The sequence below is a fragment of the Mytilus californianus genome, unplaced genomic scaffold (assembly GCF_021869535.1).
Source record: "Mytilus californianus isolate M0D057914Y unplaced genomic scaffold, xbMytCali1.0.p SCAF_8, whole genome shotgun sequence".
Taxonomy (NCBI): Eukaryota; Metazoa; Mollusca; class Bivalvia; order Mytilida; family Mytilidae; genus Mytilus; species Mytilus californianus.
In genome coordinates, this window is record NW_026262734.1 from 98,271,425 (window position 1) to 98,415,603 (window position 144,179).

Here is a 144,179-nt window from a genome sequence, read left to right on the forward strand (position 1 = left end):
TTTCTTCATTATTAAGATTGGAATACGAGTACCAGAAAACATCTTTAGCGTACTATTTATATCTTTCGACACATATAATAGAAAGTTTTGTTGATTTATCGCTGCAATAAGATTTTACTGCATATGAACCTTTTAATATAAGTAACAAACAAAGACTCACATACCCCATGTGATAATCAAAACTGAGGCCAGAAATGGTTTAGAATTAATGTAAAAAAGTAAAATAACAAAAATACCGAACTCCAAGGGAAATTCAAAACGGAAAGTCCTTTATAAAATGGCAAAATCAAAAGCTCAAACACATCTAACGAATGGAAAAACAGCTGTCATATTAATGAATTGGTACAGGCATTTCCTTATGTAGAAAATGGTGGATTAAATCTGGTTTTATAGCTAGCTAAACTTCTCACTTGTATGACAGTCGCATTGGATTCCATTATATTGACAACAAAGTGTGAGCAAAACAAACAGACATAATAGGTAAAAACGTCAAAAATTGGGGTACAGCTGTCAACATTGTAATATAATCTGAATCACTATAAAAACAAATAACTATTTCAACAAAGAAACACAAAATGGCATATACACAAAGTACATAAGCAAAAATGAAAGACAAGTGTTCAAAATTGACCATAGCACAATAACACAATGGCGGGATGTATAAGTATCGAGCCACGTCATAAGAATATAATCAAAAATGGACTTAACAGTAAAGGTTAAAAATATACAAGGACAGATAAAGGGAACTTTAACAAGTAACTAAGATGATAAACAACGTTAGTACCAAGAATCTATACTTCAAGACCATCATGTATTATTTGTGAAGTTGATACGGAATATTTATCAACAAGGTCTTTGTATCTTCCAATGAACATTTTAAGAAACAGGAAGAGACGTTCTTTGACATAACCTTGGCTCATCAACTTTCTGCGCAGACACTGGTGACGTTTTATAAAGTCTGAGTAGCAGCTGCAAGCTCTTGAGTTGGGAAATGTATATCCCATACGCAGGTGAAGTTCGTATAATGCTGCTAAGGTGGGGAAAATTTATAATTTCAAAATTAAAATCGTCTCGCTTGTCATAGATTCTGGTATTGAGATGACCATTTATGTCAAATTCGAGGTAAAAGTCTAAAAATGAGGCGGAAGAAGGCATATCTGTGGTTTCTTTAATTTTCTAGTTCTGGAGGATATATTAAAGGAACCCAACGAGAAAAGTTTGGATTGTTAATGGAAAGAACATCATCAATATATCTGAATGTGAAATTAAATGATCAGACTTCTTTGATTTTCTTGTTTTTGACAGTGTCTGAATGATCTCCGACTCATATGAAAATAAGAAGAGGTCGGCAAGGAGAGGCGCACAGTTCGTTCCCATAGGAATGCCGACAACTTGCTGAAAAAGTCTACCTTTGATTTCAACAAATATGTTGTCAATGAAAAACTCCAGCATGCTGATCACCTGTTCCTCTGTTTAGCATGTTTTACCTTTTTGCTCACTATTAACAAAATATGCCATATGGTATCCCAAAGCAATACATTTATAGCGTATGCTGCCATTTTTATATTGAAAAGCATTGTGGATTCTTTCTTTTAGACGATTTTTCAATTTTACATGGGAAATGGTGCCATTTGATTAGGGACTTTCCGTTTTGAATTTTCCTCCGAGTTCGGTATTTTTGTTATTTTACTTAATACAGGGTTGAAAAATCTAAAGTTTTGATATAATTAATTTCAGAGAAAGATCGAGATTCAAAATTATCAAGAAGTTCTTTAGAGTTTTTTTAGAGTCCACATATGATTAGTACCACTACGCGAGTAAACAGTTTCACAGTATTTCTGAAGACCCCTTTCACTGCAGCCAGAATATCAATCTAATGGACAATTCCTTTGTAGAACATGAAGATGAGTCGGCAATGTACCGTTGTTTGTACGGAATTTGGTGAAGCTTAGGTATGAAATACAAACAAGGTAAGTCCTCAGATTTGTTGTTCAATGTAATGTTCATTGAAGCCATGAAGAACTTATGATTCGCCAAAATCTCATCCTTGTCAAATGATATGTTTTTGTATGTGGAATTACCTGAGTGCTCATTAATTCCTAATTAATTACAAGACACTCATAGTAGTACGATTTACATACAAAAACTATTAGTTGAAGCTTTGTCCGCAGGAACAACAACATATTTATAGTTCAATTACAAGGGATTTTTTTGCTTTTTATGCCAAATGAAGATTATGGTCACAATGACTGCATGAAATTTTCCTGGAATTTGTTAAGATTTTATGTTATCCAATAGGGTTCAAATTTTAATTTCTTGATTTAAATAAATAAACATGCCAACTTACTGGATAGTACATTATAAGTTTTCTCATAAAACTCGCCTTAACATATTCAAATTCAGAAACATTCGGTCCAGAAAAATCCTATCGTGCTAATTTAACATGAATGTTCATGATCCCCTTGCAAATGGGATATTTGTACCGAAAATTTAGATACCATTTTCCCAGTTTCCTATGATAAAACATTATTATTTTAAACCTTAGCCTGGAATGTAACAGCGTATACCCTGTCTGAACCCTGAATTACGTATAATATAATCATTACTTATAAATAGCATTAAGATATACATGTCCGGAGTTTTCGGATTCTTTTTTCATGGCATAGGTTTTGACCAAACAAAATTGGTTAAATCATTTGGATATTAAATAATATAGATTTAAGCGTTCTTGATGAAGGTAAATCCAGAAAGGCGCTTTGGACGCATCATGAAATTCATAAAGTGTTGTTCTCATTTCTTTACCATGTTTATTGAACGACATGTTTTGTAACTTATTCTTTTCAATGTTCGCCACAAGATTGCAAAACAATTTACTAGGTAGTGGTATCATCGTCCGTGCTATAAGAATGACCTAGTGCGCGGACAGGTATAGCGTCTGCTGCTACGCCTCATCACTCGTCATGCGAATCGTCAATCAGTCAAGATGTCACAATTTGAAACACAACGTCAAAATTACAGACTATTCTGATATCTAACCATACAAGACCGCGAAAACACGTCGCTAGTTAGTTGGGACAATTCGTAATTGTGACCACATAAACCAGTTTCACCTACATTATGAAATACATAAGTTTACCTGCTTTTGGTTCTAACAAATCACGCTGTTCCTTGGTTATGTTTTTATTATGTAGCATTTTTCCTTGGCGTATAGTCCTCTGAAGCACATCTGGGTGAAATTGTTTGTCGAATTCCACTCTGACAGCCGGGGTTGCTACACTCTCTATTAGATGTTGTAGTCGTAACCTATTTGACTGTTCTGTTGGTATCGATCCTCTGTCAGTCGTCAGACAAGTTTCTTTTTCTCTCATTGTGGATTCCATATTCTAATGTGATACCATATGATATTGTTACTATAAAACATAAATGAACTACTTTATTTCTAGTGATGAAAAATGTGATGAATAATTATAATGATAACCATTATGTTTACTGCCACCACAAGGGGTTTCGTTTAAAAACACCCTTGACGTCATCAGCTTGCGAAAGTGTCAAACCCTATATTGATGACTATTATAATTCAGTTAATATTTATCTTTTGAACATGATGTCAATATGATGAAAATGCTATGTTCTGAAGGGTAAATTTCAAAATTTATCACAAAGTTTGCTTTCAGATTACTGCCCATATGCATGTACTCTGGTGCATATGATTTTGGGGATGTAAAATTGAAGATTGGTACTTTTCATAGACAAAACATTGCCAATTGGATTTTACGTCTCGTGCAGTCAATTTAATGAGGTTCTTCCTTTTAACACTGGACGGTAGAAAATTGATTTAGACTTGGTGTTGTTATTGAAATTAAGAAATTTTCAGAGACATTACTCATTTAGATTTCAATTGCACTAGATTGTATATGTGCGATGATTTGTGGTAAAAAAATAATGTTTCAATCTTATAATCAATAGGTTGATTAAGTGATTGATTTCTGCTCATCAATATCGCCATGGGATATGTCTCTTTTTAGACATACAGTGATGTGGTTCAAAGATCTGTCGTTGAAAATTTAAAAAATACAAGGAATTGATCCTTAATGTATGACTACCTTACGGTAGCATGGTTAGATCAATTTGATTTTGGAAATTTGATGACCACAAGTTTGTTTTTATTTTTTTGTTTTTGTTTATTGGTGTTTAACACTACCTTCAGTTTCTTTTGATGTAGGAATCCAAATTACTCGGATAGAACCATTGACCTTCAGCAGAAAAACTAGCAATTCTTGTCATTAAAGATCGAAGTCGAATGTACCTTGAGCGTGTTTTTTGTATCTTGGCACGGGCAGGGTTCGAACTCATAACCTAAGATTTTAAAGGGTAGTAATAGCTGCAGATAAACTGCTTAGACCACTCGGTCATTCGGGCCTTTTATCATAATTGTGGATACCCATAGAGGCTTAAAATTTCTCAGATATTTAGTTTACATATTGAAATGGATTAATATCATTATAAAATTTAAATATAAGTTTGAAAGATGTTTTACCGTTTTTCGTTTCACATTTAAATAATTATGTAGCTTATATAATTATTTGAGGCAGGATATTCATATGATTTTTACCTTTATTAAAATTTTCATGCGTTTTCTGACAAAACGTATTGTTTTTCTTTTTTTAAAGACTGTCAATGGATTGCTTTGGTTTGATACACGATAGTGCCGCTTCCGACATGATGACTGCTAACTTTGACAAGGAAATAAAATACGGCAATTCATTTGAACAATAGGGTAATAAAATGCTTGCTACTACTAGCTAGAGATAGTAGCTTCATGCTGTTTGATACTGTCTCTTAAAAATAACATAACGGAAACAACAGTGCTAACATGTCATATGAGGTTTTATTAATATATAAATATTAAATATAGATTAAAACAATGTTACTTTCGTTTAATAAAGATCCATTAGAACATTTCCTATCAAACTGTACACGTTTTGCTCTTCAACTTAGTACTTTATTTCGCCTGTATAATTTTTTTAATTCTAGCGTCACTGATGAGTCTTTCGTAGACGAACTGGGCATCTGGGTACACAATTTTAATCCTGGTATCTATGATGAGTTCATATATACGCCATTGGATGCGACAAGAGCAAAATCGTAAAAAAAAGAAATGTTTGTGATGGAAAAGTTGAAATCGCCGACTTTATTTTTCACTCAAGACTTTTGATTTTGTACCATTAGAACATAAAAGTTATATGAAGCTTCAAATTTCACAAAAAGCTAAATATGTTTCACATAACTGAAAATCTATTTTCATTATAAAACACGTGTACAAAGATTTTCTTTTAAAAGAAAATCCTTCATTTTATCTACATTCTATAATAAATGTACTGATATTGAATCATTGTCTTTAAGTATCGTATTTGCCGAAACTTTTTCCGTATGCAATTATCTTATCATTCCATTTTCTCGTTAGGAATTTGGCAATCCCATTGTGCAAGTGCGAAAAAAAATGTGATGGCAGAAAAAGTAATTAAACCTGTAAGGAAAACAGATGATATTTTTTATATAGCAAATCATTTAGCAACTTTTATGGCAAAGTTTAATGAACAAGTGGGAAAGTGGGAAAAATATAAAACATCAAGAAATAATCATCGCTTTGTTAGCTCACGTCATCATTCATTTTTCTGCTTTGATCATATTGATTGTTTATCAAGGTCACAGTCGGTAAACCTTAGCGCCGAGAACCGAAAGTTGATTAATAGCCAAAGCTTACGATCAAAATTTGACGAATGGAATATTTTATTGTCGTTTGTATGTTAAGATTTCGTAAAAAAATGAAAAAAAAAGTTCACTGTTGACTTAGTTTAATATATATTCATGCATCGTTTCATTTATGTCATTAACAATATTATCACAAGAAACTCGTTTCATTTGAACATGTTGTAATTTAATATATATTGAAAAAATTGTAAACACATATGATTGATATCAATCTACTTATAATGTACGTGAAATAGTTACGATAGACAATTAATCGGAAGTCAAGCCATACAACTACTATTTATACTTACACAAAATGACATCTAACCTGTTTTCAAAAAACCACACAACTATTTGATATAAAGTCCTACTCATTATTATATAAATTATCAAGATAAATATGAAGTTCACACAAACCAATCATACTTCAATAAACACTTAAAATTAAACTGTATAGGGTTCAAGGAGGCAAATGCACTTGCTATCATTTTAAGTGGTTTTCACTTGAAAGATCTCAAAGTTAATATCTTTTTGTTGGTTGATAAAGTCGGGTGTTTGGTTTTGTCCGGTTTGATGGACTTCCCCCTTTTTGAATTTATCTTGGAATTTATTGTTTTGTTGATACTTTTTAATGTTATACAGTCGGTTGAACGACGAGGATTCGATATCATAATAAGAAATTGGACTGTGCTAATCTAAATATACATTTCACTAACATTATTTCAACAGCGATGTATATAGTAGATTTGGATCAATTGACCTTTATTGGATCGAAATCCTGAGTAACAGGTGCCCTAACGTGAAATTTGAATGTATGGAAACGCGCTAGGTCAACCGTCAAATCAATTATTAATTTTGGTAAAAATTGGTCAGAAGGGAGCGGACATGGGTCAGCAGTTGAGAGAGAACAGTTTTTGAAACATAATACAGAGCGAATTGCAAAACGAAAAAAAGGGAAATGTCTAATACCGTAACAATTGGTTTTTTTTCTATCAAGGAAGACCTTTGAAGATTAAACCTACCTAGAAATACCATACATACGAACAAATGTTGTTACACCGTATTCAACGTATGTAATTCATTTAAAAAAATCATTGCAACATTATAACTAGACAAAGTATTTGAAATCATATGATTTAGATTTTTTAGAACTTATTGAAAGGGGGTTACTTTTCCATAGTAGGGAAGCAAAAGTACTGTGGGATCTTTTCCAAACATAATATGTTTAGATGGTTTGGATTCCAGCATAACAGCCAGATAAAGCAGTTTAAATGATAGGATAATTTGAGTGAATGACATGTTAGGGGGTTTAATGTTACTTGTTAAGGGATAAACAATCCTGACTAAGTAAAAGTGGTGTGATATCTCTTCCAGTCATATATTTTTAGATTCCAAATACTCCATTATAACTAAATAACAAAACTTCAATAATGAAGGATAATTGGAAAATATTTCTTCTTATGCATGGTCAATTGAATAAACACTTTTAAAATTGCATGGCTCCGGCGCTCTTTTCTTGTTTTTTCTTCATCAGGAATGCTGCAACATAAACATTTGAAAGCCAGGGATGTATAAGTACGTAGAAGCATTAGAAGCCTTATGACCAAAAGAAACTTAAATATTTACCTAAATACATCTAAGGTCAACTCTGCCTGAAGTGGTTGAAATGTTAGTTTCTTAATAATTTCAATTTTCCATATTTGAATAGGGAAGTTGGGTATACGATTGCAAGGGAAGGTGTTTGATATCTTTACTAAGATATTTTATTTGATAACATCTGGTTAAATTTGAATATTATCTGACAAGTTATTAATAATGAACAGAAAAAAACAAGGTTTGAAAATAATGACAAAATATGTAATAGATGTAATGGACATTTTTTTTTAGTTTACAAGCAAGGGACACAAATGATTATTGCTAAGGTCTAGCAATCTTTCTTAGAATGATGATGATGATGATGATGATGATGATGATGATGATGATGATGATGATGATGATGATGATGATGATGATGATGATGATGATTTCAATTTTCCATATTTGAATAGGGAAGTTGGGTATACGATTGCACGGGAAGGTGTTTGATATCTTTACTAAGATATTTTATTTGATAACATCTGGTTAAATTTGAATATTAATGATCAAAAATGAAAATAGATTGAAGATTTGTTCAACAATAATAAAACAAATTAATTAATTAATTATATTCAAATTGTATACATTTTCCCTGAAGAGATTTCTCACACAATATATTGCAATATACTTTCGTAAAGCTTGACATCAAAGGACAATGCTATCCAATAATGATCTTATCTACATATACAACTAAGACAACATAATTTTGGGTTTGGTTAAGGATGTCTTTCTTATACATGTTTATACATCTCTTCATCCAAGTCACAATGTGTAAAAAGTAAACCATTATAGGTTAAAGCACGGCCTTCAACACGGAGCCTTGGCTCACACCGAACAACAAGTTATAAAGGGCCCCAAAATGACTAGTGTTAAATAATTAAAACAGAAAAACCAACGGTTTAATCTATAAAAAAACAAGAAATACTTATGAACCACATCAACAAACGACAACTACTGAACAACAGGTTCCTGACTTAGGACAGGTGCAAACAAATGCAGCGGGTGTCTTAGTATTGATAATTTGATTACTTATTCAGAATACGACATAACGGTTTTAAAACCTCGACATACCCAAATAAAGCTGCAATACACAGCAAAACATGCAACGCATGTTTACAACATGTTTTTGTTAGAATTAAACATATTTGTTTTCAAACAGTGTGCATTGAATCGAACGCAAATTTTCCCTACGTCTTTAATGTGCAAAACAACCACAATGGTGAGATACTTTCATAGAATGTTGGACAGCATGATATCACATCAGCAGGATACGTATTTTAGTAGCTTTCAGTGTATTTATGCTTTCCTGAATCGCTATAACAATATTCTGTATCATTGTTTTACGGGTATTTATGGGATTTTAGTTATGATGGTGTAATAGAAAAGTGCTTGTTCTGAACTAATTTTTTTTATACAATCTTTATAACTATGTACCTTGTTTTTCTAATTGCCAAAAAAAAAGTAGTAGATGATCCTTCTTAATCAGGAACCTCATCAGAGTGTAACTTTCATAAAAAATGTGATGTGTTGTATTTTCGAGAACTTAATGTCTATAGCAGGTCTTCGGCGGTCTTTGTTATTTCTGTTCATTACTTTAACAGAGCCAAGATTGATTTCGAGTTTGATATTTGTACACACACTTGTCAATATGGTCAATATAGAAAACCATATGGCTTAAATTTGTATTCATGCACTTAACATAACAGACAGATAATATTTAAATGGAATTTGCTGCATCCTTCCTTATACACAGCCTCAAATACACAGCTACAATGGAAGATAAGAGTAAACGTATTGTGTGTAATGACACGGAAGTTATACAATTTGTTTATAGATTGTTACTACTTTGGGGAGAAAAGTCAAAACTCTGACAACAACAAATTTGGCTATTATATTTGAACATTCAGAAATCTTACAAAACAGCGGTTATAATGATATCAATCTTCTGGAAAAAATCATTATATTTTCTATTCACAAGTACACTCTTATTGCAAATTATAAAAATAAATAGATGTGACTATGCAATGTTTAAAATAAAAAGAATTTTTGAACTATTCAAACATCTGAATACTAACAAGTAACACACATTGTGTTTCATGAATGAATACCCTATATCCTTTGTTTTTCTATTAAGGCTCTGTTCCTTTGCTTTTTTTGTGTTTTTTGTGTTTTTTGTTTTTGTGTTTTTGTGTTTTGTTGTTGTGTTTTTGTTGCTTTAGCTGTGCATGTACTGATTTTGTGTCATGGATGGATACCCTTATTCCTTTGTTTTTCTATTATGGTAAAATTTTGTCATGATTGTCACGATTTACAGCTTAGTTTACATAGTTGTTCTTCATAGTATAAAAATATGTATGTTTTTGTATCGGAAGTGCATGTGTATTTCGTGTTGTTTTTTTATTTTTGTTGTTGTTGACAACGTGCTGTGCTCGTCGTTGGGGTTATGGTTGAGAATATAATGAACCCTTTATAACTTGACAAAAAATCGCTTTTAACCTATACTCTAGATAAAGTAAACAATATGATATATACATTACACAAAATGCAAATACTTACCAGATATGTAATATTGTCAAAATGCCCCTATGGCTAGATCAACTAATGAATCGTAAAAGAAATATTTTTTTCTGGAAAATTAATTATCTTGTAATCTGTAGTAGATGTAAATTGAAAAACTAAAAATTGATTGTTATTAGCTGAACGCTTTTCCTTTTTGTTCTGTTAACTTGCCGTACCGGAATACAAAGGGAGAACAAAATTATTGATCGGATATTATCTAAATTTGTTAATTTTCAATTATACTGAATACAAAAGGATCTGGATTCGAGTAGTTTGTAGATAAAACAACGGTAAAACACAACTGAATACGTTTTTACACCTAAGTACATAGTATGAATATTTGTGACGTCAAGGATTCTGGAAAATTTTATGATTGCAAGAATTTAACTTTCAAAAGTGCATACAAACAAAACCTCGTCAATGATATCTGGCGAATAACCGTTTTTACGCCAGACGCGTGTTTTATCTTCACAAGACTCGTCCGTTACAATCGAATAAAAAAAAGTTCAAGTGTCAAATCAAACTGAATTTGTAATTAAGCGCAAAACATGTTTATACGTTAATGCGAGAACAACCAGCATAATTTTAACTATATCTCTTACAGTTTGAGATACGCGTTTTTCTACAAATCCGTCGAACAATTTCATTTAGTATTATAGATATTAAACGAAAAAGGGATAATGTAATCTCGAAATTAAAATGTAATTACACTTCAGGGTTTTCAAGAGTACAAGATAGTAGCTGTAAATTGAAAAACTTACAACTTACTTGATGATGATGATGATGATGATGATGATGATGATGATGATGATGATGATGATGATGATGATGATGATGATGATGATGATGATGATGATTTAAATAGCTCAGGTGCATTTTTGAAAACAACATTGCTAGCAACAGGCAACCAAATGAACTCATTTTATTTGTAACCAGATATGTTTTGTTTATCATATTGCAATGGTTTACTTGATAAGATTTCAAAATCTCTTATCGCATACAAGTTAGCAAAATTTAGGACGTTATCAACGAGCGTGTTCCAACATGATCGTGTTTATAGGTAAGTAAATGGTAGAATGTATACATGAATAAACCAGCCATAATATACCTAATACAGTAACTGCTTCTCGATACATGTGAGCAATTGTCATCACTTAGCGTCAGTATTCCGATGTCGTCATTTTTCATACTGTTTGCATTTTGATCTTGATCTTGAGAATATAATAAAATCAAACCTTGTTGATATTTGTCAATTGTCAACCAATATTGCCACATTCGACTAGATCATGATTGAGTGAATTGATTGATTGATTAAGGTAGATAGGGTGTCTTCCTCCATCTTGGATTTTGAAATACCAGAAAATAATCGGTCTAGACCTTTAATAAAATGTGCAAATTTTGAGAGTAGTGGGTAATTCATGTGTAAGAATTTTCATTTTAATATAGAAAATGACATGTTTTATTATATCTATGGTTGTATTTTACAAAAAAACAGAATACTTTTGTTTGATTCAATTCTTTCCAACTTTGCCACATAAGGGGAGGCAACTCAAATGTAAGGGCAGATAATTCAGATAAAGTTACTTTTACAATAGAATGTGTTAGGAATTTATCTATTTTATTATGTAGCAAGAAAACGGGTCCGGTGACCCCATTCTTTCTTTTTCTTATCTGAAAGTATAATATTAGAGCTATCTTCTCATATTTTATCTCAAAATTCTATGGTGTAGTTTTCGTTTTATGGCAGAAAATTGCGTTTTCCATGCATAATCTATACAAAATCTGTCAATCTTTTGAACAACCTGTAGCGTTAAAATAAGCCCCGTGACCCATTCTTTTTATTATTTTTTTCAAAAAAGCATGATATAAACTACATTTTGGTAAATTATTAAAAAATTCTATGGATTATAATTTAGACACCCCATCTACCTTAATTGGTTTTTCACGCAATATTCAGCACTATTGGCTATTTTATTGCGGTCAGTTTTTCTTGTAAAAGGAAGTCATAGCGCCCGTAGAGAACCACCGACCTTCGCCAGGAAAACTAACAATCATTGTCATTTTGATCGAGTGAAGTTTAAACATCTTATTATGTATCATAGAATCAAATATCACCAAACTTGACGGATTTGTTTCTATGATGGTTATTCCGAAGTTTTGTAAATTTTAGTGTCGATCAGAAGTCTCATATGACATTATTGGAGAACAAAGTTAAATTACTTACAAGAAATCAAAAATATAGATGAAGCAAAAGAGAGGTGTAAGATCCAAGAGGGAGATTCAAAGTCATTAGTCAGCAACAAACTGACAATGCCATGGCAAAAAACTAAAAACGATCAAAAGACAAACAACAGTATGCAAAACACAACAAAGAAAACCAAAGACTGAGCAACATGAACTTTAAAATACGAATATTGTTCTATTTAATTTCGCTGTAATAAAGTTTTCAAATAAAGGAAATATTTTCCCCATGCATAGCTCTAACTTGATGTCCGAGTTTAGGATATACTGTTTGTCTCTTCAACGTTTGTATTAGGTTTTGTACTTTTAAATCTTTTGGCCTCGAAAATCACTGAACAGACATCGACATCTGATGCAATAAATTTGGTACCATTAGAATTATTATAAAAATTATAACGTATGATTTATGCATTCTGTTTTTTATTTATGTGTATACTTCCCACGGGGATCCTCATATTTCCGTGTAATTAAATTAATTCCAATTAAGGCAAATGTATACCAAAAGGTTATTACAAATATATTGTACAATATTTCGTTTTTAAGTGGTAATAAATCAAATAAAAATACCAACGACTAACGAAACCATATAAAATTTGCGTCACCGGTTTTGCATGTTTAAGACGAATAGATATAATGTCTAGGAAAATGGTAAAATTAAAAGTTCTGATTTTTCATGTGTCGTTCTCGTATCATGCGTTTTCGCAAACAGCTATGGGCTTCCTTCATCACGTAAGTTTGTCCCTCTTGCTATCTATTTCTCTTATGAGGGGGGGTCGGACCTTTATCGGGACTCCGGGATCGGGTGTTTTTAAGCTCGAGATTTCGGGATTGATTCTTTCGGGATCCGGGAATTCTTTTTTCGAATTTCGGGATGTCGGGATTTAAATTTCTTTAAATTCGGGACCTCGGGATTTCATGTTTTTAAACCCGGGATTTCGGGATCAGGACCCCTCCGAACCCCCCTCTCTTATGGAGAGATATTTCTCGAATCACACTGCACGGAGTGTAATATAAAAAAAATGATACATGTACGAAAAACGCCTCAATTTGATTGATTTATCCAGCTGAATGAAACGATATTGCGACATTTCCATTGTGTGTACGTTGGGTCATCGATGACCTTTAAAGGTCAGTATAATGTACATTTCCTCTTATGCGAAAGAAATTTGTGATTTCTTAAATAATATACAAACCACTAACACTTTTCATTGAGAAATATTATTTTTGTCCACTGTTATTACATTTTTACGAAAGCCTATTAGGGTCACAAAAAAAAAAACATTTATCTCGTAATTACGAGATAAATATCTCGTAATTACGAGAAAACTATCGCGTAATTACGAGATAATTATCGCGTAATTACGAGATAATCATTTTTTATCTCGTTATTACTAGATAATTATTGCGTAATTACGAGATAAAATTACATATATATATATATATATATATATATAAGTCTAGAGATTTGCACAACGATACTAATATAAGATGGTATTATACGAAGATGTTGTTAATAAATCGTGTTGACAAATATTTCGGCTTAACAAATAGCCTTCTTCGGTGTCAATTATTTTAACAATACTGATAATATGTATAAAAATAGCTCAATAATACAGGTAAGTTTTGGTCTATTGATTTAATCCAAAATCCTGAACATCATAATATAAAACAAAACTCAATACTCAAATATACGTGACTGTGTATATTTACAACCCAAAATGAGTGAAAAATAAAACTTAGTATTTTTTATTGATGCCGTTTGGATGATGTACATTTAGTTCCTTTATCCAAAAGCTTTCCCGAACCTGTCGCTGGGCATCACTCCAGTGAATGTTCTGTTCAATCACTAGGATCTTCATGCGGTTAAAGTCATCAAGTGTGTGACCAGACTGTCTGAAATGCTGAGAAACTGGGAGAAGTGGCTTCTTAGAGATATCACTCCTATGGCCATTGAGGCGTTTGTGGAAAGGCTGCTTTGACTCACCAACATATTGGAGGCCACAAACCGAACATTCTAGAATGTAAATAACATTCATACTTTTGCAGTTAACATTGCAAAATATCTTATAGTTATTTTCGGTTGCCTTACTGTGAAAAGTTGATGAGTGATGCATCTGTAGGCAGCATTTGCAGCGTTTTTCATCACACGAACGACATTCTCCAGAAGTACTTCTATTATCAGACACTTCAGCCCGCACCAGCAGGTTACGCAGACTATTTGGTTGCCTAAAAGCTATCATGGGAGGCTCGGGAAAAATCTTGGATAGTTTGGAATTCTTTTCAACTGTTTTCCAATGCTCACGAATGACACCGAAGCTGTTTTTGAGAGATGGGTGGTAAGTAAGAACACATGGAGTCCTTTTATTTTTCTTTTTATATTTGTATTCTAACAGTTTACTCCTTGGAATAGTTTCCGCTTTCTGAAAGCCTTTTTGGATAGTTTTGTGTTTGTAGCCCCTTCTCTTCAAGCGGGTTTCGAGTTGACGTAGTTGTTTTTTAGTTGTTTCTGAGTTGGAACATATTCGCTTGACTCTGAGTGCCTGACTGTACGGGATGCTCTTAGTACAATGAGCAGGATGGCAACTTTTAGGGGACAGATATTGGTGAGTGTCAGTAGGCTTAGAATATAGATCAGTGGATATGATGCCATCTGTGAGCGAGCTGGAGGTATCGAGGAAGGTGATTTTGGATTTAGATTTCTCATGAGTAAATTTGATACTTGGATGTATGTTGTTAGCATGAGTGATGAATGTATCTAAATCCTCGTCACTTTTATTCCATTTCATATCCACATCATCTATAAATCTAAACCAGGAAGTCTCTATATTCAAGAGGCTGAACGACAACTTGGCGATGCAAGGTTCTACCAAAAACTAGACTCTGAAAACAACTACGTCAACTCGAAACCCGCTTGAAGAGAAGGGGCTACAAACACAAAACTATCCAAAAAGGCTTTCAGAAAGCGGAAACTATTCCAAGGAGTAAACTGTTAGAATACAAATATAAAAAGAAAAATAAAAGGACTCCATGTGTTCTTACTTACCACCCATCTCTCAAAAACAGCTTCGGTGTCATTCGTGAGCATTGGAAAACAGTTGAAAAGAATTCCAAACTATCCAAGATTTTTCCCGAGCCTCCCATGATAGCTTTTAGGCAACCCAATAGTCTGCGTAACCTGCTGGTGCGGGCTGAAGTGTCTGATAATAGAAGTACTTCTGGAGAATGTCGTTCGTGTGATGAAAAACGCTGCAAATGCTGCCTACAGATGCATCACTCATCAACTTTTCACAGTAAGGCAACCGAAAATAACTATAAGATATTTTGCAATGTTAACTGCAAAAGTATGAATGTTATCTACATTCTAGAATGTTCGGTTTGTGGCCTCCAATATGTTGGTGAGTCAAAGCAGCCTTTCCACAAACGCCTCAATGGCCATAGGAGTGATATCTCTAAGAAGCCACTTCTCCCAGTTTCTCAGCATTTCAGACAGTCTGGTCACACACTTGATGACTTTAACCGCATGAAGATCCTAGTGATTGAACAGAACATTCACTGGAGTGATGCCCAGCGACAGGTTCGGGAAAGCTTTTGGATAAAGGAACTAAATGTACATCATCCAAACGGCATCAATAAAAAATACTAAGTTTTATTTTTCACTCATTTTGGGTTGTAAATATACACAGTCACGTATATTTGAGTATTGAGTTTTGTTTTATATTATGATGTTCAGGATTTTGGATTAAATCAATAGACCAAAACTTACCTGTATTATTGAGCTATTTTTATACATATTATCAGTATTGTTAAAATAATTGACACCGAAGAAGGCTATTTGTTAAGCCGAAATATTTGTCAACACGATTTATTAACAACATCTTCGTATAATACCATCTTATATTAGTATCGTTGTGCAAATCTCTAGACTTATATAATTTTTTCCTTATCTGCACAGTATCGTCTATTCTAGACGATCCGGTACATAGTAAATTTGCTGGTTGGTCCTTTTTATAGACTTCTATATATATATATATATATATAGATATGTACAGATCATGATTACCCTTACGGGGCAACTGATAAAACGCCCGTTTTTATTAGCTCAACTGACCCAAAGGGTCAAGTGATCTTTTCCCATCACATGGCGTCCGTCGTCCGTCGTCGTCCGTTAACTTTTACAAAAATCTTCTCCTCTGAAACCACTTGGCCAAATTGAACCAAACTTGACCTTAATCATCCTTAGGGTCTCTAGTTTAAAAAAAATGTATCAAAAGACCCCGCCCACCAACCAAGATAGCCACCATGGCTAAAAATAGAACATGGGGGGGGGGGGGGGGGGTAAAATGTAGTTTATGGTTTATATCTCTGAAACTAAAGCATTTAGAGCAAATATGACAGGGTAAAAATTTTCAGACGAATCAGACTTCCCGTTGTTGGGATGCTGCCCCTGAATTGGTTATTTTCATGATTATTTTTCAGTTTTTGGTTATTCTCTTGAATATTATAATAGAAAGATATAAACTGTAGCAGCAAAAATGTTTAGACAAGTTAGATCTACAAATAAGTCAAATGACCGAAATTGTCAATTGACCCCTTAAGGAGTTATTGCCCTTTAAAGTCATTTCTGCAATTAAGTAATTTTTTTTAATCTTTTACAAAAAATCTTTCTCCTCTTAATCTACTTGGCCAAATGAATTTTTATGTCGTAATAACGATATAGTTTTCTCGTAATTACGCGATAATTATCTCGTAATTACGCGATAATTATCCCGTAATTACGAGAGAAAACAGTTTCTTATCTCGTAATTACGCGATAGTTCTCTCGTAATTACGCGATACTTATATCGTTATTACGCGATAATTATCTCGTAATTACGAGATAAAACTATGATTATCTCGTAATTACGAGATAAAAATCTTATCTCGTAATTACGCGATAATTATCTCGTAATTACGAGATAAAACAATGATTATCTCGTAATAACGCGATAATTATCGCGTAATTACGAGATAATTATCGCGTAATTACGCGATAGTTGTCTCGTAATTACGAGATAAAAAAAATTTTTTGTGACCCTAATAGGCTTTCGTACATTTTGAAGCGTACAAAAAGTTTTTAATAATATCAGATATTAAATTAAGACGCCGAAACAGGACATATGACGTCATACTGGTATGTGCAAAATAGATATAAGAAGATGTGGTATGAGTGCCAATGAGACAACTCTCCATCCAAGTCAAAATTAAAAAAGTAGACCATTATAGGTCACAGTACGGTCTTCAACACGGAGCCTTGGCTCACACCGAACAGTAAGCTATAAAGGGCCCCAAAAAATTACTAGTGTAAAACCATTCAAACGGGAAAACCAACGGTCTAATCTATATAAAAACGAGAAACGAGAAACACTTATGAACCACATCAACAAACGACAACTACTGAACATCAGATTCCTGACTTAGGACAGGTGCAAACAAATGCAGCGGGTTTAAACGTTTTAATGGTACCAAACCTTCACCCCTTTTCCTGAAACAATAGTGTAACATCACAACATAGAAAGACACACTATAAAATATCAACTGAAATAGCTTAACTCAATCAAAGGACATATTAACACCATTGAACATACACTGAACAAATAAATTTGACCTATGACACAATGTAAATACAAAATAAATAAACTAAGGGAAGAATAATAAAAGTAACATGTTATATCGGTAAGAAATGTTAAACAATTAAAGAAAAACAATATGCTCGAACAAAAATACCATCCATTTGCAATAACTTTAAACACAGGTAAATGAAAATAATTTTGTTGTTAGGTATACCTGTACAGTACCAATAGAGAAAGGAAATATTTTTACAAAATAAATAATTTTGAATACAAAATAAATAAACTAAGGGAAGAATAATAAAAGTAACATTTTATATCGGTAAGAAATGTTAAACAATTAAAGAAAAACAATATGCTCGAAAGGCTAGTTCAACTCGCGGACTTTTCTATTTAACACAAAGAGAATATATACAATTACAGAAATAGGTATAACAGCTCGTGAGAATTGAACGCTTGATATCAACTCTCGTTTTTATTATATTGAAATTAAAATACCTCGAGTTGATTTCATGCGATATCCAATTCTCACTCTTTATGAAACCTATAATTAATACGATTTCAAAACACAACTATTTTTTTCAATTTTTGATCCATTAAGCATTAAGATTGCTGATCAACTTCTGTTACATGACACTGGAATAAGAGTTTATGTTCGTACTCGTAGGATTGCTCATACATTTCTCGTCTGTGACCTGTTTGTTCTCATAAGATTTGTTAATCTCCTTTTTGATCTGTGTGTTAGAGCTAAATGTGGTTTTTTTCAACTCTTTTGCTGTGTTAGGTTTGAGCAAATCAACCAATCAGATTAAAATTAGTTTCATCTTCTTTTTTGTAGGCAAAGAATAACATAGATCTTTTATATTGTCATTAAAGCACACTTTTGTGCGTGTCTACATTATTTATGCCTGTGAATCAAAATAAAAAAAATATCCCGTGTCGAGTTTCCTGAAGGGTTTGTATTTAAGATTTCTACAGCGTAACGCGAGTCCACATTTATGCATCTTCCAGATTCGTTCTCCAACACAGATCTTTACTAGACCGAATGTTATATAGTGATAGCGGTCTTTAACCGTTTGTTCGTTACTACGTTTGTCCCTGAATTAGTTCGTTCGTCTGTCCGTCCGTTTTTATATCCCCGATTGCTCCTCAATCGCATGACAAAATTGTTTTGAACCTTTCACGCAATCTTAGTCACATGATGTTCCATTGCATCTACTATTTTAATACTTCAGCCAATGAATTTTGGGGTTTACTTTTGCATGACATGAACCTTGTCATATCCGCTCACTATAGTACTAACTTGTACCCTATTCTCTTCTCAAACTCGAAATCAATCTTTATAAAAAAAACTTTCTACGAATCTTCGACATTAAATGTCAATGTTTACCTTATTTTCAGTTGTTTTTATCTGAATTTGTTTTGGGGTTTCCCTTAGCAAATAAGGACTTACTCAAATCTGCGTTATCTAGATAGGGGGAGGTATCCCTTTTGTATTCGAAACTTTTCTAACATCCTTTACTAAAATTTGTCAATTTCTCGGAATTTAACCATATAATGCATTTGCGCAACTTCTTACTTGGTTTTGATTCAATTTATTTTGGGTTTCTCTAAGAAAAACATGGACGTTGCTCTTGTTATATCTGCATGGGAGTACTTTTTTTGTATCATGAACTCCTCTTATGTCCTCTATGAAATTTTTGGAAACTTTCTTCTCCAGGTTACTCCATTATGCATCTCCTGGGTATCATTTTGCTAGCTTTGCTTGCATTACCTATTATATTCTTTCAGAATTCAGATTTAGTGGGAATGTGTTTATATTTTCCTGTTAAATACTATCTTATTAGTTATTAGAATGCAAATACAAAAACGAGTTTCTGCAAGGAAAGCAAAATGGGTAACCCTATGATAAAAGGATGACACATTCAATGATTTGCTTTGGGAAAACCCCAAAAACTATCTGGATCAAAAGAAAAACAAAATCAGTGGTCCACAATGGTATAGTAAAGATTATGGGAAAGTTTCATCAAATTTTGACAAGCGTTACAGGTGCAAAAGCTGATACAAACGTGAGACGGAAGCGTGAATGGACCACCAACAACACTAAAACATAGATATATGAAGCAATTAAGAAAATAATAAACTTATCATAGATACCAGGATTATAATTGTGTATGTTAGACGCGCGATTCATCTACACAAGACTCATCAGTGGCGCTCGAATAAAAAAAAAGTTATAAGGGCCAAATAAAGTACGAAGTTTTAAAGTATTGAGGACTTTAAAGTTTTGTAAACAGTTCATTTATAATTATGACGATATCATTGATAATTCATGTCAACTCAAAAGTGCTGATTACTGGGTTGGGTATAAACTAGATGCTCTGAAGAGCTTCTGTCTCTCACCTACGTCTATATGCATTTTAAACAATGGAAACTCGTGACAAAAATTTCTATTTTGTTAACCTGTATTGTTGATCATTTTTCTGTTTTCATTATTAATTTTTTTTTTAAATTAACTGTTTTATGTTTTCTATACACGACAAAATCATCCGATTAATGTTTTTAACACTGCCATATAAGCGGTGGTTTGGCTAGCCATACAACCAGGTTCAACCCACCATTTTTTCTTAAAATGTCCTGTACCAAGTCAGGAATATGGCAGTTGTTATCAAATAGTTCGTTTCTATGTATGTTGGCGTTTGTTTTTGTTGCAGTTCAGTGTTTCTGTTGTTCCGTTGTTTTCCTCGGTTTAAGTTTGTAACGCGGATTTGTTTTCTCTTAATCGATTTATGGCTTTTGAACAGCGGTATACTAGTGTTGCCTTTATTTTCCCCCCTAATTGTACCAATTGTAAGCTTGAGTTTACTTCTTTTTGTTGTCTTAGATGACCAAGTACCTGAATGTCCTTTAATAGAGTAGGTAACCTGTAGAAAAATTATATATTCCGGAGTCAAAGGTCGGTAATATGAAAATAGTCTAATGGTTTTTTCGGATATCAAGTTCCGAAATTAAATACCACATTTCGAATTTCAATCATAAGGTATTGAATCTGGAAATTCCTTTCTGTACCAATTTCATCTTTTTGTTTAGATTAGATATTGAGTGTAAACCGACATGTACTGTTGTTCCATTTTTATAAAAAGTGTTTTATTTTCAATCCACCTAATTATTACTATTCTTAGTCAAGATTATTATCTGTTTGTACTTTCAGAGTGCTATAAAAGGTCTGCCAGGAATTTCGGACAATGCAAGTCTTTTGGACGTATTGTTTGTGCTCAAGAAGCCTTTTTACATATATGCGAACAAAGAGACTGTATAGATTGTTGTGATGGCTTATCGGGACCGAACTGTGACATAGGTATACAAAAATTACAGGTAGAAAAGTTCCTAAAACCAACTTAATTAACAGTGACATTTATTACAGAGTGTAATCAGTTGGACACTTATATAGAATAAAATATTGTTGCAGCCATCGTTAAAAGTAAAATTTTACTACGCAACAGATTTCCTGACAGCGTTGCACAATGAATTATTAACTTTAGAAAAGCAGTCTAATTGTAAAATGTTTAGAATGGTGTGATTCCTTTTTTGGCAAACTTGGTTGGTATTGATCATGTTAATAAAAGGAGATGTGGTGTAAATGTCAACGTGACAGCAACCCAAACGATAAAATTTTGAAAAAAAACGTCTAAAGGCCAGCTTACAGACTTCAATAGCAGCTATAATATCTGTAGTCTGTCAATTTTTATTATGCTTATATTTGAGAAATATAAATAGGTTTTGGCAGTGATTAAATAAATGATTTATTCAAGGACGTCAAAAATAATGTACTAAGTAATCTTATAGTCATCGTTACTCAAAAAGTGCGTTCAACATTGAATATTACGGTTTGAACGTCATCCGGGATTTCTAAGAAAGGCCATTTTTCCTGATCTGATCTCATTTTACAAGGTCACATGATTACGTCAAAAGGTTAAGCATGATTTGGATCAACAACACGTCGAATGAATGCAATATCAACATATCGGTTATAATATATATGCATTACATTTGCAGCAGGATGAAGGATTAAAATAGAGAAATGATCGAATATTTAAAAAAGGAATCTGTTTAAATAATTCCATTTAATTCGAGTATGAAAACGACTTGGTAGATATAACTGAGCGTTTGCTAAAGACCGAGTGTGATTCCGGCAATTACAATTTTATAAATTTCTACAGTTTCATCGAGGGACTAAAATGTCATTGCCCAATAAAGAGCAAAGGGAAGTTATGATATATCAAAGTATCTTTTTTTTTGTGTTAATGCCTTGGGTATAACAATTTTCACGTTTCATCTGAGAATTATATTCATAAAGACACTAAGAAAACTGAAATCCAGATATATGAATGAATTGCAGCTACCAAATATACAAAAGTAATTTTTTTATTTTCCCTGTTTAAGCTGGACAGGAATGTATTTACCCATTAAGGGTTCAGTAGAAACCGTATTTGACTCTGTGGCCGCTATCTCGGAAATCCAAGATTACGTAATGCCCTTTTGATTTTGATATTTTTTTAAAGTGAAGATTGGACTGTTTGCATTTAAATCTAAAGTAAAGATTGGTTCATATTTTCAGGATTCGGATTAAGTTTGACTTCAAAAAAGTTAAATAACAAAAATACCGAACTCCAAGGAAAATTCAAAATGGAAAGTCCCTTATCAAAAATCAAAAGCTCAAACACATCAAACGAATGGAAAACAACTGTCCTATTCCTGACTTGGCACAGGCATTTCCTTATGTAGAAAATGTTTTTTTGTTTACACTGAACAATAAGAACCAAAGGATGTGTGGCAACAACCAACAACACAAAATAAAGGCTAATAGTTCCATATAGACTCCCACTTCGTAACCTTCTACGACAAGTTTTGACTGACAAAATAAGTTAACCTTGTTAAAATAAGATTACTTATAAAAGTAGTGCCATAGACGTGTCACTTAAATCATGTCACTACCAAAGCATTGGCTATTAACATGACGATTATAAAATATTGATAATCGACCTGCAGACGTATAGACCCTATGGTAGCAAACTTTAGGCTAATATTTGAAAACATTTGGGGTATGACGGTTTTCACAACAATTAAATCAATCAACCTTTGAATGATTGGTGAGGCACAGTAATGTATTTTGAGATGCCACTCTCTCGACGTTTATTTTAGTGTTTTTATATCATTATAATATTTGAGGTAAATAGTTTTAATTCATAGTTTGTCTTTATATATGCAAATTCATTCCTTTTCTTCAAGTATTTCAAATCCAATGTACAAGATAATTCATGGATCCATTAATGTTTAAACGGATGTGATATTCAAAATTAATAACCCAGAATTTGAAGTAGACTTGTAATGCCTAGCTCTATACTACTTATAATGTTTCAAATTAACAATACTTTCTTTTTTATTTATGTTTGGTTTTTATATATAAATTATTGTTTGCCAAATCCATGTTATAACGGTGCCAATTGTACAGATCATCCATGGTTTTACACTTGTTTCTGTCGAGCTGGTTACACTGGAAGAAATTGTGAAACAGGTGAATAGTTTTTTACATTAAATTATAGGCATGGTTTCAATGTATCTAAATTGAAGCCAATATTAATTCATGATATTAATTATGTATTCGAAATTTATGAGACATGGTTATTGAAAATGGAACAAATATCAATAAAAAATCACAGACAAAGTTGTCAACATTTACAGGACAGGTCATCATACAGCTTACAACAATTATTGATTGATGTTTTCCTTACGCGGCATTAGCGCAAAAAAAGGCTATATCGCGGCGAACTTTCAACAATAGGCAAAGCCCATACCATAAAGAAAGTATTTAAGTCCCCATGATGATACAATGAGTTTTAATTCAAAACAGAAAATCACCTACATGTTTGCATGAACAATTAACGAAAAATAACTATAACAGACATCAACCAACGGCATCCACTGAATTACAGACTACAGACTAGGGACAGTCACATAAAGAAAAGGACAGGTTTAAATATGTTGGTGAACATAAACGCAAACTACAAACATTAGTCGTAAAGGCCTTGATTCCTAATATATATTTACTTAGAACCACAAAAACAATTAAGGAAAAGTCAAAAGACTCAAAGTACCTGTCAAAGCTACTCGCAATTACTGAACGCTAGTTCAAAGGCAAATTTCAACAAATGAATGAACTATGTTTTTTCAGACTAAAATGTCAATGTTTACACCTCTTTTTTTTATTGACAAATCTAACACGTTCCTCTGAATCAGTTTAAACAAAGAAATTCAATGCTCATCACATAAGTTGAGTGTCACCCTAAATCATTGTGTAAATTGTTTTTTTAACATTTTTTTTAACATATTTTTGATTCCACTGTACAATATAATATTTTTATATTTATAATAGATGTAATATTCAACATCTGTAACCAAGAATTAGAACTAGAGTTATAATGCCTTAGCCTGTACTGCTTATTATAATTTACAGTGGTTACAATGCATGTAAGTAGAAGCAAAAATTAATGCATGATAAAGTTATGTTTATGAAATCAAAGAGACCGGGCATGATTGCAAATTAGACAACTGTCAATTAAAAACCACAAGATAAAGATGTGAACAATTACAGGGTTGGTCATCATAAAGCTTACAACAACTGACAAAACCGAAACCGTATAGTATATATAAAAGGCCCCGATATGTCATTCGATGACAACAATTAGAAACAATTCAAAGATAAAACAAATAGCATTATTGCATGTTTGCATTACGAATTAACGAACAATGATTAGGACATACAATAATCTACGACAAGCATTGAATTACCAACTCCTGTCTAGGGACATTCCCATAAAGAATATGGCAGGTTTATACATGTAAGTGAGATCTCAACCACCCCTTTCACCTCAGCCAACACAACATAAGCTATGCGGTATGGGTGTTGCTCATTGTTGAAGGTCGAACGGTGACCTACAGTTTTTAACTTCTATGTCATTTGGTTTCTGGTGCAGATTTCTCTCATTAGCAAGCATATTACATCTTCTTATTATTATAAAAGCAAACTGTAAACATAAGAAGAAAATGTCTTCATTCATCAGGTCGTTGTAAAACAGCACATTCACAACTAACGAGCCTAAGATTACTAGCAGTTAGTCAAAACTATTTCAACGCCCAAATTCAACCTATAAAAAAACAATGTTATTCTAGACTAAATTGACAATCACTTCATTTCCAACTGATATAAATATTAAGTTTACACGTAATAAGCAGTCTGAAAAACATGATATTGTGTAAAGCAAAGGTATGTGTATCATTTAGATGTAGGATCATGTTTAGTTTTGCATCAAAATATCAAGAATTAAATAAATGTAAGTACCTATAGAGACAGTATCCAAAGATCTCATTACAATCTAATAATCTTTTAGAAATGTTTCTTCATAGGGCCAATACGTATCACACTTAAGGAGCTCTGTGAACAACATCAACGTCAAATTAAGACGTCATATCACGTCTATATTATGAATTTTACACGTACAGAGCATCTTCCTAACCAATTCTCGTACATACATGTATGACAGAATTAAGTAACGATTTAAGTTATTTATGGTAAAAAAATACTTAACATAATACTTTATACATAGATATAATTCACTAAAATTTACGTCACACCAGAGAAGGGTATGGCGAAAGAATGTAAAATAAATAAGGCACAATAGGAAAGGGTACATGTAAATCGCATCTTTTGTATTCATTTTGTATAGTTAACTTTGTAAATTAAAACATCCCATTCAAAAATGGACAACTATTGCTATAAATATTATATGTATCTTAATACCGGATCCCTGTGGTTAATTTCCGCAGTAAAAAGGATGACTTTTGATTATCTAAAGAAATAATATCATCAAGATTATTATTTTTTTTATTAAAAGAAATTAAGACCAGTCTTAGCTGCGGTTTTCAAAAACTATTCATTACAACGCATGAACAAGTTTGCTTTTAAAAAGGGGCGTTATTTATGCCCATATGAATACATATAACTTGTCGATACAATTTATAGCTAAAACGCAGATGTGTTTTCATCCTCGTTCGTTGGTCTCTTGTAAATAATTGTCTCATTGATTATCATTCCACATCTCTTTGTTTTTATATTGACATTGTAAACAAGAAATGTTACTTACATGAGCCACACGACGGGTGCAACATGTGGAGCAGGATCTGCGTACCCTTCCGGAGCACCTGCGATCACCCAGGTTTTGTTGGGGTTCGTGTGGCTCAGTCTTTAGTTCGTATGCTGTATTTTGAATACTGTTGTTTGTCGTTTCGTCGTTTTTTGCCATGACATTGTCAGTTTGTTTTCGACTTACCCCTTCTTTTGCATTTCTTTTATATCTTTAACAATTTCATCGCAGTTCCAGTGAGTATATACAGAATATTCATCTTTTTCATTACACTGGAAGGCCTTTTTATGGGTTGCAGCATATAGATAGTATTTTTTACTGCTTTATTACAATATTTAATAATAACTTATGAAATGGTACTCTGAGGACTAGTTAAAAGGACAGGTAGGTTAGTTATGGTTCACTTAAAAGAACCCTAGATGACGTGATATTTTTTTGTTGTCTAAAATCCCAATACATAGTAAGACCCTTCAAACGTTTAAAGGTGGCTTCAAGCTATGATGGTGATGGTCTGGTTTATGCGATCATTCAACACCTGTAGCCAAGAATTAGAACTAGAGTTATAATGCCTTAGCCTGTACTGCTTATTATAATTTAGTGAAGTATATCATTTAACTATTAATGTGTGGTTTTAAGATATTAATGACTGCTTACCAAATCCATGTCATAATGGTGCCAACTGTACAGATCAAACAGGGTCTTATAGATGTTCCTGTCGAGCTGGTTACACTGGAACAAATTGTGAAACAGGTAAGTAAATTTTTGAAATCAAGTTATAGTTGTATTTGACAAACCTTTCGGAATTTGGATCCCCAATGCTCTTCAACTTCGTACTTTATTTGACCTTTTTTAACTTTTTTTTATACGAGCGTCACTGATGAGTCTTTTGTAGACGAAGCGCGTGTCTGGTCGGCAACATTTTGGGCCTATTGTTTGTGATGAGTCTATTTACAACCACTAGGTTGATGCCACTGCTGGTGGAGGTTTCGTTGCCGAGGGTATCACCAACCACGTAGACATGCATGAATTATCATTAATATGGTCATAGTTAGAAATTAACTGTTTACAAAACTTAGAACTTTCGAAATAGTAAGGATTTTCTACCCCATGAATAGATAGCAAAACCTTTCGGAATTTAGGGTCCTCCAACTTCATACTTTATTTGGCCTTTTAAACTTTTTTTATTCACGTCTGGCGCCAAGTATCTGTGATGAGTTTATGTAAAGGCGTGGTTACAATGCATGTAAGTAGAAGCAGAAATTAATGCATGATAAAGTTATGTTTATGGAATCAAAGAGACCGGGCATGATTGCAAATTAGACAACTATCAATTAAAAACCACAAGATAAAGATGTGAACAATTACAGGGTTGGTCATCATAAAGCTTACAACAACTGACAAAACCGAAACTGTATAGTATATATAAAAGGCCCCGAGATGTCATTCGATGACAAAAATAAGAAACAATTCAAAGATACAACCAATACCATTATTGCATGTTTGCATTACGAATTAACGTACAATGATTAGGACATGCAGTAACCTACGGCAAGCATTGAATTACCAACTCCTGTCTAGGGACATTCCCATAAAGAATATGGCAGGTTTATACATGTAAGTGAGATCTCAACCACCCCTTTCACCTCAGCCAACACAACATAAGCTATGCGGTATGGGTGTTGCTCATTGTTGAAGGTCGAACGGCGACCTACAGTTTTTAACTTCTATGTCATTTGGTCTCTAGTGCAGAGTTCTCTCATTAGCAAGCATACCACATCTTCTTATTATTATAAAAGCAAACTGTAAATATAAGAAGAAAATGTCTTCATTCATTAGGTCGTTGTAAGGCAGCACATTCACAACTAACGAGCCAAAGATTACTAGCAGTTTCTTAAAACTAATTCAACGCCCAAATTCAACCTATAAAAAACCAATGTTATTCTAGACTAAATTGACAATCACTTCATTTCCAACTGATGTAAATTTTAAGTTTACACGTAATAAGCAGTCTGAAAAACATGATATTGTGTAAAGCAAAGGTATGTGTATCATTTAGATGTAGAATCATGTTTAGTTTTGCATCAAAATATCAAGAATTAAATAAATGTAAGTACCGATAGAGACAGTATCCAAAGATCTTATTACAATGTATTAATCTTTTAGAAATGTTTCTTCATAGGGCTAATACGTATCACACTTAAGGAGCTCTGTGAACAACATCAACGTCAAATTAAGACGTCATATCACGTCTATAATATGAATTTTACACATACAGAGCATCTTCATAACCAATTCTCGTACATACATGTATGACAGAATTAAGTAACGATTTTAAGTTATTTATGGTAAAAAAATACTTAACATAATACTTTATACATAGATATAATTCACTAAAATTTACGTCACACCAGAGAAGGGTATGGCGAAAGAATGTAAAATAAATAAGGCACAATAGGAATGGATACATGTAAATCGCATCTTTTGTATTCATTTTGTATAGTTAACTTTGTAAATTAAAACATCCCATTAAAAAATGGACAACTATTGCTATAAATATTACATGTATCTTATTACCGGATCCCTGTGGTTAATTTCCAGGTAAAAAGGATGACTTTTGATTATTTAAAGAAATAATATCATCAAGATTATTATTTTTTTTTTATTAAAAGGAATTAAGACGAGTTTTAGCTGCGGTTTGCAAAAACTATTCATTACAATGCATGAACAAGTTTGCTATTTAAAAGTGGCGTTATTTATGCCCATATGAATACATATAACTTGTCGATACAATTTATAGCTAAAACGCAGATGTGTTTTCATCCTCGTTTGTTGGTCTCTTGTAAATAATTGTCTCATTGATTATCATACCACATCTCTTTGTTTTTATTGACATTGTAAACAAGAAATGTTACTTACATGAGCAACACGACGGGTGCAACATGTGGAGCAGGATCTGCGTACCCTTCCGGAGCACCTGCGATCACCCAGGTTTTGTTGGGGTTCGTGTTGCTCAGTCTTTAGTTCGTATGCTGTATTTTGGATACTGTTGTTTGTCGTTTCGTCGTTTTTTGCCATGACATTGTCAGTTTGTTTACGACTTATCCTTTCTTTTGCATTTCTTTTGTATCTTTAACAATTTAATCGCAGTTCCAGTGAGTATATACAGAATATTCATCTTTCTCATTACACTGGAAGGCCTTTTTCTGGGTTGCAGCACATAGATAGTATTTTTTAATGCTTTATTACAATATTTAATAATAACTTATGAAATGGTACTCTTTGATTATCATACTACATCTCTTTGTTTTTATATTGACATTGTAAACAAGAAATGTTACATGAGCAACTCGACGAGTGCAACATGTGGAGCTTGATCTGCGTATCCTTCCGGAGCACCTGCGATCACCCAGGATTTGTTAGGGTTCGTGTTGCTCAGTCTTTAGTTCGTATGCTGTTTTTTGTCGTTTCGTCGTTTTTTGCCATGACATTGTCAGTTTGTTTTCGACTTATCCCTTCTTTTGCGTTTCTTTTATATCTTTAACAATTTTATCGCAGTTCCAGTGAGTATATACAGAATATTCATCTTTTTCATTACACTGGAAGGGCTTTTTATGGGTTGCAGCATATACTAAAGTAGATAGTATTTTTTACTGCTTTATTACAATATTTAATAATAACTTATGAAATGGTACTCTGAGGACTAGTTAAAAGGACAGCAAGGTTAGTTGTGGTTCACTTAAAAGAACCCTAGATGACGTGATATTTTTTGTAGTTTAAGACCCCAATACATAGTAAGGCCTTTCAAACGTTTAAAGGTGGCTTCAAGCTATGATGGTGATGGTCTGGTTTATGTGACTATCTGCGTTGTGCTCAGTCTCAAATTTTGACGATTTATTTATTTCATTCTTAAGAACCACATGTAGTATCAACATGACACAAATGCCATTATCTGAGATTCTTGATGAAGTTGCGTTGCGTCATTTTATTCTCATAGATGCTACGCTTATAATTAATACATATAGAAACACATTATTGCATTTTTTATTTTGATAGTATATTACAAGTGCCTTCATGGACGATTGTCTGTGGGACGAGAAATATAGCATTTCAATAAGATAAACTATAACATCCGGTTTTGTCATGGGGAAATTAGATAACTTAACAATTTTCAGTCACTAGGAAATGTATTTGAAATCATTCTTCAATTAAATATTTCAGATATAAATGAATGTTCAAGTAATCCTTGTCAACCAAACAGTAAATGCGTAAACTCACTGGGAAAGTACGAGTGCTTATGTAAAAGTGGCTTTACGGGGAATCGGTGTCAAACAGGTTTGATTGATTTGGTGTAGGATACGACAGTTTTATGGGTTCTTAACTTGTGGTGAATGCCCAATTCCGTTTTGATGAGGCTGTAAAATGAAACGGTACTGAAGAGAGAAGTATTTTTTAAAATTATTCACAAAATAACATTGTGTATGAATTGAAGTGATATTTTTGCTATGTGTGTACTAGATGAAGTGAAACAGTATAAAACGTTATGAAAGTTCAAAGGTGAATTGAAAATGAAAAAAACACAAGCTTTCAAAAGTCATCAATCAAGAACCTTTTCATTTACTTCTGTTTTCTGTTTAGCCTACTTTTATCGAAGACAAACGCGATAAAATCTTTGTTTTCAAATATGTTATGCAGAACTATTATTTACTAGTACATATCTAAAATCTATATTTTAAACAATATTACGTGAAGCTGTCCCAACTCTCCTTATTTAGCGCTACTTTTCCATTGAATCTCATAATTTCATGCTTTTCAGTGCAAGAAACTAGAATATTTGAAAATCTTGTGTTTGATAACAATTAAAACTGAATTCAACATGATGTTGTAAATGATGTATGGCAGGTATACACAAAGTTCATATGATAATCGAACAGCATTCATTTTTCTGTCATGGTCAAACATTTAATTAGTTCACGTCCGACGTTTATTGTTAAGATGTCTTACATATCTTTGTAATTGGCACACCTAAATTTTGCCTGGTCAACACGAACAACTACGGCAAAGGACCATTGTCTATAGTGGTCGCTGCTATTTAATTTTTTCTTTTCTTCATTCTAACATTACAAGGTAAATAGTTCGACTCCGATGTTATCTTTATTCATACAGAGTTTATACCTTTTCTTTAAATTGATCTAATTCCAAAGTACCAGCTAATATTCGAGTACTTTTTTTTTAAAACGTATGCAATAAACAACACCAATCACTCTGAATGTGGAATACACCTATACATCCTAGCTGTATATGACTTACAATGTTTTTATTGAAACATATAAAATAAATTGTAATGTTTGATTTAAGATATTAATGACTGTTTGCCAAATCCTTGTTATAATGGTGCCAATTGTACAGATCGGATAGGATTTTATACATGTTCCTGTCGACCTGGTTATACTGGAAAACATTGTGAAACAGGTAAATAACTATTTTACATGACCTCAAGTTATACGCCTGTTATCTTTGATGAGTTTTTGTAATTTTGAAACCAAGAGGTCGAATCCACTGTAGATTTCGTCCTCAAGAGTACCTCCACTCAATGAGTCATCACTTTAGTGTTTAAACGAATTATCATTGATAATTATGTTCATTTCTGTAAAATGGTTGCTTAAAAAATGATGAATTATTCGAAACACTACGGCTTTTCTATCACTAGGCAACGACAGTCAAAGCCGTATTTGGCGCAACTTTTCAGAATTGTGGTTCTCAATGCTCTTCAACTTCGGGTATGATTGAGCCTTTCGTGCTTTTTGATTCGAGTGCCACTGATGAGTCATATGAAGCCGTAACAAGTCTGGCGAATCACATTACAACTAATACAAGCCTGTTGTGTTTGATGAGTTTTTGTATTGAAAATGTAACAAACTGATTTGGCTAGCTTATGTTTGGTTTAAGTCTAAAAGTAGTATTTCCTTTTAAAATATGAGCTTTGAAAAGTTTAATCGTGTTATATATTTTGCTTCGAACAACATTAATATAGTCCTTTTCGTTGATAATGCATTTTATGATATCAGATTGGTAAATGTCTCTTGTCACACATTAAGACCTCACCAAGTTTATAACCTATCTAAACTTCAAAATCCACTAACCCTTAAACTTGACCAAATGTGAAAGATTGAAAGGAAAACACGGTTTTACTGACAACGGAGAGACATGTTCATTACCAACAGAACAAAACGCAGACATTGCAAAATAATATAGCACAACACAAAACAAAGTCCTTTGAAACAAAGGAAGGTTTGAACTCAGGTTTACCGGAAGGATTACCGATTCCTATTCAGCTATTTCTCGTTTCAAGTACTAGTAACGTGATAGTTCGCATTCGTTGTTTCCAGAGCGGAGAAAAAGAAAGGGTTTATGTCTACAACCGGAAGAACCTGTCGACCTATAGTCGTCTAATATAACAGTATTCTATAACTGTAGCATGCTATCGTCAGTTTTATTTAGAAAACGCGCTTTAGTTTCTTTCCGGTTTTGCTATTGAACTTCATTTGTAAATAGTCTTTATCCGAAAATTTTTCAATCATGATGGATTGTACTTACTTATCACTTATCAACAAAATATTTCAGATATAGATGAATGTGCAAGTAACCCTTGTCAGCATAACGGAAAATGTGTCAATTCACTGGGAAAATACGAGTGCTTCTGTAAAAATGGCTATACAGGGAATCAGTGTCAGACCGGTTTGTTTGATTTGATTTGATGTGGTTCAATACAGTTTCGGGGGTCTTATTGACTCATATTGAATGCTCAATGTCGTTATAATGAGCCTGTTCAAAGGTAATGAATTGCAAAAGAAAAATTGTTTTAAAGTGATCACAGAATAATATAGTGTAAAATTGTTATGTTGCTAATATTTGTATTAGATTGATGGGTAACAATATTAAACGTTTATGAAGGTACTGGTCGTTTAACATGTTTAAGGACGAAAAATTTTCATTCACTTCTTTCCTGCAGATTTGTTATCTACTTTTTTCGAAAACCAGCCAAGATAACCTATGTTTTCATAAACATACATGTTATCCAGGCCTATAACATATATAAAAATCAGTAAATCAGTAAGACGACAATATAATGTAAAACTGTCTCAGGGAAAAACACTTCTTTTCCATTTGATTTAAAAAGTCAGTATTAATGACACTAGAAACTAGAATTGAGGAAATTCTTTGTTATGGTTTATCGTAATGAGAACTCAAACTTCTACTGTAGTTGAAGTCTACTCATATCATAATCGTGCATTAATCGTCTGTCATGATCTAACATTACATTTGTTTTAAAGATACTTATCAGAAGTTTCCATTACTAAGATGGTGTCTAAGAATTAATCTATTGATCTGTTATACTAGTAATACGAACATGTTTCACCATAACTGTATATGTTTTCCAGGTTTACAAATTTTAGCCAAAACAATTACATACATACAAGTTTTGAATAACATTATGTGTATATTTATTTTTAAGTCCCTAAAGTACTGATTAAGCCTACAATTATACTAAAGACAGCTATCTCAGTTTTGGAAGGATTTAGTTTACTGTCAGTTCCATGTTATGCCGAGGGCATTCCAACACCGACGATAACTTGGGGATCTGACATTGTATGTATGCTATAGTACTCTCGGTTTGGGCTTCCGTTTATTATTATATATATAGATACAAGATGAATGATCATTCAACTTTCATATTCTGAAGCATCAAGTGATACAAAACGCACACCTCATGTCAGTTCATGATGGGTCCTAGATCCGATTTGAGTGGAATTCTTCGGCAAATGCCGATAACATTACATTGTTGCACTGAAGAACACAGATGACGGGCGAAAACATCTAATAATTACTGTAATTTAAATTCTAAATTATATTGTTTTTGTATGTAGCAGGTTTCTATATTTTGAAATATTTTAGAATATTCTACCATCTAATGCCAAACAGATTGCACACTACTTAGTATTTGACAATATTACAATGGCTGATGACGGTTTCTACATGTGTAGGGCGTCGAATGAAGTAGGGGAGGATATTCAAGTAGTTCATGTCATGGTCAAGGGTAAATATAGCACATTTATACTACTATTCATTTCATTGTTAAATTTGAAAATAAAAGAGAGACACGAAAGGTCAACTGAAAAATCTGAGTTTATTATCAATAAACATGACAATATATAGTTTCGTTTGTCACGTGTTGAAACAAGCTTGTGTTTGCAAAAAATGGAAAAAAATACTTTATTAAGAACCACTTTACAGATTCTCTTAGATTTACTAAACCGTCAGCTATTAAGTTAAAACAAAAACGAGTCAATCAAAATAATAAGAAACTAGATAAACTGTACGCCGAGTTCACAAAACCATACATCAGCTTGACTTTTTTTTGTTTTGAGATGGACAATTAGTCGGTGTTACGCAAAGAAAATTACGAAAATCCTTTGGATTAAAATTAGTTGCAGAAAGTCATTAAAGTACTAGAGAATCTCAGAAAGTTTCTCTGAAATACAATTACTATGCGGTTAAGCAGCATTTGTGGATTTAAGATGCATAGGTCTTTATTGAAATGACTAAGGATACGACATCCTTTGGGAATCATCTTAAATGAAATACGATGTTAATAATGCAACAAGAAGGTACTTAAGATGATCCGAATTATTTTTCAAGTGGCAATGTGAAAACTAAGTACGGACAAATAAAACATTTGAATAAAGAAGTATCTTTTTTTACATTTAGTAAGAACAGCTTCTTCAGAACTCTAGTTTTTAATTCTTTACCATCCATTGATTTCAGCTAGACCATCTAGACAACATACGGCACCAAGCATTTCGGCACCTTCAGTCGTCCAGGCTAATTATTATACACCAGTTAACCTCACATGTACAGTCACTGGATACCCTGTACCAAATGTTACATGGACATACAAATACCAACAGGTATAGATTATATTGTTATTATTGTTGCCACCTTATATTTTACAAAACACACATGTATACGTAAAGAAATGAAATACAATATTTGAAAAATTATGGTTTTCATCCTTCTTGTAATTTTTGTGCATGAATGGATATAGTCATAAACTAGTCTGGTTAGCATTCCGGTACATTTGGCTCTTAAATAAGAATTATAAAAAAAAACTAAATAACACAACAGGTAATATAAATCAACTTTTTGCAGACAAGGAAAAATAATACACTCATGTAACGAAAAACTCATCATAGATTCCAGGATAACAGTTTTATACGCCAGACGCGCGTTTCGTTTACAAAAGACTCATCAGTGATGCTGCAATCAAAAATGTTAAAAAGGCATAATAAAGTACGAAGTTGAAGAGTATTGAGGACCGAAAATTTCGAAAGGTTTTGCCAACAGATTTAAACTTAAAAGAAAAGAAAAATGTAAAAAAAAGAAATATAAATACTGACCAGCAAACATCCAATCTCAATATCATAGCAAAAAGTGCCACCTCCGCGTCTAGAGAAGATATCCAATTAAAGGGTTGGTGTATTTGATAATCATCTTTTTATTGTCGTAGAATGCAATAATGGCGTTTGGAAAAGCTTTACACATACTTCAAGCCACGAATGCCACGGAAGGAGTTTATACGTGTACAGCTACAAATGATGTTGGTACTAGCAAAGCAGATGTGACACTTAAAGTTGTTCACGGTGATCTTAAATTACTTATCATATGTTTTCTCACTTAGAAACCCTACGGTGACCTGTAATTGTTCACGTCTATATCCTTTGGTTTTTAATGGCTGTCTCACTTGCAATTATACCAAATGTCCTTGTTTTTGTTTGTTTGTTTTTTGGGGGGTTTTTTTATAGAAAAGGACATTTTCAACTGTGATTTCCAAGAATGGTGAACAAAGTGAATTTTCGTCCGGAAGAATTTAAACATTCATAATTTATCAAATGAAATAACACTTTATAAATTTGATTGTCCAAGGTGCTTGTCTGGATTTACCTTGATCAGAAATGCTCACACACAAAAATGTAAAAGCCAATGATGTATATATAACTTCATGAATACGTGAACCAAAAAGGGACTTAAAAAGAATAAGTAGCCAAAACTTTGCCTGGTACTTGGAACTCTAGTTTATATATAATTTCTTAATTTAATAACGGTGAATTTAAGAACGGTGTGTTTTTAAATCCTGATCGTACTGAGACACTGACTACTGAGCTGACGATATCCTCAGAAGCAAAGTCCACCAACAGTGATATCAACCGGTATTATCAAATTTTATTTTGAGTGCATTTCTTTCTAGCACAAACGATGCAAACGACTAAGCGCGCACATGTTTTGATCATTTGTTTCAAACATACGTTTGCAAAGTTTACATAAACTTTGACGAACTATGCACTCGCTAAAAATGCGTCTGCAGTTTGTCGTTTGTCGTTTGTTAGTACAAACGCTACATTTGTTTCTAACTTCAACCTTTAATATATTAAAATCAATCGGGTCCAGGACCAATCCAGTATATCTTATTATAATCCTTCGTAATGCATCCATTTTCTATGTGCATATATTTAGAGTAATTTAGAGCTGGTATAACTCTGTGAATGATACATATTTTTTCTTGTGGAATACATTTTTCATAATTCATACTTGCATGCTTGTAGTATGAGACTTATGTGTGTTTTTTAAGAATAGAAATTCATATCTGGTATGTGTTTTATTACCAGTATTACAAAGAGGTGTTTCGGTTATGGTCATGCACACGTAGGCTTATCCTCATCAAGTATCCTCTATATTTAACCTTTCTTGTAATATTTTAGAATGGTTCGAAGTTGATTTCACTTCTGGGGATACATCTGTTTACCAACAACACGTGCATGCATTATTGAAAGTTCAAAACAGGGTCAGAAAACACGGATTAAACGATGCATTTGTTTCTTCTTTTGTAGCGTTTAGCAAACGATAACAAACACAACGTTTACAAAATTTTGGTTAGAAAGAAATGCACTCTAAGTTTATGACATTTTCAATGTTTTATGTTAGTTATTTTCTTTGACTTGTATGTCTTTTTTAGTGTGAGTTGGACTGCTCATGAAGAAAGGTGACACTGCTATCCGTATTTTGTTTATACTTTTGTGATTTCCTTATTGGTCTGATCTTTGGGTTGTAGCTGTAGCTGATAAGGATCACATTAAGCGATCACCATAAATATTGTTGACACTTTCATGCAAATCACATTTAACAATAGTTTTTATGAACATATAATTTGCATATTCTATTATATTCAGGTGTTCCAAGAATAACCAATCCACCAAAATCATCACTTAACCGTGCAGGAATTGACGGCAGCTTCACGTGTCAAGCTGATGGGGTTCCCAAACCAACCGTCACTTGGACCTTCCAACCAGTACGAAAACATATTTTCTTTAAATTGATAATCTAACGTAGACATAAAAGATAATTTATATATACCTGTGTTGTTGAACATTTAAGTATACAGTTATCTGTGAACAAAGTTAGTAGTTTTAGATGAGTTTTTTCTCTCGTTATAATTTACATAAACAAGGTCAATAATCATCAGGGGTCCAGTAGCATGTTGGCGTTTTAAAAACAAATAGTTTAATTGCATCGATCACAGTTGCCCATTAGTTTTTAATCATGTAAATGACATCTTTAAAAATCATCTGGCCTACTGAATGCAACTTTACATGAACCGCAAAAGATTACAAGAGTTTTTCTTAATATTTGTCAACCTATAAATATCTTGGTGTATAAAAAATAGACAAACTATTTAATTGTTTTACAAACAAAAAATTAGTTTTAAAAATGTATTTACCAAAACCATTCATGTTTTACTAAATGTGACAACGTTACAATTCCTATTAGATTTTATAAAAAAAAATATATAGATGTTGTCATGTGAAGTCTATTAAAATTACGACTTCCGGTTTGATGGAACTTGTCTTTGTTTTGATTACAGTTTGGCCAAGCAGGTAATACTTTGGGTGTACGACAAGGATCCCAGATAACAATTACAAATATGCAACAGTCTGGAATATTGACCTGCATCGCTACGAATGAGTTTGGGACTGAGAGAGCACAGGCAAATATCATCATCAGTAAAGGTAACATATCATACATTATTTGATCGATAATTTCATTTCCCTCGACGCCTAAGCTAAGTACTTTTAAATCAAGAAATACGGAGCTTATTTTAAAAGCACTATCTGACTAGCCGTGGTTTTGGGGGAAAACCTTAATTATTTGCGCCCCAGACCAACATCTTTGGAGGTAAAAGTACATATTTTTAGAAGGTGTCAAAAATTGAAAAGGACAGCACTAGTAAAATTAGACAACAACAATATGTTAAAGTCAATTTAGCACAATAACATTATTCCCAATCAAAATGTACCATTTGAATCATGTCTGTAAAGCCTTGCAATCGGTAACAACGGTTCCATTAACAGAGTCTGGCTAGATAAGAAACTGACAGCCAATTAGCACCAGGAATAAACTATGAATACAACACATACAGGATGATAAACTGACGGCGAATTGGAATCAGGAATAAACTATGAAAATAACACATCCAGGAATTTGATATATATTAAATGTATTGTTAGCATGCATTTGGTTCTTAAAACTAATTACTATACTTCTGTTCCTATAACTTGGTTCCAAATCTACTATAAATGTAGAAAATAAGCAGAATATATCATTTCTTAATGTTTAATGTCCTAGAAGTCGATAATCAGGTTACATGATTTCAATCTGGAACAAAACTTGAAGTCATATATCATATGTTATTACTCATACTGTCTAAACACCTAGCTGATTTTATAAAATTTTTCAAAGTCCCAAGGTTAAAATAGGTCAACTCAACAACATTCATATATAATATTTAACGGTTCATTATTACTTTATATTTTTCAGGTGGTGCAAGTGTGGTTGGTTGAACATAGTGATACCATTGAAATAAATTGATATCATTATTTTTTTTTAATTCAATTGTTCTACATATCGTTTTTATTTATTTTCTCCTTTGTACATTTCCATTACACTATCCACCAGAGACCAAATAGCATAGATGTGCAACATGCGGAGCAGGATCTGCTTACCCTTTCGGAGCACATGAGATCACCCCCAGTTTCTGGTGTAGTACGTGTTGCTCTTTCTTAAGTTTGCTATGTTGAGTTTTGTGTACTGTTGTTTGTCTTTTTGACGTTTTTCGTTTGTTGCTAATGTTATGTTATTCCATTACTGACGCTCCATGTATTTGATGAATGAAAGAAAATGCTGTCTTCTTGGTGTTTGAATAAAAGGTGCTTTGAACTAATTAATCACTTTTTCAGGTTTATATTTTGACAAATATTTATACACTTTAAAATCAGATTAATAAGAATAAAAAATAATTTAAAATTATTAGCTTGGTTTGAGGCCAAAAGTTGTTTTCAGTAAAGGTTATAACTATCTGTGTTTCAAATGAAACTCAAGTATAGTCTGTACATTTTGTTGACGACATACACTGAATCTAATGTTTTGACGTATCACCTGTATGAACATGATGAAGTTCCAATGGTATACAAATCTAAAACAAAATCACAGGGACAATAAAAATTCATAAACTGTAGGATATAGCTCACAAGTTGGTACCCCTGTCTCCACATTTGTATAGTGAAAGTGGGGTTCGTCTTTTGGAGCAGAATCTGCTTACCTTTCCGGAGCACCTGAGATCACCCACAGTTTTTGGAGGGGTTCGTGTTGCTTCATATTTATGTTTCTTTGTGGTGTTTTGTATTTTGGTCTATCTATTTTTGCCATGGCGATGTCAGTTTATTTTCGACTTATGAGTTTGAATGTCCCTTTGGTATCTTTCGACTCTCTTTTGCTATGAAACAACGCAACAAATAATTTGAAATAAGACGTAAATGTACGCAATGGTATTAGGTACTACAGTTTAGTTAAAGTTGTTTTATTGAAACACAGTCAATGTTTTATGAAGAGTGTGGATACCAAAATTTCCTGCAATCTCAATTTTTTATCTCGTTTTGTATTCACTTAGAATAGTGTACTTCTAAGGCAAGCCCGTTTACTATTTATTCTTCAAGATATCTAATAAACTTTATAAGATATCTGATATAGTTTATAAGATATCTGATATAGTTTATAGGATATCTGATATAGTTTATAAGATATCTTATATAGTTTATAAGATTTCTTATATAGTTTATAAGATATCTCATATAATTTATAAAGTATCTCATATAATTTTCTTTGTAAGATATCTTATAACTATATTAGATATCTTACAAATATATGATATATCTTATAAACTATATAATATATCTTATAGAATAATGAGATAATCATATCTTAAAAAAAACTAGATTATATAAGATATCTTAATATCTATAATAATAGGCAAAATTTATCAAGAATAGAGGAAAATGGCGGAAAAAAATTGAAAAATGCGGAAATGAAGAACCCCCATCCAGACCCACATCATGATATATCTCAAATTATGATTCATATCAATATCTGATGTTGAAAACAACGATAAATTATTGTAGTATTTTCCTAAATGTCCAGTGACAAACATTTTGTACTTTCAATATAAAGTTAAACATATTAATATCTAATGTTGAAAACATGGATGAATTATTGTAGTATTTTCCTTAATGTTCAGTGACAAATATTTTATGCATATTGAGGGCGAGAAAAGCTGAAAGGGTTCCTACAAATTAGAGAGTCTGAGACTGGTAATTTTGACCACTCCTGTAAAAAGAAGTATGCTAGAAAAGGATACAACGAAAACTACAAACAGATAACTATAAGGATACAACTTGCAGAGAGCGTGATATTCACCCAACACGGAGCACCAGATTTAACCACCCTATTCCGACTGATCGTTGTATTTACACATCCTGAACATCCAAACGGACCATGCGTTTTACTTCCGACGTTAACAAGGGCATACGATACAGACGTAATGACTTTGTCAACGTAAAATGTTATTTTTCACGACGTCAAACTGTGACATATGGGAAAGAGGTGGATATTCGACTGATTTTTACCAGTAGCTTGAAAACAACGAGTACATGGACCCCCTTTTTTTCAATGACATTTGGCTTGACTATGTAAGAAGATTATTTGTATTAATTAATATGAACAAATCACCGATGATTTTTTTTTAAATTGCCGGTTTATTTCTTAAAGTATGGAAATCTGATAAAAATGAAATATTTTCAAAGAATTGTTACACATATTTAGAGCATGCTTATGTAAAGAAAACATTCAAAACGTATCGTATACCCTCAAAAGCCCAAGTGACCCCATTTTCAGGAAACATCGGTCATCCCTTGGTGTTTATTAACCTGTCTCTTTCATTGCGACATTCCTTGCAAGCAAAACTGCTGCATACACTAATTTACAAGGCAGGTTATAAAACCTATATTACAAGTTTATCAAAGCTGATTGAATCTTTTTTAGTAAAACATATGATTAAAGTTTATCTGTTGTAAACTATATATAGATATAAGAAGATGTGGTATGAGTGCCAATGAGACAACTCTCCATCCAAGTCAAAATTTATAAAAGTAAACCATTATAGGTCACAGTAAGGTCTTCAACACGGAGCCTTGGCTCACACCGAACAGTAAGCTATAAAGGGCCCCACAAAAATTACTAGTGTAAAACCATTCAAACGGGAAAACCAACGGTCTAATCTAAATAAAAAACTAGAAACGAGAAACACTTATGAACCACATCAACAAACGACAACTACTGAACATCAGATTCCTGACTTAGGACAGGTGCAAACAAATGCAGCGGGTTTAAACGTTTTAATGGTACCAAACCTACACCCTTTTTCCTGAAACAATAGTGTAACATCACAACATAGAAAGACACACCATAAAATATCAACTGAAATAGCTTAACTCAATCAAAGGACATTTTAACACCATTGAACATACACTAAACAAATAAATTTGACCTATGACACAATGTAAATACAAAATAAATAAACTAAGGGAAAGCATATTTTAATTTAATATGTGTTAATATAAAATCTTATTAATACCATTTACCATGGCCAAAAATATAAGATTATAAAAGAATGTTAAATTATTAAACTGAGACATATCGTTTTTAAGAACACTCCAGTCGTTCAAAAGGGGTTACAAATCAAACAAGATGGCGACCACTCGAAATTTACTAACAAATTGCCTCAAAGTTCAAAGATCTATATTTAAAAAAACTATCCGAGGAATGTTTTCAAAAGCAGCATTTTGCAATGACAAAATGTATTAAATGTCATACACATGTTACTTCATTAAACTTGAAGATATAGTTATGAAGAACATTTCGTAAATATGAAATGATTTACTATAAAGTCACGTGACATCAGCGGCGGCACAGTTCTGTTTGAAAGTTTGTATAGACATCGTTATAAGTGACCAGTCCCGTTAGTATAGAAAGTCCCTGATTTGATTCGCTTATTTATCTGTATTTTAAAATTCAAAAGAAGCGACTGATGAAATTTGTGATGTGGGCTCGTGTTAGACAATGGAATACGTAACATAAACAGTAGAGCTTCCGCAGGTTTATTAAAAAAAAATCGGGCCCGGTAAAAAAAGAATATACTGGAAAGTAGTACATATTTAAAACAAAATAGTTCCTACGCATAGGGGTTAATATAAAACTATGTAGAATATATTTTAGTAATTAAGGTATCAGATGAAAGTTGAAGGACTGGTGATCCTTGTAGAACACATGTTGGCCTACAGCCAATTTTGAGGAAACACTTGTATACTTTCATTATACTGGGTCAATGCAGTCCATTTATCTTGATGATTTTAAAGTTGCACCAACTGCAAAAAATATATATTCATGCTTCAATTGCCTATACATGTAGTTTAAATTTACAGAATGGTTTTGCCGCAAAATTAAAAAATGCTCTTTCAAAAATAGTGTTAAATCATTTATGGAAAAATCAAAATACTTTCTCTAAAAAACGACTGAGTAATACTGTAGGGAATAAATTAGCTGACAGATATATAGATTTCTGGAAAGTCAGTCTTTCTAATGACCAGAATAACTCTAATGGAAACAAACTAAGAACATACAGAAAATAAAATAAAAAATGATTTCAATTTAGAATCTTTTTTTTAATAATAGATTTAGACAGATACATGATATCTTATTTGATTAAAATAAGATTAAGTAATAGTAATCTAAATATTGAACAGGGTAGACACCGTAAATTAACCCATGATGGGTTGAAGATGAATTTCATTTTGCTTTTTAATGTCAAATTTTAGAACAAAAACGTAGGCAAACACTTTTTCGGAAAGTAGAGAGTATAGTCCCATCTTTCGACCAAATGTCTGATGAGGAAAAGTTTACATTTATGTTTACATTTAATGAGTATGACATAACTAAAATTATTGTTAATAATTTATATGTAATAAGAAAAAGCATAGCAAGCAAGAAAAACTAAAATTATGTAATACAAATATTTGATTTTTCTAATATGTTTTTATATTTTTATAATACCCAATTAGCTTTACCTGGGTCATTGACCAATCCAGCGAATAAGTTGCAATGCATGATGGACTACTGCGTGTTACTCATTACCGAGAACACGTATATTAAACTCACAAACAACACAATTTTTCTCAGAGTGGAAAAATAAATTATCTCATTTTTTCTTCGTATGTGATAACATTTACAGACCGTGCTATAAAGTATAAGTTCTATGCTCAGATTAACGAATAAATGTTTCTGACCTAAGAAAATAGCATGTGTATATCAGTAAGACGACTATTTCTAAGCCCTATCACCTAGGTCCAGTGACTTTGAATTACTTAGCAATTTTCAATGTTAAGTTTTCTGCTTAAGTCAGTTTGAAAGGAACTTCATGTGAAAGATCAATGATATTTTGAATAAAGTTGCATTACTACCAGTACATATCAGTTTGACGAATAGTGCTAAGCCTTGTCCCCTAGGTCCAGTGTCTTTGAATTAATTAGCAATTTTCAATGTTAAGTTTTCTGCTTAAGTCAGTTTGATAGGAACAACATTTGAAAGATCAATGATATTTTGAATAAAGTTGCATTACTACCAGTACATATCAGTTTGACGACTAGTGCTAAGCCTTGTCCCCTAGGTCCTGTGACTTTGAATTACTTAGCAATTTTCAATGTTAAGTTCTCTGCTTAAGTCAGTTCGATAGGAACCACTTGTGAAAGATCAATGATATTGTCTATAAAGTTGCATTACCTCCAGTACTTATCAGTTTGACGACTATTTATAAGCCCTACCCTCTAGGTCATGGTCCAGTGACTTTCATTTAATAAACAATTTTCAAGATTAAGTTTTCTGCTTAAGTCAGTTTGATAGGAACTACTTATGATAGATCAATGATTCTTTAAAAATGCTTTACTTTCAGTACTTTCTTTTTGACGATTATTTCTAAGGCCTGTCCCCTATGTCATGGTCCAGTGACTTTGAATTAATTAGCAATGTTCAATGTTAAGTTTTCTGCTTAAGCCAGTTTGATAGGAACTACTTGTGATTGATCAATAACATTTTCAATAAAGTTACATTACTATCAGTACATATCAGTTTGACCACTCTTTCGAGGCATTGTTCCATAGGTCATAGTCCAGCGACTTTAAATTCATTAGCAAGGTTGGTTTCCAACAGATTGTCTTTTTTTCGAATTTGCTGCTGACAGACGAGACATTTCTCTGTATTAACAGTATATTTGTCTCGCCTCGATGGAGTCAAAAAGCAAGTTTAATGTATGATGTGACAGCGGCGTCAGCGTCAACAATTTGTTAAGTTTGTGATTATGTCAGTTTATGGAGAACCTCTTAAGGTAAATCAATGATATTTAGTATGCAGTTGTGTAAGCATTGGAACATCTTATTTCCATGGAAATTATTTGGCCCCACGTCCTCAGTTATGGTCTATTAACTTTAAAACTTTTGCATAGTTTACATTTTTAATTGTGATTAGGTCAGTTTAAGGAGAACCACATATGACAAGTCAGTGATATTTGGTACGAAGTTGTATTAGCATTGGCATATCTTATTTAAAGAAAAATTATTTGGCCTTGTACATTTTGTTACATCCATCATGTATCGTTGACCGAATATTTTGCATATTTTGCATATTTTGCAAGTATTGCTATTTTAAATTCAACATATGCGTTTTCCTTTCAAAATTACAAAGAGACGAGACATATCTCTGTGTCAGTTTACAGTTTATGTAATTAAATATTCGTTAATATTTCAACTTATTTTAACGAGTAATGTGTTCTAGATCCTTTCCATCCTAATTCCAGGTAAATAAGAATAGAGGGGCATCATACATTAACTACTGTGCTAACTTCCGTAGCATCTGAGATCACCCACAGTTTTTGGTGGGGTTCGTGTTGCTCAGTCTTTAGTTTTCTATGTTGTGTTTTGTGTACTGTTGTTTGTGTGTTTGTCTTTTTTCTTATTTTAGCCATGGCGTTGTTAGTTTATTTTCTTCTAGTGAGTTTGAATGTCTCTTTGGTATCTTTCTCCTCACTTTTTTTGGAATACTATATGAATAAGAACAAAATATATCGAATAAGTAAAAATAAGTAAAATATTTAAAAAAAAAAAAAAAAACAATTAACACAAAAAAAACAACATCTAGAAAAAGGCGGTCACCAAACTCATGTTTTACATATGATGGTCTAAGTTTGAGCCTGATGATACTGCTACTTGTAATTTCAGATCATAATATTATATTAAGTCAGATCTTCTTTCATTCCCTATTTTACCCTACATTAAAAAGTTGTGTGTCATTGCAAAATCTTCGAATTACCTGTAAGATTATTGAATTTTTAAGAGTTTGAATTTGGTCCTTTATGATTTTTTTCTCGCCTGCAACAAAAGAATACAGATACGGTATGTTACGAAGGTTCTGTCTGTCATATGTCCATTGTCCTTAACCTTATTTCCATGGTTCAGTGTCTGCTTGAAAACAAAATCGACAGTTTCTTTTGGTCATGTAAATTACTCACTTAATTTGAGTAATAGGATAAGGATATTTGGTTTATGAATTCTTTGCAAGGTCTACATGTCAGTTAGACTGGGCTAACCTGACCTCGACCACATTTCATGGATCATTTATCAAGGTTAAATTTTCGTGGTCAAGTTCGTATCTCAGATACTATAATCAATAGGTAAACTATATTTGGTGTATGGAATGATTATAATGTATACATGTCTGTCTGTCAGCTTTCATCTGACCTTGGTCTCATTTTCATGGTTCATTGGTCAATGATAAGTTTTCATGGTTTTATCAGTTAAACAGATACTATAAGCAACTATAGATCAATTATATTTGGTGTATGGAATGAATACTTTTATTCTATACAACAAAAAGTACATGCAAACACTTTATATTTATATTATCATTATTCTATTAAATAGTGCATCAGTATAGGAAATAAAGCTTCAAGTTGGGAAGTTGTGTGTGACTACAAGGAACTTTATTGAGATACGCATGTTATGGTCTCATTGGAATTTACCACTCCTTCATTCAATTTCACCACATTGTTCCTATACTTTTTAAAGAAGTTATTAAATTGATTTCAGTTTAAATACTTTCCTGGAAGAAAATGTTGTAGCTATTACTAGAGAATTTTTCTTGGAATTATTGAGCCGAGCGGAGCGAGGCGAAAATTTGTTATGTCTTTCCTGCCAAAAAAATATATTTCTTCATTGTAAAGGGAATAGTTGGGTGTGTGTCGCCTGTCTCCATATCTCAATGTCATAAAGGACAATTATTCACGTTAAGACATATTAAAAATGCCACACTTGAAGCATTGAAATATGCTCAATCATGAGTTTTGCGATTAAGCATGTAAGAAAACAACTATTAATATCATCAGTGTTGTATTATATGGAAAGGGGTGTGATATTAAGAAAACCTTCGCCGAAAACCTGCAAAAACTGAAAGACTTCAAACCATTACTCCTAATCATAGTCATTCGTCATGTCCAACAAACAAACAGAAGATGGTCATGACTCACATGAATAAAACAGTAAACATCGAAATAAAATTTGAGGCCAAAAATTATGACATAATAGTTATAGATATGACATCTGAATCAAGTTCTGTTGAATAATCAGATACTAATTTAGAGAGTATTCATCAAATTAGAATTATTAACACTATGATGTTAAAATACAGAATTGCTAAAATTGTATAAAAGTTTTATGATGCCCTCCTATCTGATGTATTGAAAAATTGAAAACCCCCCTTTACTTTTCCAAAAAATTTCAAGCCCTAATTATCTCCCACCCCTTCAGGTTGCAAATGACCAGTCTCTTATACATTTGCTGGATTAAATTAATGTTTGGAAATCTGGTTTTGCTTCTTTGTCAAGACTAAAAGTAAGAGAGGTTAAAAATAAGTTCAGAAGATGAAGGTGGGATATCATTTTGTTAATTATTACGATGGGGTTAGTTCTTGATTTCCGTGTTGGTTAAGTACCAGAAAGGAATAATAATCATTGATCACATCAGAATGTTATATCCTAAAATACGACAATATCAGAATATGCATGATATAAATGTCAGAATATGAAAATATATCAGATTATGAAAATACCAGATTATGAAAATATCAAATATCAGATTATGAAAATATAAGAATATGAAAATATCAGAATATGAAAATATATCAGATTATGAAAATATCAGATTATGAAAATATCAGAATATGGAAATATCAGATTATGAAAATATCAGAATATGAAAATATCAGAATATGAAAATATCAGAAAATGAAAATATCAGAATATGAAAATATCTAAAGGATTTCCAGCATGATCTTAAACATCCTTCCAACAATCAAAAGATTTAATGAACCATGTAAAACATTGAATGATACAGATAATGGCTTTGTATAGAAAGAACATTTGAATGAGAAAATTCATCGACATATCATATATATCATGTCTTGTTATTTGTAGGAACTTGCAAATACAGTACTGTTTTGGGAGGAATTGAAATAAACAGAATGACTCATAATGACAAAAGACAACAAACCATGCATAAGATATAGAATTTTGGTTGCTGAATGGTAAGCAAATTGAAATTATATAGTGATTAACCTTTTGTATCATAGAAGGGATAGCAAATGTTTTCAATCTTGTTACATCTTATGGCCCTAAAATAAGTTATCCCCTTTAAAATCAAGTATACTCAAATAATGTTAAAATTAATAACTAATAACACATTGCCATAGAAGCGAGAGGTTTGGCTAGCCATAAAACCAGGTTCAACCCACCATCTTTTTTTAAAATGTCCTGTAACAAGTCAGGAATATGGCAGTTGTTATCAAATAGTCCGTTTCTTTGTATGCTGGCGTTCGTTTTTGTAGCAGTTCAGTGTTCTGTTATTCCGTTGTTTTCCTCTTATAGTTGATGTGTTTCCCTCGGTTTTGGTTTGTGACGCGGATTTGTTTTCGCTTAATCGATTTATGGCTATTGAACAGCGGTATACCACTGTTGCCTTTATATAATAACAAAATTTAGAAAGAGGGGTTCACATACAAATTTTCATGATAGAATGTTGTCAAAAGCAATTAGAAAATGAAAAAGCTTACAATTATTTTCAACCTGGCCACAAGTGTATTTATGCTTGTCCTTCATAACTATGTAAATTCTGATAGCATAGTACTAGGTATATTTTCATAAAAGTCCTCTAAGTACAGTCTAAAAGCATAGCACTAAGTAAATTCTTATAGCATAGCACTAAATAAATTCTTATGGCATAGCACTAGGCATATTCCGATATCATCACACTAGATTAATTCTTGAAGCATAGTATTTTGGACATTCTTAAAACACAACACTAGTTACATTCTTGTAGCATAGCACTAAGAGCATTCCACTAAGTTAATTATTTTACAGTACACTGTACATTTTTATAACACAGCATTTGGTAAATTTCTTATAACATATCAGTAGGTACTTTCTTATAACATATAAGTAGGTACTTTCTTATAACATATCAGTAGGTACTTTCTTATATCATATCAGTAGGTACTTTCTTATAACATTACACACTTATAGCAGTACACTAAGTACAATCTTAAAGCATAGCAAGTACATTCTCATAGCAAAACACTTGATACATTCGTATAGCATAGCACTAGGTACATGATTATAGTATATGACCTTGTTGTAGGGTATGAATGATTCGTTCATTATTGAAGACCCTACATCAACTGTCAAGATGAAGAACAGGAATAAAAGCCCTGCTCGTTAATAATTTTCCATGTTTTCTATGTATTGTGTGCGATTTTGTCCCATGTACATTTACTCCATATCCTTTCATTTTCTATACAATAAGGCCGTTAGTTTTCTCGTTTGAATTGATTTACACTAGGACACACCCGCTAAATCGCGGGTCCGTGATTGACAAAGTATTTACGCCTTATTTTCAGCCTAGATTTTTAATATTCATATTGTCATTTGATAAAGTTACGCTGATTATAAGGGGCACAGTTTTCTCTGCTTTCAAACGTTTTTCTTTTTGAATCCATCTGGTTGTTCTTACTACAATCGGAAATTACTTGTAGAAACATTTTTTGGTCAATGATTGAATTTAGTGGTATCAATTCCTGTATAATGACGACATTTAGGTGGGATTATGACCCGGGTATATAGCAGATCCCATATACACCGTTTGGTGGTGTGCCTGACAGAGGCGGAACGTACAGATTTGGTAACAGGTAACAGGTACTACTGATATCGATATCGGATTCGACCCGGAACTTGTTAATTATTGGTTTTATTTATTATGTGGAAAACAAAAGGGCATGGAATGGTGTAATTTTTAATCAACACCATTGTCCTATATTAGTTAAATATAAAGTTGAATTCTTTGATTCGTCGTTTTTGCGTCATGCCGGCTAACAAATTGGACCTCGTTATTTTAGTATTATAGATTTGTCATTTCGGGGCCTTCATAGCTGACTATGCGGTATAAGATTTACTCATTGTTGAAGGTGCTATGATGACATATAGTTGTTAGTTTCTGTGTCATTGGCAACCATACCACATCTTCTTATTTTTATATAGCAATACACTAAATACATTCTTAAAGCATACAGTGGCGGATCCAGAAATTTTCATAAGTGGGGGCCCACTGACTGCCTAAGAGGGGGCCCGCTTTAGTCATGCATCAGTGATTCTCTAAATAATCAACCAAATTTTTCCCAAAAAAGGGGGACGGGCACCCTGCCCCCCTCCCCTAAATCCGCCTCTGGCATAGCAGGTACATTATCATAGCAATACACTTATTATGGTGATACAATAAGTACATTCTTAAAGCATAGCAGGTACATAATTATAGCAATACTATTATAGTATAACACTAAGTACATTCCTAAAGCATAACACTAGGTTCATTCTTATAGCAATAGCACTAGGTACATTATTATAGTAAAACACTAAGTACATTCTTATCGTATAGCAGTAGATACACTCCTAGAGCATTGAACTAGGAACATTGTTATAGTAAAACACTAAGTACATTCTAATAGCCTAACACTAGGTACATTATTATATTTATACATTAATTCCCTTCTTATAGCTTAGCACTGGGTCAATTCTTCTAGCATAGCACTAGGTACAGTATTATTGTAAAACACATTCTAAAAGCATAGCAAGTACAATAGGATTGCATAACATTAGGTACATTTTTATAGCTTAGCACTAGGTACATCCTTTCAGCATTTAGCACTAAGAGCATCTGCATTATATTCCACTAAGTAAATTCTTATATCATTCTTATAGCTTAGCACTAGATATATCCTTTCAGCATTTAGCACTAAGAGCATCTGCATTATATTCCACTAAGTAAATTCTTATAACATTAAACTAGGTACATTCTAATAACATAGCACTAAGTACTCAATCGGATGTATGAGAAGCTATACCCTTTAATACTCTATCAGATGTAGATTAGACTGGATCAGTACTCTATCAGATGTGAGAGAAGCTGTACCCTTACTCAATCACATGCATATGAGACTGCCTGTGTTCTCAATCAGATGCATATGAGACAGCCTGGGTTCTCTATCAGAATGAGAAGCTGTACCCTTACTCGATCAGATGAATATGATACTGTATACATACTCAATCACATGTATGAGAAGGTGTATTCTTACTCATTCAGATGTAAATGAAATCCTAAACGTATCAGATGCATGTCAGCCTATTATGGTAATACACTAAGTACATTCTTATAGCATAGGTATGGTAAATCCCGAAAGCATAACACTAGGTCGATTGATGTAGCATAGCACTAGGTCCATTCTTATATCATACCACTGGGAACATTATTATAGTTATCCACTTAGAACATTCTATAGCATAACACTAGGTCCATTCTTCTAGCATAGCACTAGGTTCATTATTATATTTATACATTAATTCCATTCTTATAGCATAGCACTAGGTCAATTCTTATAGCATAGCACTAGGTCCATTCTTGTAGCATAGCACAAGGTGCATAATAATATTAATACACTAAGTACATTCTAAAAGAATAGCAAGTACAATATGATAGCATTACATTAGGTACATTTTTATAGCTTAGCACTAGGTACATTCTATCAGCATTTAGCACTAAGAACATTTGCATTATATTCCATTAAGTAAATTCTTATAACATTAAACTAGGTACATTCTAATAACATAGCACTAAGTACTCAATCGGATGTATGAGAAGCTATACCCTTACTCTATCAGATGTAGAGGAGACTGGATCAGTACTCAATCAGATGTGAGAGAAGCTGTACCCTTACTCAATCACATGCATATGAGACTGCCTGTGTTCTCAATCAGATGCATATGAGACAGCCTGGGTTCTCTATCAGAATGAGAAGCTGTACCCTTACTCGATCAGATGAATATGATACTGTATACATACTCAATCACATGTATGAGAAGGTGTATTCTTACTCACTCAGATGTAAATGAAATCATAAACGTATCAGATGCATGTCAGCCTGTATCCTTCATGTATCGGATGTATCGTTCTTATAGCACAGCACAATTCATTCGTATTGCATACCAATAGATACATTATTAAAGTAATACACTAAGTACATTCTTATAGCATAGCACTAAGTACATTCGTTTGCATAGCACTAGGTCTATTGCTGTAGCAGAGCACTAGGTCCCTTCTTATAGCATAGCACTAGGTCCATTTGTATAGCACACGAATAGATAGATTATTAAAGTAATACACTAATTACATTCTTATAGCAAATCACTAGGTACATTATTATAGTGATACACTAAGTACATTCTTATAGCATAGCACTAGGTCAATTCTGCATGTCAGCCTGTATCTTTAATGTATCAGATGAATGTCAGTCTGTATCCTTCATGTATCAGATGTATTATTCTTATAGCATAGCACTAGGTCCATTCGTATACATACAAATAGATACATTATTATAGTAATACACTATGTATTACATTCTAATAGCATATGACTAGGTACATTATTATAGCATAGCACAAGGTCCATTCGTGTAGCTTAGCACTACGTACATTATTATAGTGATACACTAAGAACATTCTAATAGCAACCAAATGGTCCATTCTTATAGCATAGTACTAGGTCTGTTCTTGTAATATAGAACTACGTACATTACTATAGTAATACACTAAGTACATTCTTATAGCAACCCACTAGGTCCATTCTTATAGCATAGTACTAGGTACATTCTTGTTATATAGAACTACGTACATTATTATAGTAATACACTAAGTACATTCTTATAGCATAGCACTAGGTACATAATTATAGCATAGCACTAGGTCCATTCGTGAAGCATAGCACTACGTACATTATTATAGTGATACATTAAGTACATTCCTATAGCAAGCCACTAGGTCCATTCTTATAGCATAGTTCTAGGTCTGTTCTTGTAATATAGAACTACGTACATTGTTAGAGTTATACAGTAGGTACATTCTGATAGCAACCCACTAGGTCCATTCTTATAGCATAGTACTAGGTACATTATCATATTCATACATTAATTGAATGCTTATAGAATAGCACTAGGTTACTTCTTAGAGCACACCACTAGGTCCATTCTTGTAGCATAGCACGAGGTACATTATTATATTAATACACTAAGTACATTCTAAAAACATAACACGGACAATATGATAGCATTGCATTAGGTACATTCTGATAGCATAGCACTAGGTACATTAGTATAGTAATACACTAAGTATATTCTTAAAACACATCAGGTACTATCTTATAGCACGAAGTACTTTTTCATAACATTAAACTAGGAACATTCTAATAAGATAGCACTTAGTACTCAATCGGATGTATGAGAAGCTATACCTTTACTCTATCATACATACTCAATCACATGTATGAGAAGGTGTATTCTTACTCACTCAGATGTAAATGAAATCCTAAACGTATCAGATGCATGTCAGCCTGTATCCTTCATGTATCGGATGTATCGTTCTTATAGCATAGCACTAGGTTCATTCGTATTGCATACCAATAGATACATTATTAAAGTAATACACTAATTACATTCTTATAGCATAGCACTAAGTACATTTGTTTGCATAGCACTAGGTATATTGCTGTAGCAGAGCAATAGGTCCCTTCTTATAGCATAGCACTAGGCCCATTTGTATAGCACACGAATAGATAGATTATTAAAGTAATACACTAATTACATTCTTATATTCTTATAGCAAATCACTAGGTACATTATTATAGTGATACACTAAGTACATTCTTGTAGCATAGCACGAGGTACATCAGTATATTAATACACTAAGTACATTCTAAAAACATAACACGTACAATATGATAGCATTGCATTAGGTACATTCTGATAGCATAGCACTAGGTACATTAGTATAGTAATACACTAAGTATATTCTTAAAGCACATCAGGTACTATCTTATAGCACTAAGTACTTTTTCATAACATTAAACTAGGAACATTCTAATAACATAGCACTTAGTACTCAATCGGATGTATGAGAAGCTACACCCTTACTCTATCAGATGTAGATAAGACTGGATCAGTACTCTATCAGATGTGAGAGAAGCTGTACCCTTACTCAATCACATGCATATGAGACTGCCTGTGTTCTCAATCAGATGCATATGAGACAGCCTGGGTTTTCTATCAGAATGATAAGCTGTACCTTTACTCGATCAAATGAATATGATACTGTATACATACTCAATCACATGTATGAGAAGGTGTATTCTTACTCACTCAGATGTAAACAAAATCCTAAACGTATTAGATGCATGTCAGCCTGTATCTATCATGTATCGGATGTATTGTTCTTATAGCATAGCACTAGGTTCATTCGTATTGCATACCAATAGATACATTATTAAAGTAATACACTAATTACATTCTTATAGCAAATCACTAGGTACATTATTTTAGTGATACACTAAGTACATTCTTATAGCAACCCACTAGGTTCATTCTTATAGCATAGCACTAGGTACATTATTATGGTAATACACTAATTACATTCTTATAGCATAGCATTAAGTACATTCGTTTGCATAGCACTAGGTCTATTGCTGTAGCAGAGCACAAGGTCCCTTCTTATAGCATAGCACTAGGTCCATTTGTATAGCACACCAATAGATAGATTATTAAAGTAATACACTAATTACATTCTTATAGCAAATCACTAGGTACATTATTATAGTGATACACTAAGTACATTCTTATAGCATAGCACTAGGTCAATTCTTATAGCATAGCACTAGGTTCATTCTTGTAGCATAGCACGAGGTACATTGTTATATTAATACACTAAGTACATTCTAAAAACATAACACGTACAATATGATAGCATTGCATTAGGTACATTCTGATAGCATAGCACTAGGTACATTACTATAGTAATACACTAAATATATTCTTAAAGCACATCAGGTACTATCTTATAGCACGAAGTACTTTTTCATAACATTAAACTAGGAACATTCTAATAACATAGCACTTAGTACTCAATCGGATGTATGAGAAGCTATACCCTTACTCTATCAGATGTAGATGAGACTGGATCAGTACTCAATCAGATGTGAGAGAAGCTGTACCCTTACTCAATCACATGCATATGAGACTGCCTGTGTTCTCAATCAGATGCATATGAGACAGCCTGGGTTCTCTATCAGAATGATAAGCTGTACCTTTACTCGATCAGACGAATATGATACTGTATACATACTCAATCACATGTATGAGAAGGTGTATTCTTACTCACTCAGATGTAAATGAAATCATAAACTTATCAGATGTATGTCAGTCTGTATCCTTCATGTATCAGATGTATTATTCTTACAGCATAGCACTAGGTCCATTCGTATACATACAAATAGATACATTATTATAGTAATACACTATTTATTACATTCTTATAGCAAATGACTAGGTACATTATTATAGCATAGCACAAGGTCCATTCGTGTAGCTTAGCACTACGTACATTATTATAGTGATACACTAAGAACATTCTAATAGCAACCAAATGGTCCATTCTTATAGCATAGTACTAGGTCTGTTCTTGTAATATAGAACTACGTACATTACTATAGTAATACACTAAGTACATTCTTATAGCAACCCACTAGGTCCATTCTTATAGCATAGTACTAGGTACATTCGTGTAATATAGAACTACGTACATTATTATAGTAATACACTAAGTACATTCTTATAGCATAGCACTAGGTACATAATTATAGCATAGCACTAGGTCCATTCGTGAAGCATAGCACTACGTACATTATTATAGTGATACATTAAGTACATTCCTATAGCAAGCCACTAGGTCCATTCTTATAGCATAGTACTAGGTCTGTTCTTGTAATATAGAACTACGTACATTGTTAGAGTTATACAGTAGGTACATTCTGATAGCAACCCACTAGGTCCATTCTTATAGCATAGTACTAGGTACATTATCATATTCATACATTAATTGAATGCTTATAGCATAGCACTAGGTTACTTCTTATAGCATACCACTAGGTCCATTCTTGTAGCATAGCACGAGGTACATTATTATATTAATACACTAAGTACATTCTAAAAACATAACACGGACAATATGATAGCATTGCATTAGGTACATTCTGATAGCATAGCACTAGGTACATTAGTATAGTAATACACTAAGTATATTCTTAAAACACATCAGGTACTATCTTATAGCACGAAGTACTTTTTCATAACATTAAACTAGGAACATTCTAATAACATAGCACTAAGTACTCAATCGGATGTATGAGAAGCTATACCCTTACTCTATCAGATGTAGAGGAGACTGGATCAGTACTCAATCAGATGTGAGAGAAGCTGTACCCTTACTCAATCACATGCATATGAGACTGCCTGTGTTCTCAATCAGATGCATATGAGACAGCCTGGGTTCTCTATCAGAATGATAAGCTGTACCCTTACTCGATCAGATGAAAATGATACTGTATACATACTCAATCACATGTATGAGAAGGTGTATTCTTACTCACTCAGATGTAAATGAAATCCTAAACGTATCAGATGCATGTCGGCCTGTATCCTTCATGTATCGGATGTATCGTTCTTATAGCACAGCACAATTCATTCGTATTGCATACCAATAGATACATTATTAAAGTAATACCCTAAGTACATTCTTATAGCATAGCACTAAGTACATTCGTTTGCATAGCACTAGGTCTATTGCTTTAGCAGAGCACTAGGTCCCTTCTTATAGCATAGCACTAGGTCCATTTGTATAGCACACGAATAGATAGATTATTAAAGTAATACACTAATTACATTCTTATAGCAAATCACTAGGTACATTATTATACTAGTGATACACTAAGTACATTCTTATAGCATAGCACTAGGTCAATTCTTATAGCATAGCACTAGGTCCATTCTTGTAGCATAGCACGAGGTACATTCTTGTAGCATAGCACGAGGTACATTATTATATTAATACACTAAGTACATTTTAAAAACATAAAACGTACAATATGATAGCATTGCATTAGGTACATTCTGATAGCATAGCACTAGGTACATTAGTATAGTAATACACTAAGTATATTCTTAAAACACATCAGGTACTATCTTATAGCACTAAGTACTTTTTCATAACATTAAACTAGGAACATTCTAATAAGATAGCACTTAGTACTCAATCGGATGTATGAGAAGCTATACCCTTACTCTATCAGATGTAGAGGAGACTGGATCAGTACTCAATCAGATGTGAGAGAAGCTGTACCCTTACTCAATCACATGCATATGAGACTGCCTGTGTTCTCAATCAGATGCATATGAGACAGCCTGGGTTCTCTATCAGAATGATAAGCTGTACCCTTACTCGATCAGATGAATATGATACTGTATACATACTCAATCACATGTATGAGAAGTAGTATTCTTACTCACTCAGATGTAAATGAAATCCTAAACGTATCAGATGCATGTCAGCCTGTATCCTTCATGTATCGGATGTATCGTTCTTATAGCATAGCACTAGGTTCATTCGTATTGCATACCAATAGATACATTATTAAAGTAATACACTAAGTACATTCTTATAGCATAGCACTAAGTACATTCGTTTGCATAGCACTAGGTATATTGCTTTAGCAGAGCACTAGGTCCCTTCTTATAGCATAGCACTAGGTCTATTTGTATAGCACACGAATAGATAGATTATTAAAGTAATTCACTAATTACATTCTTAAAGCAAATCACTAGGTACATTATTATGTGATACACTAAGTACATTCTTATAGCATAGCACTCGGTCAATTCTTATAGCATAGCACTAGGTCCATTCTTGTAGCATAGCACTAGGTCCATTTGTATAGCACACAAACAGATAGATTATTAAAGTAATACACTAATTACATTCTTATAGCAAATCACTAGGCACATTATTATAGTGATACACTAAGTACATTCTTATAGCATAGCAATAGGTCAATTCTTATAGCATAGCACTAGGTCCATTCTTGTAGCATAACACGAGGTACATTATTATATTAATACACTAAGTACATTTTAAAAACATAACACGTACAATATGATAGCATTGCATTAGGTACATTCTGATAGCATAGCACTAGGTACATTAGTATAGTAATACACTAAGTATATTCTTAAAACACATCAGGTACTATCTTATAGCACTAAGTACTTTTTCATAACATTAAACTAGGAACATTCTAATAAGATAGCACTTAGTACTCAATCGGATGTATGAGAAGCTATACCTTTACTCTATCATACATACTCAATCACATGTATGAGAAGGTGTATTCTTACTCACCCAGATGTAAATGAAATCCTAAACGTATCAGATGCATGTCAGCCTGTATCCTTCATGTATCGGATGTATCGTTCTTATAGCATAGCACTAGGTTCATTCGTATTGCATACCAATAGATACATTATTAAAGTAATACACTAATTACATTCTTATAGCAAATCACTAGGTACATTATTTTAGTGATACACTAAGTACATTCTTATAGCAATCCACTAGGTCCATTCTTATAGCATAGCACTAGGTACACTATTAAAGTGATACACTAAGCACACTCGTATAATAACCCACTTGGTCCATTCTTATAGCATAACACTAGGTACATTATAAAAGCATAGCATTAGGTACAATATTATGGGAATACACTATGTACATTCTTATAGCATAGCACTAAATACATTCTTATGTATAGCACTAGGTATATTGCTGCAGCTTAGCACTAGGTCCATTCTTATAGGATAGCACTAAGTCCATTCTTGTAGCATAGCACGAGGTACATAATCATATTCATACACTAAGTACATTCTAAAAGCATAGCAAGTACAATAGGTTAGCATTACATTAGGCACATGTTTATAGCTTATTACTAGGTACATCCTTTCAGTATTAAGTACTAAGAGCATTTCATTATATTCCACTTAGTAAATTTTTGAAACATTAAACTAGGTACATTCTAAGAACATAACACTTAGTACTCAATCGGATGTATGAGAAGCTATACCCTTACTCTACCAGATGTAGATGAGACTGGATGAGTACTTAATCAGATGTGAAAGAAGCTGTACCCTTACTCAATCACATGCATATGAGACTGCCTGTGTTCTCAATCAGATGCATATGAGACAGCTTGGGTTCTCTATCAGAATGATAAGCTGTACCCTTACTCGATCAGATGAATATGATACTGTATACATACTCAATCACATGTATGAGAGTGTATTCTTACTCACTCAGATGAAAATGAAATCCTAAACGTATCAGATGCATGTCAGCCTGTTTCCTTCATGTATCGGATGTATCGTTCTTATAGCATAGCACTAGGTCCATTCGTATAGCATACCAATAGATACATTATTAAAGTAATACACTAATTACATTCTTATAGCAAATCACTAGGTACATTATTATAGTGATACACTAAGTACATTCTTATAGCATAGCACTAGGTCAATTCTTATAGCATAGCACTAGGTCCATTATTGTAGCATAGCACGAGGTACATTAGTATATCAATACACTAAGTACATTCTAAAAACAAAACACGTACAATATGATAGCATTGCATTAGGTACATTTTGCTAGCATAGCACTAGGTACATAAGTATAGTAATACACTACGTATATTCTTAAAGCACATCAGGTACTATCTTATAGCACTAAGTACTTTTTCATAACATTAAACTAGGACATTCCAATAAGATAGCATTTAGTACTTAATCGGATGTATGAGAAGCTATACCCTTACTCTATCAGATGTAGATGAGACTGGACCAGTACTCAATCAGATGTGAGAGAAGATTACCCTTACTCAATCACATGTATATAGTACTCAATCGGATGTATGAGAAGCTATACCCTTACTCTATCAGATGTAGATGAGACTGGACCAGTACTCAATCAGATGTGAGAGAAGATTACCCTTACTCAATCACATGCATATGAGACTGCCTGTGTTCTCAATCAGATGCATATGAGACAGCCTGGGTTCTCTATCAGAATGATAAGCTGTACCCTTACTCGATCAGATGAATATGATACTGTATACATACTCAATCACATGTATGAGAAGGTGTATTCTTACTCACTCAGATGAAAATGAAATCCTAAACGTATCAGATGCATGTTTGCCTGTATCTTTAATGTTTCAAATGTATGTCTTCCGGTAGCATAGTACTAGGTCCATTCGTATAGCATACAAAAAGACATATTATTATAGTAATACACTATTAATTACATTCTTATAGCATATCATTAGGTACATAATTATAGCATATCATTAGGTACATAATTATAGCATAGCACTAGGTCAATTCGTGTAGCATACCAATAGACACATTATTATAGTAATACACTAAGTACATTCTTAAAGCATATGGGTATAGCAGATATATTCTAATATCATATCACTAGGCACTTTCTTATAACATTACACAAGTTACATTCTTAAAGAAAAAAACTAGGTACATTCGTATGCAAAAACTTTTAGCACTAGGTACATTCTTATAGCATAGCACTAGGTACATTATTATAGCTTAGCACTAGGTACATAATTATGGTAATACACTAAGTACATTCTTATAGCATAGTACTAGGTCCACTCTTATAGCATAGCACTAGGTACATTATTATATCAATACACTAAGTATTATAAAATCATAGCAAGTACACTATGATAGCATTACATTAGGTACATTCTTATAGCTTAGCACTAGGTACATTATTTCAGCATTAAGCACTAAGAGCAGTTGCATTATATTCCACTAAGTAAATTCTTATAACATTAAAATTAGTACATTCTAATAACATAGCACCAAGTACTCAATCTAAAGCTATACCCTTACTCTATCAGATGTAGATTATACTGGATCAGGACTCAATCAGATGTGAGAGAAGCTGTACCCTAACTCAATTACAAGCATATGAGACTGCTTGTGTTCTCAATCAGATGCATATGAGACAGCTTGGGTTCTTGAGAAGCTGTACCCTTACTCGATCAGATGAATATGATACTGTATACATACTCAATCACATGTATGAGAAGGTGTATTCTTACTCACTCAGATGAAAAAAAAATCCTAAACGTATCAGATGCATGTCAGCCTGTATCTTGAATGCATCAGATGTATGTCAGCCTGTATCCTTAATGTTTCATATCTATGTAATCCTGTATCCTTCATGTATCAGATGTATGTCAGCCTGTACCCTTAAAATATCAGATGTATGCCAGCCTGTACCCTACATGTAACAGTTGTATGCCATCATGGATCCTCAACGTTTCAGATGTATGTCATCCTGTATCCTTCATGTATCAGATGTATGTCAGCCTGTATCCTTCATGTAACAGTTGTTTGTCATCGTGTATCCTTAACGTTTCAGATGTATGTCATCCTGTATCCTTCAGGTATCAGATGTATATCAGCCTGTATCCTTAACGTATCAAATGTATGTAAGTCTGAATTCTTTACGTATCAGATGTATGTCAACCTGTATCCTTCATGTATCAAATGTATGTCAGCCGGTATCCTTAAAGTTTCAGATGTATGTCAGCCTGTAACCTTAAAGTTTTAGATGTATGTCAGCCGGTATCCTAAAAGTTTCAGATGTATGTCAGCCTGTATCCTTAAAATTTCAGATGTATGTCAGCCGGTATCCTTAAAGTTTCAGATGTATGTCAGCCTGTATCCTTAAAGTTTCAGATGTATGTCAGCCTGTATCCTTAAAGTTTCAGATGAATGTCATCCTGTGTGTCAACCTGCATCCTTCGTGTATCAGATATATGTCACCTTGTATCCTTAACATATCAGGTGTGTGCTAGTCTGTATCCTAAAAGTATCAGATGTATGCCAGTCTGTATCCTTTATGTATCAGATGTATGTCAATCTGTATCCTTAATGTATCCGATGTATGTCAACCTGTATCTTAAACGTTTCAGATGTATGTCAGCCTGTATCCTTTATGTATCAGATGTATGTCACCCTGTATCCTTAACGTATCAGATGTATGTCAACATGTATCCTTTATATATCAGATGTATGTCAACCTGTATCCTTTATGTATCAGATGTATGTCATCCTGTATCCTTTATGTTTCAGATGTATGTCATCCTGTATCCTTTATGTATCATATGTATGTCATCCTGTATCCTTTATGTTTCAGATGTATGTCATCCTGTATCCTTTATGTATTAGTTGCTACTTGGAAACTTGATTCTGTAAATCGTGAGGATAAAAAGCCTATTGGAAGATGACTATGAAAATAATGCAATTGACATTTTGACATATCCTGTTAAATTACAAAAAGAACAAAGATTTAAGTTTTCAGTTACATGTTTAACTCAATTTGGATGTTGGGTGATATAAGCTTATGATGAATGATATTGAATTATGTATCTTCAAGATATTATTAGGAATTTAAGGTCATAAATTTGTTTTTAAAAGTGAATATATGCACTACATTATAAATTTACAGAAAATGTTTTTGATACAAAAGTAATGTACTAATGCAAATAAATATCAAGTAATGAATTCAGAAATACATCTTACTTACCAGCCTAGCGTTTCTGTACTAAAATTTAACAATATAGACCTAACATTCAATAATCAATCTAACAGACCTAACATTTAATAATCAAGCTAACACACCTAGCATCTTTTCTTTAAGTTTATCATTGGTATGTCTAAATTTCATTGGTCGTCTTTTAGCTGCATTTTCTTTATTTCTTGCTTTTGTGCTGGTTTGAATGATTTCTTATATGATGGATGGGGTTTACAGAATAGAGAATAAAGAATTTGCTTTAGACTTGAATTTTAGTTTATTGAAGGACCTTTTGTCTAATTTTAAAACTATACTGTAAGTTGTAAAAATATTTGAATAAGCTCTCGCCACGATATAGCCTTGTTGTGCTCATGCGGCGTAAAGCAAACACCAATCAATTATTCAGAATAGAGAATAATGGCCCCAAAAAATATAATGAATAGAGAAAAAAGAGTTTTTAAAATAAAGTATTTCAAATAACATCTAAATTTTCAAATTTATTTAAATTCATGAAAATACCATTTTTTTTTTGGTAAAGTTCATGTGAAATTCACGTGAAAAATTCCATGAGAGATTCATATGAATCACAATTCACGTGAAATTCACATGAACATTTTCACGTGAGTTTCATGTATAAGCTCGTTTTAGGTGAATCTCACATGAAATTTTTCACATGTGAAATTCACGTGAGCAAATTTTGCCTGTGTACTGTGGATACATTCTTTTTCATGGTACCAATTTTCGTGGATTTAGAAAAAAATGTATTTTGATGTTTGATTTCATGATTTTGCTTAAATATGCATGTACATACTTATAGAAAATTTATACTTTGCTGAACATTTAAATTTGTGATTCACCTTTAACCACGAAATCCACGGAAATTGGTATCACAAGTATATCAATGAATCCAGGGACTATTATAGTATATGATATTTGGAGAATTTGGAATTTTTAATGATTTCTGTTTTTAAATGTATTCACAAATTTTGAATATTCAATGCCTAATAGTAGTCTAAGATATAATATATATATATAGCAGGGTTTAAGAACATCCGTTGTTCGACCTGCTAGTCAAATGCGTTTTGTTAAAATATACTTTTTCACTTTTTTGGTCTTTTGGAAAATGTTGTTTGTGCTGTATTTAGACTCCTCTGCCAAGGAATTTGTTTTGCATGCACACGTATAAAAATTGCGGTTTTTATCCAACGCAATCATAGGTTTGAACGTTGTTTTCAATTTAGACTTGTATATATATATATATATATATATATATATATATATTAAAAATTAAAAATGATCTGTTATATATTTGTAAAAGATCATTTTTAATTTTTAAGGGTTACCCCTATGTTGTGAAAGACCTTATTGGGTTGTTTTTTTTATAATTAATGGCTTTCCCCTACGTCGGGAAAGACCTAATTGTATTTCTAATGTTTTTTTTCTTCCAACATTTTTTTGATGTGGCCTCCACCCATTGATATTAAAGTTTTCATGACCAAATTTTGACCATCGATAGACCTCATCATGAAGTATTACCAGCTGACCTTGTATAAGATTTCATCATCCCCTTTAGAAGTGATCTCCCTTTAACTAGTTTTTTCAACATCCCCCTCCCTCATTGTTTTTGAAGATATCATGACCTTATTTGGACAATAGGTAGTTCTCATCATGAAGTATTACCATATGACCATGCGTAGGAATTTCATCATCCCCTTTTAGAGTTATATCTCCTTGAAACAATGTCTTTTATTTGCATATATCTTAAAAAAAATACAGATAGAATCGATCCGATAATGGCAACATGTACAGGAACAGATGGCAATGTTAATAAACATAAACAACAATTATTTTGTTAACAACACTTACAAGAGTTATTTTCCTTGAAATATTATATATAATTTTTGAAAATTTATATTTCGAGCTTCACCAATAATCTTCAATTCATGCTCCTTTTCATTTGCACTCATGGTCAAAGGTCATAGAGTGCAAAAAGTTTTTTCTGTTAAATTTCAAGCTTGAATGTTAACAATGGATAAGAAAACGGTAAGAGATAGCTGCACACAAATAGCGTAAAAAATGTTCCTCTCGAAGAGCTCTACATTTTATTCATTAAATCCAAAACTGTCCGACCACCCGTTCAAAAGTTACGACGAGATAATTCTTTAAAGTATAGTTTTTTGTCTCGCCTGCGACGAAAGTCGCAGAAAGTGAAACATAGGTATTACTATCCGGCGGCGGCGGCGGCGGCGGCGACGGCGGCATAAACTATTTGTATAAAGCTTTATATTTCAGAAGGTAGAAGACCTGGATGCTTCATACTTTGTATGCAGATACCTTATGTTACGATCTTTCCGTCTGTCATATGTCCAATGTCCTTGACCTTATTTTCATGGTTCAGCGACTGCTTGAAAAAAAAAGTTTAGTTTTTTTGTTATGTAAATTTCTCACTTATTATGGGTAATAGGATAACTATATTTGGTATATGGGTTCCTTGCAACGTCTACATGTCCATCAGACAGGGTTCACCTGACCTCAGCCTCATTTCATGGATCAGTGATCAAGGTTAAAGTTACGTGATTAGGTCCGTTTCTCAGATACTACAAGCAGTAGGTCAGCTATATGTGGTGTATGGAATGATTATAAGGGATACATGTCAGTCTGGCAGGTTTCATCTGACCTTGACCTCATTTTCACGGTTCATTGGTCAATGTTAAGTTTTTGTGTTTTGGTCTGTTTTTCTAATACTATAAGCCATTGGTCAACTATATTTGGTGTATGGAATGCTTGTAAGGTATACATGTCTGTCTGGCAGGTGTCATTTGTCCTTGACCTATTTTCATGGTTCATTGGTCAATGTTAAGTTTTTGTGTTTTGGTCTGTTTTTCTAATACTATAGGCAATAGGTCAACTATATTTGGTGTATGGAATGATTGTAAGGTGTACATGTCTGACTGGCAGGTGTCATTTGTCCTTGATCTCATTTTCATGGTTCATTGGTCAATGTTAAGTTTTTGTGTTTTGGTCTGTTTTTCTAATACTATGAGCAAAAGGTCAACTATATTTGGTGTATGGAATGATTGTAAGGTGTACATGTCTGTCTGGCAGGTATCATTTGTCCTTGACCTCATTTTCATGGTTCATTGGTCAATGTTAAGTTGCTCTTGTTTGGTCCTCTTCTCAGATACTATAAGTCATAGGTCAACTATATGTGGTGTATGGAATGATTGTAAGGTGTGCACGTCTGTCTGACAGGTTTCATCTGACCTTGAGCTTATTTTCATGGTTCATTGGTCAATGTTAAGTTTCTGTTGTTTGGTCTTCTTCTCAGATGCTATAAGTAATAGGTCAACTATATTTGGTGTATGGAATGTATTTTATTATTTAACTGCTGATTACTTACATTGAAATAGATTATTTTATAAAAATCTTTAAATAACATTAATAATGATAATAAATAATAAAAACTTTTAAGGGATCATTACTAAACCGTGATTAACAAAAACATTGGAAGGTGTGAAAATATTAAAATAAGGTCACTCATGCATGAATGTTTAACATAGAATACAGTTCACTCCAGTCCCTTCATAAAGATTAATTGGCTGAATATGTACAGATTGAAGAACTTTTGAAATTTTGTTTGCACAACAGAATCACATTTACTGATTTTTGATACATATGAAATAAGATAAGTATTGAGATAAGTAAAAAATATTTTAGCATAGCAACATAAATAGATAAATAGATAATATGAAAATATGGCTTTTTACAATATTTTGATCAAAGATTGAAGATAATTTTTGTTTTTTTGTTTTTTTTTTTGGGGTGGGGTGGTCTATCAGGTTCATCTCAAGGAATTGACAAATATTTATCCAGTTTCTGCAATGCCTTAAAACTTTTCCTTGTGCACAGGTGTGTCTGTACTCAAGAGGAAATTAAAAAAAATGGCCATATTTGTCAATCCCTTCTGATGAACCTTAAATCTAGATGAAAAATTATTTCATAAGAAATTTCAAAGTTTGCTTTTAGTAGTCATTTGACTTAATGTTTCAAAAAAAAAAATTGTATAATGCAATTTTATTTACTCAAATGTTGTTGCTATATTTGCCTGTGATTTATTATCCAAAAGTGTATCCCATGTGATTTTATGATGCTGTTTTTTCTAAAAAAACATGTTACTCAACATGAATGTAAAAGCATTACAGACCTATATTTAAGCCTAAGGTCAAGGTAACTAAAAAAGACTAAAATTTGAACATAGGTTTCAGGATGTATTCAATGGGATTGCAACTTAACTTGGATATGTGGCTACATAAATTAACAGAAAGAAGAGGAAGATCCCTGGCTATTGTTTTTCAAGTCGCTATGTCTTAGTTCGAGGTCCTATTTACTAACAATAGATTTGCATAAGACCATATTACTGTCTTAAATCATGATTTATATGGGGGCCATGGTAATATTTATATTCATGCTCATTCATCATTAAAATGTTAATTTAATGTAAAGCTTATATAAACTTATTTGTTTTACTTTCAACATAAATTCAATTATGAACACTAAAACAGGCGAGACATTTCAGTGTGTCCACTCTTGTTGTGTATATCTTTGAAACGGTAACAGATATCAACCAACTATATACTGCAAACATGGTCAGTATTTTAAGACCTTCAGTTTGAGGTCAATGTCAAGATCATGGGGAAATTTCACCTTGACATTTCAAGGGTACTATAACCTTGACATTAAAATTGTAACCTTTTGAAAGTTGAAGTGGTCCTGGGTTGAATCGTGGTAGTCCCATGTCTCGATCTACGACTTCTGAGTCACAAGTTCGGTATTGAAACATATATTTAATTATTCATCGTGCCCTTAATGAGCTATGGAATTGCCCCAATTTTTGTGGATTATAATTTTTCCGGAATGAAAATTATCTGCTTCCAAGGATTTGTACCAGTAAGTGTGTGTACACATGGATCTTTACTATACGTTTTTTAAAGCGTAAGTGGTTGGTTGGTTTGCATAAATCTGTAAAACAGAATATTTTTTTTTTCAATGCTGCGACAGGTTAATTAGACTCACTGGTAAATCATTGGATGCAGATAATTTTTATTCCGGAAAAATTATAAACCCCAACCCCCTCCCCCTTTTTACATGAATCAGACATCGACATAATATTCATTTTATTTTCATTATTATACTTATAACAAAAAGTATTGTTGTTATTATAATTACAGAATCCTAACATGGACTTTGCCTGATTAAAAATATATATATATAAAAATATGTTACAATAGCCACGACAAAAACTGTATTCCCGTCCAATCCTCGTCGCAAACGGGATCTTATTGCGTCAAAATGCAAAATGGCGGGGAGTTGAAAAGCAAAACAGTGGAAAAGAAAAAATCTATTTATATTGTTTAAACACCAATAATACACGCCGACATGCATTTCTATCCATAAATTTGTCAAGATAACCAATATTATGCGATTGACAAAACCTGGTTGGGTTCATCACGATGGCAAGTGATTTTTTCAAAAAATTTCTCTCCCTCATACATTGACATTGTAGTTGCCGTTGGCACTATCATTTGCAAACATTCTAACATGTCTGAGAACTTGCATTCCAAAAATTAATAAGATGCACTTGTACGATTCAGTTCCAATGGGGTAGGGGACCACAGCATTTAGTAAGTGTCAGGACTTAAACGTAGCCGCGGAACCAAACTTCCAAAGGCTCTTGTGGTCCTTGTGTCAAAGTTGTGATAAGTTTTTACATTATGACAATTTGCACAGACCATAGTCATAGATATTACAAGGACAACAAGAAGCTAACTTGGATGTAGCTCTTCATTTTATTTTGAAAACTTTCAATGACAACCTTTTATTTAAAAAAAACATAAAAAATAAAAGTTGACAAAAGGAAAAGCAGGCTCAAATATTGGACTTGTGTATGCTTCAGGGGAGTTCCTGAGAACTCCCTAAAACTAAATATGAACCCGAGAACAGATAGCTATTACCTGAAAACTTAATTTTATTTCATGTCTATAGCGTTATACTGCATGTACTGCCTTATTACTGATATTAAGGGCTATTATTTTTGAATCTGGGTCCGTTCGCCCAAAAACACATTTGCCCCCATTCATGTTCGCTCCCTTTCACTTTCGCACTCTACACATTCGCACCCTTTTTATTGGTTTTGTGTTTAATAATTTTGTTATTGAGTTTTGGTAACTGTATTGCTGTAAATATTTTTTTTCATTGTTTCAAAATAAAGTGAGATTCTGACAACATTTTTTTGTGTTGAATAAATCTTAATCATGTTTTGGTTAGTGTATTGCTAAAAAAAAAATTTCATTGTTTCTAAATAAAGTGAGATTCTGACAACGTTTGTTTTTTGTGTTGAATAAATCTTAATCATCTTTTGGTTAGTGTATTGCTATAGATTTATGTTTTCATTGTTTCAAAATAAAGTGAGATTCTCACGTTTTTGTGTTTTTTTTTTTATGCTGAATAAATCTTAAATTATGTTTTGGTTAGTGTTGTGATATAATTTTTTTTTCATTGTTTCAAAATAAAGAGATCAAAGCTGTTAAAATCAAGTTATCTTACATGTTTTTCTTTTAACATTTTCAATGTTTTACTCATACCAAGCCAAATACATGCAGTATTTACATCAAAGCAAGTTAAAACAACAATCATGATTTTACAACACACAACAATAATACCAAATTTAGCTGTGTATAAATACCAATTAGCAGTAATCATACATTTGTACATTTATAATTAACATTTAATAATTAATCATCAAATTGATAAAAAAAAACAACATTCATATGATAATTCCCCAATTTTTATTCAGGAAAATATTTTTTTTTTGGTATATATATATATAAAAAAATATCTAATAATTCAACTTGAATTTGAATAAAAATTGGGTGCAAACGGACCTAAGGGGCGAACTTGTGAGGTGCGAACGTGTATTGGGCGCGAACGGACCTGATACCATTATTTTTTGATATACATGATATACAATGTAAGTCATTTTTACTCAATAAAAGTACATCTTAACTTTGTAGAAATCGATTTGTGATTTGTATGAAGTTTCCTTTAAAACAATATCATGAATGTCATTGAATATGGCAGACATAATTATTCAAAAAGGAGATAACTAAAAGAATAATAACGTTCGCCATATACAAATGTAACTCCATATAAAATAGAGGGGTCAATATGCTAATTTATTTTGATGCAGGACATGATGTCCATACTGCCACGTCGTCCATAGGATGTATTGTCCATACATTGAAAAGATGTATCGGCCATAGAACAGCAATTAAAATATGGCATCTTATCACATTTAACCAACGATAAAAATGACTTCTGAAATTCTCTATAATCGACAATTAAAAGAAAATAAAACATACATGTACTTACACCATATGACCCCGAACAAAATGTAAACTCCTACTGCCTGTAGATACTTTTATTTTGCAGTCAGGGGACTTACTTAAATGAGTGATTTTCTAAATCACTGATTCAAGTAACATTATGTCCATAAAGGTTGGAAGTAAGAGTTGTCTTTCTTTAATAATCACCTATTTAAGTAGTACAAATTAATCACTAGACTAAGTGATTTAATTTTATTGTAGCTTTAAATATAGAATACTAATGATCCAGGGACTAATTATGTTGCTAAAATTATCAGAACCAAATCTGTGTTGATAGGATGACCGGGTCATGTCAGGTGATGACCTTGTACCAAATCTAGGATAATGACATAAAAATCACTTGTTTAAGTATCATACCTCAATTTCCTTCCAAAAAATCACTTCTTTAAGTATCATTATTTTAATAACCCCCACTAATTTCAACACCCCCGAACATTGAAATTTTGATCGCGAACAGTAGAATTTTATTACATAATCTATAAGATGATACCTTGAATTTTACAGGAAAAATACTCCCACTGCTGGGAAAAATCTGATAAGAAAGCATCAGTTCATTATGTAAAGCCATTTTTATAGCATTTTTTTTTACTAAAATAGAATTTGCAGGTAAATGATTGCATCAAAGGCATAAACCTTGCTGCTTAAAAGAAGCAAAAAGTTCATTATTTTCAATTTTACTAATGAAAAGATATTATCTAAACCTATGTGTTTAAAATTTTGGTAAAACTACAAAATCACAATTTGTGACAAAACTTCGAATTTGCTACTTAATCACTTATTTCAATAAGTCCCCTGACTGTTTTGGCATGGCACAAGTCATGTCTTCTTTGACTGTCCATGGTGTTAAAACACTTAATCCCTTGGATATGTGTTTTAATTGATTTTAGTCTCTGATGCATGATTTTTTATTGTTAATTGTTTTTAGCTTTTAACTAGCTTTCAGTAACTGAAATCATACTTTTGTGTTTATTTGACTTGTTGACACAATTTGTAATGCATTTCTGTAATTCAATGTCTACTTAGTTTGTGTTATAAATTGTCTCACTATTTTTAATATGTACCACCTTTGATAAGTATTTAGTATGATGATAAATTTTCACTTCTGTACTCTTACTCTGAACAACAAATTTTATGCAGCTGTGCTATTTGCGCAGTCAAATTACATTGACCGTATATTTGTGATACACAGTCAATGACCGTATATCGCCTTGTTTATGACGTTGACAATGTGTTTCCGTAAAGTTTTATTTATGACAAAAAGTACAGGTTCACAGAATTTTTATGTCATTCACTCCAAATTAAAAAATGATGGTTTTTACCCTAAATATTTTATTTGGAACAGTTGTAGGTGTTGCAGTATATAAAGAATAACCATACATTGTCTCGAAATATAAATTTTATTTGTTCTCGGCTCAAAACAGGATAGAAATGCTCTGCAAAGCCTCGCTTTCTACCTGTTACTAAGCCTTGTACAAATTAAATTTATATTTTTCGAGATAATGTATAGTTATTCTATATGTCTCAGGTTAGGATGAAGGTTGATGACTGTTAAAACGTTTATACCCGCTGCATTTTCATGCACCTGTCCTAAGTGAGGAGCCTGTTGTTCAGTGGTTGTCGTTTGTTAGTGTGGTTCATAGATGTTTCTCATTTTTTATATAGATTACACCGTTGGTTTTCCTGTTTGAATTGTTTTACACTATTCATTTTAGCTTGCTGTTCGGTGTGAGCCAAGGCTCCGTGTTGAAGGCTGTGTTGAAGGCCGTACTTTGACCTATAATTGTTAACTTTTTATACATCATGTACATTTTGACTTGGATGGAGAGTTGTCTCATTGGCACTTGTATTATTATATTTTATGTTATAATTACAATTGAATAAATACTTAAAGTATGGACTATGTGGTGGTATGGCTGACACATCCTATGGACGACATGGTAGTATGGCCTTTGCATCTCGAAAGCAATCATTTCAGGCGGCAGTAATGGTAACATTTCTTAAATTATGGTGCCCATATCATGCATATTGTTAAACCCATTTTTTTTTCACACCGTTATTCTATGGTCCTCCTCTCATCAAATCAGCAATATGTTCTTATTCTAAAGGAAGCTATATCTAAAGAAGCTACATTGTACAGCTGTTGGTTTGATACAGCTGCTCAAGGGAAAAAAACCACAAAACAGGAACAATACTAACAGGTTTCATGAAGCCTCTTGATATAATTTAAATGCAATCAGCAGTATTTGTGAGAGGTCAGTAAGAAGTATAAAAAAAGCCATCTGTCTGCTTTCCAAATTCTCCTTCGACAGGTTAGGGGAAATAGTCATGATTCGAATCCTAGAACACTGCATGACCATATTATCATATTAAGTAACAACAAATGGTATCAGTAAACAGCATTCACCTTACAGAATTTAGTTTAAAAACTTTCTTTTGGTACATTTTGGTATGTTTTATAACTTTTTCTTATTTTCTAGGTAAGCCAATATTCTCCATAGACATTCATCCAGATGGCTCCAGATTTGCAACTGGGGGACAAGGTAAAGCAATTGAAAAAATTAAGAGTAAATCATAGTCAGAGAGGGATTATTCTTTTCTTTGGTTGACTAGTATACTATGTAAAGATATTACCGTGAATTTGTATAATCAGGGATTCTACAATCCCTGACATTTTTTGTAGTCATTTATTATGCATAATTCCTTAAAATTTTAGTAATTATATACGATCACTAAAGTTACCAGTGATTATACATAATCCCTAATTATACACATTCACTGTAATATATATATATATACATGATATACATGGTTTATCAATTGGATAAAAATTGAAATGAGGCAACAAGTGGTTTAAATTTTTAACAGCTGATCCCAGTTTGTTAAATCAAATATATCTGATAAATTTAAGGTTTTTTTTCGGACATTGTTGATGTATTACAGTCATATTACAATCATTAAAGATTTTAATAAATATATTTTTAAAACACGTAAATATTGGATGATTTACTAAAAAAATATATTTTGCCTCTATTTATCTAACCTACGACTAAAGTATCGTAGTTGATGACACTACCATTTGTTAAAATGAGTGATTAAGGCCCTCGGTCATAAAACTTTATTCGGTACTCTGTGAAAAAAAATTGTATTCAAAACACCAAATCCTATAATTTGATTGGTTGATTGCTGAGCCTGAGTGCTTGAAAATTTTATGATCGCAAGGCCTGGTCACACAAACAAGACATTTCTCTGTGTTCAGTTTATTTATAAACTTTTTATTCTTTGTTTACTTACAACTTCAGTATTCATGTTATTAGGCAAAAAAAAAATCAGCTTTATATATATATATTAAATTTACCCTTTTTATCTACTCATTCCGTGTCTCTGCACAATTTATGCTTTGAACTTCCGTTATGAATCTTAATGGTTTCCTTTTTAAATGATTTAGATCCCTCAATGAAATCCGATTGGCCAGCTAAATCAGGAAGGCCCTGTCAAAAATTGCAGCTCATTTTATTTTCAGATTCATTATAGATCAACCAGGAGAACTTTTTTAGCCAGCTGTTTAGGAATTTTCTTATAAATTTTTCAGTACCACTTGAAGTTGTTGCCGCGATTTTATGCTTAGTTGTAACATTAGAAGATGTACTTGGCTCTTCAAAAGCTGGAGTTTCTATAGAGGAACTCTCCCCCCTTCTTTTTGTTTCTTAGGTGGTGAAACATCTTTGTTTTGAAAAATCCGGACAGCAACATCTGTTTGGCTGCCATGATGTATTGGCCCCGAAAACACTTCATTAGACGCTTGTATTCCCAGTTAAGTTAAGCGCTTTATAGACCCTGTTAAGATTAAAAATGCTTGAAATCATATTCAAGATTTAGCATACATTCAAGCGCTCATATGACTGACTGTGAATAAAACTTAATAAAATACGACCGGAGGCAGGTTGATAATCCGGAATTTTACAGTCGCCAGATGTCAACCAAAAATGAAATTAAGGTCTCCTGGAGGCTTATAGGTCGCCCAGGCGACTGTTTTAATAGCCTAAATTGAGGGCTGTATATTTGTTCCTGTATTAAAAGGCTTCTGCTTTTTTCAACAGTATTTAAAATTGAATGAAATTCAACCAAATTAGCAGAGACCACTTCTAGATGTACTGACAGAGATAAATGTTTTAAAATATTACATAAATTGCTTTTCTCCCAAGGGTATCACATATGAATTCAGGAGGTACCTAGGAGTTGAAGGGTAATAGAACATGATATTGCCTCTTCATTGCTCTTAGTGAATGAACTGACTGTAAAGTTTCTCAATTATTGTTTTCTGTATTTGTAGGTGATGATACAGGAAAAGTTGTAATTTGGAATACAGCCCCTGTTAGAAATGAGGCTGATGAGAAAGATAAAAATGTGCCAAAAATTATTTGCCAGATGGACAATCACATTGGTAAATTTTAAGAACAGTCTTTATATAGCCGACTATGCTGTATTGGCTTTGTTCATTATTGAAAGCCGTGGGTGGCCTTTAGTTTTTAATTTCTATGTCATTTGGTCTGTTGTGGAGAGTTGTCTCATTGGCAATCATACCACATCTTCTTATTTTTATATTTAAAGATTTCCTACAATTTAAGATGTGGAGAGAGCTAAAAAAACAAAAAGTGAACCTAAAGTATCATGTAAACACTAGAGATATAACTTTACACTTGAAATATTTTCAGGACATATTGCTATATTTCATGATAGATAAGATACATACTGCTGTCCGTATTTTGAAGAAATCTATTCTCAGTGTTAGCCATTTTGATGTTAATATCATTTATATTTGTCTAAGGTGTCCTATTATTTAAAAAATAGACCAAAAAGGGATAAATGAACTGATGTGAAATTGATTTTATTTTCTTTTGAACTCATTTTTATGTGTTTTCTAAGTATAGAAAATGATAGCTGTGTATTTGGGATGCGCAAACATAAATCAAACTATTAGAACAATATCTTTTAGTGATCATTAGTATGATTACAGTGTTTTGGTGAAGTGTTACCTCTCTATAAAACACAAGCCAACATAATACAGTCAACAACTTGAAGTTGGTTGGTTGCACTATACAATATTGCTAGGTAATTGAAATTTTGTCACATGTATATAATCATATTTTGGTAAATCTACTAAGGGCTATTCCATTAAAATGTATGTGGGAGGGTAGGAAGGGAAGTTTAATAATTGAATGTGGGTCATGGGTCTTTTTTTCAGTATGCGTCTATTACCATTATGCAAAATTATCTAAAAAATGGTTCTTGGTTGTAGGGATATTTTGAAAGTCCCTTCCTACCCTCCCACATACATTTTAATGGAATAGCCCTAACCAGTCTGATCGAAATACAGATCCTGTGTCCTAGCTTCACTTACAAAGATATATTCTACTTCCTGTTTTAAGGACCTTTTCATGAGCCTCTGGTTTTGGTGTAGTGATATATACCTTCAAAAGTTTAAAGGTAGAAATTTCATTGGCTGATGGAATAAAAATTAGAATGGATTGTTGTGAGAAAGATTTAAGATTATGGACACACGATCTGTATTCTAATCATATTGTCTGCTAACATTTCTATGTCAAATTGTTTTCTTTAGTAATTGATTGTTTACTGAATTTCAGCTTGTGTGAACTGTGTACGATGGTCAAACAATGGAAAATATCTAGCCTCTGGGGGAGATGACAAACTAATAATGATTTGGCAGATAAGGTAATGAAATCACTACAAGATATAGTATGATAAGTTCTAAGAAAACTTTACAAGCTTTATACATTTTATTTTTAAGCTCATTTGCTTGCAAGTGTCATTACAAGCTTCTGTTTATATTACTTAGTGTTGCAGGTTAAATAGTAAATTGTTAACAAGTCAGACCTGAACTTTGTCTGAATGATTCCTAAAATATATTAAGATGCCAGTTTCATGATCAGCATGATCATCAGAAAATAGTTACTAAATACCAACTTTTTTCCCCCAGTTATGCTGCCTATGACCACAAGTCTTTTGTATAGTTAGTCAGTGAATCGTTCTCTTTCAAGTTTGGGAGAACAGTTAAGAATTTTTCTATTTTGTCTTTATAGTATGATTAATATTTTAATCAAACATGAAAGTACATCTTTCAATATTCAAATTGTCACATGATTAGCATGTGTACTTTCCCAGCTTTATGTTTTGACTAGTTAAGTCTTCAGTTGCATGTTTAATTTAATCCCTACCAGTGGTCGTTCAGATTTCCTGCCCTTTGTAGTTAGCAGAATCTACTAATTAAGATTTATTAAAATGCATGCATGAAAGATTTGATACTGGATGTTAAGCAGACAACAAACAATCTTGTTCACTAACTTAACAAAATATTGTAATTATTATTTCAGGTACAGCGGATCAACGTCTACGATGTTTGGATCTGACACTAAAAACCAAGAACAATGGAGACCATCTATAACACTCAGGGGACATTCAGGAGGTAATACATAATTTTCACTTGACCTCAGCATGATCAAGGATTGAGATGAGCTTATATTGTATGGAAAGATTAAAAGATTTCATGTATGATCAGAAAGTCTGTAAATTATTTAAATTTATTTTCTACACACAAAATGAAGTAAAATTAAATGCTGATTATAAATTCCCATTTAGAAAGAGTAAGGGCTGTTCGATTTTATTAACATACATGATACTGACAGAAGGCACTCATGAAATGGAAAACATTGTTAAAAAATAATTTGAATGCTTTAGGCACCTAGCCATAGGTTTCTGATTGCCATTTATTTGTAAATACAACAATTTAAAAAAAAAAAACGTGGACCTGACAGTAGATTAAAAAAGGCAACTAGATTAAATTTGTACATTTTTGAGCTACTAACTGACGAGAAATACATTTTTGCATTTTTAACCTGATTTCCGAAGGAAAAATCGGTTATTGATTTGGGGATGTACGGCGGGCTGGCATTAGGGCGGGCGAGCGACTGCCAAACAGTGTCTGTGCATTTACTCAAGAACCATTCAACCAAAGCTTTTCAAATTTTAATATGTTGTAAATGATGACAAAATGGAGGTTAAGTTCAATATTGATGATTTTCACATTCACCGTTCAGGAGTTATGGTTCTTGAAAGATTGAAAAATAGTCTTTCCAGTTGTGTCTGTGCTTAACTCATGAACCGTTCAACCAAAGCTTTTCAAATTTTGATAGGTTGTTACTGATGACAAAATGGAGGTCAAGTTCACTTTTTGACGATTTTCACTTTCACTGTTCAGGAGTTAAGGTTCTTGAAAGATTGAAAAATGGTATTTCCAGTCGTGTCCATGCTTTAACTCATGAATCGTTCAACCAAAGCTTTTCAAATTTAAATATGTTATTACTGATAACAAAATGGAGGTCAAGTTCAATATTGACAATTTTCACTTTCACCATTCAGGAGTTATGGTCCTTGTGATGTTGAAAAATGCCAGGACACAAATAAATATTAAAAAATCTGGTTTGCTGTCGCTCTGACAGCCTCTTGTCTTAAAATATTGTTACACAGAAAAAAACAACTTATATACAGGCTTAGAGTAAACAACCCTAGATAATGACAAGTGTGTATGCAGACCATACATTCTAGAGTCCTGTATCAGATAACTTTCACACAATCTGCTTTGTAAATAGTTATTATTAGATATTATTTAAGTATTACCTGTGCAAATTCAAGGTAATATAATACGACTATTAGAAGATGTAGCATACTGTTAATTTAGAAATTTGTCTATGCATTTGTTATTGTAAAATTTGTTAAACAATAAACAAAAATAGAGATTAATTATTGTGATTACAGAATAATGCTATCCAAATTTAAAATGAATTTTTTATGCTCCCGCCGTAGCGGAGGGGGCATTAAGTTTTACCCTTGTCCCAAAGTTGGTTTCCGTTCTCTAACTTTAGTTTGCCTCAACCAAATGTTATGAAACTTATACACAATGCTTATAACAACAAAACACAGATCAAGTTTGAATTTTGGTGGCGTCACTTTAACCGTTCTAGAGTTATGCCCTATACAAATGTAAAAGTTGCTGAATTTTTTGTTTCCGTTCTCTAACTTTAGTTTGCCTCAACCAAATTTTATGAAACTTATACACAATGCTTATTACCACAAAACACAGATCAAGTTTGAATTTTGATGTTGTCACTTAAACAGTTCTAGAGTTATGCCCCTTTACATATGGAAAAATTGCTGAATTTTTCGTTTCCGTTCTCTAACTTTAGTTTGCCTCAACCAAATGTTATGAAACTTATACACAATGCTTATTACCACAAAATACAGATCAAGTTGGAATTTTGGTGGTGTCACTTTAAGTTCTAGAGTTATGCTCGGTTTATAAATGGAAAAATTGCTGAATTTTTCCTTTCTGTTCTCTAACTTAAGTTAGCCTCAACCAAATGTGATGAAACATATAGACAATGCTTATTACCACAAAACACAGATCAAGTACAAATTTGGGTAGTGTCACTTTTACCGTTTTCAGTTATGTCCCTTTATAACTTTATATGATATGCAAGTGGGAGCATCATCTGTGTCCCATGGACACATTCCCCATTGATCTATTTTTGCAACACCAATCCAGTCGAAATGTTTTCAATAATAAAATACAATGCAAAAATTAATGAATTTACCTTGCATGCACATATGAATGACACAGAAACCCAGCAACACAATAAACCCCCCTCCCCAAACCCAGTATCACTTTGTGTACACTGTTGATACAAAATAGAATTTGTCTCCTTTTCTACAGATATTCTAGATTTAGCATGGTCAGGAAATGATAGCTGGCTAGCCTCCTGTAGTGTAGATAACTCAGTTGTTGTATGGAATGCTGACAAATTTCCAGGTGAGATTTTATATATATACAAATTGTAGATTAAAAACATTTTGCCATCCTTGTTTCATATGAAAATTTGTCATGATTTGGTGAACCTCTAGCGGTACAGATCACCGTAGCCTATCATTTATATTTTTTTTCATGAATTGGAAGAAGTTATTCAAATCATGTGCGTTTGAGTAAACGGTAAAGTGAAAAGATTTTATGGGTTTTCCTTGGTACTTTGGTATGGTTCACCAGAGAATGTAACAACTATGAAACTTTCAAAATAAATAGAAAGGTACACGAGACCAATAAATCTGCTGGGTAAATTTTGGAAAGAAAGATGATGAATCTGTATTTCAGCATATATTCTTTTGATGTGTATTCTTTTACATGGCTGGTACTACATGTACTACATAAACACTTCTCATTCAAATGGTTTACTATTTCTGTATTTGTTTGATTAGGACCTTATAATAATACAAATTTGTTTTAAGTTGAATTAATCAATTCATTTATTGTTGTCCAGTTTTTAAATAACCTGGCTATTATGTAACTATTTAGAATCACAGTCTTGTGTAGAAATTCCAATAAGAAACATATTTTACATTTTTCAGAACAGTTAGCAGTGTTGAGAGGACACAGTGGTCTAGTGAAAGGTGTGACTTGGGACCCTGTAGGGAAATATTTAGCATCACAGGTATGTGACATTATAAGTGCCGTATCAGAAGCAATATGGACTACATTTTTTTTCTGTTTGTTTACCTTTCTCTGATATTCGAAGTTTTTTTACTATTTTTCATGGAACCCTGTTAAGTATCACCTTCACGTTTTGTAATTTTATCTTGAACCCTATTTGTAATGATCCAATGGTAGGGCAAGCTGGTGAAGTCAGTTTAAAAAAATAAATTGCCTTTATTCCTTTTTATCAAGAATATAATTTGACATGAAAAGACTGATATCAGCATACATCATTCAGTAACTTAAAGGAGACAGACATTAGCATAGCTCGTCATCAATATAGGTTCTCTCATCAGTTAAGGCTGCCTATGATAGCTTGTTCTTTATTCTATGCTGGGTAATAATTTCATTTACAATAAAACCACATCTCATTTTTTTTTTTCAATATCAGTTGCTTAATTGCCCTATGTTAAGCATGTTAAGATAGCTTGTGAATGAATTTTAGAGCTAAAATAAACAGCACGATTTCATATCTTAATTACCATGTTAGATATAGTTCAACACATATGACAGCAATCTGCATCATAGTCCTTATAAAGACAAGAATTTTGAAGAAATATCCACTATAAATGAAAATTTTGACTTTGGGACCGACACAAAAAAAAATTACATAATAAAATATAACTGCCACTATGCATGACTATATAATTTTCTCTAAACAATTTATTCAAACAATTTACTTATAATAAATACATTTTGTTTATGTAGGCTGATGACAAAAGTGTAAGAATCTGGAGAACCAGAGATTGGCAGGAAGAGAAATCCATAACCAAACCATTCCAAGAGGTACCTATTTCAATATCATAATTTATTTGAAATTGATTTTTAATACATATGTTATCTCATCAGTGAAAATGGTTACGATTTTCAGGGTTGAAGTGAATTTTTAGACAAGTAATATGTAGCAAGTTAGCAAAATTTCAGATAGGATATTGTACATGTTGTATTGTCTTACTAGCAGAAAAAATACTGTTTATACTAATGGTACCAATTTTACTGACACACCATGTGTTCATAACAACAAACTATTGTTTCTTCAGTGACACTAAAGGCCAAAATATTTGAAATCCAAAACCTAAAACAACATGGAAAAGAAATCAAAGCTGTACATAAGGGAGGTACATTGATTTCCTAAATTTAAAATTATTTCAAAAATTTTGCAAGGGAAAATGTCAGTAGAACACTATCTGTATTTAAATGCCTGGACCAAAGTACTGGCTGCTGAGTGGGTTATACCCATTGGGACTTACAGTCCAACAGAAGAAGTATCGACTTAGTGGTAGTAATAACACATTTGTAACATTTACAGTACCAATTTTACTGCACCAAATGTATATTCAGACATTCATGGCTATTCAACTTTTGTTTATCGAATAATATTATACTATCATGCATACTATCTGATACATTTTCACATTCATCACTCATCACTTCCTGTCTACCATATTCTTATATGTATATATATTCTTACACATAGTGAACATGTAAAAAATTTGTGTTGCGTTTTTTGAGGAACTACAAATTAGTTGACTGAAATTTGATATTAAGCTTCATGTGAACATGGTATCCATTGATGCCTTTTCACTTCCATTGCTTATCAATTTCCTGTTTACTGAATACTTATAGCAGGGGTATCATTTGTGAGTAATAGCTCACTGTTTGTGATTTTTTTCCCCCTCCGAAATAGAAAAACAAGAGATTCTCTAGAAATAAAACATCATAATTGAATTTAGACCAATGAAAAAATTCAAACTATATGTCAAAAAGTAAAATCGGTCAGCAAAAACATGATTAGGTAAGAATTACAAAAATTCCATATAATTTCAGTGTGGTGGGACCACTCATGTTTTACGTCTGAATTGGTCACCAGATGGAGCGTACATTGTATCTGCCCATGCAATGAATAATTCAGGACCCACAGCACAGATCATTGAACGTGATGGTTGGAAGGCAACATTGGACTTTGTAGGTCATAGGAAAGCTATCACTGCAGTTGTAAGTAATAATTTGTGTGAATTTCATTCTTATAAAACTTTTTGAAAGAAGCATATAGGTGAAATCTGCCATAAAATAACTCTTTTCTGAAGGAGAATGTGTGTGAACTTTTTTAGCTCACTGGGGCCCTTCGGCCCCATGTGAGCTTATGCCATCACTTGGCGTCCGTCGTCGTCATCGTCTGTCGTGGTAAACTATTTCATAAATCTTTTCCTTTGAAACTACTGGGCCAAATACCTTCAAACTTTAACTAAATGTTCCTTAGGGTATCTAGTTTATAAATTGTATCCGAAGTTTTGATCCATCGACAAACATGGCGGCCATGGCTAAAAATAGAACATAAGGGTCAAATGCAGTTTTTTATCTTAAAAACTAAATCTTTTAGAGCAAATGTGACATGGGGTAAAATTGTTTAGTTGGTCAAGATCTATTGGCCCTGAAATTATCAGATGAATCGAACAACCCATTGTTGGGTTGCTGCCACCGAATTGGTAGTTTTAACAAAATTTTGCAGTTTTTTGTTATTATTTTGAATATTATTATAGATATATATAAACTGTAAGCAGCAATAATGTTCAGCAAAGTAAGATCTACAAAAAAGTTAATATGACCAAAATTGTCAATTGACCCCTTAAGGAGTTATTGCCCTTAAAAGACAATTTTACACAATTTGTTCATCAAGTTTGCTAACATTTAAAAATCTTCTCCTCTGAAATACAGGTGAGCGATTCAGGCTCTTGAGAGCATCTTGTCTGACATGCATTGTAACTACTAGTATTATTTTTGTTTGTTATTGAGCAAAAAATCGACAAAAATATAAAAAATACTGAATATTATAAAAGTAAGGAGTTATGGTATGATTGCCATCGAGACAAATATCTACCAGAATTCAAATGACGTGGATATAAGCAAAACTCTTTTCTAAGGGAGATTTTGTGTGATGAACTTTTTCCATCATAAATTATAACTACTAATATTATCATGATTTAATTTTTTTGTTATCATGGTTATTGAGCAAATATTTGGCAAACAAAAAAATTTAGTAAAATCACAATGTAAGTTAATGTAAAATGACTGTTTATTAATGTGATCAGTATGTGTTTCACAGTGACAGTATATGACTACAAAATGAATATTTTATGATAAAACTAACAATAAAAGGTGTTTCCTTTAAATAGGTGAGTGTCAACAGGTATGTGTGGTACAGTTTGACTGCATTTCACACATTTGTGTAGTTGGTAATATGTATTTCTTTTTTTAGTATCAATTAAAAATCAGACTGAAAAGAAGAAAACAGATATTACCATTTTTTGGGACATAAATCCAACATATCTAAATTATGTTGTTAAAACCGTCCTTTCTTATATATATATATATAATTAATAGTTGATAAGTATATTTTTCACCTACTGTTTATAAATAGTTGAATATGACCTCTTTTATTTTAGTTGGTTTTCAGACTGATTTATACAGTTTTTTTGTATTACTTTTCAGAGATTTAATCCTAATATTTTTGCCAGTAGAATAAAAGGCACAGAACAGGTATTATATAGTTATGAGTTTTATCTTGTTAAAGTTACTAGAACAAGTAAGATTTCTTAAAATTCTTTTCTGGAAAATATTGGGAGGAAGGGAGGGAGGGAGGATTTTATTCATTTTTATACGACCGCAAAAAAATTTTTGTGGTCGTATATTGGTATGACGTTGGCGTCGTCGTCGTCTGGCGTCGTCCGGAGACGTCCGAAGACACATTGGTTTTCGCACTCTAACTTTAGTTTAAGTGAATGGATCTCTATGAAATTTTACCACAAGGTTCAATACCACAAAAGGAAGGTTGGGATTGATTTTGGGGGTTATGGTACCAACAGTAAAGGAATTAGGGGCCAAAAAGGGGCCAACAATAAGCATTTTTGTAACTTCCAGACATAACTTGTGTGTTAGTGTATGGATCTCTCTGACATTGTACCACAAGGTTCCATATCACAAAAGAAATACTGGGATTGATTTTGGGGGTAATTGCCTCAAAATTTTAGGAATTAGGGGCCAAAAAAGGGGCAAAAAACAAGCATTTTTCTAGCTTCATGACAATAACTTGTGTGTAAGTGTATGGATCTTTCTGAAATTGTACTACAAGGTTCCATATCACAAAGGGAAAGCTAGAATTGAGTTTGGGGGTAATTGCCGAAACGTTTAGGAATTGGGGGCCAAAAATGGGCCAAAAATAAGCATTTTTCTAGTTTCCAGACAATAACTTGTGTTCAAGTGTATGGATCTCTCTGAAATTGTACTGCAAGGTACCATACCACATAGGGAAGGCTGGGATTTAGTTTGGGGGTGATGAATCATAAGGGGGTTCAAAAAATTTGGGGGGGGATTTTTTTTTCTTTTTTTTTCTTTTTTTCCTTTTTTTTTTCTTTTAAAATTTTCCATTTTAAGTTGGTTATTTCTGATTTATATTTAAAAGCAAATAATAATGATATGGTAGGAGATACACACCAAACAGGATGTGTAAATTATTATATAATAAGTATTGTGCAATAGCAAGAAATTTTCAATTGCACAGTATTGCACAATAGCAAGAAATCTTCAATTGCACAGTATTGCGCAATAACAAGAAATCTTCAATTGCACAGTATTGCGCAATAGCAAGAAATATCCAATAGCACAATATTGCGCAATAGCAAGAAATTGTCAATTGTACAGTATTGCGCAATAGCAAGAAATATTTAATTGCACAGTATTGTGCAAAAGAAGATACTTCGTATAAATTGCTTATTTCTTGACCAATTTCAATGGGGTTTTATTCTTGAATTCTTGGGGTTCTTTAATATGCTGAATCTAACCCTGTATTTAGTTTTTGGATTTTAAGCCCCATTTTTAAATTGGTCCACATTGAGGTCCAAAGGGTCCAAAATTAAACTTTGTTTGATTTCATCAAAAATTGAATTATTGAGGTTCTTTGATATGCTGAATCTAACCGTGTATTTTGATTCTTAATTTTTGGTTCCGTTTTCAAATTGGCCTACATTAAGGTCCAAAGGGTCCAAAATTAAACTTAGTTTGATTTTAACAAAAATTGAATTCTTAGGGTTCTTTGATATGCTGAATCTAAACATGTATTTAGATTTTTGATTATGGGCCCAGTTTTCAAGTTGGTCCAAATCGGGGTCCAAAATTAAACTTTTTTTTTTTGTTTGATTTTAACAAAAATTGAATATATGGGGTTCTTTGATATGCTGAATCTAACCATGTATTTAGATTTTTGATTTTTGGGCCCCGTTATCAACTTTGTCCACATTGAGGTCAAAAGGGTCCAAAATTAAACTTTGTTTGATTTCATCAAAAATTGAATTCTTGGGGTTCTTTGATATGCTGAATCTAACCATGTATTTAGATTTTGGATATTGGACCATAATAGGTGAATGTCCAATTTAAAATTTTTAAGTTCTTAGACCACATTCATTCTGTGTCAGAAACCTATGCTGTGTCAAATATTTAAACACAATCCAAATGCAAAGCTGTATCAAGCTTGAATGTTGTGTCCATACTTGCCCCAACTGTTCAGGGTTCGACCTCTGCGGTCGTATCAAGCTGCGCCCTGCGGAGCATTTTATTTAGCTTGATTTTGATTAAAAATGCATGAAACTCAAATGAAAATATTTTTAATTACATGTACTTAATAGAGAGTGAGCATGGAGAAAATAAAATCCAGGGAGAGATTGGTTGAAAATTAAAAAAAATGAATTTATATAACCATTTCATTGTTTAAAACATCCCTCATCCCTTGGCATTTTTTTGTTGTCCTGAATTTTTATGAAAACTTCAAATTTAAACCAACTTTGGAATTATTTGTTCTTTTCCCTGTGACATCTTCCAAATTTGCATGTCTCAGAGCAGATCAGTTTTTGCTTCACACTCTAGGCAAGCATGCCACTACAAAGTCAGTAAATTTCATAAAGAATATGAGAATAAACATAAATTACTTAATTACAATCATTGAAAGGTGAAAAATGATCTGTTAAAAAAATTTAAGAGACAGAGCCTTCTTTTTTGGTGTCAACTTTTGTTTTTCTTATTTTCAGCATCCCCAGTACACTTGTTGTGCCATTGGAAGTAAAGACAGATCTCTCTCAGTATGGGTAAGTTGTGTATATAAAGGTGTAACAGGACAAGTAGTCATTTAAAGTGTCAGGAAATTTAAAAAAAAAAAACGGTCTTATTAAATTTCACAACAATTTTACAAAGTTACATTGAATATTCAGATCACCAGAAATTAGCAGTCTCCAGTTAGTCTGATAATTGCCTGTAAATTTGCTTAATATTGGCAAAATATTAGACCCAACAGGCTTTAAAAGTATTGGGACAAAGAGAAGTTAAAGAATAGTTAGTCTTATTTAAACATGATAAACTGAATTCTCTTCAACTGATGAACTGCTTTTGTTGAAGATTAGGCTGTGATGATAGAAAAGTTCAGCATACTCATGCTGAATCAGTGATGAATATATGTCTTGTGTGTTCTGATCCAAAAATTCATACAGGTTTCATTTTTACATAGTGTTTGCTTTAGACAGGTTATTTTTCAACACTTCGGTTTAATTTACATAGGTGGATACCAATTTTCATGAATTGAGGAAAAATTGTATTATTGTGGATTTTTTATTTCATGGTTTTGACAAAATCTGCATACAATCCTAGAGATAATGTGTACTTGGTTTAACATTTTTAAAAAGTACTGGTTTAGCTATAACATTGAAAACATGAATTTGCATTTGGATGTGAAGCCTTCATCACTTATTTCTATTTCAGATGCTCATCATCATGGTTTAAGGTTCATTATACGACCGCAAAAAATTTGCGTTCATATATTGCTATGGCGTCGACGTCGTCCGAAGACATTTGGTTTCCGGGCAATAACTTTAGTTTAAGTGTATGGATCTCTATGAAATTTAATCGAAAGGTTCAGTACCACAAAAGGAAGGTTGGGATTGTTTTTGGAGGTGATGGTCCCAACTGTGTAGGAATTAAGGGCCAAAAAGGGACCCAAAACAAGCATTTTTCTAGTTTCAGGACAATAACTTGTGTATAAGTATTTTGATTGCTCTGAAATTGTACCACAAGGTTCAATACCACAAGTAGAAGGTTGGGATTCATTTTGGGGATAATTGCCAAAACCGTTCAGGAATTAGGGGCCAAAAAGGGGCCAAAACAAGCATTTTTATAGTTTTCAGACAATGACTCGTGTTTTAGTGTATAGATTTCTCTTAAATTGTACCACATTTTACAAAAAGACAATTTCTTGAAATATATTTTTTTTGGAGGGGGGTCACAATTTATTTTGCTAATTCTTTGTATATAGTCTGAAAACAGATTTGCTAAGTATTGCACAACAGCACAGTGTATTGCACAACAGGAAGAAATCTTCAATTGAATATAAATTCAAATATTATTACCAATTTCAAGTTCTTTGACTACATTTATTCTGTGTCAGAAACCTATAATGTGTTAAATATTTAATTACAATCCAAATTCAGACTTGTATCAAGCTTGAATATTGTGTCCATTTTTGCCCCAACTGTTTAGGGTTGGACCTCTGCGGTCGTATCCAGCTAGCTCGGCGAAGTTTTTTTATGATCTATTTTATCTTTTTAGCTGACAGCATTGAAAAGACCATTGGTGGTGACTAAAGACCTTTTTGACAGTGCTATACTTGACATTACTTGGTTTGTATCAATAGACGTATTTACACTTGTATGCAAATTTGTCCGCCATTACTTAAAATCACACAAGTTCCCGTCAAATTTGACATCACAATTTTAAAAATTTGACGTCATAATTAAAAAGTGATTGTTGCTTGACATCAGAAGGTTATTCGGAGCAGATCTAAGGTCATTCGGAGACACAATTCAGCTAAATACCAAAAGTGTAAATACGTTGATTATATATGAAGTTGTTTTATGTCTTAAAAAAGTAGGCAGTATAGATTAAACCTGATATGTCTATCTAGTATTGGGTACAACCTATCTCAAATTTGATGTGTGTGAGTTACAAATTGCTTTTCCAGTTGAAAATTATACCTTGCATAGTCAATCTGGCAGGTAAGATGTTTTGTTTGTTTGCATATTCCAATTCATCTGCCCTTGTAATATTGAAATGTAAAATTGTCGACAAAACCTGTGACAGAGAAAACAACTCACATGTCATGTGTTAACAAAGATAAATTAGTATAAATTATGGTAGTACTTGTGAAATATAACAAGTTTTGGGATATGATTGTTTCTTTTTTTGTAGCAGCTGTCTCAAGGAAGTTTACTCTGAATCTTTGTAAATTACTTTTATCAATTATAATTTTAGAATATTTCAATATTTGCATGGACTTTTGGCTTAGTTCCATAAATATTTGTTACAATGTGTTCAACAAATTTCATTTACATGTTGATCATTCATCAAAAGTTTGACAGACAATGAGCCTTTATACGACATAATGATTGACATATTAATTATCAGTTATCAAGTGTGCATCCAGCCATTTTAAAAGGGGTGGGGGAGGGGTAGTTCCAACATATGCAAGTTGTATAAAAAGGGGGAGTCCAACCATATGTCCCCATTCAAAAGCATTAGTTGTCAAACAAAAAAGGGGGAGTTCCAACCCATGGAACAACCCCCTGGATCCCCCACTGATTATAAAGGAATTCAAGGATGAACAATATTAAACAAACAATTTGAATATTGAATCAATAGTTTGAATTTCAAATATTTTCATTGCCTTCTAGTTTTCTTGTTATATGAATTTAGAAACATCAAGGCTTATTAATGTTCAATTTTCTTCGGGGAGACTTTGAAATAGACTTGATAAAATGATTTGGATTAAGAAAAAACATTACTTTTCAAAATTAATATTGAATTGAACAAATGTGACTGTGACTGACATAGCATTGTTTGGGAGATATATTTCTTTTCACCCAAAAGCAAGATTCAAGGTATTAGTTATCGAGCAATAGCTCACACTGCATTGTGTTGGTCCTTATATAAACTACCTACATGTATTAATGAAAAAAAAAAAAAAATCTGATATAATTGCAAGTAATCATGTGTGATTAAAAATTTCAATAAAGCGTCATTAATTTAGATTTTTTTTTAGAAATTAAACAGACTCTGACAAGAAACAGAAAATGTTTCAAATAAAAAAAAAACAGGCCATTAATGAATACAATTAGTATTGCCTGAAGATGAATTATAATGCTTATTGTTTGTTATTAGGAGTAAAAATGGCATGGAGTTAATGGCTTGTTCCCATGATGGCACTGTAGCTTTTATAGATTTTACTCTGGCAGAAATAGGAACACCACTTACTAAAAATGATGTGGTAAGTAGAGGGAAAGAAAAAGATGATCAATCTAAGTAATTTTGAACATGTGCTATTGCAGATAGAAAGTTGGGATAATTATCAGTGCTAGAGATACCCACTCAAAGACACAGGATGTTTTAACATAAGGGTTGTTCCAGATTTTAATGCATGGGGGATGGAAGGCACACAAATTAATAAACTGTTGGTGGTTGCATTATCTTTAGACTTTTGTAAGAATTATGAGTAAAATAAAATTTGTATACTATGGGTGGCTGGGGTCTAAAAAAAGTGCTTCCATCAACCCCCTTATCATGTGTTTTAATCTGGAACAGCCCCTACAGAAAAAGGCAGTATTCCTGTAGTCATATCTTTTTAAATATCAATAGAAATGTGTTTTGTACAGTTGTCTTCTTAATTCAGCAATCATACTAGAGCTTTAACATAAAAGGCTGAAAAAAAGTTATGTTATCACATGGTCTTAGTAATATTATAACAGTGACCATATGTATGATACATTTAAAATTTCATTCTGAATTATTCTTTTTTTAACATATTAGATTGCAAAAATTGTATGAAAATTATACAACAGTAAATTTATATAGATTCAACATTATTGTAAGATTTCTTTTTTAGCTCACCTAGCCTAAAAGGCCAAGTGAGCTGTTCTCATCACTTGGTGTCCGTCATCCATCGTCGTTAACTTTTACAAAAATCTTCTCCACTGAAACCACTGAGACAAATTTAACCAAACTTGGCCACAATCATCATTAGGGTATTTAGTTTAAAAATTGTGTCTGATAACCATGCCTGCCAACCAACATGGCCGACATGGCTAAAAATAGAACATAGGGGTAAAATGCAGTTTTTGGCTTATATCTTCTTCTTCTTCTTCTTCTTCCTTTATAGTACAGGCCTCCCATGGGAGTATTATCGTACTGTTTTATGTACATGTTCGATGTGAGAACAAATGTGCGGGTAAGTGCGAATTATCTACAGTGAAAATGGTGCTTCTTTAAAATAACGATAAAAACAAGGTTGTACATCTATCGAAGCTGGACCACTTGCACACCCCTTTTGAATGATTCAAGGGTTGTACAGCTTACTAAGTGTTGTGGCAGTCCATTCCAGATTCTGATGGTATCTGGGAAAAACGAGTATCGATATACTTGAGTCCTGGCAAAAGGAACGAGGAATCGTTCTTTGTGTCCTCTTACTGTTGATGTTACTGGCTGTAGATTTGTAGTTGGTATGGCAATCAGTTCGTGCACTACTCTATAAAACATGATGACCTTACATTGAGCTCTCCTTTCCTGTAGCGTCTTCCAGTTTAGTGCCTGTAGCATTGATGTTACGCTACTTGTTCTTCTGTAATCATTAAGTACAAATCGTGCGCATCTGCGTTGTATAGCTTCTAATTTGTTTATGTTGTCCTTAGTAGATGGATCCCAGATGGTGCTAGAGTATTCCATGAGTGGTCTTACAAGCGTTTGATAACATAAAGCTTTAGTTTTACTAGGACAGTTTTTGATGTTCCTTTGAAGAAAAGCTCGGGTGGAGTTAGCTTTCTTTGCGATGTTGTCAATGTGTTTGTTCCAACTCAATGTTTTGTGTATGGAGACGCCAAGATATTTCGCAGAGTCAACCTCTTCTAGGATATGGCCGTGGATGTTATAGTTTGCCTTAACTGTTTTTCGCTTTGTTGTTACTCTTAGGAGTTGACATTTTTGGGGGTGGAATTCCATCTGCCAGTCTGCCTCCCATTGTTGTAGTCCATCCAGGTCGTTTTGAAGGGTGTTCACATCTGTTTCGTTTCTTATTTGTCGGTAGAGAACGCAGTCGTCTGCGAAAAGTCTAACATTTGAAGATGACACATACTCTGGGAGGTCATTTATAAAAATAAGAAACATCAGCGGGCCAAGCACGCTACCCTGTGGGACTCCAGACTGCACTGGCGAGGTTTCTGACGATTCTCCTTCCAGGAGTACACATTGCTGTCTGTCATCCAGAAAGTTTCTCAGCCATTTTATTGTTGTCCCTCTAATGCCATAATGGTCGATCTTGTACAGTAGACGCTCATGTGGGACTTTGTCTCTGTAACTAAAGCATGTACAGCAAATCTGACTGGGTAAAAATGTTCATCAGGTTTTGATCTATCTGCCCTGAAATTTTCAGACAAATCACACAACCTGTTGTTGGGTTGCGGCCCCTGAATTGGTAATTTTAAGGAAATTTTGCAGTTTTTGGTTATTATCTTGAATATTATTATAGATAAGAGATAAACTGTAAACAGCAATAATGTTCAGCAAAGTAAGATCTACAAATAAGTCAAACATGACCAAAATTGTCAATTGACTCCTTAAAGAGTTATTGCCCTTTAAAATCAATTTTTTACAATTTTTCGTAAATTTTTGTAATCTTTTACAAAAATCTTCTCTTCTGAAACTACTGAGACAAATTTAACCAAACTTGGCCACAATCATCATTAGAGTAGTTTAAAAAATGTGTCTGATGACCCTGCCTGCCAACCAACATGGCCGACATGGCTAAAAATAGAACATAGTCATAGGAGTAAAATGCAGTTTTTGGTTGATATCTCTGAAACTAAAGCAAAAGTATAATGGTTGCATTATTTCATGCATCAATTGTAAACAAAAATATCAGGTGAGCGACACAGGCTCGTTTCAAAGCATGCTTTAAAGATATGATTTTGTTTTATTTCTTTTTAGCAAATGTTTCTTGAAAAAATTTATGGAAAATGTCTTCCAATGAACAAAACTTCCAATCCAGCAAACCAAATTATTGAATCGGCAGCCATGTTGAAATTACACCAGCAGCAGAAGATACAACAACAAATGCAGAGGACACCAGAAAAAATGGACCCAACTAAAAGTCTCTCTGATAGTTTTTCAAATGATAGTAGACTAACCAATGGTGGTACACCGGGTACTCCTTTTAAGGTAAAACCAATCAAAAAACAAGGTGTGTTTAGGGTTACTTGGTCAGCAATTTTTAGGTCAAAAGCCTTAGAATACCATCTCTATCCTGAGTCTAGTTATTTTACATATTATTGCTATTTGTAATCTGTCGATAAACAAAGTTATGAGCCATAATACATGGTTTTGATCAATTCTGTCACATATTTAATTAGGTTGAGCAGTAATATCAACTGATTTGTTGGTGAAAAGTTTACGATGAAGGAAATCCTCAAAATTAGGATCAATTAGGAAACTTTTACACACATATTTTTTATATGGCCTAAGACAGAAGCTGTTTGCAAATATACATCATATTTGAACTTATTTTCAGGGTATTTTTATTACCTGCATTGCTAGGAATTCCCATGTATTAATTTAATAAACTTAATCATTTCTGTCATTGATTGCTATACTGAGTTTGTGTTGTTTGTTACACCAGCAGTTTTTTTCCCTACTATATAGTTTCAGACTTTTCACAGTGTGCATACTCAGACTGAAATGTACACCTATTTTGGACAGAATTGAATTGATAGTTCACAGATTCCGTGTTTATTAAACTTATTCATTTTTCATCAATGAATGCTATAGAGGGAACCTAGTTTGTGTTGTCTGTAAAGCCATCAGATTTCCTTCCTTATTCAAACTTTGCATTTGGATTTTTTTTTTCAAAATTGTTTGTATTATTTCACAGACTTTTTGGTGAATTGCAGTTAAATGTTTTTTCTTTTTAAGTGAAAAATTATTGTGGTCTGCTAGTCGCCCTTGATTAGGGAGATGTACATCTGTGTATTGCAAATGATCTAAATGTTATTTAGATCTTGAAATTATTGAATACAATATTTTCACACAACATCAAATGTAAAAACCAATTGAAATGTTACAAGGGTATTTATGTTCTTCAAGGACTTTTTCTCTCACACACACCATTTGTGGGCTTCTGAATTAAGTTCTGTACTATCTATCTAGCCTAATTATACAACTGAAAATGAAAATGAAAATTTTTTTTTTTATTCACTTCTGTGTAAGGTGCATGTGATTGTATTTGATAAAAACAACAGAAACGACTTTTATTGGATTCTGTTTTTGTAGCTGCAGCCTATTTCTTATGAAAGAGTGTGTAAAGAGTAAAAATTCTATTCTAAATTAATGTATTGCAAAAACACAGCTATTTCCCCCTGGTGGTTTATGATGGAACCACCCCACCCATTCCCTCTCTCCTCATTTCTCAGACAGGCTTGAGACTGTCCTCGGCTGAGTTACATAAACCACCAGTAGAGAGAACTGTACTGTAAATTTAATTTCAATTATATTTAAATACAGCATTTTTATCCATAATACGAGTTTGTGGTTTAATTTTGTATTTTCTTTTCAAATAATTTAAGTTAAATGGTTTAGTTTTATAAAGATAAATATATTGAATTATGAGTTCTAATTAGAGTTATGTTATACACTTTTCCTTATTAGGAGTATGCAGAAAGTATTTGTGAAAATAAGGGAAATACCTGGATATAAGTTTAATGGGGAAGTAACTCTGTTTTTTTTCATTAATCTGTCTATTGTGTGAATAGTAAATTAAGAGATTCTACACCACATTAATGTTCAGAATTAAGTTATGAAACTACAAAACTGAAAATTTCTTTCTTGTAGTTATTGCTCCAAATGTGCAAAAAAATGACTTGTTAATTATTAGTTGTTCTCTCGCCTGCAACTAAAGTCACATAATATGAGACCATAATTACCATTTGATGACGGCACAAATTATTTGTATAAATCTTTATATTTCAGAAGGTAGAAGATATGGGTGCTTCATACCTTGTATGCAGATGCCTTATGTTATGAAGTTTTCCCCTGTCATATGTCCATTGTCCTTGACCTCATTGTTATGGTTCAGTGACTGCTTGAATAAAATGTATAGTGCTTTTATAGTCATGTAAAATGCTAACTTATTAAAAGAAGTAGGATAATGCTATATGGGATACATGCACGGTCTGCATGTCTGTCAGACAGGGTTGACCTGACCTCAACCTCATTTCATGGACCAGTGATCAAGGTTAATTTTTTTTGTCAAGTCTGTATGTCAGATACTATAAGCAATAGGTCAACTATATTTGTTTTACGAAATGATTGTAAGATGTACATGTCAGCACATGTCTGGTAGGTTTCATCTGACCTTGACCTTTTTTTAATGGTTCATTGGACAATATTTAGTTTTTGAGGTTTGGTCTATTTCTCATATACAATAAGTAATAGGGCCACTATACTTGGTTTATGGAATGATTGTAAGATATAAATGTCTGTTTGGCAGGTTCATCTACCCATTGGTCAAGTTTTTGTCCAATTATCAGATACTATAAGCAATAGGTCAACTACATTTGCTGTATGGAATGATTGTAAGGTGTACATATATATCTGGCAGGCTTCATCTGACCTTGACCTCATTTTCACCATTCATTGATAAATAAGTTTCATGGTTATGTCTCTTTCTCAGATACTATAAGCAATAGGTCAACCATATTTTGTGTATAGAATGATTGCTTGGTGTACATGTCTGGAAGGGTTCATCTGACCTTCATCTCATTTTTATACGCCTGTCAATTTTTGACGGGACGTATTATGGTATACAAATGTCCGGTGTCCGTCTGTCCGTCTGTCTGTCCGGCGTAACATGTCGCACCGTAACTTGAGAATGACTTATCCAAATTTGATGAAACTTAACATAGTTGTTTCTTATGATGGTCAAACGATCTGTATACTTTTTGGTGAAAATAAGATTAAAACTTTTTGAGTTACGGGACTTAGTAACTAGAACAGGTGTGTGTTTTTTTTCACATGTCACGCCTTATCTCAAAAACAATTTATGATTATTGCTTAAAACTTTACACACTTCTTAGTTATATTAATCTTAAGATCTGTATACTTTTTGGTGATGATTCAAAATTTTTATTTTAGAGATATTGAGTATTTTGTTAAAAAAGGGGAGGGGTTTTTCACATGTCGCGCCTCGTGCCGTATCTCAAAAACAGTTTATGATTATTGCTTAAAACTTTACACACTTCTTAGTTATATTAACCTTAAGATCTGTATACTTTTTGGTGATGATTCAAAATTTTATTTTTGAGTTATTGAGTATTTTGTAAAAAAAGGGGGAGGGGTTTTTCACATGTCGCACCCTATCTCAAAAACGATTTATGATTATTGCTTAAAATTTTACACACTTCTTAGTTATATTAATCTAAAGATCTGTATACTTTTTGGTTTTGATTCAAAATTTTATTTTTGAGATATTGATTTTTTTTTTAAAAGGGGGGTTTTCACATGTCGCGCCGTATCTCAAAAACGATTTATGATTATTGCTTAAAATTTTACACACTTCTTAGTTATATTAATCTAAAGATCTGTATACTTTTTGGTTTTGATTCAAAATTTTCTTTGAGAGATATTGAGTTTTTTGTAAAAAAAAAATGTCAGAAATTATTTATGCTTATTGCATAAAAATTCACACACAAGACGACGGGCGTATCATGAGCTCACGGCGCAGCTGTTTATTATGGTTCATTGGTCAATTTTCAGTTTTAGTAATTAGGTCTGTTTCTCAGATACTATAAGCAATAGGCTACATAATTTTGGTGTATGTTATTTTTGTATAGTGTACATGTCTGTTTTGCAGGATTCATCTGATTTTGACCTCATTTACATGGATCATTAATAATGTTGTTTATGTGATATTTGTATTAAAACCTTCATATTACAGATCTTCCTATATCTATTTCAACATAATGTAAATTCAATCATGATCTGTGAAGCAGGCAAGACATTTCAAAGTGTGAACTCTTGTCTACCTATTAAGAGATTTTGAATAAACTTGAACAGAAAACAAATACACTGTCCAATCAAATGCACACTTTAAAAGACTCGCATCTACAGTTTACCCTTTACTGGCTTATTGTGTCACCTATATCATCAAAGTCAAGACGACTAGACTTACATGTATCTATCCTTAATTCTGTTTTTGCTGTCAACATATAGGTTCAGTATTTGGACTGTATTTAGACACCAATAACCTTGTCAAAATTACAATGAATATTTGGAATCTTATACTTACAGGCAACATTTAAAAACTTGAATAACTTTGTCAACCCTTCATTAAATTATACAAAACTTTGATAAAATCCACTTCCTTTTAAAGAGAAAGGAGCCTGAGCAATGTTATTTTTTTTATTAATTTTTCTAATTTTACTGATAAAAGGACTTAATTATTTGGAGTCAACATTACACTTTTACACTGACAGACGAAATTGCAGTTGAGACACAGGGTTCCAAAGTTTATTTCTGAGTTCAGATTGTAGATTGGTCCTTTTCACTTGGATATCTTTAAATTTACCTATAAGGTTTATCAAGCCACTTAAGGGTTGAAGTTTGTATTTGTAGATTACCGATGTTTTGAATTCTATCAAATTCTGTATCAAATTTGATTGAATTATTGTACATTTTTTACTTTGGAAACATGCTTTTAAATTTCCTTATTTATTTATTTTTTTCATTTGAAAGTCCAGTGTTATTTGTTACAGCCAACAGAGAAGCAGATAGAAACAAAGACAAAAGATGGACGGAGAAGAATTACCCCAATTTTTCTAGCACCGCAACCAGATGTTAATGTAGGGTAGGTATTTTCACATAGATAATTTCAAGGCCTGTCAGGTAAACACAGCATTCATTCAAAATGTCTTGGTCAGCCAGAAACCTTCTCCCTTGAAAAGGTCAAGTTCAGTAACTAAATCTGTCCTTGATTTTTGTCAATATTTGAATTTTTGTTCATGTCTACTTATTTGGAAATTTACAATGACAACCTTAGATATATTTTCTTAAAGGATTCTGATACATACTCCCTATCATAATATATAGTACAGTATCGTCCTGACATTTTCCAATTAACATAAATCAACTGGTAATGAGATTGAAAAAAAACCAGGAATTCTTATATAGAGATGAAAACCACAATCAAATCTGCTTAAAATTTATGAAAAAAGTGCACACTAACATAAAATAAGGTTACAAAAAGTAAGTTTAACATTTTGAAATCAAGGTATGGTTATCAGTAGCCATTGTTTAGTTTGAATTATAGATTAATTGTTGTTTTTTAATGTCACATGCAAGTATTGATTGCATATTCAGGACGACTATTAACATTATATCCAAAACATTTTAAATAGGTTTTGCAAATTGGGACACCTTGGATTAAGGGTGGAAATTAAGATTTCCACTTCAAAAAAGTCTTTTGTAAGTAGTTGTTTGATAGGGCAGACATTTTTTGACAGGCCACTTGCAGACCCTTACAAGTGTCCTTTAACCTGTAGAGATAATGTCCCCATTCAAACCTGATGTGGCCAATTATTTATACATTCTGCACAGCTAAACGAAAGCCTCTTTTCAGCATTGTTTTTGCGACCAAACGGGAGAAATCCAGGTGTTGATTTTTATATCACCAACTATCAGCTTTTCTTTATTTTGAACTCTTGGCAACTATTTATGCATGCATTCTTATCTAGGATTACTGAACTTTCACCATTGAATTTATGTCATGTAACAGATTTCTATTAAGTAAAAAAATTGAACCATAAACGACTGATACAGAGGACAGATGCAGATGGGAGTAATAGAACTGGTCTCTGACGTACATCTTTTAGGTAGATACCATATAAAAATATATCTAATAAATTTATTTTATTTATTTTCAGCGATGTTCCGTTACCTTTCTCAGCAAAATCCAACCAGTCAGGTGATATTATGTTTGAAACAACGAAAGAGGCCAGTAAGATTGTTGTTGAGAAACAAGATATTATTACAGGACCTGGGTTCATTTCCCCACAGTCTAAATCATCCCTATCACTAAGCCTGTCATCACCACCACAGACTGGTATACAGACTGGTACTCCTACAGTCTCCACACCAAAAGTGGGACAAACTGAGAAGAAATCCAGTACATCTGAATCTGATACTTCTTATACTTCTAAAGTTTTTATAAGTCCAAGCATACAGGTAAGTGTAGAAAAAAAGTATTAACAAAAATACTGAACTCCAAGTAAATTCAAAAAGGGGGAACTCAGTAAAATCTTGACAAAATCAAATGTCAAACGTCAATTTAAACCAATCTTAATTGACTAGGATTGTCAGTTTTCCTGCCAAATGTTATGGTGCTGTCTGGGGACTCCAGTTTCTTCTATTCAAAACTGACCACCACAATATGGCAAACAGTGCTGAAAGTGGCATTAGACACCAAAAATCAATCAATCAATTAAAGAAGTTAATAATCAACTAAGGAAAATACTATCTTTGTTGTTACATCCTGAGTGTGCCTTTCTGCTATAGAAACAGTCAGCAAAATAATGCCCTTTAAGTATACTGATATTTTTGTATTATGAGCTTTTTTTTCAGCCCATGTCTGCACTGGTATCAAAATCTGAAAGTACAGTGAAAGAAAAGCAAAAGGACAAAGACAAAGAAAAGATAGAAAAACCAAAATCCAGTCTCAATACACCTGATAGGTAATATGGTCATTCTTAGGCAAGGCCAAACAAAAATTAGCTTTGTTTTCTTTTTTGCATAAAGCCACTTTCTGCCTTGCAGATTCTTTTTTGAAAATGCAGTTTTTTCTTCTTTTACCTGTCCAAAGAATTGGTGTTGGTACTACCTGAGTATGAAGAAAAAGATGAACAATGCATTCAGAGGATATCCACATAAATAGTGTCCATGAAAATGCCAGTTTTATCCTTATAAGCAAGCAAAATGTGTATTTAAAGACACACGTCCCTTAATATGGTTGGCAAGGGAAGTACACCATACAAAATAATTCTAAGTGGTGATTTTTCACAATGAATGCTGATGCCTGGAAAGTCTCTATATATTTCGTAAATATCATACGACAGGACTGTTTATCAGAATAATCAAATTTGACTGATGAGTTTGAATTTCAATAAAAAATAAACTTTTCGCTCTGAATCACTGAACACTGATAAGAAACCCTCAACGTCACTTTAAATCACTCAACACCAAGATGATTGATTTTAATGTAATCACTTGTCCTTTTCATTGGTTCTCTTTCAGGTCGGATAAAGAGAAGGTCAAGGACAAGTTAAAGTTAGCTGGGATCAAAAGAAAGCATGATGGAGGTCATGGTAAAGCCCGAGCAAAGAAAGAAAAACCAGCTCCACTTGTTCATATGCCTCCTGTGAGTATAGAAAGAAGTTCATCTGAATTAAAAGAGATGTGGGGTATACAAAAGGGAGACAGCAACACAACAGCACTATAAAACAAGAAAAAGTTATTGAGGTCAGAAAACAGTTTTCAACAGTCAGGGGGCATTTATACTTAAACAAGTAACTTTTTTTAGTTACTTAAATAGGAAAAAATTTTTGTTAGCCTAATGTTTTGTTATTTTTAAAAAATATAAAATTTCTCAATAGAGTTATTTTAAATTTCAATAGAAGCATGGACTAAATGTAGTTTTCATGAATTTTTACATCATTTTATATCATAAAATTAAGAATTTATTAGATTTGAGAGGAGTATAGACATAAAGGGTTACTTTAAAAAAAATTCGTAAGGGTTCCGCGGAACCCAGTGTCTCGCCTACTTTTGCTGTTAATTGCAGGCTCAACAAAAATGAGGAAAAAAATCAATAAAAATATTCCTTTAGATACTATCTTTTGATTGTAAGAAGCTTATGTCAAAGTTTGGTATAAATCCAGGATAGTTTATGAATCTAATAAATGTTTTAAAAACTTTAACGGAGACTGTATTTAATGTTAACTGGAAAAAAACTAAGTCCATTTATAAGTAAAATACGGATAAACAGGTACAAATTTTAACAAAATTTCCTTCTAGATACTAGCTTTTGATCATAAACAAGCTTCTGTCCAAAATTTGGTACAAATCCAGGATAGTTTAAGAAAGTTATTAAAATTTTAAAAACTTTAACCACAGAGTGAATGTATTGTTTCCTGGCAGAAAAACTCAGTCCATTTATAAGTAAAATACGGAAAAAAAGAACTTTTTTTTTTAACAAATTTACTTCTGGATACTATCTTATGATCATAAACAAGCTTCTGTCCATGTTAGGTACAAATCCAGGATAGTTTAAGAAAGTTATTAAAATTTTAAAAACTTTAACCACAGAGTGAATGTATTGTTTCCTGGCAGAAAAACTAAGTCCATTTATAAGTTAAATACGGAAAAAATGAAATTTTTTTTTAACAAATTTACTTCTGGATATTATCTTATGATCATAAACAAGTTTCTGTCCAAGTTTGGTACAAATCCAGGATAGTTTAAGAAAGTTATTAAAATTTTAAAAACTTTAACCACAGAGTGAATGTAATGTTTCCTGGCAGAAAAACTAAGTCCATTTACAAGTAAAATACGGAAAAACAGGAATTTTATTTTTACAAAATTTACTTCTGGATACTATCTTATGATCATAAACAAGTTTCTGTCCAAGTTTGGTAGAAATCCAGGATAGTTTAAGAAAGTTATTAAAATTTCAAAAACTTTAACCACAGAGTGAATATGTGTGGACCCTGCCGATGACGACGCCGACGGAATGTAGGATCGCTATGTCTAGCTTTTTCAACTAAAGTCGAAGGCTCGACAATAATGACAAAAATGTTACTTGAAATAAGTTATTTTATACATCTTTGAAAGGATTAGTTATAACACTTTTTTAAGGAACATATGTAATTGTTTTGGGTTACAAATTATAAATAACTTTCAAGTCTTAATTAATTCACAAGTTTTTATCTATTTATATCTGTCTACCTTCAAGATTTTCAAGGAAAACAATATTTTAATAGTCTCAAGAGACCAATCTTTGACCCAGAAGCGTCATATGAAAGATAAGTGCATCAGACAGGCAATTAGCGTTTCAGAAGGATTAGATTTTATATTTCATGGGAAAAATAACCGGATGACTGTAAAAATTTGTTAAAACTAGTAAAATCTGTATAATTGGACACCTATAAAAATAATATTAGTAATTTTTGAAATAGCCTCGTTTTTAACATTACTTGTATCGGTAACTTTAAAAGTTGATGAGTAATGCCCCTGTCTGTTCAATATCAGACAATTATTAATATCATACCATATGTCCTTTTAATCGAATTTGGGTGACATTCTCATTTATGAGACAATTTGTGTAATGCTTCAGCCTTTCTAATATTTTGTTATATAATCTTTAATGGTATTTTGTATATTTTAGCCTCCAGTGGAGAAAGAGACTATACGGTTAGTTGCTGCATCGTCTGATCTCAAACTTTCCATACCAACCACTCAGAAGACTTTTAACAAAGTGGTTTGTATTTATCTAAACTCATTATTCATAAAAGGAATATTGCTTAAACCTTAATTTTCATGCAATTTTGTATCGAGGTTTAATTTTACTGCTGTAACCATTTCATTGGACTAAAGTAGATGTACAAAGTAATTGGGGAAAACCGGTGATAGATCAGCTTTGTTTCATTATTATAGATCTAGCAATGAAAACTTTGTAAATGCATTTATTTTATTCCATACAATATATTTTTGCATGAATTGGGTAACAATATCTTATATTGAGACTATTTTAAGTTCATTTCGCCAAAACTCTGTCAGTAACATTTAACTACAGCAAACATCTTGCCTTGTGTATTATAAATTCACTACAACCTCTAAAATTAATTGAAAGTTTATATTTGTTCAATCTACATCTAAACCAATATTATTGCCATTAGTTTTATTGGGGTGAGAATTGTTCTCCTTTATATGAAAATAAGGAGATGTGGAATGATTGCTAATGAGACGAGGATCCACCCAAGTTCAAATGAAGTGGATGTAAACAATTATAGGCAACCGTACGGCCTTCATCAATGAGAAAAAACATACCATATAGTCAGCTATAAAAGGCCCCGACATGAAAAATATGAAACAATTCAATTGAGAAAAGTAACGGCCTAATTTATAACAAAACAATTTAGGGCTATTCCATTAAAATGTATGTGAGAGGGTAGGAAGGGACTTTCAAAATATCCCTACAACCAAGAACCATTTTTTAGATAATTTTGCATAATGGTAATAGACGCATACTGAAAAAAGACCCATGACCCACATTCAATGATTAAACTTCCCTTCCTACCCTCCCACATACCTTTTAATGGAATAGCCCGTACGGAAAACAAATATGACAGACATGAACCAACGACAACCACTAAACTACAGGCTCCTGACTTGGGACAGGCACATCCTCTGCATGGGTATAGGCTACCTGTTGTTAGAGATAAGATTTAATTTTCAGTACTCATTAAAACATAAGGGCTCAATTGCTGTTAAAACTGTCTGTCCGTTTTTCTGATCTTTCCACTTTTCTGACCAAACAAACTAATCTGTTTATTTGTCTAATTGTACATGAAATATTTTCCATTAGACATATATAGCAACAGTGGATCACCCTCGTAATGGATGAAAAATAGTTGAAACGAAACATTGCAGAACATAATATAATTTCAGATAACTGGCAAACCTGGTGCAGATGATGTCATCACATTGGAAGTGGAGAATGACGTTAAAACTGGAGTTAACTCCCTTCATAAGATCAAATCTGTTTGTAATGGTACATTGCTATGGGAACAGGTGTTTACATCAAGAATTTTAGCTGTAACCGGGACCAAGTGAGTAACTCAGTATGATATAATAACTTAATAGATTTAATGTATACACTTATAGTCCCTAACATACACAATTACTTATACATCCTTGGCTTTTGAATTTTGCAGATTTTAACATTCCCAAATGAAGGTTGATACAAAAAAAGCAAATCTGACACGCCAAAGTTATAAAAAATACAGTATAAAAAATCTGATCAAGTCATGTGGTCTCTTCTGCCAGCCGAAAAGAATACTTAATCACATATGTAAGTCTGATAATAGTATGAAAGGATATGGGGTATCCATCCTTGACACAAAATTAGTACATGCACAGCAGAAAAGCACACAAAAAGCAAAGGAACAGTGCTTTCTTTGCTGTTCTTCTTCTCAAAGTCACAGTGAGGCCTTCAACACGAAGCAAAACAAGAAAGCTCTTACCTCACTGCAAGTTGAAGATGGTCCCTAGCACAGGTTTTAGCAGAATTCTTTGCAAAATGATGATGACCCCACAATTATGAATTGAAGAACAAAGTCTTGGAATAATATCTGACAATAAAATAGATCTGGCAAAGAAAACAAATATTTACTGATGTTCAGTTTCATGCATTTAACAGTGTTTATGTTTATGGTTTTCCATTTATTAAAATAGTATTAAATAGAGTATTTTGGCAGAATTATGGAAACACAAAATTACCTTACAATCAATTCTGGAATGCCCCCATTTAATTGTGTAGTACTTGATATGAATTTTTGCTTTTCTTTGACAGGTTTCTGACATGTACAGCTTGTGAAGATTCATCAATACATATATTTTCTAATACGGGCAGAAAAGTGCTTCCAAGTTTAGTGCTTAATTCTCCTGTGTCTCGACTAACCAGCTGTAGGCAGTATTTAATGGCAATTACACAAAAAGGAAATCTTTTTGTATGGTAAGGCAAAAAAAATAAATTGTTATGTTTCTAGTTTGATAATCCATTTTTAGGGCTATTCCATTAAAATGTATGTGGGAGGGTAGGAAGGGAAGTTTAATTATTGAATGTGGGTCATGGGTCTTTTTTCAGTATGCGTCTATTAACATTATGCAAAATTATCTAAAAAATGGTTCTTGGTTGTAGGGATATTTTGAAAGTCCCTTCCTACCCTCCCACATACATTTTAATGGAATAGCCTTTACCCAAAATAAATATTTGTGGTTCCTTTACAACTATCCAAAATTATTACATTAATTGCAATGAAATACAGCGATTATTTCACATATGAAATAAATCTGATAATTTCAATTCTCTGATCGATGACAATTGGTGTCCCTTGAGTTAATTTTGATTAAACACACAAAAGCATATCATTCATATTAAATGAAAATGGAACTTCAAACATGAAGTAGAAACTGTTCTTTAATTGAATTTTATCATATTTAACATCTGTTTATTTCAGGAATGTACAAAGAAGTAAAGCTGTGATAAGAAATGAATCTCTTATGACTGTCATGTCTGGTAGGTTTATAGTTTTAAAATTTTAGTACTATTTCTTCCATCCTATTTGCATTAAAAACTGCTCCATTGATTGATATACAAAAAACGTAAACCTGCCTCAATGAGAAAGTTGGTCTTTGGTGTTCCTTTAGATTATTTCAGCACTCAATACATACATACTAATGCTTTTAAGAGGCGTTTTAGAGAAATGAAGATCTAAATTTCCAAGAAGATATCAAGCAAAACTCAACAAAAATAGTTGACCAAATATGGTCAAGACTTTCAGTTATCGCCCATTTTTGAAGTTTTATCTTGTTGAGCACTACACAAAATGATTTTGCAGTCAATGCTAAATACGAGGAATAACCATGTGACTTATGTAAGGTTTAAATTCATACGAGGTAGCATATTTTTTCCCTGTTTCAATATTATAACTTGTATTGTAAAGGTTGAAGACCAGGGCTTCCAAAATTATTTTTAGCCAGCCGGACATTTTATATATTATCCCGATTTTAATCCTTTAAGACTAAATAAACAAAAGTCAATTATGGTAATCAGTTGCTGAGTTGGCCATCCCTATGATTGATATTTAAAAAAACGATATTAAACTTTCTTTGATTCAAATTCGAAGTTCTGACATAAACTGTTAAATTGGCAGTGCATCATCCGAAGTGTGCAACATCAGCGTACTTATATCTGCCTTAGACTCTTTATTTGTGCAACATAACGTCAAAAACTTTACTTTCGTTTTTAAATCTGAAACCGGATGTTATCTTGACAATGGTAAAACATGGACCAGAGACGGATACGTAAATTCTGTGTACGTTTGCAAAGCATGAATGAGTGTAAGTAGCTCATTCTACGTTATTTCTTCATGAAAATATTCGAAATAAACATGAGATAAAGGTATCAATGACAATTTAAGCATTTTTTAAAGAAATAAGGATGCATAATTAAATTTCACACCTGCGCACATGCACATGCGCACACGTGAACTAGTCCAAACAGAGACATGTCTCTGGTTCAAACAACGTGGTTATGACGATTTTTCATTTTCAAATCTTTAATTTTTTCATCAAATCTTATTTGTAAATGTATTTCTGATAATTTAAATCTTTTTGACTAAATTAATTAGATGCAAACCGGTGAAATGTAAGAAAATAACTTTGAATAGACCGATCAATGTCCTGTTCAAAATAGTTTACCTGTCACCTGAACAGGTAAATTTCAGCTGTTCGACAACTAATTAGCCTTGATTAAAATGAGAAGGTATTAAAGTAGGGGTTGTTTTGATAGTACTTAATGATCATGTCACTTTTATGACCGGAAATGTGTGGCTGTTAAAGGCAAAAAGTTGGGTCAAAAAGATCGCGAATTATGTTTAAATGACCGTCTCTTAAGAAAGCCTTGAAAAATAAAAAGTAGATGACCGTTTCGTGCTTTGCCCAGCCGGACTTTTACCGGACATTATACAAATGTCCGGAATATATGACCGTTTTGGAAGCCTTGTTGAAGACATGTTTTTATTCTGATCCATCTGCATTTATTATTTACATTTATGTCCTATAATTTTTTTGCTCTCTTGCTCTCGCATTACAAATTACAATTTGTCTGTTAAGAAAGGTCACTCACAAAACAAGAATTACATACTTTCTATGTAAAAAGCAGATAATTTAAGTAGTTTAGTTTTATCTACATGCATTCTTAATGAACTTAACTTTGTATTTTGACAGGAGATGACCATATAGTAAGGGCATTTGTTACTGCTGATGGAGCACCAACTGTTTCCATATCTACTCATAAATCCTACACATACTCATCTGATCTTGGCTGCTGGTGAGTTAATTAATCACATAAATCCTACACATACTCATCTGATCTCGGCTGCTGGTGAGTTAATTAAACTCATAAATCCTACACATACTCATCTGATCTTGGCTGCTGGTGGGATATTTAATGTCATAAATTTTATACATACTCTCGTCTGATCTCATCTTTCAGTGAGTTAATTAAAAATGGTACACACATTATAAGCTCATCTGGTGATGAGTCAAACTTCAGTCCTATAACTACTCGTTAGATGTCATCTCAGTGTTCTCCCCAGGATTTTTGGATAGCACCAGGGTAATCAAGGTGAACAAATTAGATATATGTGTTGATCATAATTTGCATCGCGTCACAACAGATTTCCTCTATCCTCCTTAGGGTTAGTTCCCATAGAGTTAATCCTTCTTTCTTATTACCTTTTATCTATTTTGAGGTTTTCTTTTCTTTTGTACTGTTTTGCCTGTTTATGCAGTAACTTAACTAAATAGTAAGAAGTTCTACTGAAGGGATGAATCCTTCAATATGTATGTTACCAGCACCAGGTCCTTCCATGAACTAGTTACATTTTCATATTCTCTTTTTAATAGACCATACAGTAGTGAAAGAGAATGTATTCTCCATTCAGATTTGATGGTATTGATGACCATCTCATAATTATACTTGAAGTTTATAATTACTATCATTAGATTCAATTTAAATAAAGAAATCCTCATTGATTTTAAACTTTTAAATACAAGGGTGAGGTTAAGTTATTTTTGACTCCCCTAGTGGTCTCGCTCAGTTAGTTTTTAAGATGAAACTAGGGATGTCTAAAGTTTATATAATACTGGTTTGTTTTTATTAGAAGTATTGAAGATATTACCTCTCATTTACAATGTAATATTTCTGTATGTATACAGAATTTAAATTTATATTAAATTACATTCTATTTTAATAGTCAGTAAATAAATTTTAATTTATTAATTTTCTTATTAGTTCACATATTTTTAGCATGAGAATTTCAAAATAGCCAAAAATAGGGGGAGTAACTCTTTATGAATTTATTATGAAAAGTATTTTGCTGTTTTAAAAAAAACATACTCATCATACCTTTGGGTAAAATAACAGGACCTTTACAAGTGTACACAGACTGTGACTGCCAATAGTAGTCACTTTAGGGTCCAAATAAATTTTGGCTGATATGTAAAATTCATTAAATTAGCTGGGCTAAACTAGAAGAAAACGTAAGTTTTATCTCAGTTTTATTGTCGTAAAAGAGAAGGAAGATCCATTCAAGGAGACAGGATGTGATTGCTTGCTTGGACAACTTGCTTTATACAGAATAAAAGTATGCATAATTGTCAATTTTTATTTTTTAATAGACCAACAGTTAATCTTTTATAAAGTATAAACAATTTTCGGCACATGTATAACTGTTGGCATTGTGTCCAAATTAAGATTTCCGATTAGATCACTGGTCAGCGTTTGGGTGGTTAGTAAAGCCAAAAAATTGTTGTCAGAATTCATTAATTATCTGCTTATCAATTAAAACACAAAAGAATCCTGTTACAAGTGTTAATAACATCGATTAAATCCAATCAACAAGGTTAACCTCATAAGGTAAATCGATCACATGGTGTAAACAATCAACGTACTGGTTAAATTTCACCTGGAATTTTATACCGCACGGAAAAATTTAACAATTTACGATTTTTAACTGAAAATTTTAGCTCCGCGTACCAAAATTATATCACTGTGCTAAGACCGATAGAACCACGCTCATAAATTATACCACGGCAGACTCACGGTCCTTTAAGGGCCTGGGGAGAACACTGCATCTGCTGTTTAGTTGTACGTTAAATTCTACACTTAATTGATCCTACTATTGTGTCAAACAAGTTCAACACCTAATCATCTCTTGATGGTGTCTAAACTCAAATCATATATCTAATGTCTGATGTAATATGTAGCTTAGATCAAATAAGCTATAAATGTCAGTTTTGTTATGTTGCTACAAGTCTGTATACACATTTGTGTAAGATGTATAGTAATGAAAATCAATGGCATAATACAATTTCTCCTCAAAAGCAGAATAAGTTAGTTTTGGTAATATGCTACATGTTTCCTTATCACTAGGAACTTACAAGTTAATAGTTTCATGGACATAAACCTTTATATCTTTGAACTATGATATTTAATTCATTATTATACCCCACACAACAAAGACCGTCTGTCGTCTGTCCATCTGTCCATCAGTCCTGTTCTTGTCATTGCAACTCCTTTGAAATCACTCAAACAGAATTTCATGAATTATTGTGAATAATAAAAAGGACATGCTATGTAGATTATGCATATCGACAGAAAATTATCTTTCATTTTTTTTCTAGGAGTTATGCCCATTTGAACTTAGGATTTTGGCCTCAATATACTTCTGCAACTCCTCTGAAACCACACAACAGAATATTATGAAACTTAGTAAATAATGAGGACATAATATGTAGATGTGCATGTCGACAGAAAAATAAGATAAAATTTATTTTTCTAGAAGTTATTCCCTTTGAACTTATAATTTTCAAATTTTTTGGCCTCAATATATTACTGCAACAGTTTGTCATCGTGACCCCTCTGAAACCACACAACAGGAAACGTAGTAGTAAATGAGGACATAATATGCAGATGTGCATATCCACAAGATATTCTTGTCAGTTAACTTTTGGAGGAGTTATGATTCTTTGATCTTAAGAAATTGGTGAGATTTTGTTTGCCCAGTGACAAAGTTGGAGTGAGGTGTATGTGATCATGCTCACAAAGGCTTTTTAATTATTTTTTGTTTTTGATTATTCTTCTTCAGGATTCTATTGTATGATAAACAAGATGTAATACACCACAGTTCTGACCACCATAGCTGTACACCTCCAGTTTTGGTAGACAAACCAGGACCTTTAGCGTTTTTAGCTTCATCTAGTAATAGGTAAGAGTAAAAATAGATCTGATGGACAAACCAAGCCCACTGGTATCTTGAGCATCAATAATTAGCAGGTAAAGCTTGATCCTGCTTTGCCTTTTAAAATTTGTTTAATGGTTGATCTGGTAGAAAAAAAAACATGACTTGCAGAGCTGTTCCAGCATTGCATGAAGGGGATCACTCATTGTACTTGAATAAGTTTTAATAGAAATTGCAATTTTTGTCAAGCATTTTTAACAGGTTATATAGTTTAAGAGTGCACTTATAAGACATTCATTCTACATATAGTTTTGTCTCTCCTTTCAGACTTGGTATGCAGGGAGGAAGAATTTTCAGTGTTGACCAGAGCCTGCAGCAGGTTACCACTATAAACCATTTAGAAAGTCAGATGGCAGCTAGTCTATCATTACAGTCAGGGTCAGAGTACAAATTCTGGTTACAGACTTATGTCCGATACTTAGCTAAAGAAGGTAAATATGTTGAAATGAAGATAATTGTACACCTTGGAAATATTGATTGTAGTTTTACTCTTAGGCAGGGTTTTCATTAAGAGCCGGCACCCGGCGGAATGTCGCCATTTCAAAAGACGGAAATCGCCGGTTCAAATGCTTTAACAAAAAATATTTTTGAAGAGAATAAAATAAAAACAAAGTTTTATTAACCTTTTGTCTCATGGAGTTTTTAGTTTCATAGATTTTTCAAAAACGATGGCTTTTTATAACCGACTGGACCATTTTGTCTGACTGAAAGTAAACTTAAAATCGGCGTCAGTAAGACGTTTGCCTGCATTCAAATACGATCTTCAATCAATCGCTTGAATGATCAAGATTGTCAATGGTAAAATCAAGAGAGATATCGAAATAAAAACGTATGTTATCAATGGATAACTCATGAGAAACCAAAATTAAAAAGTTTTAGGAGGCAATTTTTTAAATTGCATGTAAATAAATTAAATGAAACTGAATGAACTGAATGACCAAAAGTAAATGATTTCTTTACCAGAAAAAAGACAAAATCATTGGAGCCATTTACAGCTTAAACTTTTTATTTGAAGTTATTAAATTTCAAAGAAGCCTTAGAAGGTCTGTACAGTCTCATGTTTATATAAATGAGGCCTTCTATGCCCTTTTTATAATTTAACAAGTATTTCATTAATTATTACCACCCTTTAACTCTTGGGGAGGGAAGGTAGGTTGAAAATAGTACCTAGGCTAGGAGGGGTGCTGCCCATTTTTTTTTTTTTTTTTTTTGGACCTTTTCTCTCCAGTTTGTAGTATATAGTTCCAGGTTTGTCATTGCCTATTTGTTGTGGATGGGGCCATCAAAGAAGCCTAGGATAGGAGGAAGGCTTCCCATTTTTTATTTATAGTTGGACCTTTCCCGTCAAGTTTTACTGAAAAAGTAGGTAGGAGGGTAAATGCCAAGGCTATGGAAAAGGCTCTCTTTATTTTTTTCAGTTATGATTTTCCCCTTGCTGATCATTAGCCCACTCGTTGAAAAAAGTACCAATGTTAGGATGGGTCCTGCCTCAGTTTGAATTTTTTTTACATTAACCTATCTCGAATGGAAGCCTTTGTTAAAAGTGCTGGCTAAGAAGGGGTAGACATTTTCCCACTTCAGCATATATGTCCTTTCCCAGATTTGCATGTTTTTATTGAAATATAGAACACATGAAAATAATATTTCTTTTCTGATCAAAACTGAAATTGTCAGATTTTGCAGATGACATATATATGTAGGTCTTTACATAAATATAAGAAGATGTGGTATGAGTGCCAATGAGACAACTCTCCATCCAAGTCACAATTTGTAAAAGTAAACCATTATAGGTCAAAGTAAGGCCTTCAACACGGAGTCTTGGTATTAATAGTTTATGCTGACCCTCCGTTGCTTTCTTACTTTTTGTGAAATCTGGCAATACAATAACAATTAAGATTATTTTTGATATATTTTTATTTGTCTTATTTTAATACGCAACATCACAAGATTGACCTTACAAGCTAAAACAAAAGATAACATTCCTATGAAACCCCATTTTTTATGCACTTGTAAATAGTTTGAAAATGCCTCAGAGTGCACCATTTTCAATGTAAGGTCAAAAAAAATTTCGGGGGGGCAAGCCCCCCCTGAACCCCCTTTTTTGGTCAGCCACTTCAAATTAGTAAACAGCCTGTTCATTGAAAAGTTATTGAAAGCCCTGCTTAGGGTATTACTTATTAAAAAGAAACTTGAAATCAAGTATAAAAATTTGAAAAAAGCAAGAAAAAAGACCAATAGTCTTATAGTATAATTAATTTGGAAGAAAAATTTTCTGGAATGTTTTTAACAAAATCATTCACTTTGTTTATTAACTGATTTTGTTATTCAAACACCCCTTTCCTTAGTTCAATTTCCATGGAAAATTAGGTAAACACTGCAAATCATGTTACCAGTACTTAATCATTGTTACTGATGCAATTTCACAAACAGGTCAGTGTTTGCATATTATGTTCATCAAATGAAAATGCTAACATTTGTTGTTTGTTTACAAGCATGAACAGAATTGGATAGCAATCATAAAAAGAAATTCTGAATAATAATGCTGAATTTTGTATATTGAAAAAAACAAAAGATAAAACTGGAAATAGCAAATGTTTAAAACTTACTGTTAAACTCAAAAATACCAAAGTCCAAAAAACCCAGAAAAAAATGAGTAAAACAATCAACCAATGGGACAAAAAAAAAAATGACTGACATATATCTGACTTGATAATAACACTTTCTGCTGGAATGTGGTCAGTAAAATATTATGGTCTCGTACTTGTATAACAGTCAGGGGTACTACTTGTACAAGTAATATTTGTCGAGCCTGCGACTTTTGTCGCAAAAGCGAGACATAGCGATCCTACATTCTGTCGTTGTCTGCAGCGGCGGCGGCATCCACAAATATTCACTCTGTGGTTAAAGTTTTTCAAATTTTAATAACTTTCTTAACCTATCCTGGATTTGTACCATACTTGGACAGAGCTTGTTTATGATCATAAGACAGTATTTAAAAGTAAATTTTGTTAAAAAAAAAATCCTGTTTATCTGTATTTTACTTATAAATGGACTTAGTTTTTCTGCCAGTTAACATTACATTCACTCTGTGGTTAAAGTTTTCAAAATTTTAATAACTTTCTTAAACTATCCTGGATTTGTACCAAACTTGGACAGAAGCTTGTTTATGATCGAAAGCTAGTATCAGAAGGACATTTTGTAAAAAAAAATTTCCTGTTTTTCAGTATATTACTTATAAATGGACTTAGTTTTTCTGCCAGTTAACATTACAAATAGTCTGCAGTTAAAGTTTTTAAAACATTTATTAGATTCATAAACCATCCTGGATTCTTACCGAACTTGAACAGAAGTTTCTTACATTCAAAAGATAGTATCTAGAGGAAAATTTTTATAATTATTTCCCCATTTTTGTTGAGCCTGCAACTAACAGCAAAAGTAGGCGAGACAATGGGTTCCGCGGAACCCTTACAAATTTTTATTTACTTAAAGAAGTAATCTTAATATACTTATATAAGTAAATATGTAGGATACTTATACAAGTGTATTTTATTTACTTGTATAGGTAAAAAAATAATTGGCTTAGTTATGTCCCTTAGACATTCAGTATTTTTTACTTATATAAGTGAAAAAGTCACCCTATTTCCTTTTCTTGAATTCTTAGGACTTCTTTGCTCTAATAGAATTTTAAATTGTCTGTACTTTGCAGATGTCTTAACTAATCATTTAAGTGTAATTTCATGGACAATGAAAATCTCATTTGTCTGTTATCTTCAGAACACTGCTCATTTACAAGCCCCCAAGGAGCAATTTTTGAAGGCCTTGCGCAAATACTTAAGATCTTTGCGCAATCAGTTTCTTAATTGTTGAATTAATGAGATGAATCATTGAACTCTAATAAAAAAATTATGAGCTAACCTTGGAAAAATCCTTAAAGGCATGTTTTTACATCTCAAAACTTGAGAATTTTTGTGGGATTGTAAAAAAAATTTACTTATACAAGTGAATTTTTGAGAAAATTAAGGGGAGATTATTCAAACATTATAATTAACTTATATAAGTATATTTTTTAGCTCACCTGGCCCGAAAGGCCAAGTGAGCTTTTCTCATCACTTGGCGTCCGTCGTCCGTTGTCGTCGATAACTTTTTACATTTTGAACTTCTTCTAGAGAACCACTGAATGGAATGAAACCAAACATGGCATGAATGTTCCTTATGAGGTGGTGACCAAGTGTTGTTACTTTGTAGCCGATCCATCATCCAAGATGGCCGCCAGCGGGGGACTTAGTTTAACATAGGACCCTATAGGAAATGCATACAAATGACTTCTTTTAGAGAACCACTGAATGGAATGAAACCAAACATGGCATGAATGTTCCTTATGAGGTGCTGACCATGTGTTGTTACTTTGTAGCCGATCCATCATCTAAGATGGCCGCCAGCGGGGAACTTAGTTTAACATAGGACCCTATGGGAAATACATACAAATGTCTTCTTTTAGAGAACTACTGAATGGAATGAAACCAAACATGGCATGAATGTTCCTTATGAGGTGCTGACCAAGTGTTGTTACTTTGTAGCCGATCCATCATCCAAGATGGCTGCCAGCGGGGGACTTAGTTTAACATAGGACCCTATGGGAAAAACATAAAAATGTCTTCTTTTTAGAGAACCAAAAAATGGAATGAAACCAAACATGGCATGAGTGTTCCTTATGAGATGTTGACCAAGTGTTGTTACTTTGCAGTCGGTCCATCATCCAGGATGGCCGACAGCGGGGGACTTAGTTTAACATAGGACCCTATGGGAATTACATACAAATGTCTTCTTTTAGAGAACTACTGAATGGAATGAAACCAAACATGGCATGAATGTTCCTTATGAGGTGCTGACCAAGTGTTGTTACTTTGTAGCCGATTCATCATCCAAGATGGCCGCCAGTGGGGGACTTAGTTTAACATAGGACCCTATGGGAAAAACATAAAAATGTCTTCTTTTTAGAGAACCAAAAAATGGAATGAAACCAAACATGGCATGAGTGTTCCTTATGAGATGTTGACCAAGTGTTGTTACTTTGCAGTCGGTCCATCATCCAGGATGGCGGACAGCGGGGGACTTAGTTTAACATAGGACCCTATGAAAAATACATACAAATGTCTTCTCTTAGAGAACCAGTGAATTGAATGAAACCAAACATGGCATGAATGTTCCTTATGAGGTGCTGACCAAGTGTTGTTACTTTGTAGCCGATCCATCATCCAAGATGGCCGCCAGCGGGGGACTTAGTTTAACATAGGACCCTATAGGAAATGCATAAAAATGACTTCTTTTAGAGAACCACTGAATGGAATGAAACCAAACATGGCATGAGTGTTCCTTATGAGATGTTGACCAAGTGTTGTTACTTTGCAGTCGGTCCATCATCCAGGATGGCCGACAGCGAGGGACTTAGTTTAACATAGGACACTATGAAAAATACATACAGATGTCTTCTCTTAGAGAACCAGTGAATTGAATGAAACCAAACATGGCATGAATGTTCCTTATAAGGTGCTGACCAAGTGTTGTTACTTTGCAGCCGATTTATCATCCAAGATGGCCGCCAGTGGGTGACTTAGTTTAACATAGGACCCTATGGGAAATACATACAAAATGTCTTCTTTTAGAGAACCACTGAATGGAATGGAACCAAACATGGCATGAATGTTCCTTATGAGGTGTTGACCAAGTGTTGTTTCTTTGCAGCCGATCCATCATTCGAGATGGCCGACAGCGGGGGACTTAGTTTAACATAGGACCCTATGGGAAATACATACAAATGTCTTCTTTTAGAGAACCACTGAATGAAATGAAACCAAACATGGCATGAATGTTCCTAATGAGGTGCTGACCAAGTGTTGTTACTTTGCAGTCGGTCCATTATCCAAGATGGCGGACAGCGGGGGACTAAGTTTAACATAGGACCCTATTGGAAATACATACAAATGTCTTCTTTTAGAGAACCACTGAATGGAATGGAACCAAACATGGCATGAATGTTCCTTATGAGGTGCTGACCAAGTGTTGTTACTTTGCAGTCGATCCATCATCCAAGATGGCTGCTAGGGGGGGGGGGGGGCTTAGTTTAACATAGAACCCTATGGGAAATACATACAAATGTCTTCTTTTAGAGTACCACTGAATGGAATGAAACCAAACATGGCATGAATGTTCCTTATGAGGTGCTGACCAAGTGTTGCTACTTTGTTGCCGATTTACTGTTCAAGATGGCCACCAGGATATTTTATTAAATAATGGGACCAATATTAATCCAAATTTGGCCTCTATCATTATTTGGGTATCTGTTATGATTTTTATCTATCTTTACATGATTTCTAAAACCAAAGTAGAGTCAGGTGAGCGACACAGGCTCTTGAGAGCCTCTAGTTTTACTTCTTCAAGTAAATAACGATTACTTGTACAAGTAGTACCCCTGACTGTATGACTGATACAATACCAAACGTGTATGGAACCTAATTGAGGATAGTTCAAAACCATGCTGAGTGATTTACTAGTTTGGTAAGTGCTTACCTCTTGTTCCGGGTCTTGCACAGTATGAAAATAAAGTGTTAACAGTAAGACACTATATTATGATCATTAAATTTGAAACTAGCACAAATACATAATTAAAATATAGAGCCCTTTATATGACATAGTATTAATAATTGCAGGTTTAGAAACAAAAATACGGGAAGTATGTGATGATTTATTAGGACCTGTGTACAAGTCAAAAGGTTCATCATCCTGGGATTCATACATCCTGGTAAGTCAAAATTGTATAGGACCTGTGTACAAGTCAAAAGGTTCATCATCCTGGGATTCATACATCCTGGTAAGTCAAAATTGTATAGGACCTGTGTACAAGTCAAAAGGTTCATCATCCTGGGATTCATACATCCTGGTAAGTCAAAATTGTATAGGACCTGTGTACAAGTCAAAAGGTTCATCATCCTGGGATTCATACATCCTGGTAAGTCAAAATTGTAGTAACGTCATTTTATCCATACATTCTGATAAGGGAAGCCTGTAAACAAGTTAAAGGTTCATCATCATTTTGGTGGTCTTGTGGTATCTTGTTTGCCTTGAGTGTGGGGGGTGGTGGGTTTGAACCCTGGCAGGGTCAAGCCAAAGATTTTAAAATTGGTACTTGCTCCTCCTTCCCTAAGCATGCAGCATTAAGGAGTAAGAGCAAAATCTGGAAGGCTCAAAGTCAGAATAAGGTGTCCTGGTAGGGTGACAGGTTTTTGTGCAGACTGTTACCTTGTTAACTAGCATGTTAAATATCCAGCTCAGTGTGTAGATCTACTACAAAGCAGGGTTAATATTCATATTGCATTAACATGTTTTCGTCCTGACTATGCATTTAATTTGACGCTGGACATAAAACAGCTGTCCATCATCATTATACAAGGATGAATTATACACAAAAAGGATAACAGCAACCTTTAAAAATTTGAACAGAACCACATGTACCCAACTCTGAAAAAAATAGATTCACAAAGACAAACTACAATGACCAACACATGATCCAGATACAGGCACAAAATGCGGTGGGTTCAGCCAGTTTTTACATGTTAGGGTGATCATCCTGGTATTCATGCATTTTTGTAAACTGACCATATGTACAAATCAAAGGGGCCACTCTCGTTGGATTCATACTTTCTGTTAAGTCAAATATATGAACACATCAAAAGGCTCATTATCTTAGTGTCTATTGACAAACTTGATAAGTTTCATTGAAAAAGAAATATTTGGTTAATGGTTTTGTCCATGTAAAAATATTTTACCATAGTGAAACATTAGATTGAAAATTGAGACCAAGAAGAACTTATAGGGGTAGTTTCAGAACATTACAGTTTGTATGGACAAAAAGTCTGAATATGCAGGACTTGGTATCTATTTGAGAGAAAATCCATCTCGCTGTGTTGAAGACCCATTGGTGGCCTTTGGCTGTTTTCTGCTCTTTGGTCAGGTTGTTGTCTCTTTGACACATTCTTTGTTTTCATTTTCTATTCCATTTTAGACAAATACCAATTGGGGAATCTGTCAAAATGTAAAAATTATGTAGGACCTTGTCTTGGACAAATATCGAGGGTTTTGTGAAAACATTACGTTTCATTTGCTTTCCTAAACTTGTGTTGATGAATCTCTATTAATGATTGATGCTTTTTTTTTTATCATTTTTCAAGGGAATGAAAAAGAGAGAACTACTTCATGGAATTTTACCAAACATTGGCTCAAATCTACAGCTTCAAAGACTTTTCACAGAATACCAGGAACAATTAGAAACAATTGAAAAATGAGGTAGTGATTTAGCAATCATGGATCAAATTGACCTTATTTGACAAGGTCAGAACAAATACGGAAATATGACATTCCAATCAGTACAGCTGTTGAACAGAAACCATTGCTGTGGTAATCATAGTTTCAGGAAATTGGAGGATGGGTGATTCTGTGTTGTTGTAGTGCTATTTTGTGTCATTATAAAATGACAAAACTAAAACATTCAGAAGTGCTAGACTTTCAAAATAAAAACCATTTAAGTTAGTGTTAGAGTCTTTGATGTAAAGTGTTAAAATGATATTGATGGGTTAAATGTGTTGTTAACTGAAATCAGTATTGAGCTATCACGGAAAGTGCTCCAGCACAGTTATGAACTGAAATTGACACAAGAAAAGCTTTATGTTCATCATCATAAATTGGCTATTGATATGATGAGTTTGTGTCTCAACTCACAAGAGACATGTTTTTGTGGTGACCATGTTTGATCTATAGATATCAGAATAGTCCTCTGCTCTGTAAATTTTACAATTGCATCTTATTCCTTATTCACATTGGCAGATAATGCCCGCATAGCAGTATGCCCTTACCCTGTTGACAAACATTGCTGGCCAGTTTGTTATTTTGATTTGTATTTTCATTATGGATTTACCAGATTTGAACATTGGTACATTCACTTTATTTGAACTTTGGTGTGGACAGTTGTTTCATTGGCTATCAAACCACATCTCCAATTTTTATACATCCGTTTATGGGGCGTATTATCATATACCGTTGTCCGTCTGTCTGTCCGTCGTCAAAACCTTTGAAATAAATCAAAATTGCTTTCACCAATTTTCATGAAATTATGGTGAATTGTTTATATCAACTGACGTAAGCTCTCTTTCAATTTATTTTTAAAGTTTTAGAATTTACGTTTCAGAGTTGTAGGATTTTATTCATAAAAAATGGGGGGATTTTCCAGTTTTCTGACAATAACTCAAAAATGCTTTGAATATTTTTTATGAAACTTTGGTGAATTGTTTATATATATTGACTCAAGTTCCTTTTCCATAATTGAAAATTTCTTATTTCACTTTTTGAAGTATTGAGACTTTATTAATTAAAAAAGGGGGATTTTCCAGTTGTCGGACAATATCTGTAAAACACTCTAGATATAGAAATAAGGAGATGTGGTATAATTGCCAATGAGACAACTATCCACCAAAGTTCAAATGAAGTGAATGTAAGCAATTATAGGCAACCGTAAGGCTTTCAACAATGAGAAAAACCCATACTGTATGGTAGGCTATAAAAGGCCCCGACATGAAAATATGAAACAATTCAATTGAGAAAACTAACAGCCTAATTTATAACAAAACAGTTTACGAAAAACAAACATGAACCAACGACAACCACTGAACTACAGGCTCCTGACTTGGCACAGGCACATAAAGAATGTGGCAGTGTTAAACATGTTTGTGAGCACTCAATCCTCCCCCTAACCTGGGACAGTGGTGTAACAGTACAACATAAGAACAAACTATAAAAATCAGTTGAAAATGGCTTAACTCATCAGATGAATACAAATAGAAAAACATCTAACAAAAACACAAAGAAGACGTGGATGGGTACTTATACATCCCAAGAAAAAAAAGACACTAAGTACAGATCTGAGAGAACTCGCAGATACTGACAGCTAGTTCAAAGCCAATAACAACTAATAAAAAAAAATCATGTATCTAAGACTAAAATATCAATCAGTTCACATCCAACATCCAATGGATTTAGTGTAAAGACGTCATTAACAGTCGAAGAAAAACATGACGATGTGCCGTGCCAAACTATAAGTATCAACAGATTGTAGTACTGTGAAGGTGCATATGTGTAATATTTATCATTGTTTTAGTTTATTGAATATCAATATTTACACCAATAAAAACAATTCAAAGATTTAATTATAGTGTTGAATATGTAACCTTTTAGAATAAGTTTATTTAAAGGATTGACAAGTGTACCTGGATCGTATCTAAATTTCCGGGCTCGGTTTACAACATCACAGTAAACTTTTGGATGTACTATTCCATTTGAAATAAGCTGTTTTCATGAAACTTTGTGATTTGTTTATGTGATTTGTTTATATCTATTGAAATAAGCTCTATTATGTTTTTTTTTTTTATAGATATTTGATATGACATTGCAGAGTGATGGAACTTTATTTGTTAAAAACTGTCCATTTTTCACACTTTAAACAGTTATAGAAATTTATTCGTTCAAAATTCGAGGCCACAAAATTAATTAAACTGCATGTAGCCTAAATAGTGCCAAATTATTCATATTTTATGTCTGTGTGTCTTGTCTTAAATTTCATTTTTTGGGGGAATGGAGTCTGTTTGAGCAGTGCCTACATACAGTATTCTAGTTGATCATATAATATAAAATTAAGAAGATGTGGTATGATTGCCAATGAGACAACTCTCCACAAGAGACCAAATGACACAGAAATTAACAACTATTGGTCACCGTACAGTCTTCAATAATGAGCAAAGCCAATACCTCATAGGCCGCTATAAAAGGCCCAGAAATGGCAAATGTACCACAATTCATACGAGAAAATTAACGGCCTAATTTATATACAAAATAATGAACGAAAAACAAATATGTTACACAGCAACAAACGACAACCACTGAATTATAGGCACATATGGAATTTTGGGGGATTAAACTAGTTTGTTGGCGCTCAACCCTCCCCCTAACCTGGGACAGTGGTGTAACAGTACAACATAAGAACAAACTATAAAAATCAGTTGAAAGAGGCTTAACTTATCAGATTGATACAAAAAGAAATACATCTAACAAAAACACAGAGTAGACATGGATGGGTACTTATACATCCTAAAAACAAAACGACACTGTACAGATCTGCGAGTACTCACAGTTACTGACAGCTAGTTCAAAGCCAATAACAACTAACGAATAAAATTGAGCATCTAAGACTAAAATATCAATCGGTACACATCCAACATCCATAGGATTTAGTTTTAAAAAAATATAAAAAGAATATTTAGTTTAATATTGATTTACTGATAACAAAATCAATATTAATACCAATAAAAACAATATTCAAAGATCTAATTACAGTGTTGAATTGGTAACCTTTTAAAATAAGTGTATTTAAAGGATCGATTAGTTTCCCCGGATCGTTTCCAAATTTCCGTGCTTTTTAAACAACATCTCCAGAAAAAAGAGGATATGCTATCCTGTTTGAAATAAGTTTTCTACAGGTACAAGCAAACTTCAAAACCAAATCTTTATATCTATGGAAGAATTTAGTAAAGGTTTTAAGTAATTTGTGGTAAAGAAATCCCTGACTTAATAATTTACCAGTAATTCATAGATTATGTTCATCTAAATCCAAAACGTTACAACAGACATGGGCATAGCGAACGAGTTGTAATATATAAACACTGTAAGAAACATCACCTGTCCAAAAAAAAAAGGAAAATTAACAATAGGGAACGAAAAATCGTCCCTTTTGTCATAAATTTTAGTGTAGAGTTTCCTATGTAAAATTGAAATATCTAAATCTAGGAAAGGACAGTTATTAATGTTTATATTTGATTTATTTAAAGTAAGTTCTTTTGGGTAAATTGGCAGTATACTTAGAAAATCCTGGAATATTTAACGAAAAAATATCATCAAGATAACGGTAAGTGTTGTTAAATTTTATCTATTAAATGCAATAAAGATGGGTCTTTACTGAGTTTGGTCATAAACTGTGATTCATAACAGTAAAATAACAAGTCTGCTTTTAAAGGGGTGCAATTGGTGCCCATAGGAATACCTACAACCTGGTGATAAACTTTATTGCCGAAATGTACATTGATACTATCAAGGAGAAAATAAACAGCTTCAATCATCTTATCACACTTCCAGTAAGTTTATCTAGCATATATACCTTTATCATTAGAGAAGAAGGCTTTAAATTTGCATTCAGATTTACCAAATGACCATTTTATTAAATAGGAAAACTTTTGTTTGATAAGATTGTGTAGAAGTGTAGTGTAAAGAGCTGAAAAGTCAAAACTGTCAACAGAATCAAATGAACCATCAAAAAGTAAAGTAAAGTAAAGTAAAGTAATCTTTATTTAAAGTCGGATTTCATATATACATAATAAACAAGGAACATGAGCTCTTAAGAGCTCTTTAACCGACTGATATTAATAAACAAAACATACATGTAATAACATCAGATTCATATACAACACAAACATACAGACAGCACATACATGTATTAATCATGTTAATACATAGATAGCACATGCAAAATAAAAGCTAAGCAAGATATATATTAAAACAAATGTCAAATATCAGCACATAGTAACACACAATATGTGTATCCAAGTAGCACATGCAAAATTAAACACTATAAAACACAAGCAAAAGACTGCAAGCAGCTACAGCACAGGTAATGCATAAGCAAAGCAAATAAATAATTAATAAAAATAACTGCAAAAAATAAAAAATAAAAACATAAAACAAACAGCAGGCTTCAAGGTCAAGTCATGTGGCAGCAAGGAGTTACATTATTTACAAGAACTGCAGGTACAACTTTCTGAAAAACACCAGGTGGAGATAAAATTTTTGAACTGGCCAAAAGTTGATAAACTCCTTGCCTCATTTGGCAAGGAGTTCCAGAGTCTTGCTGCCTCATAACTAAAGCTTTTCTTACCATACCTTGTTGTTTTTGGTCGTGGTATATCCGCTATGCCTTTGTACCTGAAGTTATATGAATTTTCTTTAATGTTTATTAAATTATGTAGGAATTCTGGACTTGATTTATTAATTATTTTGTAAGTCTCTAATGCCATGGTTCTCATTCTTCATATTTTTAGTTCTGGTAGCTTAGACTGTTCAAGGAGTGTATCATAAGAATTTTTGTAGTCATCATAAATGAATCTGAGTGCTCTTTCTTGTATTTTTTCTATTTTCTTTGTGTTTTGTTCACTGCAGAAGTGCCATGTGAGAGGACAATAGCTGAGGTTTGACAAGATAAATGAGTGGTATATTGTAAGTTTAGAAAGTCTGGTGAGATGAGTGCCGATTCTTTTTAGTACGTTTAGTTGTCTTGCGGCTTTTTTACATATATTTGAAATGTGAGTGTTGAAATCCAGTTTGAGGTCTATTGTTACACCTAGAAGTTTCACCTCATCGTCACATTTTATGTTGAATCCATTTAGGTTGAAGACCATATTTTGAGTGTGTGTTTTTTTACCTATGGCAATTGCCTGGAATTTTTCTGGGTTTGCCTGCATTTTGTTGAAAGAGAACCATGATATTAGGGAGTTACTATCTTCCTCTAAAGGTTTTATTACTGATTCCAAAGTAGTACCTGATTTAGAGAGGGTGTTATCATCAGCATAGTTATATAAATCACAGTGTTTGACAAAAAGAAAGATGTCATTTATGAATACATTAAATAATACAGGGCCTAATATAGATCCCTGAGGAACACCTTTATAGATATCTTGCATTTGACTGATACTCTGTCCTATTTTCACACACTGTTTTCTTGTCGTCAGATAACTTTTGAGCAATTCATGAGCAGATGGACTAAGCCCATATTTTTCCAATTTACAAAGAAGTAGCTCATGTGGAAGACAGTCAAAAGCTTTACTGAGATCCATCAATATTGCTGCTAAGTATTTATTATTATCCAGTGCCTTTTTCCAATCTTCCAAAATTTTAAGTAATGTTGACTGACAGCCATAGCCTGATCGAAAAGTCGCAAGGAAATGGTCGAAAATATCATCAAAGTATTTAGTAAGTTGATTTTCAAAAGCACGTAATTTATCTAAAACCGATCCAAAGAATTTTTTACACTCCAAAAATAGTTAGTTCTACTATTTTCATACATTTTATTACAAAAGTTAATGATAAGTTCTTTGATAGTAGCTAAGAGACTATTTAAAAGAACGAAAAGATTAGTTGTAGAACACTTACTAGAGGCCGAGATTAAACGATATTTTACTGGTTTTTGTGTAGTTTAGGTAACCAATACATAGTAGGGACCTTCAAATGTTTAGAAGAGACCTTAAGCTGCGACGTGGTTATGATATTTTTGTTTACTATATGCCTCTGTGGAGCGCACATACTTAAATGTAGAAGAATTTAAAATTTCATTCTTAAGAACGTCCGTTTAGTATTTGCGGCATACCACCACCACATTGTTGGTGATTTTTACAAACACAAACCGCATTGAAAGTACTTGAAGTTTGTTTCTTACTCTAGAAATAAGCGTATTATGTACTCTTTTACTTATTTCTGCATTATTATTTTCAAAAATGTGATATTGAATATATGCACAACCTTCATACATTTATTTAAATAAGAAAGATTTTTTATCAGATTTTTCCCTTTTACGCCAATTTTTACAATGCGATGAAAGAGCGTCTTTAGTGACCTGACGACACTGTTTCCAATCTATTTTAGACGGAGGACGATATTTTTTTCACAAGTTTTTAACCTCTCTGTTTTGAATGATACTAAGGTCCCCCGTAATAACATGGCCATAGGGATCATATCTAAAATTCGACGATCCACAGTCTCAAGTTAGAGGAGTATTATTTTCTACATTGACGTCTAATTAAAAATTAAATTTCTGCTGTTTTTTGTTTGTTTGTATGTATACGAAATAATAGGTGGTTTTGTGTTATCAAAAAAGGGAGGTATAAAACTTTGAATGGTAGAATCATTAAATATAGTCCATAAGTTGATGAAATCAATACCTCTGTTAATATATTTAATTTTCCGAAAGTGCCGTTTATGATCTTCAGGTTTATCGATACGCGGGAACAGCCTACATGGTGGCAAAAAGCTGTAATTATACGCGAATATTCATACAGTGGGCTGAAGAACGAGATTGTGTCACAAACCGGGAAGATATCATGTAATTTACTATAAATGGGTATTTGACCCAGTTTACATGATAATTGATGACTACATTGTTTTTAAATATAGATAGGAGATTATCAAGTGTATAAGGGGCGACATCAAAAGATCGATGTAGGATAAAAAACTTAATTCACATAGTTTGGGGGTAGGGGGGTAAAAGAGGCTGCAAGTTTTGTTATCCTACATTGATTTCTGGTTGCAGAAAAAGCTATCATACTGGATAATCGATTTTTTTCAAATTAAGTTACCAAGGGTGGTAGGGGGTCTTTGAAAAAACTATGTGAATTAAGTTTTCTATCCTACATTGATCTTTTGATGTTGTCCCTAATTTATACAATGTTTAATTCGTTGATTTCGTTTGATACGTTTGCCATGAGACATACTTTTACGTTGTCTTTTATCAACAATATTCAGGATATCAATAGAAGAAGTTTTAGATATGTTCCCTTGTCCCATTATATTGTCATTTAGACCCAGGGGATATGCTGTCTGCAGTCGTTAATCCAAGACCGTTCGATAATTTTACGGGAATCTTCAAATTTTTTTTGCGATTGCCTTTGTTGTTTCTGGATCGTTTCGAGTGGTTGGAATCCTATGAATTTAATATTGTGATTGTGTCTACCTAAATTGTGGTAAATCATACTTTTGAATTTCTTAAGTTTTCGGAAGCGGTATAGATGTTCCTGTGTTCGTCTTAAAAAATTCCCGTCCTGTTTGTCCTACATATTGTATACCACACTTGGGCTTTGTTCAAGTAAGTAACCAGATATATGAGGCTTTGAGTTTTTCATGTAATGTCATAGGAAAAGGAAAGCGAAAAAGCTCTCCCGTTCACTGTTTACCTAAAAGTATTATTAGAAGATAACCTAGCGCAAGTTAGTCATTTTCTGGCATTGCACGGGAATATTTTTGGATATCCACGTGCACTTTTATTTAATCATCTGGCTGCTAAATTTGGAAGGGGAATTTCGATTGACGGTTGAATTTATATTTGGAATGAGGTCTTTTGGGCACGTGAATATCCTTGAAGGAGTGGTCTAGTTTGTTTTTTTGCCATTTCGAAAAATCATGATTAAACAAATGAAACCATTTTCATTTAAAGCATACGGACGAGGTAAAAGGAGGATGGGTGTATCATGCGTTCATGGCACAACTGTTTATTATATGAATCATTTGGACTCTGGTGGATAACTTTCTCATTGGCAATCATACCACATCTCCTGATTTTTATACATTTTCTTTTAATGTATACATTTGTATACAAGATGTTATTAATTAACAAAAATTGATGGCAAAACAAATGATTTTAAAAAAGTATTAATATTTTATATTTATTTATATTATTTTTCTTGGGTTGAAGAACTTTTCCAAAAGTTTTTCAACACATTGGCTTCATCAAAATCACTGACTTGAAATATGTCTCTAAATGGTAGGAAAATGATGGAATTCTATTGTACCATTTTCCAAGATTTCTAGTTTAATTGTGATTATGCATTAAATACTCACAGGAGCAAAATCTGGTTACCCTTCCGGAGCACCAGAGATCACACAGTTATTGGTGAGTTCGTGCTGCTCAGTCTTAATTTTTGTATTTTGTGTTTTGTATACTGTTGTTTGTGTTTTGGTCGTTTTTCGTTATTTGCCATGACATTGGCATTTTTTGTCGAACCTGCGACTTCTGTCGCAGAAAGCTCGACATAAGGATAGTGATCCGGCGGCGGTGGCGTTATATTTGACCTTGACCTCATTTTCACGGTTCATTGCTCAATGTTAAGTTTTTTGTTTTTTTTGTCGGTTTTTCTAATACTATAAGCAATAGGTCAACTATATTCGGTGTATGGAATGATTGTAAGGTGTATATGTCTGTCTAGAAATTAGCATCTGACCATGACCTCATTTTCATGGTTCATTGGTCAATCTTAATTTTTCCTGGTTACGTTTGTTTCTTATATACTATATACAATAGGTCAACTATATTTAAAGCATGTTACGATTGTAAGGCGTACATGTCTGTCTGGCAGGGTTCATCTGACCTTGACTTCATTTTCATGGTTCATTGATCAATGTTAATTTTTTCCTGGTTAAGTTTGTTTCTAGATACTATGTGCAATAGGTCAACTATATTAAAAGCATATTTGGTGTATGGAATGATTGTAAGGTGTACATGTATTTCCAGTTTGGTTTATCTGACCTTGACCTCATTTTCTTGGACCATGTTAAGTTTATGTGACAGTTGTAGTAAAGCTTTATATTTAGGACTATCAACATAAAATTAATGGTTAGTAAAGAAGGCGAGACATTTCAGCGTGTGCCCTCTTGTTTATTTCCTGACCAGTGAATTTGAATGTCCCTTTGGTATATTTTGACTCACTTTAACCTTTGAATATAATAATGAGGAGATGTGGTATGATTGTCAATGACTCAACTATCCACTAAAGTTCAAATGAAGTGGATACATGTAAGCAATTACGGCCTTCAACAATGAGATTAACCCATGCCATATAGTCAGCTATAAAAAGCCCTGACATGAATATATGAAACAATTCAACTGAGAAAACTAACGGCCTAATTTATAATTAAAATTGATGAATATAAGCAAAAAGAATGAACCAATCATAATCTGATTATTGAGTGTGTTCAAATCACTTTTCTGGAATTACATACCACAGGAACACTCAGACTGAAACAATTGAAAGCCAGGGATGAGTACACTGTGTGCCATATATAATGACCTAAAAAGAATAGCCAAATTCATCAAATGCATATTAAAGCCTCTCGTTTAAGTACTTGCACCTGTGAGGAGCAGAACAAAAGGGACACATTATATAAAATTAGAAATATATAAATTTGTTGTGTCTGAGGAATATTTTAGCTAACACGGCCCATAGGAACAAGTGAGCTTTCTCGTCACTTAGCCTCTGTCGTTGACGTTGTCACTTTTACAACAATATTCTCATGTAACTACTGGGGCAAACTTAACCAAACTTTGCCACAATCATGATTAGTGTATTTAGTTGGAAAAATTTATCGGACATTAGTGTGGTTTTGATCAACGTATTTTAGAGGAAGACCATCAATGATTTAATAATGATGAGAAATACGACATAATGTAAGAACCACAAAGCTATGATTTCGTAAAGTCTGATGATTTTTTAAAGGGCATATTGTGAAGATTATACAGTAAAAATATACCCTTATTCCTTTAAATAAAAAAAGTATAGCTTCACAGTCTTTAAACTTATAACAGTAGCAGTTGCTACACATGTTTACATTCAAACAGCCATTGGATTCGATGATATAAAGCCGGGCTACTGAGTAACTAGGTTGAAACTTGAAAAAAAAAAGAAATCCAAAGAAGAAAAAAAAAACAAAACAAAAGGCATTTATCATAAAAGTATATATGAGGTATGGGGTTTACAGAATAGAGAATAATGGACAAATGTAGAGGAAAATAGGATGAAAAATAGAGAAGAGTATAATGGTGTGCTAAAATATAAACATTAGAGAATAATGGTGTGCTTAGATATAAACAACAGAGTATAATGGTGTGCTAAGATATAAACAATAGAGAATAATGGTGTGCTAAGATATAAACAACAGAGTATAATGGTGTGCTAAGATATAAACAACAGAGAATAATGGTGTGCTAAGATATAAACAATAGAGAATAACCGTGTGCTAAGATATAAATAATACAGAATAATTGTTTGCTTAGATATAAACAATAGAGAATAATTGTGTGCTATGATATCAACAAAAAGAGTATAATTGTGTGCTAAGATATAAACCATAGAGAATAATGGGGTGCTAAGATATAAACAGTAGAGAATAATTATGTGCTAAGATATAAACCATAGGGAAAGATTGTGTTCTAAAATATAAACAATAGGGAATATATATAATAGAGTGATAAGATATAAACAATATAGAACAGTGGTGTGCTAAGATAGCAACAGTAGAGAATAAGGGTGTGCTAAGATATCAACAATGGAGAATAATGGGCAGAAATAAAAAGAATAAAAAAAAAACGCATAAAATTAAATAATTCAGAAATAAAGGACCCAATCCAGACTCTCATTTATAGGTTGTCTACAAGTTCGGACTTTGAACATACAGGTCTTCATGTTAAGTGACGAGTAGCTGGGTTCATTTAATATGCCTTTACAATAAGAGTGTTAAAAGCTATAACTTTAAAAAGAGACCAACAAAGCTAATGACCGAGACTCACTTCCACGTACAGAAGATGTGAAGACTGAATAGGATCATATAATATCTTCAGTTCAGTAGTGTTAGTAGTGACGTCATAAATACAGAAATATGAAAATGTGGTATGATTGCCAATATGAAGCTTATGAGACTAAATCACGCAAATGAAAGCAGCTATAGCATGTATAGGTCACTGTATGGACTTCAACTATGAACAAAACCAATATCGTAAAGTAAGCTTAAATTTAAAAGATCACATAACGACATAACGTAACAAAGCCATCTGTTTGAATTAGGCAGCAGTATTTATCCTCAAAATTATAACAAGACCTCCAAATGAGGCTGTATAGTCATTTCAAAATCCAAGTCAAAATTTCTACCCTTATCCAACATATCCAATTTCTCCAGTGCATGCAGTGGCAGCACACATTTTGCGCCTTTTATTCCATTCACAAAACGTACATATTCCATGAATTCCTAATTTGATTTTGTTTTCAAATGGCATGAAATATTGCCATTTGATGTTAACATGGTTAAGCCATCATCTGACTCTAAAATGCATTGACATCCGGATTATTAAAGTTGAAAATAATTCATTTAGTCCGTATAGATTCTTGAGCGAGTGTGACTGATTCTCGTACACATAACAATTCACGCATATTTACAACACAAGTATCCGATTTGTGTTCCTTACAAGATAGTTAGTAGTTCTTTGTTTTCCTTCTAATATAATGGTTACATATTTCAAGTCCGTGTCTATCTTGTAATAATTAATATATTGTATTAGTAAACCTTCGTATGTGATTTTATTTACATTTCAAACGGAGTTCCTTTTACACAATACTCGAGTAAAACTTTAAAAAATATTTCTAACGGTAGCTTAATTGTACATAAGTACAGATGCCGATATGTAAACTTGTATTTCCATTGAGAAATATATATATACATGTATACTTTGTTTCCAACGGCTTTCCATACATGGAACCTAATCTTTGTTCAGACATTTTTAGTCCGGTAAGTGTGTACGTATTTTTGTCTCCATAAACTATCATAACATATACATATATACAAATTATACAGCATGACACTGTCAGTATTTTTCTTCTAAAATGGTGTAGGTTTTCAAGTCTTTGATGTTTGTTTGCTGTAATTATCTTTTTAAAGCAGTATACTTTGGAGGCACGGGTTGACACAGTTAAAACCGAAAGTAATCGAATTAAACAATTTCCATTCACTAAATAGCATTCTTGTAATTGTCATGATTGTATTATCATATAACTTTTTAATCAAGAATTTGTTATGAATTAATACGTCGATAGAAATGGGTACATTATATTATTCTTCCATACTTTATATAGCCGTATCATTTCACGGTATGGAAAGGGATAAGTCTACTCAGAGAAAGAAGATTGCCAGACTTTTGAATTGTGTATCTTAAAACAGGGACTATCAGGACAGCAGACATTGTAATTTATTTACAATGAACGTGAATGTGCATTGATTCAATCAAATATGACCTTCCGAATGAGACATGAACAGTACGACGAGTGCCACATATGGAGCAGTATATCTGCTTGCCGTTTTGGAATCACTGGTTTTTCATTACGTTAGTGTTGCTCAGTCTTTAGTCTTTTGTGTACTGTTGTTTGTCTTTTCGTCGTTTTTCGAATTTTTGTCATGGCATTGTCAGTTTGTTTTTCGAATGATGAGTTTGAATATCCCTTTGGTATCTTTTGCCTCTCTTTCATAGAATAACACGTACTTTTATTTTGTCAGTTTGCGGATTATCATTCACAATAAATTTTCAAAAGAAAATAATAACGATACTAGTGGTGTTGTCGAAAGAACATTGACCCTCTATTTTCTAAAAAAAAAAATGCATAGTTCGACTTTATATTGACGAAAGCCACTTAATAAGGATTTTACATGCCGGATAAATGTAAAAATATATCCAAATATGCCAATCCTAACTTCTCATCAAAAATGGCTTAGCATAATAATTATATTATAGTTGAATTAAACACGTTACTTGCCTTTAGTTCGTGTATAAATGACATTTAAAAACTATCGACATATTTAGAAAAGGTTTTAAGGACACCAATATCTTTATGAAATCTTGTAATTTTAGGAAACTCGGCTAAAAGTTTCTTCATTAAACAAAAATAGCATTTTTCAGTCTTGTTTGTGACATCCAAAAAAAAGAGGCACATCATATGAGCTAGAACAGGCCACTGTATTAAAACAATTCTACAGCTAATTACCACTGCTGGTGAAGATCTTCTCCCCAATGTATCACAAACCTATAAGTTAGCACTTTTGTGTTGACATGATATATACTTGATATGGTCATAGTTATAAATCGAGATAGATTAACTATATATCACAATCTTGGATTGTAAAATAGCAGTACGCACTTATTGTCAGTTAAGATGTAAGATTATTTATTGGAATAAGAAATATAAGTGATTAATTGAATTATATAGACTATTGTAACAAATAACAAGTATTTGTATTTGTTTGAATTATTTTTTTTCAACTCACTAATTTAAAGGGAGAAACTCAAATAGTAAATAATTTATAAAAAGAATGTTGAAAACATTTTTAATTTTTACTTGTACCAAGAAAACAAGTTCGGATAACACATTTTTTTCTTTTTAATTTCTTAAAGCATGTTATAAAACCTATCTTTCATATCTTATTCTAAAATTCTATCTCATTATTATTAGCTCACCGGGGCCCGAAAGGCCCCATGTGAGCTTATGCCATCACTTGGCGTCCGTCGTCGTCCGTCGTCTGTCGTCGTCGTCGTCTGTCGTCGTCTGTCGTCGTAAAATATTTCAAAAATCTTCTCCTCTGAAACTACTGGGCCAAATACCTTCAAACTATAACTAAATGTTCCTTAGGGTATCTAGTTTATAAATTGTATCCGAAGTTTTGATCCATCGACAAACATGGCCGCCATGGCTAAAAATAGAACATAGGGGTCAAATGCAGTTTTTGGCTTATATCTCAAAAACTAAATCTTTTAGAGCAAATCTGACATTGGGTGAAATTGTTAAATTGGTCAAGATCTATCAGCTCTGAAATTTTCAGACGAATCGAACAACCCATTGTTGGTTTGCTGCCACCGAATTGGTATTTTTAAAATTTTTTTGCAGTTTTTTGTTATTATTTTGAATATTATTATAGATATATATAAACTGTAAACAGCAATAATGTTCAGCAAAGTAAGATCTACAAAAAAGTTAAATGACCATAATTGTCAATTGACCCCTTAAGGAGTTATTGCCCTTTAAAGACAATTTTACACAATTTGTTCATCAAGTTTGCTAACATTTAAAAATCTTCTCCTCTGAAATACAGGTGAGCGATTCAGGCTCTTGAGAGCCTCTTCTTTTTTTTATTCACAAAAAGTGTTTTTTTTTCATGAATTATCCTTGCAAATTTTGGCAATTTTGCCAGGCGTGTAAATTGATCAATATCACGGTAACCACTACTATCTATTATATTAATGAACCAAGCATGGTAACGTCTACATTTGGGCAAAGTATAAAAAAATGCTATCTGATGAAATACATACAGCTGATCAACCTCATCTGTTCACAAAACTTTGAGTTGTACGAAATACTAAGGATTTTCTTGCCAAGAAATAAATTACCTAACTGTATTTGGCAAAAGCTTGAACAGTTATGGATCTTAATGCTCTTCAACTTCGCACTTGATTTAGCCTTTTGATTTATTTGATTAGATCACCACTGATGAGTCTTTTGAAGATAAAATACGCATCTGGCGTACATAAGCATAAGCCTGGCATTTCTACAATCACTGCATAAGTCTATGCTACTTGTGGTGGTGTTCTCCTCTCCGAGGGAATCACGAGTCCAGTAGTCAGCACTTATATGTTGAAATGACATGTCATTTATATGGTCATATTTTTAACAAAATTTAAAATCATTCGAAAAACTAAGAATTTTCGACCATAGGAATAGATGACCTTAGCAGTATTTGACAAAACCTTTCGCATTGGTTGGTCCGAAATGGTTATTAACTTCCTACCTGATTTGACTTTTTAACTCTTTTGATTCTAGCGTCACTGATGATGTTTTGTTTTAGATATAACGCGTGTCTGGCGTACACAATTTATAAGTTCTTAGTAAAGTAATAGTTATCTGACCGTCGGTCACTCACACTTACAATTTATTGTCCTAACTTATATAAAAATAAATAACATAAAAATTCAAATTTAGTGTAAGAAAATTTATCACAAAAAGAATGTCATCTATCTTTTAGTGATTTAATGACTTTCATTTGTTGTTCAGATCCAAGATACTAAGTGAGCCACATCAATGTGAATTGGTGTAAATATGCCTCTGGTGAAATAAAGTTGAATCTGGCAAACATGTTTACCACTCTAACCTATATTTAACACTTCACTGACTTGTATTAAATAAACGATTTCATAGTACCAGACTTAATATTTTTACCGCTAACCGCACGTTTTGTTTGCACTCGCATCAAAACAGTTGGAAATTCAAATAAAAAAACTGAAGATCACGAAACACAAATAAACGAGAAAAACAAAATTCAAAAAGTTGTGCCAAATTATGCTTTGGCAATCCTAACCTCGGGGTAAAAAAACCTTCCAATGTTTTGGATTATTCAAAATTTTAAAACCAATAATTTTACAGAAAAAATAAACAAATCAGATATATTTCATGTCAATACAAAAGTGCTGACTACTGGGAAGCTGATACCTTTCGGAACGACACACCAACAAGCAGTGGCATCGACCTAGAACTAAAATTTGTCCTAATAAGGGGGAATAAAAATTGTTACTAACACCATTGTAACTACATGCCAATAAGTATTTTTACTATTTATCCTAAAAGAAGAGATGACTAAATTCATTATTTTGTCGGGGAATGTTCATATTTTACTATGCTATATTACCAGATTTGACATAATGTGCTTAATGAAATTTATGATAACCGTATCTCACATTTTACATCGTTTTCTTTTAATAAAGTATAGTGCCAACACTGTTTTTAAAAAAATGCCATGATTACACGAAAATCTTGATTCTTTCAGGAATAAATGGAAAGTCATTTTGTTTTGGTCATGTTTGTAGAATGACTCAAAAATATTTCTTTTATTCAGATACAGCAATGGCTACAGCTGGTGTATGTGGTCCATGTTTTGCAGAAAATAAAACGTTACAAGCAACAAAGTATTGTTCCGACTGTGAAGAAAGGGTCTGTTCAAACTGCGCTGAATCACATGACCGGTTCAAAGATTTCAAATCACATCACGTAATCGATTTGTCGTCTGTCGGTTACAAGATTCCAATCCCTGTGAGGAAAAGCTGCAACATCCATATGGAATTACTCCTTGATTATTATTGCACAGATCATGATATCATTTGCTGTAGAGCATGCATTCCCAATGACCACAGGACATGCCAAAATATTCTACCATTAGAGCTTGCCTCTAAAAATGTGAAAACGTCTGCGCTTTATACCGACGTTATACTGGAAATTAAACACCTTCTTGCAACATTAAATAAATTTAACGATAACAGGCAGTCGAACTTAGAATCAATTGCAAAGTCTAAATTAGCACTAACCAAGCAAATTAGTGAATTAAAATTCCAATTATATTGAAGCAAATAGATAAACTTGAACTTGATCTCCATTCCACGCTTTCGTCCTTTCAACTTAAACACGAAACTGGAATCAACAAACAAAAGGATGAAATATTACAGATGATAGAGATCTTAAAATCAAAGGAAAATGAAATAGAGGTCTTGAAAGATTGTGGCTCGAATAATCAGTTATTTATAGCCTTGCGTAAACAAGTATCAGATGTCCAAATCACAGCAGACAACGTTCAGCAGATGATTTCCAGTTCACAAGAAGTCGATATATCTTTAGATGAATACAAAAATGTAAAGATGAAATTTTTTGGATCATTGTTAGAGAATGTTAAACCGTGTCAAGTTCAATACAAATCATTGAAATTTCAGCAGGCCCAGATTATGGCAGAAACTACCCATCGTATCCTTAGGTTTGAAAAGGACACTGGTTTAAATCTTAAATTCAATGCCACATATAATCTTATAGATGTATCAATCACAGAGGATAATAAACTTCTCTTGACTAATTATAGCGGATCAGATCCGAAACTCTGTGTCTACAGAGAGTGTAAAGATTACGAGGGAGAGATAACATTTACATCTGATCCTAGAGGTGTTGCCGTTATACCTTGTTCAAACAGAGCGGTTGTTACCCTTCCTAAGGAGACGTCTATACAATTTATAAACACCAAACAGATGATAAAGGAAGACAAAGTCAACGTTGGATTTGAATGTCGTGCTATAAGTGCTAGACGTGACAGAATTTACCTTGGTGGTAACAATGGTAGTATCAAAACATTAGAAACAAATGGGACAATTCTACAATCAATTCAACATGGATATGCAGATATTTATTTTCTGTCATACGATGATAATCACGAGCGGTTTATTGTTAGACATCAAAGCGAAATCTCTTGTGTCAAACTAGATGGAACACTAGTATTCAGTAGGAAGGTTTCTCGTTTAGGGGGATTAAAATTTGATAGACAGGGTAACGTTTATTTTGGTTGCAACAATACCAAAAACATACAGAGCATGTCACCAGATGGAAAAAACTGTGAAGGAATGATGAACAAAGACGATGGCATTAACAATCCGTATGGAATGTATTTTAACAATGACTTTACTTAACTGTTTGTTATTAACAATTACAAGTCCGTAGTCGTGTACAAATGCAAATACTTGATAAAATTTAAACAAAGTAGTATAACCATATTGAATATTGCTGTTATTGCATGATTTAAAATTGAAGAATATGCATAGTATTGATTAAAACACGTCATGAATTATGTCACTTTATTAGATATATTTTCATGTTTTCATGATTTTTTCCGTAGATATCTACTTTTTTGGTGGTATTCGTGTTGCTCACTCTTTAGTTTTCTATGTTCTATTTTGTGAACTATTGCCTGTCCGTTTTCTTTTTTTAGCCATGGCGTTGTAAGTTTATTGCGACTTATGAGTTTTTTTATGTCCCTTTGGTATTTTTCGCCTCTCTTTTAATAGAAAATGTGCTCCCAGATTGAAGGTTATTAGAAAAACATTTTTACCTATTATCAAATTGAGAATGAAATATGTTTGTTTTGCTCACACATCTATATGACTGTAATATAAGTTAGAGCTTAAGCTAGCTATAAAACCAGGTTTAATTAGGTACCAAGTCAGGAATACGGCAGTTGTTTTCCTTACATTTGATGTGTTTGAGCTTTTGATTTTGTTATTTTATAAAGGACTTGTCGTTTTGAATTATCCTTTAAAGTTTGGTATGTTTGGATTTTTTAAAAACTTTTTTCTATACAAATTGGCAGACAATTTGACAAAGTCCTGAAAAAGGCGAATAAACAATTCAACAATAAACAGGTACCTGCATAAAATACCCAGCTCTAAATCGTTCGGAATTTGGAAAAGTTGGAAATAAATTTAACAAAAACTTTCAAAAATCTATCGTAAACACCATATTCCTGAAAAAATTGACAAGCATTTAGGTATGGCATATAACTACTTCATTTTGTACTTATGATTGTGGTATCCTCATGTATTATGTTACACCTTTTCCCCCTTGATCTTTGTGCAGACAAAACTGTTGTTACAACTTAATGAGATCCCTATACAAATCCCAACACCACAAAGATAACGAAGTTGAACAAAATTAAAATTGAATATAAATGTTATGGTATTATTGCCACTGAAAATGACGCAATTAGATGAAGGTAAATCCAGAAAAGCGCTTCGAACACATGAAATTATTAAACGTGTTGTTTTCAATTTTTTACATTGAAGAGTAGCATTATCAATCCACTACACATCAATGGAAAAATTCTAAAAACAATTAAACCAGGTTCTACTGATTTACTTTATATTATATGATAATATTCATAACCAGTTTATTGTTGGAACAAGCTCATATGTGTCAATTCAAGTGGAACACTAGTATACAGTAAGGATGCCGCACATTTGTAGAAGGCGTAGCAAATGACAGACAGTGTTATACCTATTATGGTGGGAGTATTTCCGAGAAAAAAAAACATACATAGTCTGTCATCAGATCGTAAAAATGGGAGGTAACGCTGAGAAGAGAAGATGATTATTTTTTATTCGAGCGTCACTGATGAGTCTTATGTAGACGAAACGCGCGTCTGGCGCAAATAAAAAAAACAATTCATTCCTGGTATCTATGATGAGTTTATTGTCAACTTTTCTAACGGAATTTGTTTTAACAATGACTTCACAAAACTTTATGTTATCAATTACTTAATCACATCCGTATTGGTATACAAGTGCAAGCATTAACATTTGTAATACACATGTGATGAAATCACATAGTAACTCGGAATCTGATTTCCATAAAAACGAATAAATAACAAAAACAGTTGTTTTCATTTTCTGTAATTTTGTTCACATTTGACAAAAGAGTACATAAAGAGAAGTGTGTCCTTGTTTTAACAACGCAGGATATTTTTTTTCGTTTTGTTAACAGCTCTGAATAAAGACAACAGTAGTACATCGGTGCTCAAAAGTCATAAATTGACTGAGAGAAAACAACTCCGAGTTAAAACCAAAACCGAGGGAATCCCACCAACTTTAAGAGGAAAACAAAGGAACAACAGGAACACCAAAATGCAACAAAAACAAACGCGAACACACATAGAAACAAACTATTTGATAACAACTGCTATATTCTGACTTGGTACAGGACATTTTAAGAAAAAATGGTCGGCTGAATCTGGTTTAATGGCCAGCCAAACCTCCCGATTTATGACAATGTTAAAAAATAACGCTGAATCACTACGTGTCAGAAACACATCACAAACACACACAAGAACACCCACAACAGAGAAACGCACAAAAACAACACAACAGCCGACACAATATGCAAACCACAGAACAATAACGAACATAACCCATCAACGACACATGGAATTCAATTTTGATTGATTAATCTTCTGTTGCTTAACATCTGAAGTAAAAATAAGAGAGAACAAAAATTATTACATTAGTTTGGTTCTGCTAGGTATGTTAACCATAACGGATATCTTAACTAACATTGGACAATGAGAGTTTGTTTGAAAAGGGCAAACATTCGACTTTGTAGCATGCCACTTAAATGTTCTTTAGATAGTTGTTGCAAGGGGTTTATGTTAAATTTGCAGGGAGTGTTGCAAATTTTTTACAAGAGTCATCTGTTATCTGCATTTCAATGGTTATGTGTTTTAGCATCAAATTAACAAATGGACACACACTTTTATCAAAGGTTGTACTTCAACTACTAGACGGGCGCAGTCCATGAATTACTATCATTGTATAGAAGAGTCAATGCTTTGTGTAGAAAATTTTGCGTGAACCATGCACAGCACTCGACCCCTTCAACCCCCCCCCCCCCCCCCCCCCCCAAAAAAAAACCCACGAATAAACTAAATAAGACGAACCAAAAATGGTAAATATAGTGTGATAAAGTACTGACACATCCTCTTTTTTCTATGTAGACAATAGATCGTAAAGTAAATCGTAAATAATTGATGGTTTTTCTTAAATAGTGACCATAACAGATAAAACGCATGAGTAAATGTACATAGTGCAATATTCTAACTGTACTGTTTAATTACATGAGCTCTCTGTCAGCAGATCAAATAAGTGCCTTAGAATTTAGATCAAGTCCTCGAATGACGGAAGTCTCAATAAATCTGCTCTGGCTACTTCACAAGACTTATTACTGCATGCATCTACAGTCAAAAAATTTTGAAGGAAATTAGTTGAAACGATAACTATATAAACCATATTTCATTTGATTCAGAATTCATTTTGGGAGTTTTTAACCAAATTCTTTCTATAACAAATACATATAACACAAACAAAAATATTTTCATGTTTTCACATCTAAGCCTTCATAAAACATTTTGGAATTCAGGTTTATAATACGTTGTTCGGCTGTGCCTTTTTTATGTGCTGATTTAGGTTGCTTTACGTATGCGTTTTTTTTCTGTAGTTAGTCACCACATCGGTGTTAACATATATATCTATTATATAGTTATTTTTATATATTTACTGTTTGCAAAAGTATGAATTATTCTAAATACTAAGGATTTTCTTGTCCCAGGCATATAACCATAGCCGTATTTGGAACTTTTGGTCCTCAATGCGCTTCAACTTTGAACTTGTTTTGGCTTTCGAACATTTTTGATCTGAGCGTCACTGATGGGTCTTATGTAGACGAAAACGCGTCTGGCGTATTAAATTATAAGCCTGGTAACTTTTGATAGCTATTATTTGTGTGTGTCTCTGTCCTGTATGTTCTCCCATTTATTTGTATTGTAGTCCTGTCATGTAATCTTGTCATTTTAATGTTATATTTAACATTGCCATAAAAGCGGGAGGTTTGGCTAGCCACAAAACCAGGTTCAACCCACCATTTTTCTTATAATTTCCTGTACCAAGTCAGGAAAATGGCCATTGTTATATTATAGTTCATTTCTGTGTGTGTTGCATTTTAGTGTTGAGTTTCGGTTGGTGTTGTTGTTCTCCTCATATATTTGAAGTTACCTCAGTTTTAGTTTGTAACCCGGATTTGTTTTTTCTCAATCGATTTATAAATTTCGAATAGCGGTATACTACTGTTGCCTTTATATATGACAGTTGTTATCCATTCGTTTGATGAGAGGTTTAGCTAGCTATAAAACCAGGTTTAATCCACCATTTTCTACATGAGAAAATGCCTGTCCAAATCAGAAATATGACAGTTGTTATCCTTTCGTTTGATGAGAGGTTTTGCTAGCTATAAAACCAGGTTTAATCCACCATTTAATCCACCATTTTCTACATAAGAAAATGCCTGTTCCAAGTCATGAATATGACAGTTTTTATCCTTTCGTTTGGATTTTGCTATTTGATTAGGGACTTTCTATTTTGAATTTTCCTCGGAGTTCAGTATTTTTGGGATTTTACATTTTATCTTGAATACCATTTTTTCCTTCCATCATAAAGTATTTATATCCGTGTTTTCAAAATGTCACAATCGGGAGTAGGACAAAATTGGTTCCATTACAGATCAGACTATTGCATCTAGATAGATATTTTAAACTGAACTCAATTGACCTTTGATTGTAAATAACCGTGATGAAAAAACTGATAACAATTGCCAATATTGAAAATATTTTATATATAATATAAAAACATTGAGCGATTAAAGGAATACATGGACTGGTTAGCATGCCAACATGTTCTCAACCAATTTTAGAAACTGGCAGTGACTAAATGAATCCTAAATAACATGGAATTGAGAAAATTAATAAAAGAAATGACTTATACATCTTATTTCAGATTGTCAGAAAGTATTACAATACAACTTAAAGTACATCTCTTATGAATTAAAGACACTAATTGAAATAAGTAAAACCGTCACAAATAATGTGGCTGTCAAATTCATCTAAATTTGTATATAGATGACTGGTTATGTACTGCTAACTATAACATAATTAAGAGTAGAAGGCATCTACGTATCAGCATTTTATTCTAGACTACACTGAAATAATCAAGCCATAGGCGGATCCAGCCCCCCCCCCTTTCGTGGGAAAAATTTGGTTGATTATATAGGGAATCACTGAAGCGGGACTGGAGCGGCCCCCCTTAGGTCAGTCAGCTCCCCCCCCCCCCCCCCCTTTACAAAAAGTTCTGGATCCGCCACTGCAAGCAGCCTGATATATAATATATCACGACTAATGATACAATTTTAGAAAGTGACAGTCTCGGCGCTTCCATATCTTTTTCATCCCTTCGTAGTTAGATAATTATTTGATAATGGGTCAAAGTAACTTTAATAGTTTGTAAATTGACAGTATTAATTAGACAACACATGGACTTTTTGAATATATTACGTTAATGACTTCCATTCAGGAAGAAATATACTTTGTTTCATACAGCTTTCCATACAACGAACTTGAGCTTTGTTCAGACATCTTCAATCGGGTAAGTGTGTACGAACTGTTGTCTTCAAGAAACTATTATAACTTATAAAATTGTACAGCTGCCACTGTCATTATTTTGTTTTCTAAAAACGGTGTATGGTTTCAAGTCTTTGGTGTTTTTTTAATGTTATCAACATTGTAATGACCATGATGACACAATGTGAAGATATATAGGCTACAAAGTTGTACATGTTGAAACCGAAAGTAAATTTTAAATTTACAATTTCCTTTTCATATTTACATTCTTTTAATTGTACTACAATATAATTTTTTAATTAAAACGGCAAAAAATGTATCCGTCGGTGAAAGTGGGAATATAAAAGTATCTCTCATTGTTCATGTTGTTTTATACATAGCTATATCAATATATAGATAAAATACACTGTTTGAAAAGTGCGAATCGATTGAAACTTACCAAATCTATTAGCCAGCAATGGAAAAGGTTAGTAGCATTTGGTATGTTCACAGCAGGTGAAGTTGCATTACAACTTTTTGTTTTACTTACGGCAAAATGTTGTGACAGTGGTTCTCGGAACATCGGAAATTTGTATTACTATGCGATAAGTAAAATGCCAGTCCCGGTCTTTTTCGGTTTGGCAATTATTCTTCAAAGGAAAACTTCAAATGCAAGGTTAAGAAAATATCTAGTTTCTTGCATTTTTTCAGTTTTCTGTATTTTTCTGATAACTGGTATTTAGTTATTTTGCAAAAACTTTAAATAAACAGTCTTGAGTTTTACAAATGTACCAAATCACAAACGTTAATGAAACGATTCATGATGCTCTCACAAAGGCACAGAAAAACAGATCAGTTTGATTTGGTAATCGATTTTTCTTGGGTGTTGCGTTTGGATTTCGTTTTGCTGCTGGGAAAGTTATAGTTCTGTATTTATTTTGTTTGTGAATACTTGAATCATTACTAAATGTTAATAATATCGGATATGTTCCTTATATATGTTCATTATGTCGTAACTATAATCCGTTCCCTTTTCACGAATGTGACCTACCGAATTTGACTATTTACAGGGTTTGTAATAACATGAGCAACACAAAGGATGCCACATGTGGAGCAGGAGCACCTGAGATCACCCCCAATTTTTGGTGGGGTTCGTGTTGCTTAGTCTTTAGTTTTCTATGTTGTGTCTTGTGTACTATTATTTGTCTGTTTGTCTTTTTCTTTTTTAGCCATGGCGTTGTCAGTTTATTTTAAATCTATGAGTTTGAATGTCCTTCTTGTATCTTTCGTCCCTATTTTTGAATCATTGCTAAATGTTAATAAACATATCTCAAAAGTTAATTATTTCGGTAGTTTATGAAGTTGTAATTCAGAAAGTTTGAAGCCTTATTCAAATATGAGAGCAAAATTTTTAAATTATAAAAAATCTCAGATTTGTGTATTTTGAACATATTAGGTATAGAACCACTAATTCGGGCCCGGTCATAAAAACATATAAGAAAGTAGTACATATTTTAAGCAAAATGATTCCTACACATAGCTGTAACAATGTCAATATTTTTAGATAAAGTTGATGTCAGATGAACGCTTAAGGACTTCAAATCACTGTAAAACCCTTGGGGAAACTTTATTTTGCATAATGAAAAGGTTTTGGAATTATAGTTGGAGGGCACAATAACTTCGCCCTGTTGTGCAGATCAGAAGCACCTGTATTGGTACAGCCAAATTTCCGAGCACCAGTGTGCTCTTATATTCAATTAAAGGTATGTTGAATAATTTGGAATAGGTCAGGATGAGGTATAGCTTTGACATGAAATGAGTGCCACTTTTTTGCACTTAAGAAAAAGTAGCCATTAATGTTCAAAATTCCAGAATAGCATTGAAAGCATGGGCTATAAATTAGTGGTTTTATTCCTACAACTGAAAGGCATGTCCTCATAATTGGAAATGTTGAAACAAACCCAGGTCCAAATCTTCGTAACGAATCGAATACACCGTCATTTAACGACACAAATACATCAGAAAATTTTATTTCCATTCGTAGTCTGAACATTAGATCCGTCAGAAATAAACTAGCATTTCTAAATAATTTTTGTGACGAATTTGATATTGTAACATTAACAGAAACGCACTTAGATCCCAACATCGCTGATGACAACATACAACTAGACTCTTTCTCTTCAAATATCGTAAGAAAAGATAGAAATAGCTTTGGTGGTGGTTTACTTATCTATGTTAAAGATGGTATTGGACTTAAACGCATTAATGCACTCGAAACAATAGACGATGAATCCCTTTTTGTAAATATCCATGTTAGAGGCCAAACATTTTTATTATGTCACACTTATCGATCGCCTAATTCAGATAATAACTACTGGACACGTTTAAATCATGCAATCGGAATGGGATTACAGGTCAATGAGAGGATGGTTATTACGGGCGATTTGAACTCTGACTTACTTACAGCGCACAACAACAAACTGATTGACACATTAAATTTGTTCAATCTAACCAATGTAATTAAGCTACCTACTAGAATAACGGACCATAGTAGCACTCTGCTAGATCCGATTATAATAAGTGACTCTATGACATGTTCCTTTTCTAATGTTCTAAAAACCCCATCCGATATTAGTGATCATGATGCACCTATTGCATTTCTCGAATGTCCAATGTCCGATTTTAAATCTTTTAAAAGAGAAATATGGCTCTATGACAGGGCTGATAAATCAAAATTTGCGGAGAAGTTAGATGAAATAGACCGGAACACAGTGCTTCCGCACACTAAAAACACCAACGAGTTGTGTGAAATATTTGCAATAGAATTTTTGAAAATAGCCAAAGAGTGTATCCCTACTAAACTAATAACTGTAAGACATAACGACAAACACTGGTTCAATAACGACATAAGACGAGAAATTCGGATTCGAGACCGATTAAGAAAAAAGGCAGTTAAATCCAAGACTGAAAATGACATTTTGAGGTACAAGCAACAGAGAAATAAAGTAAATAATATGAAAAAAATAGCCAAAGAAAAGTTTGAAACAAATTTGGACAGTATTATACTAGAAAACTCCCAGAACTCAAAAACGTATTGGAAACTTATGAAAATGTTGATTAAATCAAATAAAAATTCGGACAACATACCCCCTCTCCAAAATATTATAAATAATAATGGACTAAACGATGTCGTATATGAAAATGAGGAAAAATGCAGCTTATTAAACAAATATTTTAGTATGATTTCAAAACTTGATGAAGAACATGTAAATTTACCCGAATTTAAAACAAAAACTGATAGTAAATTTTTGGAAATCAAAATAAATACACAAGAAATCATAGATATTATCCAGATATTAGATCCGAACAAGGCATCAGGCCCAGACGTGATCAGCCATAAAATGCTTAAGTTATGTCCGGAAAAGGTTGCAGTTCCGCTAAACATTATATTCAATAAATCTTTAAGAGAACGCAAATATCCAACCAGTTGGAAGATAGCTAATTTAATACCTATTTTCAAAAAGGGGGATTCATCTTTGCCTTCAAATTACAGACCAATTTCTCTTATTAGTTGTGTTGGAAAAGTAATGGAAAGAGTTGTTTTTAAGCACTTGTATAATCATCTACACGCTAACAAATTAATTTATGAATATCAATCCGGATTTCTTCCCCAAAATTCAACCGTCCATCAACTTTTAGAAATTTACAACTG

General features: G+C 32.8%; 4 protein-coding genes and 2 long non-coding RNA genes across 6 annotated transcripts in view; 4 read left to right on the top strand and 2 right to left on the bottom strand.

The window, feature by feature from the left end:
• The window catches only part of LOC127711727 (uncharacterized), a 13,088-nt gene extending 9,684 nt beyond the window's left edge, over positions 1 to 3,404 (bottom strand). The window contains exon 1 of the mRNA XM_052217835.1: positions 3,137 to 3,404. Coding sequence (XP_052073795.1) covers positions 3,137 to 3,380 — 244 coding nt within the window. The 5' untranslated portion in view covers positions 3,381 to 3,404. The remainder of the gene's footprint in view (positions 1 to 3,136) is intronic.
• A 27,942-nt stretch (positions 3,405 to 31,346) lies between these two features.
• LOC127711121 (uncharacterized) lies at positions 31,347 to 33,634 on the top strand. The gene is made up of 3 exons (XR_007986505.1): positions 31,347 to 31,462; positions 32,615 to 32,728; positions 33,507 to 33,634. It is a non-coding gene; the product is annotated as an uncharacterized LOC127711121 (long non-coding RNA).
• A 118-nt stretch (positions 33,635 to 33,752) lies between these two features.
• Positions 33,753 to 38,990, top strand: LOC127711120 (neural cell adhesion molecule L1-like protein). The gene is made up of 6 exons (XM_052217071.1): positions 33,753 to 34,088; positions 34,817 to 34,959; positions 35,559 to 35,691; positions 37,276 to 37,394; positions 37,968 to 38,112; positions 38,921 to 38,990. The coding sequence occupies exons 1-6, from the start codon at positions 34,007 to 34,009 to the stop codon at positions 38,941 to 38,943; spliced, it is 645 nt and encodes a 214-aa protein (XP_052073031.1). The 5' UTR covers positions 33,753 to 34,006; the 3' UTR covers positions 38,944 to 38,990.
• Positions 38,991 to 68,007: 29,017 nt separating this feature from the next.
• Positions 68,008 to 117,551, top strand: LOC127712599 (protein HIRA-like). Its single transcript, XM_052219117.1, has 27 exons — positions 68,008 to 68,176; positions 72,583 to 72,645; positions 74,436 to 74,546; positions 75,748 to 75,835; positions 76,495 to 76,586; positions 78,891 to 78,986; positions 79,577 to 79,659; positions 80,409 to 80,486; positions 81,528 to 81,695; positions 83,190 to 83,237; positions 85,778 to 85,834; positions 87,345 to 87,415; positions 88,953 to 89,058; positions 91,767 to 91,997; positions 96,584 to 96,675; positions 97,751 to 98,051; positions 98,448 to 98,557; positions 99,117 to 99,240; positions 101,266 to 101,358; positions 102,549 to 102,709; positions 103,453 to 103,614; positions 104,120 to 104,178; positions 105,891 to 105,993; positions 108,815 to 108,934; positions 109,235 to 109,398; positions 115,675 to 115,766; positions 117,193 to 117,551. Exons 1-27 carry the CDS (start codon positions 68,140 to 68,142, stop codon positions 117,304 to 117,306), a joined length of 3,024 nt encoding a protein of 1,007 aa, XP_052075077.1. The 5' UTR covers positions 68,008 to 68,139; the 3' UTR covers positions 117,307 to 117,551.
• On the bottom strand, positions 94,590 to 95,440 carry LOC127712602 (uncharacterized). The gene is made up of 2 exons (XR_007987178.1): positions 95,185 to 95,440; positions 94,590 to 95,015 (listed from the first exon to the last, which is right to left on the bottom strand). It is a non-coding gene; the product is annotated as an uncharacterized LOC127712602 (long non-coding RNA).
• Positions 117,552 to 140,451: 22,900 nt separating the features above from the next.
• The window catches only part of LOC127712601 (transcription intermediary factor 1-beta-like), an 8,556-nt gene continuing 4,828 nt past the window's right edge, over positions 140,452 to 144,179 (top strand). The window contains exon 1 of the mRNA XM_052219119.1: positions 140,452 to 140,513. The gene's annotated coding sequence lies outside the window, so the exon portion shown is untranslated. The remainder of the gene's footprint in view (positions 140,514 to 144,179) is intronic.

Coding starts and splice junctions, on each gene's coding strand:
- LOC127711120 (XM_052217071.1), top strand. CDS start 34,007: ATGGCTGATGACGGTTTCTACATGTGTAGGGCGTCGAATGAAGTAGGG. Junction 37,395..37,967: donor TCACTTGGACCTTCCAACCA/GTACGAAAACAT, acceptor TTTTGATTACAG/TTTGGCCAAGCAGGTAATAC. Junction 38,113..38,920: donor AAATATCATCATCAGTAAAG/GTAACATATCAT, acceptor TATATTTTTCAG/GTGGTGCAAGTGTGGTTGGT.
- LOC127712599 (XM_052219117.1), top strand. CDS start 68,140: ATGCGATTGACAAAACCTGGTTGGGTTCATCACGATG. Junction 74,547..75,747: donor CCAGATGGACAATCACATTG/GTAAATTTTAAG, acceptor ACTGAATTTCAG/CTTGTGTGAACTGTGTACGA. Junction 104,179..105,890: donor TCTTATGACTGTCATGTCTG/GTAGGTTTATAG, acceptor GTATTTTGACAG/GAGATGACCATATAGTAAGG.